Consider the following 116944-nt stretch of genomic DNA (forward strand, 5'->3'; position numbering starts at 1 on the left):
ATGCTTGGCTAACTGCTGCCCATCTTCAGGCTAGGGTCTCAACTGCTAACTCACTTAACCGCTTGCGGACTACGCATGCCGATTTACGTCGGCAGAATGGCACTGGCAGGCAAAAGGGCGTACAGGTATGTTCCGTTTAAGAAGCGGTGTCTCAAGCGTGTGTGTGCCGCCGCGGTCTCTGTGACCGTGACCGCGGGTCCCGCGGACTCGATGTCCGCCGGGTGCCCGCGATCGTGTCACGGAGAGGAAGAACAGGGAGATGCTTTTATAAACAAAGCATTTCCCGTTCTGCCTAGTGACAGGACAGTGATCACAGCTTTCTGTCATCGAGAGCTTTGATCACTGTCCTGTGAGTTGAGGTCCAGCCCCCTCACAGTTAGAATCAATCCCTAGGACTCACTTAACCCCTTTACTGCCCCCCAGTGGTTAACCCCTTCACTGCCAGTGTCATTTACACAGTAATCAATGCATTTTTATAGCATCGATCGCTGTATAAATGACAATAGTCCCAAAATAGTGCAAAAAATGTCCGATGTATCCGCCATAATGTCGCAGTCCCAATAAAAATGGCAGATCGTCGCCATTACTAATAGAAAAAAATTAATAATAAAAATGCTATAAATCTATCCCCTATTTTGTAGACGCTATAACTTTTGCACAAACCAATCAATACACGCTTATTGCGATTTTTTTTTACCAAAAATATGTAGAAGAATACATATCAGCCTAAACTGAGGAAAAAAAATGTTTTTTTATATATTTTGGGGGATATTTATTATAGCAAAAAGTAAAAAAATAATGCGTTTTTTTCAAAATTGTCGCTATTCTTTTGTTTATAGCGCAGGGGCGATCAAATACCACCAAAAGAAAGCTCTATTTGTGGGAAAAAAAGTACGTCAATTTTATTTGGGTTTCAACGTCGCACGACTGCGCAATTGTCAGTTAAAGCAACGCAGTGCCGAATTGCAAAAAGTGCTCTGGTCAGGAAGGGAGTAAATTCTTCCGGGACTGAAGTGGTTAAAGCAAACTTGGCTCATCTAACACACAGAAAACACTGCCAAGCATCTGGCAGTAAGCAGTGACTGGTAGCAAGCAGTAACTACCACTGTATATAGTTTATTGTTGTTTTTGATGTTTGAAAGTTTGCACGTGGCCCCCATGGAATATGAAAACTTGTCCTATGGCCCTCAGGTAATTTGAGTTTGAGACCCCCTGATATGCAGTAAGGGTTCTAGGTAGAAGTGGTGTTAAAGTGTGTGACCAGTGGTATGATGATACAACTAATCATCCACCTGAGACTGAGCTCTGAGTGGTTAAATTTTAGCTTTATGTTTGAAAAGGTTACACTATTAAATGACTTACAGAGACACCCATTCTAAGGCTTCAAAGAGAACTAAAAAGAATAATAAACTGACGAGCTGACAACCTTGTGGACCATACCTCTACCTTTCAACCCTTTTTCTTCTTTTTCTTTCCTTTTCTCCACCTTACGATTAAAGCTCATTATCAGAATTTATTTGACCTATATACACTCTACTTGTAAACAATATGTATAGTAGGTATAAATCATTTAAATACCTACAAAAGTAACTAAGGAAATGATATATATCTTTAATTTAGGTTTACGTAAACCCAATGTTTGATATTTGAAATTTCATTATATTTACCTATAGAAACCCTACTGTAAAACAATGAGCTTACTTTATAGATCCTTGTAAACTTACTTTATGTGTCTTTATAACATTGTATACTCAATAAACTTCTTTTGACAAGGAAAAGGTTACACTATGAAGTGAATACATTCCAAAGCCTTGTTTTACACAGTAACAATCATAGCTACAGGGAGACTCTGTCTTACCTGTTTACAGTGAGTTGTATATAAAGTCCAGGCTTTGTTGTCTGTTACAGTGGGCATACCCCCGAAGAGGTCTTCAGGGACTAAGTTCCATAGAGATTGACCATGGCCCTGGGACTTTTATAGCACTCTGCGGCTAACTCAATGCATTGTACCTAGTACCAAGGTGAATTTCCCATGCCGTTCAATGCCCAAAGCAGCAATATAGGCTGTCCCCACAGAGCAGGGTCTGGGTACGGCTCCCAAGGTTTTAAAGAGGTTGCAGTGATCCAAATACACTACTTCTGTATACACAGTAGAAGACAGTAAGGGTTGACTGAACAATTGGAAGATAAAATAAATAATAAAAAAAAAATAAACAAGTGAAGTTAGTTTCTCTAGAAAGAAGAAAAGGTCAATCACCTCCAGACAGGGGCGGACTGACAACACTTGGGGCCCCCGGTCCAAATAAAGCAAGGGCCCCCTGTCAAGCACCGCCCATGACCCACCCCTGACCCTGCCCATGGCTCCCCCCTGACCCCGCCCCTACATTTTGAACAAAGTACAATTTCTGCCTTTTTTTATGGGACCTGGAGGGGGGTCTCTCTAACAGTGTCCGTTAGAGAGAGTCCCCCGCAGGTCCCATTAAAGACTATAAAGGGGTATAATGGGGCCTCTTTCTAACGGAGTGTACAGTGAACACCTTCATTCACTCTGGTCCTCATGGGTCTACCTCCTTGTGCCATGACTCTCACCCCTGCCCCAACCTCTCACAAAGTAAAAATAAATTTGGCACTGTGTAGCACTCCTCTTACCTTAACTATTAGTACTGTAGCTGTGGCTGGCTCCCGCATCCTCTGTGACTGGCTCCTGTGGGTGGGCGGCTGGCTGGCACCCTACTGTGGCTGGCTAGCTGGCTCCCTGGTGTGGGTGAGTCACCATGGGTGGCTGGCTGGCCGTGCTGTGGGTGGGTCTCCGTGGCTGGCTGGCACCCTGGCCCTGCTGTGGGTGGGTCACAGTGGGTGGTTTGATGGCACCCTGGTCCTGCTGTGGGTGGCTGGTGTGTCCTCTCCTCTTCCGCCATTTTGGGCACTGTTTGCCGAGGCGAGGGAGGGACTTGGAGGGAGACTGCGGCCCCTATCCGGGACGGTACAACTAGAAGGTTTGCAGCAGGCCCACTGCGCAGCGGCGTGCAGGTCCTCTCTGTTTCCATTTGAGAGCCTATGTTGGAAAGAGCCCCCCCATCAATGCAGCCTCACCAGTGCCCATGAAAGCAGCCTCACCAGTGCCCATGAAAGCAGCCTCACCAGTGCATGGGTGTTAGAGAGGAGAGCTTCCGGATCACACAGAGCGGGTATCTCTTGCTGTGACACCTAGCGGCCGCTGTCATCTAATGTCCCACCTCTTTTGATAGACGTCACACGTCCCCTGGCATTGGACCAGTGTGATGTCTGTCAAAGGAGCCAGGGGGCGGGACATCGGATGACAGCGGTTGCAGGGTAAGCGGGAGATCCCTGATCTGTGTGATTAGAGAGCGCTCGCCCTCCCCCTTACCCTCCAAGCAGTGGCATCACTAGAGTTAGTGTCACCTGGTGTGGTAAAACATGGTGTCACACCCCCCCACCCCCGGGGCACTGAGCAGGCTAGTGCATCGGCGGGGCTCTCCTCCTAGCCTGCCACAGTAGATGGAGCCAGGATGGAGACGGGGTGGTGGATGGAGCCAGGATGGGAACGGGGGTGGTGGATGGAGCTGGAATGGGTTTGAGGGGTGGATGGATCCGGGATGGGATCGGGGGGCTATATGGAGCCAGGATGGGAGAGGGGTGGTGGATGGCGCTGTGATAGAATCGGGGGGTGGGGTGGAGGGGGAGGGAGGATGGAGCTGGGATGAGATCTGTGATTTGGGAGGGGGGTTAAAGGATGATATGTGCCATGGGATGCTTTTTAAGGGGGGGTTAAGAAGGGCCTGGGCAGGTAACATGTGCCATGGGATGCTTTTCAAGGGGGGGTAAGAAGGGACTGGGCAGGTAACATGTATCACGGGATGCTTTTCAAGGGGGGGTGAGAAGGGCCTGGGCAGGTAACATGTGCCACGGGATGCTTTTCAAGGGGGGGTAAGAAGGGCCTGGGCAGGTAACATGTGCCACGGGATGCTTTTCAAGGGGGGTAAGAAGGGCCTGGGCAGGTAACATGTGCCATGGGATGCTTTTCAAGGGGGGGTGAGAAGGGCCTGGGCAGGTGACAATTGTGCTGCCAGGAGTGATTCTAGGGAGGGGAAGGGGGGGGTGGGGGATAGGATATGTGCTAGGTGGTGTTTTGAGAGGGGAGAGGAATTGTGCTGGGGGGGTCAAACTTCAAATCTGCCCCCCTCCTTCTAATACAAGTCCTCTCTAATCCAAAACACCCCCCCCCCCACTTTCCTATACACCACCCCCATTCAGGGGCCAAGCCCTCGGTCCGTGGCCAAACTGATCGACTGGTCAGTCCGCCCCTGCCTCCAGACACGACTGGGGAAGGGTTATAGGGGAGGTGGGGGAGGTCGTGTTCTAAAAAGCTTGACAGTGTCCAATCACCTGAATGTACACGCCTATAATCCATGGTGTATAAATGAGATGTCCTGTACTGTATGTTTAAGATAACTGCATTTTGTTTGCACATAATTGGATTATAAAATTCAGCAGAGTTTAAGCTCTGGGGAAAATGAACTTGCAAAATGCAACTTCCCTTGCAAAGTAAACAATCTATTTGCCTTTAATAAAACAACCCCATAAAGTGATGGAAAATCCAAATTTTTAAAGTTGCCCTCAGAACAAGGAGTGGGAAAATCCTCTAATTTGTACACATTTCTATGTCAACTCACTATTACGTATTGTGACAAGTTATAAACAGTCACATAAACATAATAGATAAGTGATAAAGAAAAATTGTAAAAAAAATTTGTGTAAATATAAATGAAACAGTCCACGTGGATATAAAAACTGAAATGTTCCTCAAATGACAGTTCATAAAGTATTCCACCACTAGGGATGAGCCGAACACCCCCCTGTTCGGTTCGCACCAGAACATGCGAACAGGAAAAAAGTTTGTTTGAACACGCGAACACCGTTAAAGTTTATGGGACACGAACATGAATAATCAAAAGTGCTAATTTTAAGGCTTATATGCAAGTTATTGTCATAAAAAGTGTTTGGGGACCTGGGTCCTGCCCCAGGGGACATGGGTTAATGCAAAAAAAGTGGGTTAATGCAAAAAAAAGTTTTAAAAACGGCCGTTTTTTCAGGAGCAGTGATTTTAATAATGCTAAAAGTCAAACAATAAAAGTGTAATATCCCTTTAAATTTCGTACCTGGGGGTGTCTATAGTATGCCTGTAAAGGGGCGCATGTTTCCCGTGTTTAGAACAGTCTGACAGCAAAATGACATTTCAAAGAAAAAAAGTAATTTAAAACTACTCGCGGCTATTGCATTGCCGGTCCAACAATACACATAAAAGTTCATTGATAAAAACTGCATGGGAATTCCCCACAGGGGAACCACGAACCAAAATTTAAAAAAAAAATGACGTGGGGGTCCCCCTAAATTCCATACCAGGCCCTTCAGGTCTGGTATGGATATTAAGGGGAACCCCGCGCCAAAATTACAAAAAAAAAACAACCAGACTCGGATACCAGACCCTAATCCGAGTACGCAACCTGGCAGGCCGCAGGAAAGGAGGGGGGGACAAGAGAGCGCCCCCCCCTCCTGAACTGTACCAGGCCACATGCCCTCAACATTGGGAGGGTGCTTTGGGGTAGCCCCCCAAAACACCTTGTCCCCATGTTGATGAGGACAAGGGCCTCACCCCCACAACCCTGGCCGGTGGTTGTGGGGGTCTGCGGGCGGGGGGCTTATCGGAATCTGGAAGCCCTCTTTAACAAGGGGACCCTCAGATCCCGGCCCCCCCTGTGTGAAATGGTAAGGGGGTACAAAAGTACCCCTACCATTTCACTAAAAAACTGTCAAAAATGTTAAAAATGACAAGAGACAGTCTTTGACAATTCCTTTATTCAAATGCTTCTTCTTTCTTCTATCTTCCTTCATCTCCTTCTTCTGGTTCTTCTGGTTCTTCCTCCGGTGTTCTCGTCCAGCATCTCCTCCGCGGCGTCATCTATCTTCTTCTCCTCGGGCCACTCCACACCCATGGCATGGGGGGAGGCTCCCGCTCTTCTCTTCATCTTCTTCTCTTCTTCATCTTCTTCTCCGGGCCGCTCCGCATCCATGCTGGCATGGTGGGAGGCTCCCGCTGTGTGACGCATCTCCTCTTCTGATGGTTCTTAAATAACGGGGGGGGGAACCCGGTGATCCCGCCCCCCTCTGACGCACGGTGACTTAACGGGACTTCCCTGTGACATCACAGGGAATGCCACAGGGAAGTCCCGTCATGTCCCATGCGTCAGAGGGGGGCGTTATTTAAGACCCGTCAGAAGAGGAGACGCGTCACACAGCAGGAGCCTCCCACCATGCCAGCATGGATGCAGAGTGGCCTGGAGAAGAAGATGAAGAAGAGAATAAGATGAAGAGAAGAAGATGAAGAAGAGAAGAAGATGAAAAGAAGTGCGGGAGCCTCCCCCCATGCCATGGGTGCGGAGCGGCCTGAGGAGAAGAAGATAGAAGACGCCGCGGAGGAGATGCTGGACGAGAACCCCGGAGGAAGAACCAGAAGAGCCAGAAGAACCAGAAGATGAAGGAATATAGAAGAAAGAAGAAGCATTTAAATAAAGGAATTATCAAAAACTGTCTCTTGTCATTTTTAACATTTTTGACAGTTTTTTAGTGAAATGGTAGGGGTATTTTTGTACCCCCTTACTATTTCACACAGGGGGGCCGGGATCTGGGGGTCCACTTGTTAAAGGGGGCTTCCAGATTCCGATAAGCCCCCCGCCCGCAGACCCCCACAACCACCGGCCAGGGTTGTGGAGATGAGGCCCTTGTCCTCATCAACATAGGGACAAGGTGTTTTGGGGGGCTACCCCAAAGCACCCTCCCAATGTTGAGGGCATGTGGCCTGGTACGGTTCAGGAGGGGGGGGCGCTCTCTCGTCCCCCCCTCTTTTCCTGCGGCCTGCCAGGTTGCGTGCTCGGATAAGGGTCTGGTATGGATTTTTGGGGGGACCCCATGCCATTTTTTTTTATTTTGGCGCGGGGTTCCCCTTAAAATCCATACCAGACCTGAAGGGCCTGGTATGGAATTTAGGGGGACCCCCACGTCATTTTTTTTTTAAATTTTGGTTCGGGGTTCCCCTGTGGGGAATTCCTATGCCGTTTTTATCAATGAACTTCTGTGTGTATTGTCGGACCGGCAATGCAATAGCCGCGAGTAGTTTTAAATGACTTTTTTTCCTTTGAAATGTCATTTTGCTGTCAGACTGTTCTAAATACAGGAACCATGCGCCCCTTTACATGCATACTATAGACACCCCCCAGGTACGAAATTTAAAGGGATATTACACTTTTATTGTTTGACTTTAAACATTATTAAAATCACTGCTCCTGAGAAAACTGCCGTTTTTAAAACTTTTTTTTGCATCGATCCATGTCCCCTGGGGCAGGACCCAGGTCCCCAAACACTTTTTATGACAATAACTTGCATATAAGCCTTTAAAATTAGCACTTTTGATTTCTCCCATAGACTTTTAAAGGGTATTCCGCGGCATTCGAATTTGCCGCGAACACCCCAAATTGTTCGCTGTTCGGCGAACTTGCGAACAGCCGATGTTTGAGTCGAACATGAGTTCGACTCGAACTCGAAGCTCATCCCTATCCACCACCAGACAATTGAGTGAAGAATCCTTCTGTGGCACCCACCACCTTATTAATAGGGGCGCTTACTGAATATTGTGGACCCTCTATCGCTAGAGAGGTCAAACAAGCTTGGTAGTAACCCTCTATGGGGCGGTATAGATGGAGTCGTCCTCCTGCAGTTCCAGGTTCCCACTAGAGGTGGGGTGGGGTCTTCCTTATCACTTATATTATGTTTATGTGATCGTTTATAACTTGTTCATTGCATTGATTAGCGCGACTATTTGAATATTTTGTTTTGCACTTTTGTCAGGTCTGCCAGGAGATTCCAACCGTCACTCCGGTTTCTTGACCGGTAGTCTTGTTATCCCAGTATCAGGTGGAGGGACAGTTGAGATCCTGCAGCCAGTGTTAGGGGACCACAATAGATGGTGCAAACAGCCTAACAAGGAACCACCAACAAATAACTCACGGTTAGTAGAGGCCGGAGACAGGAACCAAGTGGGAGAAAGGACATTCCTAAACGATCCAAGGCAGAAGTACACGGGGGTCAACCAGAAGGTGGCGTCAGGAACAAGCAGGGTCGGCAACAAGATCAGCATAAATCCAAGGGGTAATCCAAGAAGCAGAGTCAGGAACAAGCAACTCAGCAACCAGAAACACAGTAACATACACCAACAAACAGGAACCTATACTAGGGCGAAGATAGGAAGGGGAAGTGATCATTTATAGGGTCACTAGATCAGGTGACTGCCTACAGCTGATCTCAGGGTGAAGCCAGCATCCAAACTCAAGGAGCAGAACATAACTTTGATTCTACCTTAAGGGAAGTTCCCTGGTGGCTCAGGCAATGGGAAACCGTCCAAAGGGTCCCAGGATCAAATCCCGGACACGGTGTGACAGTACCCCCCACACAAAGATGCCCCCTGACCTATTTGGGTGTGGATGGGTGCCCATCATGGAAGAACTTGACCAGCCGTGGGGCATGAACATCATAGATACAGCAATTGTCTACCCCTACATCGGGAATCCAGAATTTTACTAATTTTGTATTCCTGATGGTCATCCACCGAGACCGGAGAGGGACGTCTAGAGCAGTGTTTCTCAACTCCAGTCCTCAAGGCACCCCAACAGGTCATGTTTTCAGTATTTCCCTTAGATGAAACAGCTGTGGTAATTACTAAGGCAGTGAAACTGATCAAATCACCTGTGCAAAATAATGGAAAGCCTGAAAACATGACCTGTTGGGGCGCCTTGAGGACTGGAGTTGAGAAACACTGGTCTAGAGGGTAGAGAACTCATTCTTGAAAAAGGGTTTAAGCAAGGATACATGAAAGGTATTGGGAATTCAAAGGTGAGGGGGCAAGCGAAGTTTATAAGCTACTGGATTGACTTGCTGAAGGATATAAAAAGATCCTATAAATCTAAGACCTAATTTGGGAGTGGGTTGCTGCAGCTTTATGTTCTTGGTCGATAACCATAGCAGCTGATTAAGACGAAAGCGAGGTGCAGGTTTTCTGCAACGGTCCGCAAACCCCTTGTATCTGCATACAGACTGCAGCAGAACCTTTCTTATGTTCCTCCAGTGCTTTGTTAATCTTGACACCATGTTGGCTGCCACAGGTACTTCCACCAGGGAGGACTGAAAGGGAAGCACCCAAAGGCAGCTTGGAAAGGGGAGCATCTAAGAGAACATCTAAGAGAAGAGTGCCAATGCTGGTTTCCCGTCCTTGCCCATCTGCTGACCTCCCTGTGTATGACCTTGGCCTGGCTTTGTTTACGATTCCGGTATCTCCATTTACTTGTATATATTGTTGTTTGCAGTGGGTTTGTTGTGTTGGTTTTGCACTGTTTATATTCCTTTTACTTGTCACTTGTTTAATAAACACCATCATTTTTTCACTTACATGTGTTTCTGGTCTCCTCTGTGCAGTCCACACGGTCTGGTCAATTAGATCCCCTGACACGGTTGTAGTAGACCTTGTGGAACAGAACAATGCATTTTGATGGCCACACAAACCGATCAAGCTCTAACAAAGGCTATAACATCTTTTTTAAGAGTAGGCCACCAAACCAGGGACTTCAAGCGTAGGAAGGTTTGATTGATACCTAGGTGTCCGGATACCTTCTTCCCATGGACCCATTGTAACACTTCTTTCCATAGTTCTAGGGAAACAAACAAGGTATTGGGCGGAACCAAGAGATTAGAAGGTGCCCGAGATTGTGCAGCCAACAAGTTCCTTTGTAGAGCAGTACCAGGTGCCAGGTATGTACGTTACTACAAAGTTAAACCGGGAGAAAAAAAAAAGTGCCCAGCAGGCTTGTATGGAATTCAGTCTTTGAGCTTTCTCCAGGTAGGTCAGGTTCTTATGGTCAGTCTAAACCACCACCGGAATTTCCTTACCTTCTAAAAGGTGTCTCCATTCAGAGAATGCTAGCTTTATAGCCAAAAGCTCTCTATTCCCTATGTCGTAGTTTTGTTCTGCCACAGAGAATTTCTTGGAGAAGGCGACCAGATGAAGCTTGTTGGAAGTAGGTTCTCGTTGAGATAACACTGCTCCAGTGCCTACTTCGAAGGTATTAACCTCCAAGAAAAATTGAGCATAGGGCTTAGGATGGCGGAGTACAGGAGTGGAGCAGAAGGCAGACTTTAGATGATTATTAGTACACGTTTTCACCACAGCTAAACATTAGCTAAGGTGGAGGTACAATCTTTTTTTTTTTTTTTTTTTTTTTTTTTTGCCGTCAAGGAGTTTGACTAATACATCTTTAAATTAAAATAATCATCATTCCCACAAGGCTGAAAACACACTGATTACTTTTTAACATCGTTTTAAAAGTTTCATTGAAACCAATTGCTTTATTCAATCATCATTTCCATTAACTTGATATCTAAACAATAACATTCTTGAATTTTCTTTGTCGGTACACTGAAAGAGGTCTATTTCACAGTGAAGATGACTGATCATGCAAGTTCTAGCATTCATTACTATATTGTTAAAAATAAGTTAAACACAGCATGCAAACTGCTACTTATTTATTAAGTGCAATGTACACAGCAGCCAATAAACAGCCATTTGTAACCTTTTGAGCTGACTTGCCATCAGTGTGGTTGGTTATCTAATTGGTTATTATGGAGTTCTACACAGTGAGGCTGACTCACTAAAGGAGCCGTGAATCCTCAACCAATCATTTGCAGCTGTGTTCACTCTGAATACCCAATCGTGTGAAGATTGAATAAACAGGAATCTGCTTTTCACATGACTGGGCATTTGAAGTGAATTTATTGAGTGAAGGTTCCCAACTGCCCCAGCAAATCAGCCTCAGTGTGTCTTGAGCATATTTGAGAATTAGAATTAAAAAATAGAAAATGGAATTAGCTAAAAATTATACAGGGAAATGTTGGAATTTTTTTTTTTTTTTTTTGAAGCAGTATAATACCCAAAACCTAAATTGTAATATATTGCAGCTTACCCATCCTTAAAGTGGTTGTAAAGGCAGAAGATAAAAAAAACCTTCTGTGTGTAGCAGTCCCCCTTATACTTATGTGAGCCCATCTCTATTCAGCGATGTACACAAGTTTCCCTCTGCCGTTCGGGACTCTGCCCCCTGATTGGCTGAGACATAGTAGCGGCGCCATTGGCTCCCGCTGCTGTGAATCAAAGTCAGTTAGCCAATCAGGAGATATAGAGAGGGGCGGATCTGCGTCTAAAGGGACACATGAAGCTGCAGCTCGGGTGCCCCCCAATGCAAGCTGCTTGTTGTGAGGGCACTCAAAAGGAGGGAGGGGCCAGGAGCACGTTTTTTTACGTGTTTTTCAAGAGTTTTGCATTTTTGGGAAGTATCTGTTGTCATGCAGGAGAAACCAGCAAAAACACATGCATGAAGAGTTTCTGCTGCATTTCCATTGAAGTCTATGGTACCTAAAATGCAACCTGCTGCAGGCAAAAAAAGACCCTGACCATTACCCAAAAAATACACTGGTTGAAAACACACAAATGTGAACATGACCCATAGGATATCATAGTAAATGGACTGTAGTGTATTTCTGAAACCTGAAAAAGCACTGCAAAACACATAGGTGTGAACCTAGCCTAAGGCTAGATGGGTAGATGGGTATGTGATCCTACTATGGAGGCTCTGGAAATTTAGAGTTAAGACCGCAGTATATACAGAGGTTCCTTGGTGTGGGAACTCTGGCTTATGCATATTTTTGTAAATGTGTGCAAACAAAACCCTTTGTTTTTAACGTTAGACAGGGTCAATTTGGTTGTTTTGCAGGCTGGCAGGTAAGGGTGCTGGGAAAGCTTTTTTTTTTTGTTTGTGATGTGCATTGCCCTTCCATTGCCACCTTGCTTCAAAGCCCAGTTATACGTTGGGGCAGTTGCCACTTTTCTGTACAGTTGGTTAAATTGGGTGTTGTGCCTTTAAGGGATGGGCTTCCTCAGGCATATCTGCCCTTAAAGCGTTTGTTAACCCAAAAAAATAAATAAAAAAAATAATGTATCCTGCTCCTTTAAAGCATGTTATATGACACAGTGCTTGTCCGGTGTCATTTGGCCCCCTTTAACACCTAAAAAACCTGGCTGATCCTGTCAGTTTCTCCCTACCCCTCTGTAAACTGACCACGGTGTATCATGGCTGCTGAGACAAGACACCGTGGTCAGTTTACTTGCCTCTGTCATCAGCAGCCAGCTATCTGCTCTCATCTCTGCTCCTGTGTCTACCTCCCCTCTCTGTCTGTGTGTGAGCCGCCCCTCCCCCCTCCTGCTCTCATAACACTAACCTGTATACACCATCAGCACTGTCTCCTATTGCAGTGTCCCCTCTGTAAATGATTTATAAAAATATAAATGCTGTAAATACCCAACTTCACAGCCGATATTGCGGTCACATGACCAGCCAGCTCTCTCCTCCTCCTCCCCTCGAGACTGACATCAGCAGGGGAATCTCAGCCCCACCCGCTGAATCTCTCAGAACAGGAAAGGAAAAAGCTGGCCAGTCATGTGATCACAATCTAGGCAGTAAAATGAGGCATTTGCAGCATTTATTTTTATAAATAACACACAGAGTGGATCCTACAATAGGAGGCAGTGCCGATGGTGTATACAGGTTAGAGTGGCTTAACAACCACTTTAATCTATCCATTCTTATATGTGCTCCCACTATGGAGACTCTGAAAATTTAGAGTTAGAACCGCAGTATACGCAGAGGTCTCTTGGTGTGGGAACTGCGAATTATGCATATAGAGGCAGGTCCATAAACATTGGGACATTGACACAATTGTAATCTTTTTGGCTCTATACACCACCACAATGGTTTTTTTAAATGAAACAAACAAGATGTGCTTTAACTGCAGACTTTGAGGGTATTTACATCCAAATCAGGTGATTTGCCTTACTTCATCAAACAGACTGTTCATCTCGCTGACAAGTCTCTGGTTTTCCTCCTCAAACATTTGAATCTTCTCTGGGGACAATTCATCTTCACCTAGACTGTCATCCCAAAGACCTGAAGTGATCTGAGCGTCAGACACCATTATTTCTGTATTATCTTCTCCAGCTGGTTTGCCATCCTCCTTCCCTTCTGCATTTCCAGAGGTGGTTGTCTGTTGAGTGCCACATCTTCTCTTTATGGATCTGTTCTGATTCCAACCCTGACAATCTTTTCTTGTCCACCACATGTTTAACTCTGATAGCCCTCTGCTACGAGTATAGGTTACACACTCTTTTTAAATAGTCTCCAATTAAATCCAAGATGGCATTTCTATGTTCTTTCACTTGAGATGAAACGATATTCTTACTTTCTTCTGTTCTAAGTTGCTGGATAGCATCAGAACATGTTCTCATAAACGTCTGCACATCCTAATCATTCTGATCATGCTCTGTATCCGTCATACAGGAATATTTTGAGGTTACATGACTGCACACATTGATATAGTCTTTCCTGTGCTCCAGGTAAAAATCCTTCAGTTTCCCAATGTTATTGATCACATCCTGAGCTCTGGCAATGAAGGTCCCCTGGGGCCAGCTCTTCCTCAGCAAGTCTGTCTCCAGCAGGGACACCCCCAGCACCTTATTGCTGGTTTTCACAGTCTGCACTGGCTCTAAACAGCAGAGTGATGTCAGCCGCCATATTTACACTGCCACGTCATCACGTGTGCCAAGGAGAAACACGTCCGCCGGGAGCCAGGTGGAGGTACAATCTATAGTTACACAGATTATGCTACATTTAGAAAAATTGAGGTGAGACTGAACAACACAGTTGAAAAGTATATGGCAATTCTTGGTACACTAACTGTCTTCCTAATGGAACCGATTCTGGCCTCCTGGGTCATTAAGTATGAACTTGATTATGACCTAGATTGTTCATTCCCCTTTTTTCATTCCCCCTTTTATTTCCACCCTCAACCCTTCTCAGCCCCAATCGTCACGCATGCATCCTATAGGCAGATCCAGCTAAAAATTATAACATTTCTTCTTTTAAAAAAAAAAAAAAATTAGGATAGGATTTTCATAGAGTTTTTAATGAAAAATTCAGAAATATAAACTACAACACATATAAACTGCACACTTTTGTATTAGTTCAAAAATATGCATATAAATCATTGTGTTGATATTTCTTTTTCACATCAGCTGAAAAGAATTTTTTTTACAGTGTTTACATATGTTGCATCAGCAATAGGCTTTCTTTTACTTCCTGGGGCCAAAAACTTCTCAATCGTTGGGACTGAAGATATTCTTGCTTTGAAAGCCTATAGAAGAAGCAATGTAGGTATATTAAAATCCATACTTCATATAAATGTAATTGTTTGAATAGGATAACAAAGTAAGTATAAAAAATGAGCCCTTTAAACATAAAGGTAATACGTTAATATCCTGGGATTCCTTGGAGACCACTGGAAGCATAGTGCATGGTTGAGATTCAGCTGTGATGTTCATGTAGTATATATTGAACAAATAATGGAAAACAACCACTTTGGTGGTGTAATTGACAAGACATAGTTTACCTGTCAGCTGAACATTTTCCATCAATCATAATGCAAAATGATTAATCACACGGTTCGTGTCCCCCATCCTTCCCTTAGCCATTATAGTTAAAATGAAGTGATTGTAAAGGCAGAAGGTTTCTATCTTAATTCATTCTATGAAGAGGGACTCGAGAAGAGGAGGATATTGGCTGCTTTGTGCAAAACCACTGCACATAGCAGGTAAGTATAACATGTTTGTTATTTTTAGAGTAAAAACAAAAACAAAATACAAACAGACTTTACAATCACTTTAAACCTCAGATGTAGAACGGTCCCACTGTTTGCCTGCTCCAGGCATTTTTCATAAAATTTTCCCCCAATGACTATGTTGCAGTGTGCAGGTATGGCTACATGTTCTATAGAGATAAATAGAAGAACAAAGTTGGGCACTTTTTCCTGTGTCATTATCTCCTACATTATCACAGTGGCAGGGCACTATCACAAGGGTTTTTCATAAAAAGGTAATCTGTACTTTAAATAAAAATGGCACAACTTACACATAAAGTATGTAATTTTTTTACCTGTAAATTAGGAAAGTTTTGCAGGATAACGGGATGTAGCTCTTCCACTGCTAAAATGACTTCCAGGAGCTGCACATCTGCTATACTAAATTGTCTTCCAACTAAATATTCCTGGTTTTCCAAAGCCTAAACAAATAAAATAGGACTAGTTACACAAAAAAAAGTAAATGTAATCACAGAGATTGCCATGTAAGGAGTGCATACAAAGTTTTGCCCCATTCCTCCCACCGTATAGCAACCAAGTTCCTGTTCTATGATCGGAGGACACCTTCTTACAATCAGAGAAAAGGGCACCAGTTGAAGTGTTGGGTGTTAATTTTTTCCTCTGTGTGCTGGATATACTATACCTTGACCTGCCATAAGGTAAACAGTTTTTCCCTGTTCTAAAGAATGTGAACCCTGGACAGGGTTAGAGTTTCCCCAAGAATTCCTATGGGGATGCCTAAGAAACTGTTCTTAGAAATGACTGCTACAGTTCCACAGATCCATCAACCAAGCTGATTACCTTGAAGTGGAACTAAACTCACTGATAGGCACAAAGAGCCTATGTAAACAAGGTATTTCCCCGTTCTGCCTTGTGTCATGACAGCGATCACTGCTCTCTGTCAGAGAGCAGTGATCGCTGTCATATAAGTTGAAACCCACCCCGCCCAGATAGAATCATTCCCTAGGACACACTTAACCCCTTCATCGCCCCCTAGTGGTTAACCCCTTCACTGCCAGTGTCATTTACACAGCAATCAGTGCATTTTTATAGCACTGATCGCTGTATAAATGACAATGGTCCCAAAATAGTGTCAAAAGTGTCCGATGTGTCTGCCATAATGTTGCAGTCCCAATAAAAATCGTAGAGTTACTAATAAAAAAAAAATTATAATAAAAATGCCATAAAACTATTCCCTATTTTGTATACGCTATAACTTTTGCGCAAACCAATTAATATACACTTATTGCGATTTTTTTTTACCAAAAATATGTAGAAGAATACATATTGGCCTAAACTGAGAAAAAAAAAGATTTTTTTTATATATTTATGGGCAATATTTTTTATAGCAAAAAGTAAAAAATATTGCGTTTTTTTCAAAATTGTCACTCTTCTTTTGTTTATAGCGCAAAAAATAAAAACCGCAGAGATGAACAAATACTACCAAAAGAAAGCTCTATTTGTGGGGAAAAAAAAGGACATCAATTTTGTTTGGGAGCAAAGTCGCACGACCGCGCAATTGTCAGTTAAATCGACGCAGTGCCGAATCGCAAAAAGTGCTCTGGTCAGGAAAGGGGTAAATTCTTCCGGAGCTGAAGCGGTTAATCGCTAAACCACTGGCAACAAAAGTGAGTACACTCTTAAGTGAAAATGTCCAAATTGGGCCCAATTATCCCTTTACCCTCCCCAAGTGTCATGTAACTCATTAGTGTTACAAGGTCTCGGGGGTGAATGGACAGCAGGTGTGTTAAATTTGGTGTTATCGCTCTCACTTTCTCATACTGGCCACTGGAAGTTCAACATGGCACCTCATGGCAAAGAACTCTTTGAGGATCTGAAAAAAAGAATTGTTGCTCTACATAAAGGCTATAAGAAGATTGCCAAGACCCTGAAACTGAGCTGCAGCATGGTGGCCAAGACCAGACAAATACCAGTTTATCAGGACAGGTTCCACTCAGAACAGGCCCCGCCATGGTCGACCAAAGAAGTTGAGTGCATGTGCTCAGCGTCATATCCAGAGGTTGTCTTTGGGAAATAAATGTATGAGTGCTGCCTGCATTGCTACAGAGGTTGAAGGGGTGGGGGGTCAACCTGTCAGTGCTCAGACCATATGCCGCACACTGCATCAAATTGGTCTGCATGGCTATCGTCCCAGAAGGAAGCCTCTTCTAAGGATGATGCACAAGAAAGCCTACAAAAATGTTTGCTGAAGACAAGCAGACTAAGGACGTGGAATACTGGAACCATGTCCTGTGGTTTGATGTCTGATGAGACCAAGATAAACTTATTTGGTTCAGATGGTGTCAAGCATGTGTGGCGGCAACCAGGTGAGGAGTACAAAGACAAGTGTGTCTTGCCTACAGTCAAGCATGGTGGTGGGAGTGTCATGGTCTAGGGCTGCATGAGTGGTGCTGGCACTGGGGAGCTACATGCCAACATGTACTGTGACATACTGAAACAGAGCAGGATCCCCCTCCCTTCGGAGACTGTAACGCAGGGCAGTATTCCAACATGATAACGACCCCAAACACACCTCCAAGACGACCACTGCCTTGCTAAAGAAGCTAAGGGTAAAGGTGATGGACTGGCCAAGCATGTCCCCAGACCTAAACCCTATTGAGCATCTGTGGGGCATCCTCAAACAGAAGGTAGAGGAGCGCAAGGTCTCTAACATCCACCAGCTCCGTGATGTCGTCATGGAGGAGTGGAAGAGGACTCCAGTGGCAACCTATGAAGCTTTGGTGAACTCCATGCCCAAGAGGGTTAAGGCAGTTCTGGAAAATAATGGTGGCGACACAAAATATTGACACTTTGGGCCCAATTTGGACATTTTCACTTAGGGGTGTACTCACTTTTGTTGCCAGAGGTTTAGACATTAATGGCTGTGTGTTGAATTATTTTGAGGGGACAGCTAATTTACACTGTTATACAAGCTGTACACTCACTACTTTACATTGTAGCAAAGTGTAATTTCTTCAGTGTCATCACATGAAAAGATATAATGAAATATTTACAAAAATGTCAGGGGTGTACTCACTTTTTTTAAATACTGTACATCTCGGCAGGATGCCAAAACTTGCATAAGAGTTCCAGTACTCCCCTACCAAATGGGTAGAAAAAACTGAAACCACCATATATGTTAAAAACATATATGCTGCAGAGTTATTGAAGCGTTCTTGAGGTTCTGTGTTCACTATGGTAACAGTTAGGAGTGTTTACCGACTCACTGAACATAGAGGGCGTAGGCAGTGTGGAGTGATGGGGACAGGTTTTATCCTGATTCATGATACATTATGGACAGGCTAGAACATGGTTAAAAGAAAATAAATTATACCTTTTCATAAACTGGAAAATATCTGTTCAAAGCTCTTTGTTTAATAAGATCCAGTTGTTTCTTCTGTTCAGCTTCAGCCATAAAGAATGATGGTATAACCAATCCCATTAGGTCTGTGCTCCCCTCGGTATACATATCAATGCTGGAACACAAGAAAATGCACAGTAATTATCATTTATACCAATGTACCCCTCTCTAAGTACAGCCTTGTGTAGTACTGAGTCACAGAAGAACCCTATTTTCCCTAAATATCACATGCGATCCTAAAACTGTCAGTTCACTATGAGCTCCATTCACTAAAGCAGATCGCATGCGATATTTAGGCGTCAGGACACATTTTCTCTAAATATCGCATGCATGTTGTTTTGCTGTATTTGCCACAACAAAAGTTAAAAACGCCTAGTAAATACCGCATGAAATGGCGTTAAACTCAATTCACAGAGGGAAATGAATAAATGCATGCAGTAATTAACCACTTCCCGCGCTATAGTGAAAGACAGCTACAGCAGGAGCTCACTTTGCAGGGAGGGAGTCATATGACGCCCTCCCATGATCGTGTGGCAAGCTCTGAGATCGCAGAGTCCTTTGGACTCAGCTGATCACAGATCAGGGTAAAGGGTCCAATCACAGCGCCCCTTTACCAGGTGATCAGCTTTGACCAATGACAGCTGATCACGATGTAATCAGAAGCCAGTTATCGGCATTCCTTTCCTCACACTATCAGTGTGAGGAGACGGGAGCCGATAACCAGCTTCTGTTAAAGGAACATATGCACCGATAATCAGGGCACTGATTATCAGTGTGCTGATTATCAGTGCAGTCCCACCAGTGCCCATCAGTGCTGCCAATCAGTGCCCACAAGTGCTGACAATCAGTGCTTATCAGTGATGCCAATCAGTGCCTCCTCATCAGTGTCACCTATCAGTGCTGCCTATCAGTGCCCATCAGTGTCACCTACCTTTGCCTATCAGTGCCCCCTATCCGTGCCACCTCATTAGTGCAGCCTCATCAGCACACATCAGTGAAGGAGAAAAATTGTCGGCTTGCAAAATATTATAACAAATCATGAAGAATGTCATATGGGTACAGTGTTGCATGGCCGCGCAATTGTCATTTAAAGTGTGACAACGCTGAAAGCAGAAAATTGGTCTGGGCAGGAAGGGTGTAAAAGTGCCCAGTAGGTTAAGTAGTGGTCCAGGCATGGGCATGTGGTATCTAAAGAATGTAAAAATATAATTTTGAGTAATTTTGGCCTTTTTAAGTATAACTAAAGGAAAAACTTTTGTTTTGGATAGAGTGGAGGTGGATTAGAACACCTGTCAAGTTATTGTTGTATGTGTCCATATTAGGGAGATTCACCCTCTCCATTTGTCCTGTTTACCATTATCATTGAAAGTTAAAGTAAAAGAAGATCTAAAATTTTGGGATGTCCCCAGAAAAGTAATAGAGGGCAAATCTTCCAATGGGGACACAGATGGCAAAAAGAATAAAAAACAAACTGACAGGGGTTCTAATTCTTCTCCACTGTATCCATCCCACTGGATATCACTCGAGATAAACCACATGGTTTCATGAGATAAGTACTGCGTATTTCGGAAAAATACTGCATGCAGTATTTTAGAAGCGTTTTTTTAGTTAATGCCCCCAAAAAATGTTTGAAAAACGCTATGCGGTATTTTACCGCATTTCTTAAAGCGGTAGATACCACTACATTGTAACTTGCTTCAGTAAGTGTTATTTAAGCTGGTCATAGACGTATCACTTTCTAATTCTAACTATTTCACATTTTAATTATTAAATCTACTTTGTTTCAGTGTGATGATAAAGTGCAGCCAAAATCTAATGAAATTGTCTCCAACATACCTATGTTTCCTACAACCTCATCCTGATTTTACATTTTTGAAACTTATGTGAGCCTGTACAATTTAGGATTTTTGCACACTACACAAAAAAGTAAATTGTACAATGAGATTGTGACATTATGTGGCCAGCTTTAGGCTGGAATAGCTGCTGAGTCACTGACCTGGAAAAAGTATGCAGACCAGGAAAGTCAGAGCCGGTTCACACGGGGGCTACTTGTCAGGCGACCTAGCCGCCTGACAAGTCGCCTCCCGTTCTGTACAATGGAACCGTTCTAATCGGAGCGACGCAAGTCGCTCCGATTTAGAAGAAAGGTTCCTGTACTACTTTGGGGGCGACTTGCATAGACTTCTATACAGAAGTCGTCTTGCAAGTCGCCGCGGCAGTCGTGTGCAGGTCGCCTCGGTGAGACGACCTGCAAGTCGTGCCGCTTCTAATGTGAACCGGCGCTTAGAATAATGTCAGGAGAACTCCTAATCAGCATACTTGTTGTGGGGCAATGACTCAGCATATTGAAAGCAAAAGGTCAATATGACAAACAGCCTTTATAGAATGAAAAGTCAGCTATATAAATTCTTTCCAAGCAAATAGCAACACATTGTGAGCAGCTCTGAATCAGAGAAGATTTTTATTAAACATGTGTAGCGATACTTCCGTAGGAGCTGCTGACTATTGTGGTCCACCTGTCACCCTGCCCAGCCCGGCATTCATCTCTCAAACACTCACAAGACATAGAACAGTCCATGCGCTTTGTTTTTTGTATTTTTATTGAGGGGCTTGAACTTGGATGGGGTAAGGGAAGTATGGGATGCCCAGTAGAATTGGTAGAACTCGCTTGCGACTATATACAGTCTGGTATATACACTCCATCTCTCCTCCTGCACATTGCTTCATCTCTAATCTTCAGACACAGCTAGCACAAAGTGATTAGGCCTGACACTGTCTCAGCCAGGCCTTAGCAATTGCCCTTTGCAGGCAGGCACCCTTCTGATGCTAGCTGTCCTACATGCGGCTACTGCCTAGTAACCCATATTCAGGCCCTGCCAGCCCTCCTGGCTGCAGCTGCCCTGCTCCAGTGCCCATGACACCACAGTCCACTCTGCTGGTTCTGCACCCATCCCAGACTGCATTCTTCCAGTCCTCTCAGGTCTGTGCACATCACTCAGCAGCCCTCCTGGCTGCAACCAGTTGTTCCTCTCCCTGAAGACTTCCTCCTGCTGTCCTCTTGCTCCTCCTGTGCCTCCTGTCCAGGAGGACACCCCTGTGGTTTGTACGAGGGTCCCATCTGCACCCAAGCCCAAACCCAAGGTCACCCGCCCCCCAGACTGGGGAGCTCCCTCAAGGGCCCCGGCAGCTTAACATTCCATCTCCAGCTCTTCCACTGGAACAACTCCTCCCCAGCTGGGCTGACCCTCGGTATTTAAAGATGCCTACCCCCTGCCAATCCAGGTTGGGGATTGGTCAGGGCTCCCTAAAACACCTCAGGCAGCTCCACCTCTTTCCAGCAAACTCCAGAAAGAAGAGGGAGGTCTCAGTGATGCTGCCTGTGAGTCATCAGCTGCTACCCTGAGCCACTCCCAGCCCAGATCAAAACAAGCAGGCCTGGCTGCCAGCCTGGCCTGCCTAAATTTACCTATTCTACAAAATCCTATCTCTAGCACCTACCTACCTTCCTAGAGGGTGCTACACATGTATGTGGAGGTCAGCTTACAAGGAAAACAATCGCCGACTCATGCTAATCATATACCGTGTATGTACTCTGCAATCAAGATAAAAAAATTGCACACCATTGGTCATTATGGTGTCCTTTTATGAAACAGATCGGCTGCGATCCCGAGTCTCGCCGCTGATCTCAGCTCATTACCAGTTTATGAAACTGAGATAATCAGTGGAGAACATGTTCTCCGCTGATTATCTCAGCACAGTGAGACTCTGTAACTGACTGTCACAGAAACGGCCAGTTTATGAAGGTGCGATCTCAGCACCTCACTGGCGATCTGTGACAGAATTCTCACTTTCTGATTCACCATTTCAGAGATGGAGAATCAGAGTGAGAAGCGTGAAGCTGGCTGAGTAATCTGGAGAAAGCAAGAAGTCTTTTGACTTTCTTTCACCGAACAGTCAGAGCACACCTTCCCCACCATCACACACCCCAAAACCAGCAGGATAGGAATTTATAGTGTGTGTATGTGTGTGTATATATAGATATAGATATAGATATAGATATAGATATAAATCTATCTAGATAATTTTTTTAGATGTTCACGTCTCTGGCTGGGTTCACACTTGTGTGATGCGTGAACCAGCGTGATTCCTGTGCGGGTTTCCACATCACACCTGCATTGACATCTGCATACCACTGCAGGTGTCAATGTAAAGTTAATGACACCCCCAGATCATTTCACAGATTGCAGTGCGAACCATGTAACCATGTTCACACCCATGCGATCCGATTCCGGTGCGGACCAAATAAAGGGTCCTGTACCATTTTGGTGCAAATGCAATATGATTTGGGGCCAGTTCACACTGCTGCGGTGTCCGACATTCCACAGGCATTGCATGTAATTCGCAGCGCACTGCCGTTCACATTACATGCGATGTCTGTGCGGTGCAATATTAGCCGTACAGATAGCATGGTTGATATTGCACCGCATTCGGTGCAAACACGCAAAGGACCCCTTTTTCTGTTCAGACCAGAATCAGATCGCATGTGTGTTCACACACATGCGATCCGATTCATGTCCGGACAGTCAGTTCGCAGTGCGATATGGAAGCTGAACTGGCGGTGTCGTTATCAATGTGTTGACACTCCCCAGCGATTCGTATATGGCAGTGTGAACTGACATGCGAGTCGGTACGATGCGGGAACCTGCAGTGGATTCGCAGTGTTCTCGCATCGCACCAGTTTATCAATTTTTATGTTTATCAATTATGAAATATATTTTATTTTAATTTATTAATAAATATTTATACTTGTATACTTTATTAAAATTATTTTTTAATGATTATAAATGTATTTTGCATTTATATGAATGGTGTATAGCTGCATTACATATGTGGATTACATTAGTTTACTATACACCATTCAGATTTAAATAGGGACATGTATGATCTTTAAATATTGATAAAAACAATGTTTTTTTTATAATTAGGTTAATGTATATTGTGTAGGGGGAATTTATTATTTTATTAATATGTTGGGGAACAATGTGTGCTGATTTGTGTTAAACTTTTGTATTTTTTACGCTTCCTCATACTGTAATCCCGCTACATCACACGAGATTATAGTGAGAGGAGCCGTTTTCAGGAGTTCCCGGCATTTGTAGATCGCTCCTCAACTCAACAGAAGAAGCGATCTACACACTTTCATAAACAGGCATTCAGAGGAGAGCGATTTCCTTTGAGAATGCCTGAGAACTGAATCGCTGTATTTTACCGCAGTTTCATAAAAGGACAACTATATCAGTTAAATAGAAAATTTCCATCTGATCCCACTGCAATATTTATTTAGACACATTAATGCCCATGTCAACAGCATGCCCTGATCCATGACTTTGCAAAATTGCAACATTCTCAATGTTTCTGGAAAATTCCCCTCATCACTTACAGACATATCCTTAAGTCATAAAACAGTGACACAACAATATTTCTCACCAAAAACATGTTTACCAAGTTTTATACATGCCTGACATGTACATTTATTAAGCTTATAATAAAACTTCTCTAAGATGGCTGATACTTTTACACAATGCTGGTAGAGTGATTCACCAAGGATCATCTCTACATAAATGGTAGCCTCCATGTTTCATTCAGGGAAGTTTCCTGTAAAGTGACTCTAAACCTTACCTGGATAACACTTAGTTTGCTAAAGGAATGTGTAGCATAAATAAATGCAATATTTTTATTATAACATACGCTTTTCACCCCCCCCCCCCCCCCCCTCCGCTCTTGTATCTAAGTGCTGCTGATCTCCTCTAACCTCTTTAATTACACACGCAGATTGCGCATGAACCCCAATGGATGTGACCGCCAAACACAGCTAGTGAGTACTAGGGATGAGCCGAACACCCCCCGCTTTGGTTCGCACCAGAACTTGCGAACAGTCAAAAAATTTGCGCAAACATGCAAAAACCGTTAAAGTCTATGGGTCACGAACATGAAAAATAAAAAGTGCTAATTTTAAAGGCTTATATGCAAGTTATTGCCATAAAAAGTGTTTGGCGGGGTCCCTTAGTCTGCCTGTAAAGTAGCACATTTTTCCCATGTTTAGAACAGTACCGCAGCAAAATGATATTTCTAAAGGTAAAAAATGAATCCAAAATTGCTCACGGCTGTAATGTATTACCAGATCCCGGCAATATACATAAAAAAAATTTGAAAAAAACAGCGTGGGTTTCTCTCCCCCCCCCCCTCCCCCCAGTCCAGGCTCTTTGGATATTAAGGGGTATTCCACACCAAAATTTTCTTTAAAAATGGCATGGCCCCCCCAAAATCCATACTAGACCCAAAGGGCCTGGTATGGACAGGGGAACCCATGTCGTTTTTTAATTCTGTCATAGGGCTCCCCTTAACCACTTCAGTACACTATATTATATATTGTACACTGCACTATGTAACCTGCACCGTATTATATATGCTACACTGACTGCTCTATATACTCTGAACTGCAGTATATATACACTATACGGACTGAACTATATACTCTGCTGAAAAATTGGGCCTTAGGTGTTGGTGGTGGCAGAACACCGTAACTCCTCACAGTATTGCCCCGTACACACGGTCGGACTTTGTTCGGACATTCCGACAACAAAATCCATGGATTTTTTCCGACGGATGTTGGCTCAAACCTGTCTTGCATACACACGGTCACACAAAGTTGTCGGAAAATCCGATCGTTTTAAACGCGGTGACGTAAAACACGTACGTCGGGACTATAAACGGGGCAGTGGCCAATAGCTTTCATCTCTTTATTTATTCTGAGCATGCATGGCACTTTGTCCGTCGAATTTGTGTACACACGATCGGAATTTTGTTGTCGGAAAATTTTATAGCCTTCTCTCAAACTTTGTGTATCGGAAAATCCGATGGAAAATGTGTGATGGAGCCTACACACGGTCGGAATTTCCGACAACAAGGTCCTATCACACATTTTCCTTCGGAAAATCCGATCGTGTGTACGGGGCATTACTCTTGTTGGACGCAGGAACGGGCCCTGCTGTTAAATATTATTTCAGAAATTTAAAATGACATGCCCCTGTTAGGGGGGCAGAAAAATTGGGCCTTGGGTGGTGGTGGTGCTCTATCAAAAAATATTGTTGGAAGCTAGCATCATCATGATTGAGGAGGAATAGGATAGGCAGCATTGGCAGTCTTCAAGGGATCCCAGATCCGTAGCAAATTCAATTAGTTACATCAGCATCAGGTGCTTAATAGCTGCTGATCCAAGACTGATTCATTTTTATAAACGTGAGCCTAGCAACGGAGTCTGTGGACAGGCGCACTCTTTGATCCCTTACAAACCCTCCAACAGCACAATGTGAGTTCAGAAAGCACGCTGGATGCAGGACAGGCCAGTAGCTCAATTGCATATTAAGCAAGTTCTGGCCTGTGGTCCAACCTCAAGACCCAGTAACTGAGTGGATGCTCTGTTCGAAAGGTCTCCAAGTCTGCTCTTGTCCCTAGATATTTCTGCACCATATAATGGAGACGCCGGCGATGGTTGCTGGACCCTTGGCGCTAAGGACTGAAAAATTGTTTAAAGCCATCGGTCAGCCGGCCACCTTCTCCACTGCTCTTCCTCTGACCGAACAAAGCCTCAGAAACACGTTGTCCAGCACCAGGAAATAGTAACCTCCCAGGGTCTGAAAATGCGTTACACACACTTTTCTTCAAGGCATCCTGAAGAGGTTTCATCCTCTGCTCCCTCTGCGAAGGCAGAATACGTTCTGCAACCTTACCCTTGTAACATGGATCAAGAAGGGTTGCCAGCCAGTAATGATCCCTCTCCTTAATACCACGAATCCTAGGGTCCTTTCGCAGGCTTTGCAGAATCAGGGAGGCCATCAAGCGTAAGTTTGCAGAGGCATTCGATTCTGAGTCCTCTGGGTCACTAAGGATCACATTATCCGTAGCTACCTCCCCCCAGCCACGTACAACTCCTTGGGTTTCTGGGGACTGAAAACCATCCCTCGAAGACTGTTGCGTGTTATCCTCGATATCCATGCTGACACAATCCCCCTCTTCCTCTTCTTCCTGTGTGTTTGGCGGACCCGCAGAAATACTATCTGGATAAAGGGGGCCTTGAGAGGAAAGGAAGTCCTCCTCTTCCTCCTGCTGTTCTGCCTCAAGTACCCTGTCCACGATTCCACGAAACGTGTGCTGCAGCAGGAGGACTAAAGGGACAGTGTCACTGATGCATGCATTGTTGCTGCTGACCATTCTTGTGGCCTCCACAAATGGTGACAGGACAGTGCATGCATTCTTGATCAGTAGCCACTGGTGTGGTGAAAAGAAGCCAAGCTCCCCTGACCCTGTTCTGGTGCCATACTCGCACAGGTACTCATTGATGGCCCTCTGCTTTGTGTGCAGCCGCTGCAGCATTGCCAACGTTGAGTTCCACCTGGTGGGCATGTCACAAATGAGGCAGTTGGTGGGCAGGTTGTTTTCCCTTTGAATGTCAGCCAGCGGAGCACTGGCATTGTATGACAGTTGGAAATGACCACAGACTTTTCTGGCCTGGCTCAGGAGATCTGGTAAGCCTGGGTACCTGGTCAAGAAACGCTGTACCAAATTCAGGCCGTGTGCCAAACATGGAACATGGGTCAAGTGTCCCTGCCGGAGGGCGGGGAGAAGGTTGGTGCCATTGTTGCATACAACCATTTCTGTCTGAAGCTGGTGTGGCATCAACCACCTCTGAGCCTGCCCCTGCAGAGCTGACAATCTCCATCCCAGTGTGGCTCCTGTCCCCGAGGCAGACCAACTCAAGCACCACATTACATCTTTTTGCCTGACTGCTTGCTAAGCCCCTTGAGCTTTTAGGGAGCACTGCTGGTTCAGAGGACAATTCTGCAGAAGAGGCCATAGAGGAAGAAGAAGAGGGAGGGAGGGGAGCATACAGATGTTGTGGCAGAATCACCACTAGCTTTTTGGAGGCATGGTGGTGGAACAAACTCCAACACTGAACCCTGTCCTGCATCCTTCCCAGCTGCCAACAGATTTACCCAGTGCGCCGGGAAGGAAAGGTAACATCCCTGCTCATGCCTACTGGACCATGAGGTCAGTGGTAATATGAACCTTACTGCTGACCGCCCTGTCCAACGAGGCCAGAACATTGCCTTACACATGGCAGTAGAGAGCTGGAATGGCCTTATGTGAAAAGAAATGGCATTTTGGAACCTGCCACTGTTGTACAGCACATTCCACAAATTCATGAAAGCGGGCTGAGTCTACCAGCTGAAAAGACAGCAGTTCAGCAGTTACAGTGGTAGCAATTTGGCCAAGCTAGCATTTAGACGCTGAGCATGTGGATGGCTGGGACCAAATTTCTTTTTACGGTTCAGCATCCTGTGCAACCTATGTGTGTGATTATATGTCAGTATTACATTGTATATCCCTGTGTGTTGCGGTCGTTCGGGTGCTTATCTAATAGTTTTTTTAAACTATCGATGCCCCCGCTGAAACCACGGCCTGTGGAAGGGAATTCCACATCCTTGCCACTCTTACAGTAAAGAGCCCTCTACGCAGTTTAAGGTTAAACCTCTTTTCTTCTAATTTTAAGGAGTGGCCACGTGTCTTATTAAACTCTCTTCCGCGAAAAAGTTTTATCTCTATTGTGGGGTCACCGGTATGGTATTTGATAATCAAAATCATATCCCCTCTCAAGCCTCTCTTCTCCAGAGAGAATACGTTCAATGCTCGCAACCTTTCTTCATAACTAATATCCTCCAGACCCTTTATTAGCTTTGTTGCTCTTTTTGTACTTGCTCCATTTCAGGGGCCGAGAACTGGACAGCATACTCCAGGTGAGGCCAGACCAAAATCTTGTAGAGTGGGAGAATTGTTGCTTTATCCCTGGAATTAATCCCCTTTTTAATGCATGCCAAAATTCTGTTTGCTTGTCATTGCATGCCACTGCTGAGACTATCATCTACTAGGAACCCTAGGTCCTTTTCCATCCTAGATTCTCCCAGAGGTTCACCCCCTAGTGAGTAGATTGCATTCATATTTTTGCCACCCAAATGCATTATTTGACATTTTTCTACATTAAACCTCATTTGCCATGTAGTTGCCCACGCCATTAATTTGTTCAGATCTTCTTGCAAGGTTTCCACATCCTGCAGAGAAGTTATTGCCCTGCTTAGTGTCGTCCGCAAATACAGAGATTGAACTGTTTACCCCATCCCCCAGGTCATTTATGAGCAAATTAAACAGGATAGGTCCCAGCACAGAACCCTGGGGGACCCCACTTCCCACCCTTGACCATTCCCCATTTATCAACACCTTCTAAACTCGCCCTTGTAGCCACTTTTCAATCCATGTACTCACCCTATGGTCCATGCCAACAGGCCTTACTTTGTACAGTAAACGTTTATGGGGAACTGTGTCAAATGCTTTTGCAAAATCCAGATACACGTTTACTGGCCTTCCTTTATCTAGATGGCAGCTCACCTCCTCATAGAAGGTTAATAGATTGGTTTGGCAAGAATGATTCTTCATGAATCCATTACTGCTAATGATACCATTTTCATTACTAAAGCCTTGTATATAGTCCCTTATCGTCCCCTCCAAGAGCTTGCATACTTTTGATGTTAGGCTAACTGGTCTGTAATTCCCAGGGATGTATTTTGCCCTTTTTTGGTAATATGGGTGCTACATTGGCTTTTCTCCAATCAGCTGGACTGTCAGTAGACTGTCAGTAAAAATTAGGAACAATGGTCTAGCAATTACTTGACTGAGTTCCCTAAGTACCCTTGGGTGCAAGCCATCTTGTCCCGGTGATTTATTAATGTTAAGTTTCCCAAGTCTATTTCTAATTATGTCCTCTATTAGCCATTAGGGTGCTTCCTGTGATGTGTCATGAGGACAAACACTGAAGTTTTGGTTACTGAAGCCCCCCCCCCTGATTCCCTTATGAAGACTGAGGAGAAGATTAAATTAAATTAAATACCTTCGCCATCTCCCCATCCTTTGTAACCAGATGTTCTTCTTCATTCTTTATGGGGCCAATATGGTCTGTCCTCCTTTTTTACTGTTTATATACATAAAGAAGTTCTTGGGATTTTTTTTATTGATCTCCTCCGCTATGTTTCTTTCGTGTTCCACCTTAGCCGCCCTAATTGCCCCCTTACATATCTTGTTGCATTCTTTCTAAAGTCTAAATGCTGATGATGACCCCTTAGCCTTGTATTTTTTAAAGGCCTTCTCCTTTGCTTTTATATGCATTTTTACATTGGAGTTAAGCCATCCAGGACTTTTGTTCGCTCTTTTTAATTTATTTCCCAATGGGATGCACTGGCTAATGCTCTTATAGCAAACTCATCACTCCTCCGTGTTCTTTGTTTCTAAGATTTTATCCCAATTTATATCTTCTAGCAAGGTCCATAGTTTAGGGAAGTTTTGAAATTCAGTGTCTTTGTGTTCCCCTTTCCTGTGTTTCCTATTTGTGTGATTTATACTGAAGCCAATTGACCTGTGATCGCTGTTTCCTAAATTGCCCCGTATTTCCACATCTGTGATCAGGTCTGTATTGTTGGTAATCAGTAGATCTAGTAACACCTTGTTTCTAGTTGGTGCGTCTACCATCTGCCCCATGAAATTGTCTTGCAAGACGTTTAGGAACTGGCGAACCTTAGACGAATGCGTGGTTCCCTCCGCCCAGTCTATGTCTGGATAATTAAAATCCCCAATTATGATAACACTTCCCATCCTTGCTGTTAATCCAAATTGTGATAGGAGGTCCGTCTCACTCTCCTCCCTCAGGTTAGGGGGCCTATAGCATACTCCCAGTATTTTCCCCTCAGCTTCATCCCTTTGGAGCTCTACCCATAAGGATTCCACCTCCTCCCTAGCTCCCTTATTGATGTCATCTCTCACATTCACTTGTACATTATTCTTGATATATAGGCATACCCCTCACCCTTTTTTACCCGCTCTATCCCTGCGATAAAGGGAATATCTTCCCAGTCATGGTTGCCAGCCAATCATGAGAGCTGTTGAATCAGCTCTCATCTCTCTCTCCACAGTTAACCAGCTGTTGTGGATCTGCTCGTCAGTCCCGCCTACTTAAAGATCTGCAGCTCACTTCATTCCTGTCTTCGCCTTGGTCACATCACAAGAAACCATCTCCTGCGTTCCTGTTTAAAGACTGGCTTTGCTGACATCTCTTCTGGCTCCTTAACCTGCTTGCTGTTCCTCTACTTGGATCCCTGACTTCTGGCCTGGCTGATTACCCGATCTGGTTACTGAACTCTGGCTTGGCTGACTACCCGATCCAGGTACTGAACTCTGGCCATGCTTTGACTACGCTTACTCTATTTTCCTTTTTATTTTTATTAATAAACAAGTGATTTTACTGTACTTCTGTCTCGGTCTGGTTCATGGTTTCTGACAGAAATTCCCACAAAATAAAAATCCTCCTCGTTCAACGGTATCTCTAGTTCACCCATCATGTCTGCCAGGCTCCTGACATTGTTGAACATGCCACGTAGTTTAGACCGGTCGCATACTGTCCTCTTATTGGGTGTTCCGAGATTGCAAAAAGGACTTTTTACTATACTTACCTCGTGTTTATGTGCTTTAGTCAACCTACCACTAATGTCCCCAATACTACCCTCTGGAATATATTCATTGCTGACTATCTCTACCTCTGGATCCTCCCTCCTGTCGCCTAGTCTAAAAACCCCTCTAACTTTTCGGCCATCTTCACTCCCAGCAGATCTGCATCCTCCTAATTTAGCTGCAGTCCATCCCTTCTATAGAACTTGTGACCGACTGAGAAGTTGGCCCAGTTCTCCAGGAATCCAAACCCCTCCTTACTACACCAGCTTCTCAGCCACTTGTTTACTTCCCTAATCTCCCTCTGCCTTTCTGGTGTGGCTCGAGGTACCGGTAGTATTCCTGAGAATACTATCATGGAGGTCCTTTTCCTCAATTTAGCTCCTAAGTCCCTAAAATCGTTCTTTAGGACACTCCATCTGCCTCTGACAGCCGGGTCCTCCCCAGCCCCTCCCAGTAATCTGCCCACCAGATCCGTATTGTGCTGAACCCAAGCGCCCGGTAGACAGCATACAGTTTGGCACTTCAGGTCTTTGTCACGGTTTGCCCTCTCTGTCCTTCTAAGAATTGAGTCCCCTACCACCAGAATATGTCTATCCTTTCCCTTCTCTTCACCCCCACTCTCACTGGAGAAGTTCTTTCCCTGGCAGCTAGGAGAGAGTCCCTCAGCTCCAGCAGTGCTGGTCCCTGGCCGGTTTTACCAATGTCTCTCGATTGAGCGTACCTATTGGGATGCTCAAGCTCAGCATCGGCATCCTTGGCACTTCCCCCTCTGTTCTTCCTGATTGTCACCCATCTACTCGTTTCTAGTGCCTCCACCCCTTTGTTTCCACCCACCTCTGTGCTGGCCCCTGCCGGGTACGCTCCCAGATCTCCTTTAGTATGGAGGGTCTTCTCAGTGCTGACAGTTGCTTCCCTAGATTCAGATCCTTGGCTTCCAGGGAAACAATGTGCTTACATTTTCCACAGCCGTATTCGCTCTCGATCAGATAATCAATGAACGCATAGATCCAGCAAGATGTACACCGAGTCACATCTCCACACCCACCGGGCATCGTACCTACTAATTTAATGAGGATTGGAGATTATACTCTGTCCAAATTACCTAACAACTAGCTTCCTGACACTAATACTCAGTACAATACACAGTGTACTGCTAGCAGATTGGCTGCAAGTACTTGTGACACCTATTGCTATACAGTGGAGTTCCACTGTACCAGGAGTATGCTCGTAATCCAATGTACTCGCATATCAAAGCGAGTTTTCCCATTAAAGTCAATGGAAATGTAAATAATTAGTTCCGCATTGACTTCAATGGGATGCAATACTGCATACTGCCAGAGGCGGGTGCGCCAAAGAGCCTCAGAAACGGCCGAAAAGGCCAGAGGGACACTTCGGCTGACCTCGGCAAACCTCGAAAAGACTCCGTTTACGAGCCCTTCTGAGGTTTGCCGAGGTCAGCCAAACTGTCCTCGGGCCTTTCCGTGCATTTCCGAACAGCGCAGATCGGCGACTTTCGGCTCTGCTCGGCTCCGGCGCCCCCCACCTCAGGCCAAAATCGGTACTGCACACCGCTTTTGACCTGAATCCTGCTCATTTTGCGAGACAACACTCACAAACTGAGTTAGGATTTTTAGAAATACAGTGCTCGTTTTGCAAAATGCTCGTTAACCGCGTTACTCGCAAACCGAGGTTCCTCTGTTCCTCTCAGTACAGGTTTTTGAGAGGACTGGAGGTATAGTAGGGTTTGAGATGCCAGATAAGGAGCTGTTTTCTATGATGTGGGTCTTTCAGGTGCTGCTGCCAACAGACTGCATGGCAGGTCGTCATATGTCTGGTCAAGCATGTGGTGCCCAAGCGGCCGCTGTTCTGGCCACGCTTGATCCACTTCAGACATAGGTTGCAAACAGCAAGGATGCGATCTGCTGCACACGTGTCAAAAACTCTCACACAACCTCCCAAAGAAATTATGCAGTGCTTACTGGCAGCAGTTTCCAGTACTGAACTTCGGTCACAGCTGCTCCCTCTTCTTAAAGTATTTTATTTTTTTTCTTATTTATTTATTTAATACATTTTTTTTAGGGTTAACAAAGGATCTTGTTCCTTTAAAGCATGAATAACAGCACAGTGCTTGTGCTGTGTAATTTGGCCCTCTGTAACACCTGAAATACCTGGCTTATCCTGCCAGTTTCTGCCCTCCCCCCTGTAAACTGACCACGGTTAATCATGGCTGCTGAGCCCTGACACCGTGGTCAGTTTACGTGCCTCCATCATCTGCAGCCCTGCTCTCTGCTCTCCTTGGTCTCCTGTGTCCTCCCCTCCCCTCCATGCGGTCAGCTAGTCTGTGTGTGAGCTGCCCCTCCCCTCCCCCTTTCTAGCACCGCTCCGAGCAGTACAAACATTACTGCACACGAGCACTGCCAGCCCCACTGCTAGTATAACATGTAGTATATACTGAATGCCTTTTTGTAAAGTTCTTCTTCTAAATACCTTATTCTTTCTCCCCGATCAACGGTCACATGACCACCCTCTTCCTCTGACGTTTACGGTGCAGAGGGAGGTCACGTGACTGCCCAGCAGACATCAGAGGGAGATACATACATCGGAGGGAGCGATGGGTGGTCATGCTGATCGGGGAGAAGGAATAAGGTAATTAGAAGATTTTTACAAAAAGGCAAACACTATATACTACACGTTATCCTAGCAGTGGAGCTGGCTTGTGTGCACTGCCTTAACAACCCCTTTAAGCAGGGGAATGGCCTTCTAACTATTCCCTTGTAGTTCCTGAAAGGTAGCACAGATTTCCTTACATTCTGTTCTGCGAGCTACGTCTACATTCAAGTGATGTGACGTACGTTAGATCTTGAACACAGCTGGAATCCTAAAGGGCCGTACACACGGGTCAAATATTGGGCGGCATTGGCAAGTTAAATAGAAACCGGCCAACATTTAGCCCAGATTGTACGGCAGTCAGTCCAACAGAAGGTGGCTGTTCGGCTGGCTTCTGACGAAGGGGCATGATCGAAAACTATCTGCCGATCGGCACCCTATCATGGCTCTCAGCCAAGAGTGCTGGCTGGTGTGTTCTGGTGGTGGTGGTGGTGGTGGGGGGGGGTGGCGTTCCTCAAAAAAACTGCTAGTGTGTGCCAGGCTTTAGGAGATGCAGTGACCTCATAGGTTTAGATAAGAGTTTAGATAAATTGATTGAAAAAAACAAAAAAACAAAAACTCATTTACATAGCTTGATAGCTCATTAGTTTTAAGGCTGGATTCACACCTATGTGTTTTTCCTTGCAATCAATAGAAATGCATGTGAATGCCTGCATTAAGATGCATGTCATGGCAAACGCGATTGTGTCATGTGCGTTATGATGTATGTTGACATTTAATGCAAAATACATTGCAACATGTGTTTTTTTTAATATAAATCTTTATTTTCATTTTCAAATTTTATAAATAGAGTGACATCACAACAAGGTCACATTGATTGGGGGGGGGGGGGGGGGGGGGAATAGGGGTACGGGGGATACAGGGGGGTACATTTTGCATGGTCCGAGTGCGGACAACAGTGTCAACAGTGAGGCATATCTGCTTGTAATGACCAGAGGGGCACCCTTCCTGTCCCAGACATTCGCTCTATATGGACAGGCCTCCCTTCCAAACTGGAAGGGGGTAGGGTGTTCATTAGCTTCAGATCCAGAGTCATTGCATATATAGCTCCCATAAAGTAAACATTTAGTGAACTCAACTCAGAGTACCTGGGTCACTCAAAAACCTGAAGACCGTCCAGGTAGCTCAAAAGGTGGATACTAGGTATCCTGAGGTAATAACGCAACAAGAAATACATAAGAATCAAAAAAAAAAAAAAAGAAAAAAAAAGGGGGAGAAAAGAAATAGTAGGAAAAGAAAGCTAGGGGAGGCAAAGAAAGCGTGTGGAATGGTTCTCACCGGATTCGTTGGTGTATTAGGTCCACTTTTCAAGTAGAGTCTGTAGTTGTTGAGGGATGGTTCGCTTGGACAAGTCTCCCAAAGGAAGGATCCGCTAAAACAAGTAATGCAACATCTAAACTTGACGAGGCCATAGTTGTGTCATGTACGTGGGTTTTCCAGGCTGCGCAGGTAAGGTCAAATCGCTCGCGGGTATCTCTACAAGTTGCGAGCCAGCTCTCTGCTTCCATGATCTCCCTCACCTTCCTCAACCAATCCTGCTCGCTTGGAATATGCAAGCTCTTCTAGTGTATTGGTATAAGGCGTTTTGCTGCATTGAGGAGGTGGGGGAGAGCACTTTGTTTATATCGAGACAGGGGCATGGGGGGGGGGGGGGGGGATGTGGAGCAAAAAATGTTTTGGCAGAGCCGGGATATCTATGCCCATCTATACCGATCTGAAATGTGTTTGCCAACCATAACCCAAAACATTATCACAGGGCACTCCCACCAAATGTGGAGGAATGTGCCTTTCATTCCACACCCCCTCCAGCACCCGTCGGAAGCAGTGGAGAAAAATTCTAACCAGGGTATTAGGCACCCTGTACCATCTCGATAGGATTTTATAGTTTTCTTGGGTCTTAGAATCTATTGAGCTCGAGTGAGTCAGGCAGTTTAGGTGGTGGAGCTGTTCCTCTGTGAATTCAAGTTGGAGGTCCCTTTCCCACTCTTTAACATAAAGGGGTTTGGGGCTGGGTGTTGCTGTCTCTAGCATCCCATATAGTGCCGAGATCATATGGGGTAGGTGATCTGTAGTTGCCCACATACTTTCAAATTCTGTTAGTGTGGTTCTGATCTGTGCTTGTCTGTGACATTAGGCTATGAAGGTCTCTAACTGTCGGTGTCTCCAGAAGTCAAAAGGGAAGCTACCATATCATTCTCGTAGGGTGGAAAGTGGCGTCAATGAGCCCCCTTCCACGAATCTTGCCAGGCTACAAATCCTGTCGCTTGTCCAGGTTCCAAGGTTCCAAGTGAGGCCATTTGCTCCCCTGGAGGAAATCATGGGTATACACCTACAGGTGCCAGTGGAGATGTCCGTGGTGCCAAAGCTAAGCGTGCATTCATTCTGTCCCACATTTTCAGGGAGTGTATTGTGAACGGGGAAACCCAGTCAGAGAGCCCCCTATCCTCTGCAGGAACCCAGGGCGCATAGGATAGATCTCGGCCTGCCATTGTTTTCTGTAGGGGAACCCATAACTTAAAGGGTGTGTGGAATTTCCAGTTCAAAATACGCTGCAGGGCAATTGCCTGGTGATATTGAAATGTTGGGTATGCCCAATCCCCCCTTTAGCTTAGATCTTTGTAGCGTCGCCATAGCGAGATGTGGCTTCTTGCCGCCCCATACAAACTTAATAAAGAGGCTGCGCAGGTCCATAAAGAAGAGCTTTGGTAAATGCATTGGTATAATTTGCAGAAGGAAGAGGATGCGGGGCAGTATAGTCATTTTTAAAATGTTCGTCCGGCCAACCCATGTAAATAGCACCTTGTCCCATGTCTGTAAATCTTGGGAGATCTTCTTGAGTAAGGGGGTGTAGTTGTGTGAATATAGGGAGTCTGGTCGATCCGTGAGCTGGACGCCTAGATATTTCATAGAGGGGGTGGCCCACGTGAAAGGGAAAGATCCATTTAGGGAGGTCACTAAGGTTGGGGGAACAGTGATCGGCAGGATCTCTGACTTGATGTAGTTTATCCGAAAATTAGATACCTCTCCATAGGCAGTTAGTTCTCCCATCAGGTTCAGCAACGAGACATGGGGGTTCACTACGTGGAATAGTATGTCATCTGCATAAGCAGAGAGTTTGTGCTTGAGGGAGTCCGCCTGTACACCCCTGAAGTTTTGATTGGCTCTGACCTTCTGCAGTAGTGGTTCTAAGACCAGCGCAAACAGAAGGGGTGAGAACGGGCATCCCTGTCTCGTATCGTTCCAGATAGGGAACGCTGTGGAGTAGCCCCTATTCACCGCAACCTGGGTAGTGGGGGACACGTAAAGTGCCAAAATCCAATGCAGCATATGTGGCCCAAACCGGTACCCTGGAGCACAGCATTTAGAAAGTCCCAGTCTACGCGATCGAATGCCTTCTCCGCTTCCGAGGACAAAATCAGGTATGGAGGCATTCGATCGCGTGTACGTGCCCAGTGGATAATCTGGAGGGCTCTATTGGAGTTATCTCTGGCTTCTCGTCCCATTATAAAACTCGTCTGGTGTATCAATTCGGGTAATAAATGTTTTAAGCGGTTGGCGAGAATTTTAGAAAAAAATCTTAAGGTCCATATTCAGCAGGGAAATTGGGCCATAGCTCTGCGGTTGGGTGGGGCCCTTTCCCTCTTTCGGGAGCACTGTAATGTGTGCCAGCGAGGTCTCCTGTGGGAGGTGTCCATTGGTTGCTGGGGAGTTGAGGAGGGTACAGAGAGGAGCTTGCAGTTTGTCAAAGAACTTTAGATAGTATGCCCTGATGAAGCCATCAGGCCCAGGGCTTTTGCCAGGACTTAATAGTGGTCAGTAGTTCAGCTGTGGTAATTGGGTGTTCTAGGTCAGTTGCTTGTTCTGGGGATAGGGTGGGGAGCCCTATTGAAGAAAGGCAAGTTGTTATTCGGGACTTTTTAAGAGCTACATCTGCTGGAGAGGAGGCGGAGTCCAAATTGTACAAAGTCGCATAATAGACGCAGAACATAGAGGCTATTTTTGATGTGTGTTGTGCTGGTTCTCCCGTAGAAGAGTGTAGCTTATGCACATGTGCTAGGAGTCTCTTTTTATGGAGAGCTTGGGCCAATAACCTGCCGCACTTATTGCCGTGCTAATTGTAAGTATGAGCCATGTAGCATGGTTTGCGGCTTATTCTGCGGTCTAGCAGTTTAGAGAAAATCTGTCTTAGCTCGCTCAGGGGTCGGACCCCCTCAGGGTCGTACCTTCGTTTATGGCTGAGCTCAGCGCATTGTAATGCCTGCAGTACTCTCTGGAAGTCCGCCTGCCTCTCCTTTTTAAGTTTAGCTTCCAGGGCAATGAGGGTGCCACGAACAACTGCTTTGTGGCCTTCCCATAGAATGCCATCACTATCCCCCCCCCCGTTGTTCACTATCAGCTGGGGCAGCCGCGGCACGCTATGTGAAATAGTGTCTTAAAGTCTCTTGTACTCCTGCCACCACCCCCAGGTCGTCCAGCAAGTTCTCTTTTAGTTTCCAGGTCCTCACTTTAGCCAGGGCTTGGTCAGAAATTGTGATCTGGTCAATGGTCGCTCCTAGTAGTAAGTCAAGTGTACCCTAATCTACTAGTAATAGGTCAATTCTAGTGTCCACTTTGTGGACACTGGAATAGTAGCTATAGTCCTTCTCAGAGGCATGTAGTGCTCTTCAGCAGTCCACCAAGGTATGTCCCTGGAGGGTCTTTCAGAAATGTCGTAAGAAGGCATGAGAGTGTGTTGTTCTATTCGCCAAGGTATCTAACACGGGGCAGGGCTGACATTGAAATCCCCTCCTAGGATTAGTCTACCCTCCCAAAAGTCTGCCAGCTTGGTGAGGACTTGGTCGATTAAAGTGAGTTGTTGGGCATTAGGGGCATATAGTGTAGCAAATGTGTATGTTTGTCCCATTATGGTGCCCTTCAGGAATACATAGCGTCCCTGAGGGTCCACTTTATGATCAGAGGGTTGGAATTGGCAGTTTTTGTGAATAGCTATGGCCGTACCCCTGGATTTAGGTTTTGGGGATTTGCTCAGGTACCATTGTGAAAATAAGTGAGTGGGTAGTTTTGGGAGTAAGGAGCCTGTGAAATGGGTCTCCTGCAAGAAAAGCACCTCTGCCCCCAATCTTCTCAATTCTAACCATAGACTATTCCATTTATTAGGGGAGCACATACCACATACATTGTATGACACTACCTTAATTGTGGCCATGTTGCATCGGAGGGGGTTGTCCAGGCGACCATCACAAGTCTGTGGAGTCTGGTGAGAGTAAGTGTGATTCTGCTTTCTAAGTAATGGAAAAAGAGGTAAAATGGGGAGTGGAGAGATAAAGGTGGGGGGGGGGGGAGTGATCATAGCATAATGTAGACATAACATCTTGTAGTGTGGGTCCACTAACGCCTCAAAAGGCCATATGTCGTTTTACCCTAAACTGTTTGCCTGACTCATGTAGCCCCCCTAATATAGGGGGGGTCACCTGAGTGTGGCAAAGTGCCCATATCTGGGCTAGCACCCAATACGGGTAGTCCTATGTGGGAGTCGTGATTGGACATGGGAAGCCAGGAAGTTCCTGCTCCACACAGGAGTAAAAGCGGTAGTTGTCTGGGGAGTTTGCTTTTGGTGGGGTTCTAGATAACCAGGGCACTGAATAATGTACTAAAATGGTGGTGTCCTTCAACAGCCTTATAGACCTTGTGCAGAGATTATAGTGAGCAAAAGGGAAAAAAAAAAAAAAAAGTGAAAAGAAAAGAAAAGGGGGCTTCAAATGAGGTATCTGGGCCGCACGTTCCTGATGCGTGCGTATCTGAGGATTCCATTTTTATTCAAACGGGCAAGTCTAGAGGCTATCACAGGTGTATCTGAGGGTGCGGTAGTTCATATGGATCCTTCGGTCCCCTGCGAGGGACTCCTGCCTCACAGTTGTAGAGGAGGAATGCTTGCGGTTCCGTGAGTTCCGGTCGGATCGGGCCTGCTGCCAGGGTTGGGGTGCTGCTACTGTTTGGATATCCATGGAGAATCTCCAGTCAGGGAAATCTACAGGCTCCAGGCTCAGTTGCGACAGGAAACGTGGGAGGTCATCAGTGCATAGGGTGGCAGATTTTCCATCTCTTCTCGCGTATAGGCTGAATGGGAACCCCCACCTATAGGTGATGCCTGCTGTGCGTAGTGATTCTAGGAGGGGTTGTAATGCTCTGCGCTGCATCAAAGTGCGACGGGACAAGTCCTGGTAACAGAACAGGTGGGCTCCAGCAAAATAGGGGCGTTTGCGCATAAGCTGCATGATTTGATCCTTTACTGTGTATTTGTGCAGTTTGCAGATTATGTCACATGGGTTGTCTGCATCTTGTGAGGGGGGGGGGGGTCGATAGACTGTGTGCCCTATCAATCTCAACTGCTTTACTGAGGGGGGAGGCCTAGGAGTTCTTTGAAAATGCCTTGCAGTGTAGGGACAATGTCCTTGGCTCCTGTTGCCTCTGGTAACCCCCCCCCCCTTATGTGTATATTGGATCTGCGGCTGCAGTTCTCATAATCACCTAGCTGTGAGATTAGAGTCTCTATTTGGTGGTCTTGGGCTGCACACTTGTCCCCAAGCTGAGTGATGGCAGGCAATGCTTCCTCCACTATCTGTTCCAGCATCTCCAGCCTGTTGCCTAACTGGGTGGTGTCTGCTTTCAGCTGCTCTATGTCCTGTTTAAACGCCTTTTCAACCCTGGTGGCAAAACGATCCAGGTCCTCTCTAGTGGGGAGAGACCATATGTGCTGCCTTAAATCCCTGTCCCCCACCAGCTCTGAAACGTCTGATCCCTGATCTAGTGAGGCCAAGGAGCCAGGGGTTTCAGGGAGGGGGGCAATGTCTCTTACCATTTGTGGAGTCTGGATGGGGGACATAGCAGGCTGTGGCTGTGCTCGGGTCCTCATTGCAGCATCCGTCCTGTGGCCCTTCCCGGCCGCCATTTTAGGTGTCTCATCATGCGGCTGCCCTCCGCCGCCGAAATATGCTCCAATGGTGCCGGTACCGTGCTGTGTGGGGGCCCTGTCGGTGCTGGGACATACCTGTGGGGTTCGCGTAGGAGCAAAATATCTGCCGGATCAGGCTAATTTAGCTGCTGGGTGTGAGGAGCTCTGGAGTTCTGCTTCCTCACTCTGCCATGCCCAAGCCACGCCCCCTTGCAACATGTGTTTAAAACCCATGATGACATGTTTATGTGCAATGACATGTGCTTTAGTGCGTTTTCATTAATTTCAATGGAAAATGCATGATGGATGAACCCAGCCTAACACTTAAATATTAAAAAAAAAAAAAAAAGCTGTCTGTAATAGGCCATGGCATCCTAGTATAACAAAATGACAAAATGGTAATATACACTCATGGCACCACTTTCTGAAATGCAATGCATACGGTTTTAACTTCTATAGATTTGTTGTTGTTTAATTGTGTCAGACCCTTTGTGACCTCATGGCCCATAGCGTGCCAGGCTTTTACGTCCTCCATTGCCTCCCGGAGCTTGCTTAACTTCATTTTCATTGTTTCGATGATGCTATCTATCCTTTTTGTTTTCTGTCATCCTCTTCTCCTTTTTCCTTCCATGTTTCCCAGTATCAGGGTCTTTTCCAAGGAGTCCTCTCTTAGCATTAGGTGGCCAAAGTATTTGCGTTTCAGTTACAGGATCTGTCCTTCCACTGAATATTCAGGGTTGATTTCCTTCAAGATTGATTGGTTTGACTTTCAAGAGTCTTCTCCAACGCCATAGTTCAAAAGCATCAATTCTTCAGCATTCAGCCTTCCTTATGGTCCAACTTTCACACCCAAAGGTTACTACTGGGAATACCATAACTTTGACTATACAGCACTTTGTCGATAGGGTGATGTCTCTGCATTATATATAATAGAATATATATCTCTATCTATCACATACATATACACACACACAGTCAGGTCCATAAATATTGGGACATCGAGACACAATTCTAATCTTTTTGGCTCTATACACCACCACAATGGATTTGAAATGAAACAAACAAGATGTGCTTTAACTGCAGACTTTCAGATTTAATGTTTTTGCTATCTCTCTGATGGGTTTGTTTTGGTTTTTTTAGCCCAATGATGGCTTGCTTTACTGATAGTGACAGCTCTTTGGATCTCATATTGAGAGTTGACAGCAACAGATTCCAAATGCAAATAGCACACTTGAAATAAACTCTGGACATTTTATCTGCTCTTTTTAAATGGGATAATGAGGGAATAACACACCTGGCCATGGAACAGCTGAGCAGCCAATTGTCCCATTAGTTTTGGTCTCTTAAAAAGTGGGAGGCACATATACAAACTGTTGTAATTCCTACACCGTTCACCTGATTTAGATGTAAATACCCTCAAATTAAAGCTGAAAGTCTGCCTTTAAAGCACATCTTGTTTGTTTCATTTCAAATCCATTGTGGTGGTGTATAGAGCCAAAAAGATTAGAATTGTGTCGATGTCCCAATATTTATGGACCTGACTGTGTGTATATATATATATATATATATATATATATATATATATAAAAAATGTATAATATATCATATATACACACAAGTATGCCATATTCAGTGAATACTTACAATAGTCTTTCTTTTAGGTCCTTTCCGTATATGTTGTATTTTCCAGCTATGTAGCTCAGGATGGCTTTTGATTGTACTAGTTTCAAGCCATCCATTTCCACCAATGGAACTTGCTGAAACAGCAAATCTCCACCTAGAATGTAGAACATGTGCCGAATGAGTAAATATGAGTCAAGCTGAGCCAAAGTCAATCCACTCTGATATATCCATTACATCACACAATCAACATGCTTCAATCAGCCTCTAGAAAGGCACATGCTTTGTATTGAGGGGTCCAGGGCCCAAGTGCAACTGCTCAGTGAAGTAAACACAGGCAGTCAGCTACTGTCATGGAATAAACCCCAACCTTGGGCTAACTTGATATACAGTATATATCAAAACAGCATTGATTGCAATGTTCACCTTTAATTTGCAAGTATCCCCCGCAGGGCTTCCTTATTACTAAAAGTACTCAGTCTGCCCTCTGCCAAAGACCGAGAAGTAGGAGCTAGTGTGTCTCTATAAATATGCAGGTCTCTGCAAGGCACATAGAAAACAATTGGGCTCTGATGGGGAGGACACTGATGGGGGGCTCTGATGATGAGGATTCTGATAGGGGGGCTCTCATGGGAAGAACACTGATGGGAAAGATTCTAATAAGGAGGACACTGATGGGGAGGCCACTAATGGGGGAGGCTCTGATGAGGGCTCGCTAATAGGGGATTACCCTCACCTTGTAGAGATTTCTCCTCACTTCCTATTGCATCCATGGAACAGGAAGTAAAGGGAATCGTCTCAACATGACACAGGTAGATTAAAAAAAAATACGCTGCCAGAGGTTCTAATACTTCCCTCCTTTATCCAAAACTAAAAAGAAATGTCTTGGCTGTGAATGAACTTTATTAGTGCATTTTGTATATCAGGCTGATTGAGAAAGCCTGCAATATGTGTTTTTCAGCATTAGCAGCTGGTGTTTCAGAATCACACAATTGCATATATGGTGACTGCAGTGGGCTTGTGGAATGGCTCCATGAACAACTGATTTATTTAGTAGATAGGCTGTGCTTATTGCATGCACCTCAGGGTTATTTCATTACAGGGCAGAGCACAAGTTTAGCTAAACCTTCAATGGGTGCTTGAAGTGTAACCATATTACTACAATGCATTTAAATTAGAAATAAACTTGCCTTCCGTTGTTTCCTCTCCAGTTCCAATATCTTTACTCAGGCTTTTTTGGGGTTTGGGATCTTCAGCCATCTTGGTTGGCTGGGCTAGAATGATTTAACTCCTGTGTATGTGTGTGGGAGTTCATTCTTAAGCCTCATACACACAATCGGACTTTGTACAAACTTTCCTGTGGATTTTTGTACAAAGGGCGTTGGCCGTCAACTTATTAAACATACACACGGCAGGACTTTTTCAGCCAACTTTCACCAAATAACGTGGTTTTTCTGCTCTTTACCGCCACCCTTTGGTCAACTTTTGTATTGTTGTCTGATCTTTTGCATTGGTTCTGAGCATGCGTGTTTGTACTAAAGTCCTATGGTTTTCTGTACACTTTGCTCCATCTGACTTTGTCTGTTTGCAGAGCGAACTTTTGTCCGATGAAAACCGAAAAAGTTTGTCCGATGAAGCGTACACACGGTCGGATGTTGCCTTAAAACAGCTAATTTGCATGTTTGTTGTCAAAAAGTCTGATTGTGTATGGGCCTTAACTTGCACCAAGAAATACAGAGAATGTACACTGAGCCATGCAAGTGCAGCTTAATATACATTCTAAAGAAGATTGGGAACAGACAGGTATGTTTGTTTTAACGCAGAAGTAACATAGCGGGGTTTATTTACTAAAGGCAAATCCACTTTGCACTACAAGTGCACTTTGAAGTGCAGTCGCTGTAGATCTGAGGGGGACATGCAAGGAAAATTTAAGAAAAACAGCATTTTTGCTTGTAGATGATTGGATGATAAAATCAGCAGAGCTTCCCCTCATTTCAGATCTTCCCCTCAGATTTACAGCGAATGCTCTTTCAAGTGCACTTGTAGTGCAGAATGGATTTGCCCCAGCATGTGGCTTCTACAACAAAGAGCCTGTATCCTTGCAACTTAAGTCTTCTTTAAATCAGGTTAACACAAAATGTGCAAGACTCACAGCATTCAGGCTATTCAGGTCTTACTGGCATGCGGTTTAATTACAGAGGTTAATGCAAATGCTATTTGTCTATGCCAAAGTGCCTACAGCAGTTATATACTTAATTTTTTTCAAAAGCAATATTGCAGATGAATGGATGTTCAGATTTCCTAGCAGAACACACCCATCTATTGCCACAACATTGTGTCTAAAACAAAGATTTAAAAAAACATATATATTGAGCACCAGCCATTGTGTAGTAAATAGCAAAATAAAATCAGAAATTCAATTCATTATTTTTTTAATATTTCCGGCATCAATTATATACCTCATGTAGCTGTAGTATATTTTCAGTAAATAGACATTTTAGATGATTACTGTATAAACAAAATGTAAAAAACGTTAATGAATTTACCGTTCATAAACAGTGGAGTTGCAACCTGCTGGCTCAGCTATTACTGTGCATCTATCTGCAGCTAACAGGCTTGTCTGGCTGTCATTGTGATAACATGATCAGGAACCACACTGAGGGGTGTCAGACCCTTTCTATAGATGAGTGACTGTCAGTGACACCGCTGTGTGCTCATAGTTCTAAAATGGGACATAGATAAATATTCTTAAAACCCTAGAAACATTGCCTGAGAACCTTAATCTACATATTGTGGGCATCAAGGTGTTAAATGAATTATTTCATGGAAGAGATGCAGGAGATATCATTGCTAACCTTCTAAAAATGCTCTTTACATGGCTGTAATGCTGACCCATGGGTCTGAATACTTTCTAAGCCAGAGCCTGTATGCACATCAGAAAAGTTTAAGAAAAATTAAACATTCTTATCTATATATATACCTCCTCCGGGTTAATGAATATAAATATTGGCACAATAGAGCCATGGTGCTGGCATTTTCAGAAAGAAAAATCAGTAGTGGAAACTGTATTTTTACAGGTTTACCACATTTTTTTTTTTTGTTTTTTTAAACAAACAAAAAATAAATAAATATCAGTTCCATTTATTTTCTTTTAAAGTCATACTAAACTCTGGTTAAAAATTAAATATTCTAGATGTCTTTTTAAAATAGTACTTTCTATTGCTCTAAACTGCCAAATTATTATTATTTTTTTTTGGTGCTGTGATCTGATTTCCTGTTAAATGGTGGCTACGTTCATTCCCCATGGTCCCGCTGTAAGTAGGAATGTAGCCACCCTTTTCCTCAAGGAGGACATTACAAGGAGGCAGAAAAACACAGTAAGAAACCATTTCATGAAAAATAGATTACAAGGCTATTAAATAGTAGCTGTATGATGTATGGATTATTTTTGGAGGATAAAGGATATTACTATCACGTTAACAATTGAGCTAAAGTAAAATGGCATATGTGGCAGGCTACCAGCACATTACAGCCCCATGGGGTGTCTAGCACCGGTGGCACTTTAGTGCAGTATCCAGACCTGCTGCCTGTAGCCTGTCAAAGTCTATGGTGGACTGAAATACGTTGTGCCCGGACAAGACGGAGTGCAGTACCATATGGTACCCACGTTTAGGGCCCTATGCTTTTAAGGTCATTCTCCTTACATTTTTTTATACTATTTACCATATTATTAAGTAACAAGGTCAGAGTCCAGTTCAGCCAAGTATGGTTTGTGCAAACACTGATAGGACGAAAAATAATAAATACGTACTCGTACGCAATTTCTCATATTCCTCCTTTGTATCATATAGCTTCTCTTCAAACTGTAAAGAAAAAAAAAAATTCATGTCAGCAACATTGGTCAATGAAACCTTTGAGTATGCTGCCAAATGTCCGTTGATACCCAAGTACCCGTAATGCGAAATGGAAAAAAAGACTAGAACTTGTGGCCTCTATAATTTCTTCAAATAAATAAATACATGAACAAGCATAGAATGGTTTGAAGGGCAGGCTGTACGTTTGCATGAACAATAATATTCTCAGGTCTGTGGGCAGTTTTAGGGCATTACCTGCCCCCTGTCAGGCCTCCTTGTCATTAAGAATTAAAAAAAAAAAAAAAAAAAAAAATGAAATGAACTGCACACCCTTAGTGCCGGTTCACACAGGGGCCTCCCGTTCTGTACAATGGAACCGTTCTAATAGGAGCGACACAAGTCGCTCTGACTTAGAAAAAGGTTCCTGTACTACTTTGGGGGCGACTTGGGGCGACTTGCATAGACTTCTATACAGAAGTCGTTTTGCAAGTCGCCGTGGCAGTCGTGTGCAGGTCGCCTTGGTGAGGCGACCTGCAAGTCGTGCCGCCCCTGTGTGAACCGGGGCTTCCAATTTAATTGCCAGGTTATGATTGCCTATCTGTTTATTTTTAACACATTTTTTGGTTGGTTGGATTGTATCCATTTTTGGAAAGGATGGGAAAAATAATTATCCTTCACTTCTTCACTTATCCACTTTTTATTCAACATTGTCACTAGGACAAGAAGTGAACAGAAATCCTTAATGGGTACACATAGCAATAGAAGTCAGACAGAAGTTCTATCCACAATACTAAAAAAAAAAAATTAAAAGAAAAAAATAAGGAAAAAGTTTTTTTTTTTTTTATTCCTTTTTTTTTTACTCACTGTAAAATTCTCCTACACTAGTAGCCACACCTTTTCCTGCCACCCCCCAACCACACAGGGGTATACACATGCTGCAGACATGTTTTGCATCAAGGTGCAGTAAATGATTCCCCCCCCTCGGGATAGTGGGCGTATCGCCTACTGAACATAACTCATTTAAGTCAAAGGGAGCATTTGGCAACTGTCCCTAAACCGCAAGCAATGATCTGAATGCTGTCTGACCTTTTTTGATAAGAGGTCATATATATTTGGTGAGTTTGTTTGCCCTCTGGGGGGGCCCACACAAGGTTGTGTGGAGGAAGCACTTTGACACTTTCAGTAGTGGTTTGTTATCAGCATTTACACAAAGTGTTTAAAAGGAGACTTTTTGTATATTAATTTATCTCATTATTTATAGATGTTTCTTATATTTATTGATTCAGGACACTATTTTCTGTGTATTTCCATACAGGCAGTCACATTCATGTCAGTTGGGACGCAGCAGCTGCACGCAGGTAGTCACTGCTTCCAATCTGACATCTATGCAGGTGCGGGTGCACAGCCCCGAACACAGACACGTGCATGGATGTCAATTTAGGAGTAGCTGCTGCATCCTAACTGACATGAATAGGACAGCCTGTACGAGGATGTATGGAACACCTGTAGCACACCTGTGTGAACAGGGCCTTAGTTGAAATTCTCTGTTCTGATCCCCGCTACCCCCACAGCTGTAATCTTCTGATGCTTTGGGGGTTAATACGAGCCAAGGAATTTGTCATAGATCACTTAAAGCGGAGGTTCACACAAAAATGGAACCTCCGCTTTTTGGATTCCTCTCCCCCTCCGGTGTCACATTTGGCACCTTTCAGGGGGGAGGGGGGTGCAGATACCTGTCTAAGACAGGTATTTGCACCCACTTCTGGCATAGACTCCCGTGTTCCTGTCCCGCCGTGCTGTCTGCTGGGACACACATGGGTCCCAGGAGATAGCAGCAACCAGTTAGGATGCACAGCGTGACTCGCGCATGCGCAGTAGGGAATCGGGAAGTGAAGCCGCACCACTTCACTTCCTGATTCCCACACAGAGAATAGCGGCGGCAGCTCCCGAGGACCGAGGGACGGTTCGGCCTCGGGTGCCGACACCGCTGGATTCGGGGACAGGTGAGTGTCCTTATTTTAAAAGTCAGCAGCTGCAGTACTTGTAGCTGCTGACTTTTAAAAAAAAAAAAAAAAAAAAAAAAAAAAAATTTACGGGACTCCCTCTTTAAGAGTGCAGACTATGCCTGTCCTTCCTGCCCACCTCCTCCATTTACAGCTGTACAAAAGAAGAGTCTATGAATGAAGGATTTGTAGATAAAAGGTCAGCTTCCTCCATTCAAAGAGTGTTGATTGTAAATACAGTCTCATGTTTTTTCCCTTAAAAGCTGTTTTGGCTAAACGTAAGGCCCGTACACGATCAGAAAATCATACAAAAAATACAGTTTTCGAAGTGATCGTATGTTAATCTGATTGATACACAACTTTTCTCCAAAATTTTCCGAAGGGGCAAACACGAAAATTTTTTCTCATACGATACCAGATCGTACGATTTTTGTTTAACTCTTCGGGGAAGGCAGTCCACAAGGTTTAGGAATGTGTCTATGGGAATGTTTGACCATTCGTCCAGAAAAACATTTGCAAGGTCAGGCACTGATGTGGACAAGAATTCCTGGTTTTGAACTCTCCGCTCTAATTTTTCCCAAAGGTGTTCTATCGGGTTGACGTCAGGACTCCGTGCAGGCTAGTCAAATTCCTCCACCCCAAACTCGCTCATCCATGTCTTTATGGACCTAGCTTTGTGCACTGGTCCAAATCATTTGGTGGAGGGCAGATTATGGTGCGGGGTTGTGTTTCAGAGGTTGGGCTTGGCCCCATAGTACCAGTGAAGGGAACTCTAAAGCCTTGTACACACGATCGGATTTTCCACAGACAAAACCTCGGACTCTTGTCCGAAGGGCGTTGGCCAGGAACGTGTCTTGCATACAAATGGCAAGAAATTGTCGGCCAACAGTTGTTCACCAACTCTTGGCATTGTTGACCCCCTATATTAAGAAGCAGGACACATGCATGAGGCTTTTATTTTATTTTTTTGTTGAATAATGATTTGATTTGGTATATTTTCTAGATTTTTGAATGCTTAGAATGCACTTTTTGGTTAAGTTCTATTGGCAGATAGCATGTCTCATTTTATTTGTGTTCTTTTTTTAATGCACAATAAAAAAAAAAATGTGTAGAATACTTGGAACGTACTAAACTGCATATTGGGATGATGGGATGATTGGATTATTGGCTGCAATACTGAGAACTCTCACTAGATGTCAGTGTACTTTATACACACGTATATGGTAATGACCCTGTTGTTTCTCAAAATATGTTATTCTTTCCTGCAGTGCTTGATACAATGTTGCAAGAAGCAGTTGCTAATGTTTAACTGTTCACTTGCTAATGGAAAAATTACATTTGACTTGTTTTTGATAGGAATATGGGTATAATTATTATTTCTTATGGGGTTTATGGGAGGAATATTGTGTTAACACCTGACAATGAACATATTTAACCTATTACTGATAATATGCATATCATTATTTTTCTACATGAGGCTTATGGGTGGAATATTGTAGTTAAACATACATAGGAATATATTCAACCTATTTTTGATATGAATATGAATATATCTATTTTTCTACATGGGGATTACGGGTGGAATATTGTAGAAATTGTATAGAAAAAAAATTATATGCATATTCTTATCAGAAATGGGTTGAATATGTTCCTATGTATGTTTAACTGTAATATTCCACCCATAATCCCCATGTAAAAATAATGATTTGCATATTATTATCAGTAATGGGTTAAATATATTCCTATGTATGTTTAACTACAATATTCCACCCATAATCCCCATGCAGAAAAATAATTATATGCATAATCTTATCAGAAATGGGTTTAATATATTCCTGTGTATGTTTAACTAATATTCCACCCATAATCCCCATGTAGAAAAATAATTATTTGCATATTATTATCAGTAATGGGTTAAATATATTCCTATTCCTATGTATGTTTAACTACAATATTCCACCCATAATCCCCATGCAGAAAAATAATCATATGCATATTATTATCAGTAATAGGTTAATTATGTTCATTGTCAGGTGTTAACATGATGATATTCCTCCCATAAACCACATGAGAAATAATAATTCTACCCATATTCCCCATCAAAAACAGGTCAAATGTAATTTTTCCATTTGCAAGTGAACAGGTAAACATTAGCAACTGCTTCTTGCAACAATGTATCAAGCACTGCAGGAAAGCATAACATATTTTGAGAAACAGCAGAGTCATTACCATATACATGTGTATAAAGTACACTGACATCTAGTGAGGGTTCTCAGTATTGCAGCCAATAATCCAATCATGGCATCATCCCAATATGCAGTTTACTACGTCCCGCATACTTGGCTATGTGTTTTACTTCAAAATGATAGTTTGGGAATAGGCAGCTACATTTTAAAAAATACAATGTAAAATTAACAAGGGACACCAACTTAAAAATTACAGGATAATGGTGTTGTGGTAACTTGCACAAAAAAAAACAAAAAAAAAACATAATAATATTATTCTTGATATCACTAGAAAAAAAGCCTTTGAAAATTAATTTGCCATAACCCCATCGGTATCACCAGCAAAGCAGCTTCATTATTATCCCATTAAAGAAGAAGAGAATTGTGCGCTGCATTTCAAGATTTCATAATTTGCCACGTCACGAATGTTAATTCTCCATTATGAACACTAGTTTACAAGACCGACCGCTTCCAGCTCGTCTTTGCTTCCAAGCATGCATGTTTGTACTTTGGACTTTTGTCTGACGGACTTGTGTACACACGCTCGGAAAATCCAACAATAGACATTTGTCCACAGAAAATTTTAAAACCTACCATCCAACATTTGTCTGCGGATAATCCGTCAAAAATTGTCCGATGGAGCGTACAAACGGTCAGATTTTTCGCCAACAGCCTGTCATCATTCAATTCCCGTTGGAAAATGCGATCGTGTGTATGAGGCTTTAAGGCGTCAGCATACTGAGACATTTTGGACAAATTTCATGCTCCCAACTTTGTGGGAAAAGTTTGGGGATGTCCCCTTCCTGTTCCAACATAACTGCCCACAGCAAGGTCCATAAAGACATGGATGGGCGAGTTTGGGGTGGAGAAACTTGACTGGCCTGCACAGAGTCCTGATCTCAACCCGATAGAACACCTTTGGGATGAATTAGAGCAGAGACTGTGAGCCAGGTCTTCTCATCCAACTTCAGTGCTCGACCTCACAAATGCGCCTCTGGAAGAATGATCAAACATTCCTATAGACACACTCCTAAACCTTATGGGCAGGCTTCCCAGAAGAGTTGAAGCTGTTACAGCTCTAAAGGGTGGGCCAACTCAATATTGAACCCTACATACTAATGTCCCGTACACACGATTGGACTTTCTGACAACAAAACCGTGGATTTTTGTTCAAAGGTTGTTGGCTCCAACTTGTCTTGCATACACACAAATGTTGGCCAACAATTACGAACGTAGGGACGTACCAGACGTACGTGATGTCTCTATTACGAATGCGTTTTATATCTCTGGCTCGTACTTGATTCTGAGCATGCGTGGACTTTTGTCCGACGGACTTGTGTACACACGATCGGGATGTCCGACAACAAACATTTGTAGGCGGAAAATTTGAGAACCTGCTAGGCAACATTTGTTGGCGGAAAGTCAGACAACAAATGTTCGATGGAGCATACACACAGTTGGACTTTCCGCCAACAAGCTCACATCCAACATTTGTTGGAAAATCCAATCATGTGTACGGGGCATAAGACTCTGATGCCATTAAAGTTCATGTGCATGTAAAGGCAGATGTCCCAATACTTTTGGTAACATATTGTATCTTAAGCACAGAGAACCCCCCCCAGAGATTCCTCTAAAATAACACCACAGCTCCAAAGCAGAGGAGCGATTTTCCCTCATGTTCCGTATCAGACATGTTACTGAAAGCAGTTCAATTGAAAAAAAAGAAAAAAATAAAAACACTGAGCACTTCAGCAGAGGGGAAAACAATGGAGGCGACCCCCTGCTTACCACACCGCTGACTAGGTCAGGATACTGAGATTCCACTTGGAGGAGGAGCAAGACACAACCCACTGCAGGCAGAGCACTGCTCACCTGATGGAGGATACTGGGGTTGATTTACTAAAACTGGAGAATGCTAAATCGGGTGCAGCTGTGCCTAGAAACCTTCAGGTTTTATTCCCAAAACTTAAATTTATCCCAAAACTGAAGTTAAAAGCTGATTGGCTACTATACACAGCTGAACCAGATTCTGAGTGTTCCAGTTTTACTAAATCTACCCCACTGTGACAAGAAAGACCCATGCCAGCCAGTCGTTTGTGTTCCTAGGAGGAAAACTCCACATGCTGCCCTTACCAGGACTGTTGCAGCTGACAAGAAACTGCATGTGCTTGATAGCAAGGATCTATATTACAGGGAGGTGTGGTGAGGTCAGTGACTAGTATCAGAGCCAGATACACACAGGTTACATACGCCGCCATCTTTAGAGCGAGAGCAATAATTCTAGCACTAGACCTCCTCTGTAACTCTAAATATCTGTAAAAAAAAAAAAAATTAAATGGTCGCCTATGGAAGTACTGAAGTTTGGCGCCATTCCATGAGTGTGCGCAATTTTAAAGCGTGACATATTAGGTATCTATTTTACTAAAAAAAAAAAAAATCAGGTTATCTTTTGTGGTTTTTTTTTTTTTTTATTCATGAAATGAATGAGAATTGTAAAAGTTAAAATGTGTGTTTTTTTTTTGTTTTTTTTTAAATAACACGTCATACTTGCCTGCTCTGTGCAAAGTTTTTGCACAGAGCAGTTCTGAATCTCCTGTTCTGGGGTGCATCACTGGCACTCCTGGCTCCCAGGAACGTGCGTTGCCTATAGAGATCTTTAAGTACTGAAGTTTGGTGCCATTTGACACCATGACATGTGACATGTTAGGTATCTATTTACTTGGCATAACATCATCTTTCACATTATACGAAGAAAAAAAAGTTATCTCTAAGGTTTTTTTTTTTTGCTTTTTTTTAAATATATATATATATATATATATATATATATATATATATATATATATATATATATATATATATATATATATATATATATATATATATTATATATTCATGAAACAGTTTTTTCCCAAAAAAAAAAAAAACAGTTTGAAAAATTGCTGCCCAAATAACGTGTAACATAAAAAAGTTGCAACGACCACCATTTTATGCCCCAGGGCAGTGATGGCGAACCTTGGCACCCCAGATGTTTCCCATGATGCTCATGTACTCTGCAGTGTAGTTGAGCATCATGGGAAATGTAGTTCCAAAACATCTGGGGTGCCAAGGTTCGCCATCACTGCAGAGTGTCTGCTAGGGTGTTTGCTAAAAAATGTATATAATGTTTGGGGGTTCCGAGTATTTTTTTTTAGCAAAAAAAAAAAAAGATGATTTTTACATGTAGGAGAGAAGTGTCAGAATTGGCCTGTGTGGTAAGGGGTTAATTACCATAAGAAAGTAATATACAAATAATTATTATATATTGTTTTTAAGGTAAATTACTATAATTTTCAAAAACTGTACTCAAGCAGGTGGCTTAAAAGTACAAATTATTGAAGTTATAACTTCCAACCAGTAATTTCACAGTAAATAGATAAATACATTATCTTAAAACATAGTATAATAATATATGATTTAGCTTGATTAAAACAGTACCTTTTCAAACAGCAGATTCTCATTCTCTCTCTTAACTGTGTGAGAAAAACATGGGATTGTGGGTAAATCTTATACCCATAAACCCATATTTTTTCCTTGTAGTTAAGAGGGCTGGCTGGAAGGGAGCATTTGTCTTTTAGACACATACCCCTTCTGTGACTCTGCAGTGAGAGGTGTGTCTCCACTGCAGCATTTTTATTGGACAGCTGGGGCTAATAGTACTTTACCATTGGTCCAAGACTCCAAGCTGTCCATTGAGCTCAGTGCCTCTGACAAGTAGTGAGGAGAGGCACTGTGAGCTCATCCTCTCAGTCTGCTGCAAACAGAGTGTGCCAGCTTATATTTAAACTGGCCGCTTGGTATGTACCTTCTGACAGGCTGTGTAAACTGTGACCTCAGGTCACCGAGCTACGACCCTCAAAGCTCAATTTTTTTTTTTGTTCATGGCAGGTGAGGCTCTGCCTCACCTGCCTCCTCTGACTGCACGCAGGGCCTTCTTTAACGCAGGGCAAATGGGGCATCTGCCCAGGGCCCATGCATTGTTGGAGGGCCCCAAATGCTGATAAGTCAAGTGCATTTGTTTTCTCCTCCTTTCTACCCAGCTCGGCACGGGTTAAGTGAAGTCACGTCCCTGCAGTGTCTTTTACTGGCCCGCCCCTTCCCCTTATCTCAGTCTGAGTGGACTGAGTCTCTTCCCCGCTGCATTCTGCCCCTCCCATCCCTTCTCTGTGGGCTTGCCGAACTACATCGCTCTGCACAGTGAGTATACTGTCTCCCTCTGAGACACTGTGTGCTGTCCTGAGCTGAGCTTGCCCTCCCACCACCTCTGATGGAGTCTCAGCTGCTGCAGAACTTCTTTGTACTTCTCCACCCTCAACAATAACCCCCCTCCCCACCCTCAACACTAACCCCCCTCCCCACTTCTCCACCCTCAGCAATAACCCCCCTCCCCGCTTCTCCACCCTCAATAACCTGCTTCTCCACCCTCAACAATAACCCCCCTCCCCGCTTCTCCACCCTCAACGCTAACCCCCCTTCCCACTTCTCCACCCTCAGCAATAACCCTCCTCCCCGCTTCTCCACCCTCAACAATAACCCGCTTCTCCACCCTCAATAGCCCCCCCCGCTTCTCCACCCTCAACACTAACCCCCCTCCCCACTTTTCTACCCTCAGCAATAACCCCCCTCCCCGCTTCTCCACCCTCAATAACCTGCTTCTCCACCCTCAACAATAACCCCCCTCCCCGCTTCTCCACCCTCAACGCTAACCCCCCTTCCCACTTCTCCACCCTCAGCAATAACCCTCCTCCCCGCTTCTCCACCCTCAACAATAACCCGCTTCTCCACCCTCAATAGCCCCCCCGCTTCTCCACCCTCAACACTAACCCCCCTCCCCACTTTTCTACCCTCAGCAATAACCCCCCTCCCCGCTTCTCCACCCTCAATAACCTGCTTCTCCACCCTCAACAATAACCCCCCTCCCCGCTTCTCCACCCTCAACGCTAACCCCCTTCCCACTTCTCCACCCTCAGCAATAACCCTCCTCCCCGCTTCTCCACCCTCAACAATAACCCGCTTCTCCACCCTCAATAGCCCCCCCCGCTTCTCCACCCTCAACACTAACCCCCCTCCCCACTTTTCTACCCTCAGCAATAACCCCCCTCCCCGCTTCTCCACCCTCAATAACCTGCTTCTCCACCCTCAACAATAACCCCCCTCCCCGCTTCTCCACCCTCAACGCTAACCCCCCTTCCCACTTCTCCACCCTCAGCAATAACCCTCCTCCCCGCTTCTCCACCCTCAACAATAACCCGCTTCTCCACCCTCAATAGCCCCCCCCGCTTCTCCACCCTCAACACTAACCCCCCTCCCCACTTTTCTACCCTCAGCAATAATCCCCCTCCCCGCTTCTCCACCCTCAACAATAACCCACTTCTCCACCCTCAGCAATAACCCACCTTCCCGCTTCTCCACCCTCAACAATAACCCACTTCTCCACCCTCAGCAATAACCCACCTTCCCGCTTCTCCACCCTCAACAATAAGCCCCCTCCCTGCTTCTCCATCCTCAGCAAAAAAACCCCTCCTGCTTCTCCACCCTCAACAATAACCCCTCTCCCTGCTTCTCCACCCTCAACAATAACCCCCCTCCCCACTTCACCCTCAACAATAACCCCCTCCCCGCTTCTCTACCCTCAACAAAAACCCCCCTCCCCGCTTCTCCACCCTCAGCAATAACCCCCCCTCCCCACTTCTCCACCCTCAGCAATAACCCCCCTCCCTGCTTCTCTACCCTCAACAATAACCCCCCTCCCTGCTTCTCCACCCTCAACACTAACCCCCCTCCCCACTTCTCCACCCTCAGCAATAACCCCCTCCCCACTTCTCCACCCTCAACAATAACCCGCTTCTCCACCCTCAATAACCCCCCTCCCCGCTTCTCCACCCTAAACACTAACCCCCCTCCCCACTTTTCTACCCTCAGCAATAACCCCCCTCCTCGCTTCTTCACCCTCAACAATAACCCGCTTCTCCACCCTCAGCAATAACCCACCTTCCCGCTTCTCCACCCTCAACAATAAGCCCCCTCCCTGCTTCTCCATCCTCAGCAATAACCCCCCCTCCCTGCTTCTTCACCCTCAATAACCCGCTTCTCCACCCTCAATAACCCCCCCGCTTCTCCACCCTCAACACTAACCCCCCTCCCCACCTTTCTACCCTCAGCAATAACCCCCCTCCCCGCTTCTCCACCCTCAACAATAACCCGCTTCTCCACCCTCAGCAATAACCCACCTCTCGACTTCTCCACCCCCAACAATAACCCCCCTCCCCGCTTCTCCACCCTAAATAATAACCCCCCTCCCCGCTTCTCCAACCTCAATAACCCTCCTCCCAGCTTCTCCACCCTAAACAAAAAGCCCCCTCCCTGCTTCTCTTCCCTCAACAATATCCCCAATTCCTGCCTCTCCACCACCAACAAAAACCCCAATCCATGCTTCTCCACCCTCAACAATACCCCTCCTTTCTGCAGAAACAGCAGCACGCTGATGGTTAATGAGTGGCAATGTATGGAGTAGGGGGCAGCATGGGGGAGGGGACCTGTGTAGTGATGGGCGTAGTATGGGGGGAGGGGGTCCTGTGTAATGATGTGGGAGGGGGGTCCTGCAATTATGGGGGTAGTATGGGGAATGGGGGTCCTATGAAGGGATTTGGCTAGTATGGGGGGAGGGAGTCCTGTGTAATGATGGGGGGAGGGGGATTTCATGGGGGGGGGGGAGCCGCCCAAGAAAATGTTTGCCTAGGGCCCAATCAGTATTAAAGACGGCCCTGACTGCATGTCTCTGTTATATTATCCAGCGTGTCACCGAACAGCAGTGGCTTGAAAGAGAATCAGTCTCAGTAGTAGACATGAACAAAAAGGAATTCTTCTGGGGGGGGGGGGGGCGGGGGACTAAAACGCAGCGCTTTTTTTTTGGGTTCAGAAACCAGCTGAACTCACTGAATTTTGATCAGTGTATGACCAGCTTCAAGCAGGGGAAATGAGGCCCTAACTCCAACTCCTTTACACCAGGCCAGCCCTTCTCAATCTTTTCAAGTTTTTTTTTTGTGGTCTCATTGAACCCCTGCTATAAAAAAAATAAATAAATAAATAAAAAAGGGACTATATCTACAACTCATGGTACATTGCAAATCCCTGCACTAGGTAGGATTCCTCTGGAAGTGAAGGGGTTTAGCCACCGGCCGTGGTTACCCCTAGGCTGAGCTTTCATTTAGTACCTAGTGTATCTTACTCATGGAAAGGGTTTTTTTTTTTTCTTCATTTTTTTCTTCTGTAGAAATAAAAGAAATGTTACAAATTCACTTTATGTCATTCCAATCTAAATGTAAATAAGAAATCATAGAACTATAAAGCAATCCTGTGTTTAAAAAAAAAAAGTGACATGGAACATTTTAGGGTTTTTAGAAAATCAAGTGTTGCATTAGGATCATACAGTGGGTATAGAAAATAATCACCCCTTTTAACTATCACATTTTGTTGCCTGAAATGAAAATAGACACTGTTTTTGTTTTATCCAGCTGTATGTACTAGTGCAACTATAACACACACGTGTCAGAATTTTTTTCAAGATTTCAAAAACAGAATCACTGAGCTGGAAACATGTTCACCCCCCTTCTAAAAATAACTTGTAAACTCATCAGGTGTAGCTAATCACCTTCACAGTGGCACACAAAGCCATTTGACTTTTAACTGTGATCAGCTGTGGTCATTTTGATTAGCTCAGCACAAAAAGAGCTTTCCTGGATCATTTCAGTCCCTGGTAGTGTAACTGAAGCAAACAATCAACTATGGGTGGCAAGACACTGCCTTCGTGATAAAGAAGGACAGACACGAGTCAGGGGATGGATACAAAAAAATGTCAAAAGCTTTATCAATGCTTAGAAGCACAATAAAATCTATTAAGAAGTGCAAGGTATTTGGTACAACACAGACCCTCCCTGGGTCAGGATGTTGCTCCAAACTGGATGAAAGAGCCAGGAGGAAACTGGTCAGAGAGTCTACAGCAACACTGTGTGAAGGTGACAATAATATCACAAATTCTCCACAAATGTGACTTGTATGGGAGGGTTGCAAGAAAAAAAAGCCACTCCTCAAGAAAGGCCACATGCAGTCATGACTGAGCTTTGCCAAAAGGCACATTGAAGATTCTGAGGCAACATGGAAAACTGTGTTATGGTCAGATGAGACTAAAGTTAAATTATTTGGCTTCAACACTAAACGATATGTCTGGCGGAAATCTAATACAGCTCACCATCCAAATAACACCATTCCTACAGTAAAGCATGGAGGTGGTAATATCCGGTTATGGGGGTGTTTCTCCGCACCAGGGACTGAGGCACTTTTCGGGGTAGACGGAAAAATGGATGGGGCAAAATACCATCAAATTCTTGAGGAAAATCTGCTGCCCTCTGCTAGAACATTATCAATGAGAAGAAGGTTTACCTTCCAACATGACAATGACCGAAAGCACACAGCAAAAATAACCACACAGTGGTTGAAAGGAAAAAGAGTGAATGTCCTTGCATTTCCCAGTCAGAGCCCAGACTTAAACCCCATTGAAAATCTGTGGAATGACATGAAGACTGCAATCCACAAACGGTCACCATCAAATGTAACTGAACTTGAGCAGTTCTGCAAAAAAGAGTGGGCAAATATTGCAAAGTCTAAATGTGAAAAGCTAGTAGAGACATATCCCAAAAGACTAAATGCTGTAAGTGGAGCAAAAGGTGGTTCAACAAAATACTTAAGGGGGTGATCATTTTTTCCAGCTCAGTGATTCTGTTTTTGATTTTTTTTCTGACATGTTGGTGTTATATCTTTTACTTGGATGTTATAAGTTGCACTAGTAAATACAGCTGGAGAAAACAAAAACTGTGTCTGTCTTTATTTCAGACTGCAAAACAACACAATGTGAATTTAAAGTATGGTCATTTTCTATGCCCACTGTAGCTCTAGCTTTTGTGTTATGATTGGGATAATTTCCCATCGCACACACTAACTGATTTTTAAAGGCACATTATCAGAAAACTATCTTCCTGTGTGTATGAGCTTTAAGGCCTGGTTCACAGCTATGTAGGTTGCAGGTTGCATACGTGGAGGTGCATTTTGCATTTTTCAATACACGTTTTTCTTTCGTTGAAGTCTATGGAACCAGAAAAAAGTCCCTGTGCATTTTATTTCCATAAAATGCACAGATGGGAACGTGATCCATAGGAAACCATGTTAAATAGACTGTAATGTGTTTCTGCAAAACTGAAAACGCACTAAAAAAAAAATGCATAGGTGTGAACCAGGCCTTACAGACCAATACCTGCCTTTCAGTTGAAAAATGTGCTGCTTTCCGGTCAGGAAATGAGGATCATAAAGAGGATTAGAACAGGATTTACACTGTAGAATACATAATCTGGTCTTTATACTACAGCAAACACAGAATATTTATGATGTCAATCAATCAGTGTAGTAATTTTGGTGACCATTTTATAGATAGACTGCATTGTGTTTGGAAATGCAAGTTTTTGACAACTTTTGAGATTACACCAACCTCAACACCAACTGCAGCAAGTGCCCAGCGGATAGACTCCATTTTCCCCCTTCCATTGAAGTAGTGAAGCACTGGTTTATCAGACATGATTGCAATCCTAGATAAAAAACAAAAAACAAAAAACAATTATATAAAGTCATAAGAAGCTTACACAATATTTGTGTAATGCACAATCTATATGAAATGAAAATAAATGTAGAGTCTTTTCAATGCTCTCTTTAGAGTAACATGTACAAGAGATACATTTTAAAGTTTCAAAACTCTTTTACACAGTGATTGTGCTTTAGTACTCCTTCCCACAATTCAAAGCCAGGGGATCAGCTCATTGAACACATTGCCCTTTCTATGCAACTGATATATTAGCTCAACAATAAAGAGAACACTACACTGAGTTACTTAGAGCTTTCTCTAGTGGCTTATCCACAAATCTCCATATTTAATATAATATACGGTATTTACAGATGAGCCAGCATTAGCAGTAAAATGTGAAAGGAAAAAATATTCCAAAATTTGAGAAGAATTTGTCATTAAAAATGAATTATACTTTCCTTTTAAGGTTTTCATTCTATGTATTGATTATCCATGCTTTATTTGCAGTTTTCGAATGCAATAAATAATAAATGTGCTTTTACAAAGAATACTCTGATTGCCCAACTGAGTATCAGGGAGGCTATTTATGCTCACATCTTGAGGCTTACAAAGGCTCACAAAGGTTCTCATTCATACTGGGGTCATCCTAAGCCTGAGAGCACGAGAAAAAAAATGTGATAAAACGTTCTTGTCATATGGCCATTCTTACAAAGTCCCACAAAAACTGTTGATATGGAGGTCATCCTAAGCCTCTGGAGCACAACAACAACATATAACAACATGAATTCCAGGTAAAAATCAACAGTTACCCTTGCAGTGGGACTCCCTCTGCACTGTATGGGTATTAAAAATGCCTTTATCTAGGGGTATCATAAAAAGCAGTTATACCTACCTTACCCCTCGCTCCAATAGGCTTCCTCACTGCTGCATGACAAGTTCCCCAAAGCCCCTTCACTTCACTGCTTCTCAGTTGCAGGCACTTTGATATCATCGTGTAACAATGCAGGACCAGCAATCCTGCATTGTAAGTGAGGGTGCAGACAGCCCACCCACATGCTGGAGAGATGGAGAGAAGAGGAGAGCACCAGCTGCAAAAAGCGAGGGATAAGGTAGGAAAAACTGTAAGAAACTTTAGGTAGGAAAAACCCCAAATTGAGCATTGCAATCCAAGGGGAGCCCCACTGTAAGGGCAGCTTTTTATTTTACCCAGAGTTCAGCTTTAGAGACCTGATTGCAGTAGAAGCCCATACCGGGCTCAGAAGCCCATTGTTACTGCAACTTGTAAGTAGAACATTATGTGAAAGTAATAAATCTCAGTGAAGTAAAAAATGTTTACATAAACCCTCAAACCTATACTTGAATACTTTTTCTTCTGTTTTTTTTTTCACATTTTATCTGAATATTCTTCTTTTGAAAACCTACGTTAGACTTACCTAAAGGGGGGGGCAGACCATGGTCTCAGTGGGATCCAGTAAAGGTCACCACCGATGCCAGCACCTGGGGGTGGGGTGCCCACCTAAAAAAAGCCAAAGCAAAAGGCCAATGGAACAACTAATTAGGTCGGATGTGATCCAACTACAGGGAGCTCAGAGTGGTGGGAGAGGCCCTGAAGGCCTTCAAGGAAAGCATCTTAAAACAGAGAGGTTCAGGTCAGCCCCAACAACGTCACTGTCGTAGCTTACCTGAATCACCAGGGAGGTACCAGGTCAAGACTCAGGAAATCCTGGACTGGGCTGAGCTGAAGGTTCTCTTCAAATCAGCTGTCCACATAAGGGGGACAAGCAACACAGAGACGGACTTCCTCAACCGTCAGCCGATAAGGCAGGGGGAATGGGAACTGAGCCCCAAAGTATTTCAAAACCTGGTGCAGAGCTCCGGAAATCTGGAAATAGACTTGTTAGCCAACTGACAGAAGAGGAAGTTGAAGAGATATTTCTTGATTTCCCAAGAGAGGGAGTCAAAGGGCTTAGACTCACTTAGGTCGACCAGGTAGGGAATCAGAGTTATACCTTGGAGATGCAGAAAGGCTACTGCTTCTGCTAGGATTTTGGTAAAAATCCTTGGGCTGGCTGTTAACCCGAATGGGAGGGCTCCGAACTGCCAGTGAAAAGTCTCCCCTCTGACAACTACTGTGAACCTCAAGAATGCCTGATGATCCAAGTGGATTGGAACATGCAAGTAGACATCCTTGAGGTCCAGTGTCATCATGAAGGCCTCCTTCAGGAGGTTTTTGCGTACGGAGTAGATAGTCTCCATTGTAAATTTTTTAGTATTCCAGGAACCTGTTCAGGTTTCTTAGGATTAGTCAGTCAATATTTTCTTGACGGCTTGCGAACAATGAATACATGGGGAGTAGAATCCTTGGTATTGTTCTTTTGGTACAGGTACCACCACCTGCTGCTCTGAAAATTCCTGGATTCCCTCCAGAAGGGCTGATCTTTTCAGAGCATCCCTGGAGGGATGTGTGAGGGTGATCATGGAAGGGAGTTTTGCTGAGAATTCCAGACGATAGCCTTCTCGCAGGATCTGGCAGATGTAGGCGCTGTCTGATTTTTTTTCTCCCATTGGGTAACTTAATGGGACAACTGGCCCCCTACCCTGTTCTTGGCATCACTCAGTTTCTTTGGCGCCAACTCAAGGGGAGGAAAACAATAGATTGCTCCTTCTCCTGCCGTTGCCCCACTTCCTGTTGGGCTCTTTTTTGGCTCTATGCTGTGGTTGTTCCAGGGGGCCAAACTTTTTTTTTTTTTTTTCTTTTTCAGCTTTACTGGGAACTTCTTCCCCTTTTCCAGACCTAGACAGGACCTTGTCTAGGCCTGGGACAAACAGCAATGAGCCCTGAAAGGGAAGTCCACAAAGTTTTCCTTTTGATGTGATCTCCTTCCCAGTCCTTAATCCAGACAGCTCTTCTAGCCGAATTGATTAATGCGGCCGTCTTGGCCTGAGGCTCTTGGGATTCAACTGTGGCATCCGCAAGGTATGCGATGGCTTTTCCTATTACTGATAGGGAGTCAAGGATGTCATCTGAACTGGATTCCTGTGACAGGTGTTTGGTCAGCTTCTCAAGCCATAAGTCTGCGTTCCTGGCCAAACATGCTGCCGCTAAGGCTGGACCAATGGCTGATATATTTGCATCCCAGGCCTTCCTAAGGTGGGATTGTGAACTATGGTCCATCAGGTCCTTAATACACCCTGCATCCTAAAAGGAGAAGTCAAACCTTTTGGTAACCTGAGACAAAGCGGCATCCAGCTCTGGGAGCTTAAGGAATGTCACCTTGTCACCCTCTTTAAAGGCAAATGTCCCTTTCCAGGTTTTTTTGTCCGACAATTCTCCTTTAAGGGTCCCTCCATTCCTGTAGGATCAAATTCTTTAGGGACTGATGGAGTGGGAACAGCCTTGCTCAGCCCCCTGTAGACTTTGTCCAGAGCGGAGGTTACTCTGGGGGTCTCTGGAATCTCCTCTGTGGCATATATCGGCTGTAGGAGCCCTTCCAGATCCTCCAGGGTAAAGAGGCATCATCCTGTGTCTCGCTCCTGTGTCTCGCTTCACTTTTTTTCAGCCGGACCCGACTGGGCCAACCATTGTACTTTTTGGGGCAGTGGATGTCAGGGGACATGTGTCCCCTGACACCCGCCGGGCATCCGATTTAACAAAATCCGCTGAAAACAGATGCATGGCGATACGTTCACCATCTGTCCAGTGGGTCGGATAGAGGAGAGCGGGCTTTGTCCTTGTCCGCTCTGCATAGCCTGTCATCCACATGCTCAGCGGGGATCAGCGTAGCGATCCCCAGTTGAATATGGGGATTCTGCTCAGACGGATCCGCCCCGTATGAAAGGGGCCTTAAGCCTAAATGGAGGCATGATCAAAGTGTGTTCATCGGTAAGAATAGGTTTTCATGCCCACCAGTTTGTTATACTGTGTGAAAGTTTGTATGTATGGCAAGTGCAAAAAAGAAGGTAAAGTAGGAAATTCTTGGTGGCCTTTGCAATAAGGAAAACAGGAGTTTAGCCATGTCGCAGTATATTGTCATATTTTATTTGTAATGTGCATCCCTGTATTGGCCCATTTTGCAATCTTCCATGAGTCAGGTGAAATAAAATGGCAAGAAAGCATCAAGTTAGTTCCTAAACATGTTTTTTTTAAACTTGCAAGTCATACTTATTTGCTTTGAGATAAGGCACGGCCATGCAACCATATCATACAGGACCAAGAAAAGGGCTTAACCAATATGCATTTGGCATACCTATTGAGATAGTGTGTGCACACACACACACACACACACACATATACATATACGTTGGGAAACCCAACTTTTGACAGTTGTCACTGAACAGGTCTCCCTGTTGGATGTCAGTCCATTCAGACTGCTCTATGCGTAGTGCTATTTATTGGGAATGCCACCACAATGCACTCTCCAGTAGAGGGCTAAATGGCAATCCACTCCTAATGAATGGGCTTCCTAAATACAAAGCAATGCACTGCAAAAGTGGGAATCCCAACCTTAGTCCCATTCCACTGACAATTGTAAAAAATCCAGTTGCCGCTATGGTCAAACAATAAAAGTTGATCTCCTCCAGTGGGGAGACAGACAAATATAAAAACAGAGTTTGCAACCCTTTAACATGGTACTAAAGGCAGAAGTTTTTTTACCTTAATGCAAGCTCTGTATTAAGGTAAAAAACCTTCTGTGTTCAGCTTCCCCTCTAGCCCCCCTAATACTTACCTGAGCCCAATCTCAATCCAGCGTTGTTTCCGAGAGTTGCAGCTCACTCCTCCCTCCTCACTGGACATGGAGGCAGCAATGGGAGCCAGTCTCCTGCTGCTGTCAGTCACAGCCTGTGAGGAGTGAGGAGGGAGTGGAAGGTGGGGTCACTCTGTGTGTGTCGATGGACACATACAGCCCATTTCAGGATCAAGTCCACACTAGTGCCCCCATAGCAAGCAGCTGGAGGGGTGGGGGTGAGGGGAGCCAGGAGTGCCAGTGTTGCACCCCAGAACAGGAGATTCAGAACTACTCTGATCAAAACTATTGCACAGAGCAGGCAAGTATGACGTGTTAAAAAAAACACACACATTTTAACTTTTACAATTCTCATTCATTCATTTCATGAATATAAAAAAAATATATATAAAAAAAAAAAAACACACAAACACACTAAAGATAACCTTATTTTTTTTTTAGTAAATAGATACCCAACATGTCACACTTTAAAATTGCGCACACACGTGGAATGGCGCCAAACTTTAGTACTTAAAAATCTCCACAGATGACGCTTTTTTTTTTTTTTTTGTTTTTACAGATTACATGTTTGGAGTTACAGAGGAGGTCTAGTGCAAGAATTATTGCTCTCTCTAACGATCACAGCTTATGTAACCTGTGTGTATCTGGCTCTGATACTAGTCAGTGCCTCACAAGCCCTGCTAAGAGTCTCAGTGTACACATGAATGAGGCCATTCAGGTTTAATTATTGTGGCAGGAATATGAGCAATGACTATATGCAGAGTGCAATAACGTATAACAGGGGTCTCCAAACTTTTTAAACAAAGAGCCAGTTTACCATCCTTCAGACTTTAGGGGGGCTGGAGTGGCTAGTGGGAGAAGAAAATGCCTCAGTGTCACTGGGAGTAACAAAATTACTTAGTGCTTGTGGCCAGTAGACAGAGGACTGATGCCCCATCATTGGTAATAGTGGGAGGAGTTGTGCCTAATTATTTCTATCAGTGGGAGGAATTATCCCCTATTGCTAGTCTCATTAGGAGGAATAGTGCCCCTTCATTGGTGTTAGGGAGAGGAATTGTTCACCGCTGTTGGTGCCAGTGGAAGGAATGGTGCCTCCTTGTTGGTGTCAGTGCCCCAAGGGCAGGATAGCAAAGGGCTGCATTCGGCCCATGGTCCACAGTTTGGAGACCAATGTCCTATAACAACCAGATTTGAGTTCACTTCACACGGGTCAGTGAGCTTGAAATCTGATTGATAAGGTTTTCAAAAATCATGTTCAAATAGGTTACTAAATAATTATAAATGCATTTTCCCGCCTAAAATATGGCACCAATTTAATTCTGCTTTATATTACTAATCTGTACAAAAAAACGTTCAGTTTTTGCTAGAAATGCCTTATTGTAAGTTACACCTGCTACCACACCTACAAAAGAAAAACCTATGTATGCTTTGCATCTCAACACACAGGAAAAAGTATGTGTACTCAGTGAGGCCCTATTCATACTGCAATATAATATTTACACAAGTAAATCTGTAGATTTTCACTGAGCTAGCCACGGACAAGGCACTCTGATATGTATGCATGATCTCAAAGTCAAAAGATCTTTCCATACCAAGATCACCCAGTGTGCATGTTTACTATGAAGAAAATGAAAAAAAGTGTGTTTTGTTGCACTTTATTTTCTATGGTTTTTGAAAAAAATCATTGTTGCAAGGCAATGTAATGAAAAGAAGCCTTGTTTGTACTAAACAAACAATATATGTATTACCCTGTTATCTTAAGTAATGTCAGATGTTATAGTGTTACCAAACCCACAACGGTAAAATCAGTCCATACAGTTCATACAGTGCCTTGAAAAAGTATTCATACCCCTTGAAATTTTCCACATTTTGTCATTTTACAGCCAAAAATGTACTTTATTGGGGTTTTATGTGACAGACCAACACAAACTGGCACATAACTGAAGTGGAAAGAAAATGATTTTCATTTTTTTTATAAATATGTGAAAAGTGTGGCGTGCATTTGCATTCAGCCCCCTTTACTCTGCTACCCCTAACTAAAATCTAGTGGAACCAATGGCCTTTAGAAGTCCCCTAATTAGTAAATAGAGTCCACCAGTGTGTAATTTAATCTCAGTATAAATACAGCTGTTCTGTAAAGCCCTCAGAGGTTTGTTAGAGAACATTAGTGAACAAACAGCATCATGAAGGCCAAGGAACACACCAGACAGGTAAGGGATAAAGGTGGAGAAGTTTAAAGCAGGGTTAGGTTATAAAAAAAATCTCAAGCTTTGAACATCTCATGGAGCACTGTTCAATCCATCATCCAAAAATGGAAAGAGTATGGCACAACTACAAACCTACCAAGACATGGCCGTCCACCTAAACTGACAGGCCAGGCAAGGAGAGCATTAATCAGAGAAGAAGCTAAGAAGCCCATGGTAACTCTGGAGGAGCTGCAGAGATCCACAACTCAGGTGGGAGAATCTGTCCACAGGACAACTATTAGTTGTGCACTCCACAAATCTGGCCTTTATGGAAGAGTGGCAAGAAGAAAACCAGTGTTGAAAACCATAAGAAGTCCAGTTTGCGAGAAGCCATGTGGGGGACACAGCAAACGTGGAAGAAGGTGTTCTGGTCAAATGAGACCACAATTGAACTTTTTGACATAAAAACAAAATGCTTTGCGTGGCGGAAAACTAACACTGCACATCACCCTGAACACACCATCCCCTCCATGAAACATGGTGGTGGCAGCATCATGTTGTGGGGATACTTTTCTTCAGCAGGGACAGGGAAGCTGGTCAGAGTTGATGGGAAGATGGATGGAGCCAAATACAGGGCAATCTTAGAAAGAAAACCTGTTAGAGTCTGCAAATAACTTGACACTGGGGTGGAGGTTCACCTTCCAGCAGGACAACGACCCTAAACATACAGCCAGAGCTACAATGGAATGGTTTTGATCACAGCATATTCATGTGTTAGAATGGCCCAGTCAAAGTCCAGAACTAAATCCAATTGAGCATTTGTGGCAAGACTTGAAAATTGCTGTCCACAGACGCTCTCCATTGAATATGTTCTGCAAAGAATGGCACAAATTTCACTCTCTAGATGTGCAAAGCTGATTGCAACATACCCAAAAAGATTTTCAGCTGTAATTGCAGCAGAAGGTGGTTCTACAAAGTTCTGACTCGGGGGGGGGGGGGTGAATACAAATTTACGCCACACTTTTCACATATTTATTTGTGAAGATTTTTGAAAACTATTACTTTTCTTCCACTTCACAATTATGTGCCACTGTGTTGGTCAGTCACATAAAATCCCAATAAAATACATTTACGTTTTTAGTTGTAACATGCCAAAGTGTGGAAAATGTCAAGGGGTATGAATACTTTTTCAAGGCACTGTATATGCAGTAAAGCATACTTGTTATGCTCACTGTGGAACCTAAGGGTTAATCCTCTGCATTGTGTAAAAAGGCTGCTTGATCCTGTATGCACAGATCCTCCCCTTCTTGCACTGACTTCAGAACAGGTCCGGATAAGACAGAGTTACTGGAGTCAGGCTGCACATGCTCAGTTTCATGTGTATTGCTAGAGAGTTTTTTTTTCTTGGGAGAGTGCATGTGATCAGCACTGGGCCAATTAGCACTGTCCAGACAGAGGGTCAGGGGTCCTGGATCCTGATAGGACAGCTCAGTGCAGTATGAAATCTCCTCCTGCAAGCTTTAACTGGGAACTGAGAGAAGTCACAAGAGTGCTATATACTGCTGATGAAAAAAGGTATTTATCAGTTTTTATTTACTAAAACTATTGCATTTCCATGTTCTGTGTACTGTGGGAGACCAGATATAGTAAATGCATGGTCCTGGGTTTAGTAACACTATTGCTGAATAAACAGGTCCATAGCAGAATAGTAAAAATTGCTCTGCTCCATAGGGGGTGAACATATGTGAGAGGCGAAGTGATAAAGCACGTGTACTGAAAGTCAGCCCATTCAGGAACTGTCTGTTCTACAGAAGCCAGTCTAATGGTTTCTGTCAAACAATCGTGCTGCAAAACTAGCATTCGATCAATGCTTGCAGGCATTGGCTGCTAGCGCTGATCAGTGTATTCTGGTGGCAAGGGAGGGGTGGAGTCCCCCCAGTCAGCGTGAGTCCCTGTGTTGGTGTGGAGATTTGTCAGGTTTTTTTTTTCCCTTCATCCTGCTGGTTGAAGGAAAAAAAAAAAAAAAAAAAACCTGGATGTGTATACCCAGCTAAACTCACTGCACTACAGAAGCAATGGAATGATAAGTTTATTGTCTAACTTTTTTCCCTCAACAGATGTTTTCTCCGCCCTTTAGGTATATCCCCCATCAAAATACACAGATCGGAGCTTGCAGCAGATCAAAGAATGCTGCTTTTCCAGCATGAGGCTGGGTTCACACTATCGCGAATTGGATGCCATTTTTCCTGCCTCCAATTCGCATAGAAGGAGATTGTCACCGGGTCTCTATGGAGCCGGTTCACACATCTCCGCAGCGGCTCTGATGCAAAATGTGGGCAATATTTAAAAAGCAGACTGCATTAGGTGCAAGGTTCATTTTAAATGAACAGGATTAGTTTATACATTTTTTTCGTTTGTTAGAGTTGCCAGTTCCCCTAAACTGACTGGTAGCTTCAGACAAAAGGATTCATTAAGATGGAGAGAGGATAATGTTATCTGTTCTCTGTTATGCACCACTGTGCTACGTGTATCATCTCATTCATAGAAATCAGGCCACTGTATGCAGCTGGCAAATCCCTACAAAATTCCCTCTGCTCAATGTAGCAGAGAGAGCTCTGGGATTGGATGAGAATGCATTACGTGACTTGTACAAGTCACATTACCAGGCTCTTCTAGCTTTTTTTTTTTTGTTTACAATACTGTCGTTCTGTTGATCGCTGCTAACGTCAGAGTTCCAAAGTTGGTTGAATGCAGATCACATTTATGAAGCACTTCCTTGTGCTTAAAAAAATGTGTGGAACGTGTTTTATTCAAAGCAGTGGCATGATTGGGGTGTGCCATGCTACGGCTTGTTTAAATGAGCCCCAAAGTGTTGGTTGACAAACCTGCGTCACCAGAAACCTAGATAATGTGCATGCGTTGGTGAGAAAGTGCCAGTCACCTGTCATGCAGAAAAATAGGGGGGGGGGGGCTGTGTGTTAAAGATCGCAGTGTGGGTGACAGAGGGAAATGATACACAGAATATTTAGTGCAGAAAAATTAAACTAGCTTTAAATCAATGTATTAAAAGAAACTGGAGCTAATCCAGTATAGAGAGGCGGCTTGCTGCACAGACACAGGATATGGAATGTGGGAGTTGGTATTCTAGGCAAGCACACAGGCCTAGTTAGCAGTTGTCATGCAAAGCCTACAAAGTAACACACCCAGTATATAATGTACTCTGCAGACTTAAACAAGGTGTAACTAAACTCAGCTGGGTGTACTTCTACTCCTACTTTATAGTAAATATTTCCTCTGTGGGAACATAACAGAACATAGTAAGACTTGATTATAGATGGAAGAAAGCAGCAAAAAGCTGCAGAGGAAACGGAAGTGATAATATTTCAGTTAAATAATATTCAGTTAAAGTGGTTTTCCGGCCGAAATTATACTTTTTAAATAAAAATACCCCTATAATACAAAAGCTTAATGTATTCTAGTAAAGTTAGTCTGTAAACCAAGGTCTGTTTTGTTAGTTTATAGCAGTATTTTGTTATTTTATAAAATTACAGCAGGCCGTGGCCATCTTAAGTGTGGGCATCTGAAGCCCGACTGTATTTCTTCCTGGATCTCATCCTTGCAGATCTCGCACATGCTCAGTGCAGCACAAGCAGTGTAATAGGTTTCAGGTCAGATTTCCATAGCAACGGCAGTGTCAGAGGAAGTTGCCGCCCCTTTCCAGAAGGCATTGCAAACAGGAAATGATGCGATGGGCCACGGCCAGGGAGAAGGAAGTGAAAAATGAATACAGCAGATATACAGTAGGTGCTGAGAAAAAAATGTTTTAAATATCCAATTTGTTTACAGTGCACCGTTTAGTGAGGGATGCTGAAGAGTTGTAAAAGTGGGTGGAACTCCACTTTAAGTGACACTAAACAAGATCATCATTCTCCAAAAAAAAAACAAAAAAAAACCCAAAAAACACATTCACTTCTTAATGGCCCCGTAAACAGTTTTTCATGAAATTGGTTCTTAGCCTAGAATCACAGTGGTACTACATAAGCATGCATTTTCAGGGTGTTTTTGTAGTGCGGTTTCATGCTCTATGCCTTTTTTTTGTAGAAGGAGTTGTTAAACACAAAACCCTGCCAAAAACGCACCTAAAGCACATGTACATGAGTTTTTCATGCACTCCCATTGAAGTCTATGGAGCCACACATGCACTATGCTGCTCCTCAAGAAGCGCCTGCATCATTTCCAAAATCGCACTGCCACAGGTGGAGCTACAGGGGTCAAAATTGTACCCCAGCCCATGCTTCAGGGGGCCCGTGGGGCCTTTCTGTCACATTGGGTTAAAGCAGTCTTTATCAACTGGTATGCATGAGGTCTCAGGGGTGTCACAGGCTGCGTCTTCTGAGGCTAGTTACTTATAGAAACACGCAGCCTCACGCCTGTTCTTTAAAGGCGAGTATCCCCGTGTATCATAACATTCTGTTTTCCTTCTACTTTGCTGAAAGAGTTAACTTCCACCCTTTAGTCATGGTGTCAGGAAGCCTCCTCCAATGAAATCTAAAATCTCCCCTCTGCCCAGCCCCCTCCTCACATATCATGTGATGTCACATCTAGAATGAGATGCAAGATGAAGACAGAACTGGATGGATTTGCAGCTGTTCAGGAGAAGCTGAGAGACAGTCTGTTCAATAAAGCTTTAATTATAAAACCTAGAAGCTGATTTGTTAGAATACACAGCTACACCAGATTCTGTGTGCACCACTTTTAGTAAATCCCCCCCACCTGATGGAGTGCTTCACCTGTCTGGCAGCTGTACATTCCCAACTGCACTAGACTCCCTTTTTTTTTGGACAAACTTTATTTGAAGTGTAGAAAACATTACTCTACTTTCACTGTACAACAATGGACTGCGCTGCTATATAGTGCCATGCGATTCTGTGCAAAGGGCTTAGATAAAATGCAGCATGTTTGCGTTTTGCAGCGCAGCTCTGGGCTGTGTTGCAGTGTGAATGGGGCACACTGGAAACAATTGTTTTCTGTGTGTCCTTACGATGACAGGCATTTTACAATGCGGTAAAATGTCTGTCACCACACACTGTGTGAATTAGCCTTAAGGGCCGGTTCACACTGCTGCGGTGCCAGGCAGTGTGGCGCCGGGCCGTCTCTCCTAATGTGCCACGCCAGCGTGAAGCTGGAGGGGACCTGATGGTCATGCTGGGCTCGGGTCTGCGGTATTCAGTGGTTCACAGCTTTTGTGTCAGCACACTATGTGCAGTTTCACACCAGTGTTACCGCAGCTGTGCTCCCTGTTTTACCACGATTCATTAAGGTAACTTAACTTAAGGTAACCAGCAAGCACCTAGTGCACACTCTTTCACCTTAGCATTTCTTTTGAGCTAGTATATGCACATTTCTGTTTCTACTCCTATGTCCTTTTGGTGTTTTCTTTCACTTCACTTTCTCATTCTGGATTTGGCTCTATCATGGACACTTATTGACTATGCACCTCGGTCATATTCTTATTTTCCTACCATGGTTATGGGTTCTACTCTATTTCTCCGCACATGGATATTATTTATACCCTTTAAGAACATGGATGCAATGCTCCTGATAAGTGGATGAAGTCCACGAAACGCGTTGAGCCTATCTTGGTGCATCCACTGTACATCGACATCTTAGATGATTTTACCAATTTACGTTTTTACCAGACTATATTCTGCCAAGTGTCCAGTATGCATATCTTTTACTGTTTGTGCCATGTCATCAACAATTTTCTAATTGTAAATTGACAACTTTACTATGCATGTAATACTGTATTATGTCATGCCATTTAATGGTTCCGTAATAAACATATGGATGTTTTTTTACCTACATATTTGTTTGTTTTCACCACACACACCTCATTCAAAGTCCCAAACCTCCCCCCCCCCTTTTGCTGCATACAGCACAGGGATGGAGGCATAAACTTTCCCTTACGTCTCACTCAAAGTCCCAAATGTTCCCCACTTTTTTCACATATGATTCACACCGCATTGCTGTGCAGATCACATGTAGTGTCTGTGCAATACAAATTCAGAATACAAATTCGCATCGCATTCGGACCAAAGTCGGCCAGGACCCTTTTTTCTGTCCGCACCAAAATCGTATCACATCCGATTCCTGTCCAACTTTTTGCACTGCGATCTGCGAACTGATCTGGGGTTGTAATTAACTTTGTATTGACACTCCCAGCAGTTAGCATAGGGCAGTGTGAACTGTCTGTGATTAAGGTGCGATGCGGGAACCCTCATTGGATTCGCATGGTTTCCCGCATCACACCAGTGTGAACCGAGCCTTACACTATGTCTCTGAGGAAAAGCACTTGCCTCGTCTCAATAAGTAGACCATTCAGTAAATTCAGAGGGCCCAGGCTGAGGTCTGTGTACATGTATTCAAAAAGAATTGAGAGGTATGTCAAAATGTGGACAATTTCTCCAAAATGTTTTGAATTTGCCCTCTAAATACGTAAAGATGTGAAACAACACTTTAGCCACTTGGAGTATCTTGGCACGTAGTGGGAGTTTCTTGGCATGCAGCAGAACCGGCAGGTGGTAGTTAGGGGGCCCAAGGTTAGCCTAGGTTCACTCTGACTGCGGGTTAGAAATCGCACGAGTTCAGCTGAACTCGCACGATTTCATACCCGTATGTTAGTCTGACTTCGGGAGCGATTTCACAGACATCTGTGTGGGTTCCTGCATAGATGTCTATACAAACTGCCCCCCAAAGTCGCCACAAGTAGTACAGAAACAACTTTTGTGAATCAGTGCAGTGCCGCAATGATTCGGGCAGTGCCATTGCCGGCAATAGCCACCGATCTGGCATGCGATTTGACATGTCAAATTGCATGCCTAATCAGACCAATGTGAACCTAGGCTTAAAAGGAACATTAAACCTTCAGGGTTTTTTCCCTTGAAAATAACAAAAATTAGGGATGCACCAATACTTTTTGTTTTAGTTCTCGCCAATACCAATTACCGATACCTACTGCAACTGTTTTGTTTACACTTCAGTTGTCAGCAATGGTACAAAGTATTGAAAAGTTATTTACAAATCAAAAACCTAAATTTTGCGCTTTTTTTCATATCACAGACACAGGGACACTTATACACCATGTACAGAGAGGATAAGACGATTTAGTTGCAGTTATGAGAGCAGCAGAAGTGGGGGGGACGGGCGCTGGTACAAGCAGACAGGGTGGGGATGGGGGAGGAGGACAGAGGGAGACACAGACCCAGGAGAGCAGGGCTGCAGTTGACGGAGGCACGCAAACTGACCATGGTGTCAAGGCTCAGCAGCCATGATATACCTTGGTCAATTTGCAGAGGGGAGGACATAGCCAGGCAAGATCAGCCAGGTATTTCTAAGTGTTACAGAGGGCCAAATGACACAGCACAAGTACTCTATTGTATAACACGTTTTAAGGGAACAGGACCTGTTTTTTTTGGGGGGTTAACAACGCTTTAAAGTGGAACTTCACTCTCCCAATCAACATTGATTTTCTTTAATCCATATGCTGCTAGCATTAATAAATAGATAAGAAAATACCTTTTTAAATTTCTTTAGTTACTTTCTGGTTTCCAGGCCTAAGCAAATGATGTCTTACATCCAAGGAGTTTTCAGGAGGTGAGGAGAGGAGTAGGGGTTTGTCTTAATATCCCTTGCCTCTAAAGCCCGATCCATGTTCGGATTGTGCTCCCAAGGCTACAGACAGGTGGTGAGCAAGTGCTGCAATGCCTCCTCACCACCAGTTTAACCCCATTTTTGCTGACAAATATGGTGCATTTACAGTGCTTACCTTACCTATTTACTGGAATATGTAGCATTCAGCGGGCTTGCCACCTGCCGATCACTACAAGTCGGGTTAACCTTGATTCAGGAGCGATGCTTTGTGCCCATAGCATGTAAATATCCCTTTCCGCTGCCTATTGCATCTTAAACCTCAGAACTCAAGGGGTTTCAGTAATGTGGTTGGCGGAGGCAAAAATGGGGCTCAACCATGCATTTTGCCAAACCCCCCCCCCCATCACACGTCTAAATGAAGCCTAGCAGGTATAATAAAGCCCTTTCTATATGGTATATTTAACATACATTAAAGGAGCTAATATGAGACGTTCATTGTTAGGGTTTTTATATATATATATATATATATATATATATATATATATATATATATATATATATATATATATATATATATATATATATATATATATATATATATATATATATACACATACATACATACATACACGCACACACACTCTTTAAGGGCACCTTTACACCTGTGCAGTGCTATATGATCCAGAACTTTATTATGCAGGATACAACGTGTTAACGTGTTGTGTTTAGGTAGCCCATTTATTTTTATTAAGGCTGCCATCGCACCGCAATATAGCAAAAATTAAATGTGTCCCTTTTGAAAAAAAATTAAAAACACACTGCACCACAACACACAGATGCTTCCCATTTGTGCATTGTTGTATGCTGCAATCCGCATGGATTGAGGGGCTATTGCAAGTTGCATAGGGGTACTATTTAAATTGAATGGTAATGCACCACACCATTGATTATGTACTACTGTGTATTGTGGTAATGTGATTTTTTTTACTGCCTGTTACTGCAAAGAGCACATGTGAAGCCAGCCACAGGTCCATTCACACGGGTGCTTACACGTGCTGCAATTTATAGTAGCAACAATCTGCAGATTCCTTCCTGCTGCTAGAATGGACAGGTGTGCACAAATAGCTGCGGCTACTGAGCCCATACCATGGAATGACAGGCTGTTGTGACTTTTTGCACAGCCAGCAATTATCTGCTGGGCTCAGCTTTTCGCACACATCAGTCCATTCCACTCACAGGAACTCTAATGCCCTGTACACACGGTCGGATTTTCCGATGGAAAATGTGTGATAGGACCTTGTTGTCGGAAATTCCGACCGTGTGTAGGCTCCATCACACATTTTCCATAGGAATTTCAGACACACAAAGTTTGAGAGCTTGCTATAAAATATCCGACAACAAAATCCATTGTCGGAATTTCCGATCGTGTGTACACAAATCCGACGCACAAAATGCCACACATGCTCGGAATAAATTAAGAGACGAAAGCTATTGGCTACTGCCCCATTTAAAGTCCCGACGTACGTGTTTTACGTCACTGCGTTCAGAGTGATCGGATTTTCCGACAACTTTGTGCGACCGTGTGTATGCAAGACAAGTTTGTGCCAACATCCTTCGGAAACAATCCATGGATTTTGTTGTCGGAATGTGCGATCAATGTCCGACTGTGTGTACAGGGCATTACAATTCTTACACTGGAAATTGCAGAATGTAAACGAAACCATGCAGTGGTTGTAAACCCTTACATATAGTTCAGATAAACAAGGGTGGCTCCGCGCAAAGGTTAGTGCATAAGCGTCAAGAGCTGCTGCCTTCACTACAACAACAACAACTACCAAGGTAGAGTCTCAAACAGAAAAATGAGAAAGTGGCTGTGGCGCTGCTCTATAGAGTAAATTTCAAATTGATTGGTACTGTGTGTAAGTGTACAAATAATAGTAAATATACACCAGATACCACTTAGGTACCAACAATGTGCCAAGTGCTCTAACCTTACAGATAAATGCATAAAAAGTAGAAGCAAATATAAATACAAAGTGTGGTAAACATGTGCAAAGGTGCTAAATATATATCCAAGGTTTAATAGTATAAAAAGTCCGTAGTTGATTTGCAAATAAAGTGACAGGTGCTCTTTAAGTGCTTATACAGCCATGTATATTCATAGATTCATGCATTTTGCTGGTGCTTCAACTCATGCTCCCTCTCTTTTGCTGCATTTCCCACAAAGGGGTAAACAGCATTCACAGCACACACTGGCTGAGACAGTGGATCCTGAGTTAGCATATCTCTCTTTTCTCCTTCAGTTCCTCTGCCGCATCACCTCATACACATGTAGGAATAGTAAAAATAGACCCTATAGCGTGATACTGTTTTTTTTTTTTTTTATTTTAAATAATACAAAACACGCTTAGATTGTAAAATATAATCAACAGCATAAAAAGACCAGGAAGTCCGGGACGCGATCACTCCACGGACCTTAACCGAAAGTGAAGCAATGACACTGGAAGCACCACCCTATGCGTTTCGGCAGAATGGCGTCATCAGGAGCGGTGCCATCTTGCTACACTTCCTAGGTTTATATAGTCTGTTGTAACTTGGCAACCCAAAGGCACATCATTGGCGACCATATTTGGTTAGGCCTACCCCATGTTGGAGACCCTGATATGACTCTGATTAGAGACAGCTATGAGTGCATGCTGTTACTGCGCCCATGGAATCATCAACAACCCATTATTGCAGCCTGTTGACAACTCGTTTTTTGCCTGTATATATGCGGTTCAATAAATACACATATGCCAGTGTTTTTAAATGCATGTAACCTTACTATTGCTATTACTATTAATATTGGGCTCATCTACCAGAATGTCTCAGAGATGTCACAGAACCTTTAGTGTCAGTATGGCAAACATAAAACGTGCATAAATATATATGTATAAAAAACATAAATTTTAATGATAAACTATTAAAACATATTCAACGACAGGTGAACGAATATGTAAAAAAAAATGACATCTAGAATGACTTTAATATTGTAAAAAAAACTTCCAAAATTAATTGTTATGAGCTTGGAGGAAATTAACTCATAACTTGATTTCAACTGGCGGAGCTTCCAGCATCACTTCCGGTTAGGGTCCGTGGAGCGCATCGCATCCCAGACTTCCTGGTCTTTTATCCTGTTAATCGTATTTTACAATGTAAGTGCTTTTTGGATTATTTAAAATAAAAGAACGAAACAGTATCACGCTATGGGGTCTATCTTTAGTATTCCTACATGTGTATGAGACGATGTGGCAGAGGAACTGAAGAAGAAAGGAGAGATATACCAACTCAGGATCTGGGATCCACTGTCTCAGCCAGTGTGTGCTGTGAATACTGTTTACCCCTTTGTGGGGAGAGCTCTCTGGTGACTCTGGCAAAATAGGGGGAGCATGAGTTGAAGCACCAGCACAACGGCTGTTGAAGCACTTAAAGAGCACCTGTCACTTTATTTGCAAATCAATTATATATAGACTTTTTATGCTGTTAAACGTTGGATATATACAGTATTTAGCACCTTTGCACGTGTTTATGAGTTTACCACACTTTGTATTTATATTTGCTGATATTTTGTATGCATTTATCTAATTAGGTAAGGTTACAGAACTTGGCACTTTGTTGGTACCTAAGTGGTATTTTTACACTTACACAGTATCAGTCAATTAAAACTGTACTCTATAGAGCAGCACTACACCCACTTTCTAATGTTTCTGTTTAAAACCCTCACATATACCAAGTGAAGTGACTGACATGATACACAGAGAGGAAACAAATTCTCCTACACAAGTTGTATCTGTTTATCTACAGCAGTCTTTCTCCTACATCCATGCAAAGTGCACTAAAAAAGCAGGAGAGCTGAAGTTACATCAGTGAGGAGGGCTCTGAGAGCTGATTGGAGGGGAGAGACCCCCCCCCCTCCTCACACAGGAACAGAGCTGAGACTGTCAGTCAGCTGGAGCTCAATCCCCTGTCACCTTTTTTCTCTTGGTGTCAGGAAAACTGGTCAGAAGTAATTCATGCTTATAGCAGAGAAACGAGGCAGCAGACAGAAATGACACATACGCTGGATATACATTATACAATTTTTGTAGTTCAATTTCCTTTAGATTTACCTTCAACTATGCAGTGCAAGTAGAGTTGCTACCTCATCCCTTTAAACCTGAACACATATGAATTACAATGGTTCTGTGGCTGATTAAGGTGGTAATTAAACTTACTTGTTGCCTTATCTGCATTTGATTTACCTCAGAACCTGTGTAATTCATATGTATTTGGGTTTAAAGGGATGAGGTGGCAACCCTAAGTGCAAGGGCCTGCCTGATTGCATACAATTTGAAAGTGTTAAGGTTTGACCTCATAGTATATGGTTTTGGTAAATCTAAAGGAATGTTGTACAAGAAAATTGTATACAAATTGTATAGTAGCTAGCTTTAGTGCTTTAATTTAGACAAGTACACACTATAGAGGGATATGCTTTGTTCATATTTCATGTCTGAGGTTTACAACCATTTTAATGGACCATTGCAGTGTGGCAGGTGGTTTTTTTTGTGGGGGGCTAACCCCCCCCCTGGCCGCTGATGGAGTGGCATTAACCCCACCCCCCGCGTGGCATTAACACAGCCCTCCCTCCACCACCCACTGTCCTTACCTTGTTGGAGCATTGCGGGCTCGGGGAAAGCTGCTCCGATGACCGGTGTCCTCTCTTGGAGCAGCTTCCGCTGCGTCTCCTCTCTCCTCCTCCCGGCTCTAGGTGTCCAATAGAAACGCCTGACGTTTTGACCATTCGGGAAACAGGTTTCATACCTGCTTCCCGATTGGCCAGGAGGAGGATCAGTGTTGCAACAGCGGATTTTCATTCACTGTTGCAATACACCTGGGTGGGCTCTAGATGCAATGCTCTGCGTTCCAAGTCCACCCTATTTTGAAGCCTATTAGAGCCTATGGCTCTAATCAGGTTCTTCAAAAAAAAAAAAAAACCCCGGCCGCTCTAATTCATATGCCCGGTGACCCAAAAGGGGCTGGACACATGAATAGGGGGCGGCCATAGATAGATTCATGCTATGCATGAATCTATCCACTGCATATAGGGGGTGGAGAGGATGGACGGGCTGCCCCTGGACCATTGCAAGAACAGAACGATGAGCATTGGCAAATTAATTAAGATTTTAGTTTAGTGGACTAAAAAGAAAAAGCAATGAACATACAGGCGACGTCACAAAACTCTAGTAACCGTAATACATTTTTAACACTTACCCTTTTCCCATTGGCTACAGGTTGTTAGCAAATCATTAGAATAACAATGTTTCCAAAGATTACAAAATGTATCAAGCAAAGAGAAGCATGAACTAATAAACAAGCGCCTTCAGTAACAACTTAGTATCAATGTTGGCTTCTTAATTCTGACATACATTATATATCCAGAGGGATATGTTCTATATGCTCATAGAGAACACTTTAATTACAGAACAAGGTGTACACCAGATGAGCCATGACGGTTCATCTCCATGTAACGGTTCATCTCCATGTAACGGCACACTTGTAATTCGGGATATACTGTAAATGCTGTGTATTTTGAAACGCAATCCAAATTAAAGGCAGCTACCAATAAAATGTACATATAAAGATACACATTATATTATTTACACATAGTAGAACAGAAGATTATACACAAACTCTAGTAAATTAGCAATCTGCAATTTACAAGTTTTCTAGTACAACTTTGAAAATCCCGTCTTTGTTCTTGCAGTAAAAGTCTTACCCTATCTCCAGACAAAAGAAAGCCCAGCAATTCAGATATCAATGACCCTCTGCTCACACACTAAAGACACAGCTGCCTATGTAAAGTATTAACATATGTAGGGAGGGGTCTGTCCTACCAATCCTGTTGCCCGTTCTTTGTGGATTTGCATGTGTCAGGAAAGCACGTCGATTCCTTGAATCTTAAAGGTTTCAAAGTAAAAGATAAGATAAAATTGATGGTGGGAGGGGGAGAGTAAAACTAGAAATTGTTTAGTACATATCGCCTACGATGGCAGTGAATAAAAAAAAAAGAAAAAAAGAAAAAAAAAAAGTGCAAAAATGTTCTCTCCATAAGTTGAGGAGATCAAATTTTTCACCCTCTATATATAAAATACAGTAGTGTATTGCAGTGGATGTGAGGGTGATTTGGTGTGACATCTGTCACCTCATTGATCGCTAGTGTATGTTTGGGCTGATCTGATTGGCTAGGCGGGTGTCCCTTTCCCCCCTCATCCACATAGCTCTCCTGAAGCCATGCGCTCAGTGGTAGAGCAAGGCGGGGTTCCCTATAGAGGAGTAGATAAAACTTGGGTATACGGTGCAAAACTGTAACCCTTCTTCAAACACATCCAACTGTGGCACTGCAAGTAGCAGCATGCCCTTCTTTTATATATTATGACTTTGTGTTGTCATATGAACTTTGTCCATCTACCACAGGCGGCATCTGTTAATTGCTGCGTGACAAACAAAGAATGCACGATGTGCTTCCAAATGCTGACGGCACCACTGACATCTGCAGGCCTAAAGGAAACATGTAGTGAGAGAAGAGGGAAGGCTGCCATTGCTCATTTCCTTTTACAAATGCTGCTTGCTTGACTAATTTGCTGAACCAATGGCCTCAATAATTGGTTATCAATCTGAAAAAAAGCGTGCAGTGGAACTACAGGCGTGCGTACTTGTTTTAATCAAGCAACTTAGAATAATAGAAAGTCGTGACAGCCAAGCAACTAGCATTTTCAGAAGGAGAGGTCAGCAGTGGCAGTCTACATATTTCTTTCAGTAGGTTTCCTTTCAATCAGGGCATGCATAAATGTTTATACATATTGAAGTCTCCAGGTAAAGAACAAGAACATATTTCTCATTAACTGCCATCATAAAGAAAGAAACATATTTATTTATTTCAGGTACTTATACAGCGCCGTCAATTTACTCTTTACATATATTATACATTCACATCGGGCCCTGCCCTCAAGGAGCTTACAATCTAAGGTCCCTAAGTCACACTCATACATACACATATTAGGGCCAATTTATACAGCAGCCAATTAACCTACCAGCATGTCTTTGTAGCGTGGGAGGAAACCGGAGTACCCGGAGGAAACCCACACAGGCACAGGGAGAACATGCAAACTCTGTGCAGGTAGTGTCATGGTTGGGATTCGAACCAAAGACCCCAGTGCTGCTAGGCGGAGGTGCTAACCACTTTGCCACCCACACAAATGAGGTGTTTGAGCATTTTGAAACCAGCAACACATTACTAATGAATTTTGATGTGAATGATGAGCTCTTTATTTGTAATAAGTGGGTAGTATACCAAATGAAAACAGAGATAATAATGTAAGAAATGGCTACAGCATATTTAAATATACTAATGCCTTAATTAGCACAAGATTAGTGCCAAGACAAGGTCGCACATAGGGCAGCCTGCACACTTGATGGATTTGTCCTGGCAGAGAAGCTCAGGGAGCAAATTTTGGCCCTGTGAAAGACGTGTTTTTACATGTGCGTTTTGTTGCGTGACAATCATGGCAAAATCACACTGCGTTTGGGGTGCCTGTTTGAACGAATCGAACCCAAAGGTGTGTCGCACATTTTATCGTGATTTTAGCTCAATCTGGAATCGTGGGCAGAATTGCACCAATTCTGCCCACGATTCCAAATCACTGAGTGTAAACGGGGGCTTTATGGGCATTCGCCCACTTTCCCACAGGCTGTCCCTGCAGCCATAGGCAAGCTCTCTCAGTTGGATGGAGTGCTGGACAACAGGGAAGGGGGAGGCTAGGATGAGAGTGGAGAGGGATGGGGTGCAGAGTGAAAGGAAAAGGGTGTACTGATGGAAGGAAATGATGGTGGCAGGGGCAGACTAGGCCGGGGGGGGCTCTGATGCCTTGTAAAAAGGCCATACTTCTTCTGACACAGACATGCCTAAAGGCTTCCTGGTGAAGAGGAGTAAAAAGTCCCTGCTATGTGCAGGAAGAGGACAATGACTGAGCACAGGTCGCTCCGACCTCCCCCCCCCCCCAGCATGAATGGTGTATGTCATGTCTGAGTAGAGGCCGACTTTGTGCCCCACCATAGGCTCTCCTCCCCTGGCCAGCCCTGACCGGCTCCCCCCTGCAGCCCCAGGGGGCCCCCTCCTGGCCTGTTCGAGGAGTTAGTGCAGCAGGCGCTGCCCAGCCCGAACCGACCGATGAGCAGAGAGTACCTGGTTGTGTAGCTTCAGCCTGGAATGAGGGTCAAGAGGAAGCAGGGAAGAGGGAGAGCAGGAGGGGGCCCAAGTCACTGCACCATGGGCCTTTGGGCTGTACTTCTAGGCCAAAAGTTGGCAGTCAGCCCCCGGATGGAGGTGTAGTATGTAGTAGGAGGAGAAGCTCTGCAGAAGAGGAGTGTGGGGATAAGAGCAAATAGATGCTGGTGAAGGGGGAGCATGGAGAAACATGGTGACAGGAGGTGGTGCAAGGAGACAGAAGAGATGTTCAGGGCTGGGAGAGGGACAGCCCAATGCTTGTACATAGGGCTGTGCTGTAACACAAGGGTTCCCTTGCTGCCAGGCCATGCATTTATTTCATCATCAAAATAAATGCATGGCCACCATTTAACTCTTCATAATCCCCTAGCTTTCCTGAAGTATTTCACAGTAAAAATCTGTTTTCAGTCTACCCAAGGATACACTGTTCACCAGGTTTCATTTTTTGACAATTTAGGTTTTGCAGCATCTGTATAGCCTAACATAATGCAGAATTTTTGCTCTTCACCTCTAAACACATTTTGGTAACAATGTACTGTATCTGTTCAGTTATCCTTTGTTCACTTCCACTTCATTCATATTGTATTATTTTATTGTAATGTTTGACTAAAAGCTGGAAAGCATAGGTCTCAGATAAAAATCTCTGATTTAGTGGTGGTTTACACTAGAACGCAGTCAGTGGCGGCTGATGCTCAAAATATGGGGGGGGGGGGGGGGGGGGGCACAAACTAACACCACCCCCTAAGAGTCCTAAGACTCCCTGGCCAATAGGGGCTTCCTGATTGGCTGGGAGGAGAATGAGGAAGACGATAGCAAATATTCATTCAAGTGGGTGTGCTCATTAGCAACTACAAGTTTGTGCAGGGGAATCAAGTCTGTACAGGAGGAAACAGGTTTTGGGCAGGAGGTGAAGAGATCTAAGACCATTGCTTTTACACGGTCAAAAGTTATGTTTCCGTCCCTCACACGGTGACAGATGGAGAACTCTTATGCCACGTACACACAAGTGGACTTTTCGACCGGACTAGTCCCACGGTCTATCCGACGGACTTTTGGCGCACTGAGAAAAATTAAGTTCAATAGCCAGTGCGGCTCTTCTGCTTGATTCCGAGCATGCGTGGAATTTTGTGCATTGGAATTGTGTACACACGATCGGAATTTCCAACAACAGATTTTGTTTTTGGAAAATTTGAAAACCAGCTCTCAAATTTTTGTTGTCGGAAATTCTGACAACAATTGTCCGATGGAGCCAACACACGGTCAGAATTTCCGACAACAAGCTCCCATCGAACATTTGCTGTCGGAAATTCAGACTGTGTGTACACGGCATAAGGCTTGTTTTCACATAACTGCATGTCAAGGAATGCGTACAAAACTGTCCGCTTTTCTGGCATGCAGACAAACACACTGCTCTTTAGCAAACACACAGGGGTGTCATTAATTTTTAATGGTACCCCCAATCATTGGCATTTTTGGTGCAGTGCCATTAAAAAAAAAACACACATACACATATATAAACACACACAAACACACATAAACACACATATATAAAACACACACATATAAACACACACACATATATCTATCTATCTATCTATATATATATATATATATATATATATATATATATATATATATATATATATATATAGATAGATATCTATATAGATAGATATATAGATATATATCTATATAGATAGATATATAGATATATATCTATCTATATATATATATAGATAGATATATATCTATATATCTATCTATATAGATACCTATCTATATATATATATATATATATATATGTATAAAAACACACACACCCACATGTATATATAAAAAAAAACACATACACACGCACACACATATAAATGAACACACACCCTCATATATATACAATGGCGTCCCTGGGGGGGGGGGCAGAGGGGGCACAGATCCCCCCCAACATTATGCTGTGCCCCCCCCCCAATAAAAAAAATTTTTTTTTTTTTACAAAAAATCAATGTCTAAGAGGGAGAGAGTCCCCAGTCAGCTCCTGCGGGTGATATATATAAATATAATATATATGCGTTTTATAGTTGCCCCCCTACTTTTGTCCCTGTCCCCCCATGTGCCCCCCCAAATATGAAAGCTGGAGTTGCCACTGTATATATATATATAAACACACATACATACAGATAGCCTTTTTAAAATTCGGCAGTACTGTACCTTCATTTTCCCTGCTGGATACTGCACTGTAGGGGGAGGCAGAGAGCACAGCACACACTGCAAGACACCTCTACCTTGCTTTCACTTTCTTAGGTGTAAACAGTCTTACTGGTCTTATATGCAGGCACCCCTGCCACTCCTCCTTTCCAGGCATACAGGAGGGCTGCACGGGCCCCCTGCAGCATGGGGCCAGGTCGCAATGGCGACCCCTGCAGGTCCGCCCCTGGTGTGTGTAATCAATATTATTGGGTTTGTAATGATAACTAACAGAAATTTGGCTTCAGCCATAAATGAATGTCCATTATCAATCTTAAAGGGTTCTCCTTAACCACTTAAGGATTGGAAGAATTTGCCCCCTTAATGACCAGGCCATTTTTTGCGATATGGCACTGCGTCGCTTTAACTGACAATTGCGTGGTCGTGCGACGCTGTATCCAAGCAAATTTTTTTTACCACAAACAGAGCTTTCTCTTGGTGGTGTTTGATCACCTCTGTGTTTTTTATTTTTTGCGCTATAAAGCGACAATTTTGAGAAAAACTATTTTTTTTTTTTTACTTTTTGCTATAATACATATCCAAAAGAAATGTATGAAAAAACAAATTTAGTCATCGGTTTAGGCCGATATATATTCTTCTACATATTTTTGGTAAAAATAAAATAAAATCGCAATAGGCGTATACTGATTGGTTTGCACAAAAGTTATCGCGTCTACAAACTATGGGATAGATTTACGGACTTTATCGTTTTTACTGATAATGCGATCTGCGATTTTTAGTGGGACTGCGACATTGCGGCGGACAAATCTGACCCCAAATGACACTTTTTGGGGACCAGTGACATTATTACATTGATCAGTGATATAAAAATGCACTGATCAATGTAAAAATGCCGCTGGCAGGGAAGAGGTTAACACTAGGGGTTAACAGCGCTCAGTGAAAATTTCACATATCTATGACACACAGTAATGTAGTTCAGTTATCCATGAACTCTGTCGGTTTTAGAGGTTTATTTATGTTTTATTATTGGTTACTTTTTTACCTCACAAGCTACACTCTAGTGAACTGCATATTGCGTCATTGCTCAGCTGCTAATTGTTGCACTTTGGACGTCAAAAGAGACTGTTTATCTGCTATCTTTACCAGACAGTGCTTTTGAGCAAAAGAGGCAGTTAGAGAGTTAAAACTAACCACTGACAGGCGTTCTTACAATAGTTAGATTTTATTTATTTTGTTAAAAGCTTACAGTAAACTGCTTTAAAAACGGAAAATTGTATACTCACCTTTCCGTAATTTTCCTTTCCTGACGCCTCCATGGCAGCACACGCTGGGTTGTGACTCCGCCCCCACAACCTGACAGGATTGGTTAGCTATAAGTTTGAAGGGGAGACACCCCGCTGCATTCTCTGTAAATATATCACCATAAAACGGGGTGGGAATCTGTGTGCTGCCATGGAAAGGCGTCAGGAAAGGAAAATTACGGAAAGGTGAGTATACAATTTTCCGTTTTCCTGACGCCTCCATGGCAGCACACGCTGGGAAATAACTCGCCAGTCGGGTGGGTGCAAGAAAATAATATTTATTCCTTATAATGCGGAAGAATTGGCTCTAACAACGGATCTACCGAAGTCTGCCATAGCCAAATGAGCAGAATCTACTCTATAGTGAGAAATAAACGTATGTCTGGAGGACCAAGTTGCTGCTTTGCAAATAGTCTCCGGTGAAACCCTGCAATACGCTGCCCAGGAGGTAGCCACTGCCCTGGTCGAGTGAGCCCTGATGCCTTCAGGAATTGCCATATGCCGCATGGAGTATGCCATCTTGATGGACTTGACTAACCAGGAGGCGATAGTACGTGAGGTAGCCGCTTGACCTCGTCTGTTTCCATGTGGGATGACCATGAGGGTATCCGTTTTTCTAAAAGAATTCGTAGCTGTCAGGTAACTAATGATGGTAGTTTTAACATCCAGGGGATGAGGTTCACCCTGATCATTAGTGAAGGATGGTAAGACAATATCTTGGTTGTAATGGAAGGAAGTTGCTACCTTCGGGATGAAGTGGTCTGAAGGTCTTAGTACTACCTTATCAGGAAAGAATACCAAGTAAGGTTCTGATGCCATCAGTGCTTGGATCTCAGACACCCTCCTTGCTGAAGTGATTGCAATGAGAAAGGATAGTTTTAGAGTCAGATCCCATAGAGATATTGATTCAGATGGAGTAAAAGGAGGATTGGTGAAGGCTTCAAGAACTATTGAGAGATCCCATGATGGAAAAACTGGTTTCTTAGGAGGTTTGATTTTCAGGCAGGCTTTCAGAAATTGGATAACCAGCGGATGTAATGCCCATCTGGTGCCTGTTTTGGCCGACAAAGCAGATACTTGTACCTTAAGGGTACTTGAACTTAGACCTTTGTTGATTCCTGATTGGAGGAATTCTAGGATTTGAGAAGGTTCTGGAGCAATAGGATCCCATCCCTTCTGCTGCGCCATTCTAAAGAATTGGTTCCAAATTCTTGTATAGGTGGTGTTGGTGGTGCTCTTCCTGGCTTGCATCAAAGTCGATATTACTTCCTGTGAGCAGCCTTGTTCCCTTAACCTAACCCTTTCAACTTCCATGCTGTCAGATGTAGTTTCTCTGGAGCTGGATGTAGGAATTGGCCTTGAAATAGCAGATCCGGAGTTACCGGAAGGAGGATTGGAGGTTGAAGGCTGAGCTGCAATAGTGTCGTGAACCATGGTCTTCTCGGCCAAAGAGGAATTATCGCGATTACCGTGGCTGAAGATCTCCGAAGCCTGGACAGGAATCTTGCAATTAGCGGAGTTGGCGGGAATATGTACCCCAACTTGAAGTTCCAGGGGTGAATTAGACAATCTATTCCCTCGGCTGAAGGGAAAGATGCTCTGGACAGGAACCTCCGACACTTCGTATTCGCCGGAGTAGCTGCTAAGTCGATCTCTGGTACTCCCCATGTCTCCGTAAGAAGAGAAAAGGCCTGGAGACTCAGGGACCATTCGTTGTTGGAAAGAGTTTCTCGACTCAGGTAATCGGCTAACATGTTTTCTGCCGCAGGAACATATATTGCTTTTAGATCTGCTAGGTGTGCCTGTGCCCATTCCAGGATAGGGCGGACTTCCTCCATCAGTGTGAGACTCTTGGTACCCCCTTGCCTCTGGATGTAGGACACTGCCACCTTGTTGTCCATCCGAATAAGCACGTTCTTCCCTCTGAGGACTGGTGCAAATGCCATGAGGGCCTGGAAGGCTGCTCTGAGTTCCAGTATATTCGATACTAAATCCTGGCCCCGGAACTGCCATCGGCCCTGCGCTGCTTGATCTTGACAGTGAGCTCCCCAGCCGCTCTGACAGGCGTCCGAGGTGACTATTATCGGATCTGGGGGAACTATCAGTTTGTATTTCCTGAGGTTGGTCAAGTGTGTCCACCACCACACTGATTGCTTCATTGGTCTGGAGATGGTAATGGTCTGACGCATCGATACTCCATCCCACTGCCTCAGAAAGGAGTTTTGGAGGATTCTCATGTGCCATTGTGACCATTGCACCATGGGCAGGGTTGCTGCCATAGACCCTAGCACACTTAAGCAGATTCTGGCTGGAAGATGCCTCGCTGATAGTAATCTCCACATCTTCTGTACTAGAGGCTGAATCTTCTCCTGAGGAAGTTGTACCATGTTCAATTTGGTGTTCAGATCTGCTCCCAAGAATACCATGTTTTGAGTGGGTTGTAAGCTGCTCTTTTTCCAGTTGACTAGCCAGCCGAAGTCTTGGAGAGTCGTGAGTAAGATCTTCTGATGGCATAGCAAGGTTTCTTGATCCTCTGCCAAGAGCAGGATGTCGTCCAAATAATGGTGGACTCGCAGACCCTTCTCCCTGAGGAATGCAACCAAGGGTAGAAGGACCTTGGTAAATGTCCTGGGAGCCGACGAGATGCCGAAAGGAAGGCACTGAAATTGGAAGTGGCTTTTGTTGATGGCAAATCGGAGGAATTTTTGAAAGGCGGGATGAATTGGAATATGTAGATAAGCGTCTGATAAATCTACTGAGAGCATCCAGTCGCCCAGGTTCACTGCCAGAAGTATAGACTGCAGACTCTCCATTTTGAAGGCCTCTGTTTTTATGTTCCTGTTGAGATTTTTTAAATCCAATACAGGACGTAAGTCTCCGGTCTTCTTCTTTACCAAAAATAGTGGGGAATAGAACCCCCTCCCCTTTTGATCTGACGGAACTTCCAGTATTGCCCCTTTCTCCTTCAATTCCACTATATATTTTAATAGTAACTTCCTTTTGACTAGTGAAGATGGCAGTCTTGTTGATTGGAAGTGATTCTTTGGAATTTTGCCCATAAACTTCCACTTGTGTCCAAATTTGATCGTGGAAAGAGTCCACTGATCCTCTATATGGCTTGACCAAATCTGTGCGAAGTCCTTGAGCCTGGCGCCCACCTGTACTGAGTGGGCAGGCGAACCTTCAAAAAGACTTCTGCTGCTCCCCTACCGGGGTAGGCTTGGACTTCTGCATCCTTAGGAAGGAAGGTCTTGTGTTCTTCCAGTCCCTTCTAAATTCCCTACCAGGACGGAAGGATCTAGCTTCCCTATATTTCTCAGGAAGGTTGCGCCTGAAGAAGGAACCCTTTTGGGCCTTGGGTCTTCTATCTGAGGGAATTAATCCCGACTTCCCTCCTGTTACCTTCGAAATAGCGGTGTCCAATTTAGACCCGAACAGGTTTGAGCCATCATATGGAATTCTGCACCAGTTTGTTTTGGATGCAGTATCGGCCATCCATGGTTTCAGCCACAAGGCCCTTCTTGCTGTGACTGAGGCTAGCATTGATCTCGCCGAGGATCTTATAATATCCACTGAGGCTTCTGCCACGAAGTCACCTGCCAACTTGATCTCCTGAAGAGAAGATATTATTTTATCTATTTCAGTACCGTCTTGCAGATCCTTCTCCACCTTGGTTGCCCAACCTGATATGGCTTTTGCCACTGCTGCTGTGGTAATTGCTGGTCTGCATGCGCCCCCAGCAGTGGAGTATGCTTTCTTCAATTCTAGATCCAATTTCCGATCCAGAACATCCCGAAAGGAAACTGCGTCCTCAATAGGCAGAGTGACATGCCGTGCAAGACGCATCAAGGAGGAGTCGACTACTGGAGCGTTCATCAATGTTTTGACTTTTGACTCCTTCAGAGGATACATTTTTGTCAGTCTGTTGGTGAGACTGGACCGCTTATCAGATCTTTCCCATTCATCTTTAATTAGATCCTCCAGTTCACCTATAAAAGGGAAATTTTCTGGTTCTTTTCTTAAATTTGGGAAATATTTCCGGACTTTCTGCGGTTCCTCTTTATCTTCTTCCCAGCCTATTGCTTCTTTGACTGACTTTGCGAAAGGCTGTACCAGGGAAAAATCAAAACCTGCTGACATGTCCTGGTCCTCATCTCCTGAGGAGGGTTCTGATGCCTGGGGTTGGCGGTGCTAGGCGTAGGCCTATCGATTAGTGGTGCTGTTGTCTCCCTTATGGATTCCCGCACAGATTCTCTTATGAGCTCCGTAGCCATTGCTGCGTCTAGCTCTTTGTCCTTTGCTGCCTCATTGAAGCAGGCTCTGCAGACTAGTTTATCTGGCAAGGCTGGTGCGCCGCATACCCAGCAAGCGTTTGCTGCAGGACGGGTGTGGCGGCTTTGGCGGTGCGATGAAGGTGACCGTCTGCGGTGTGACCGACTGTGACGGGAGCGGCTGCGTCTTGAGCGGCTGTGACGTGAGCGGCTATGTCTTCGGTGGCGAGAAGAGGATCTTGAGCGGCTTCTGCGGGACTTTTTGCTTGACCCATGGCTTGATCTCCTCTCACGCCTGGAACTTGCGGCTCTTGACCTGGTGGGGCTGCCAAAAATGCAGCGTTAGTGGTTGGCTCTCTTTTTTCTCCCCTTTCTTCAATACTTACCAATGACGAATAGCCTCTTACCTCGTTTGCTGATGGTGGTCTGCGCGGGCAGTGGTCTCCATAGTGATAGTAGACAGTGTAGACTGAAGGAAATAAGAGAAAAGAAAAAAAAAAAAAAGTTTTTTTTTTTTTTTTTGTTTTTAAAACTTACTCTTTCTTTCTTTTTTTTTTTTTGGAAGGCTAAATCGAATAAATTGACTTACCTGGTCTTGCTGAGTCGTTTTCTTGGCAAAGCAGTTGAACGCCGGTGAACATTCAGGTATTTGAATACTGCTCAGCAAAAAACACAGAAAATGCCTGTGTTTTTAAAACTGCCGCCGCCGTCGCGGCAAAATGACGCTCCCGCGCATGCGCAGAGCGTCCCGAGCGCCTCGGCGCCATCTTGGAGAAGGGCATTACCTTCCCAAGGCAGAACTAGGCCCTGAGGCCAATTGCAGAGTGGAGGAGGCGGCCTCGGCGGCCATGACGGTTCCTACAGCGGTGGACAACAAGTGCCAGCAGACCTCTAAGCAGAGAAACACCATAAGTAAACTACAGACAAAGGTACAGGCAAAAAGGAAAAGGAGACCACTGCAAAAATATGAAGCTTCTTTAAAGCTTACTGTGCCAGATGTCCAGACGCCCCCTGAGACCACCAGACCGGGGGTTCCCTCCATAGAAGCTCCTTTAGAGACTGTACAGGAGGGACTTCCAAACAGGAGAGGCTTGAACCTGCTGGGGCGAGTGCGGTAAGAGGCTTTTTTTTTTTTCTTTATCTTGACAACAGGAGCAAGCTGCATATCCCAATCTGTCAGGTGAGGATAAAAAAGAGAATGCAGCGGGGTGTCTCCCCTTCAAACTTATAGCTAACCAATCCTGTCAGGTTGTGGGGGCGGAGTCACAACCCAGCGTGTGCTGCCATGGAGGCGTCAGGAAAAAGTGTTAGCAGGAGTCTGGTTTAATTTGTTAGTCAATTACTCTATGTAAGGTCCATCCAAATCTACTAGACCAGTGCTTTTCAACCTTTTTTAGTCACAGCACCCTTTCAACTTATGCAGAATCTCAAAGCACCTAGCCTAAAATGGGGTCCTTCCCTCACATCAGAAGACCCCCCCCCCCCTTACACAACCCCCACTCACATAAGCACCCTCTGTATTCTCCACATTTCACATCAGAGTACTCAGCCCCCCCCTCCCCATTTCCCTTTCATATCAGTCTTTACAGTAGAGGGAAAACATCAGAGTTCTCCATCCCCCTTTAACATCAGAGTCCCCAGTCTCTCTGTTTAACATCAGAGTCTTCAGTCCCTCCCTTTAACATCAGAGACCTCAATCCTCCCTTTAACATCAGAGTCCTCAGCCTCCCCTTCCACATCACAGTCTACAGTCCCTTCCCTTAACATCAGAGTCCTCAGTCTCCCATTTAGCATCAGAGTCCTCAGTCTCCCCTTCCACATCACTGTCTACAGTCCCTTCCCTTAACATCAGAGTCCTCAGCCCTTCCCTTTTAGTATCAAAGTCCGAAGTCCCTTCCCTTAAAGCGGAGTGCGGGCCATTTATTTTTTTTAAATAACCCCTGTGACAGTCACCACTCGTATACATCGCCATGTATTGTATATTATACAGTTTCCTTCTTTGTGGGCCTCTTAGGGCTTACTTGTAACTCCTGATCCAGCACACAGTGATTCTGACAGTGGGCATCTGAAGCCTGCTGGGACTCTCTTCCAGAATTAGGGACAGCTGGCTACCCAGCATGCACCACCTGATCTTGCGCATGTGCAGTGGGAACGAATCACGGCCCACTGTGTGTCTAGCAGGTTGCAAAAGTGATGGCCGCATTGGAGGAAGTTCCCACCCCATTGCTATGACAACCTGTCAATCAATCAAGCAACCCGGACAGAAGCATTGTGTCATTTCCGGTTGTGAAATAATGCAATGCTAGCAGCTGGGGATGCCCATTGACTACTGGGATTGATGGCACTGCTATCCAAGGAGCCAATGGGCAAGTGGAAATGATGTACCTCACTGCGGCGAGGATGGCCAGAAGTGTAGCCTTTAGCCTCAACAAAAGGTAGAAGAGGACAAAAAAAAAAAAGTATCTGGAAATGAATAGGGGTGCGGTCGGCAATAATTGCAGCCATTGTAAATTAGGCTGGAACTCTGCTTTAACATCAGAGTTCTCTGTCTTCCTCCACCTTTCACAACAGAGTGTTCAGTCCCCCACTTTTCCATCAGGGCCCCCATTCTCCCACCCATTCACATCAGAATCCTCAGCCTTCCCCTTCCCCCCATCAGTCCTCAGTTGGTCTGTCTGCACCATGGAAATACATGACACTATGCAAAAATATGGAATGCAGTGTGGTACCCTTGAGAAGCCCAGAATGGTGCCATGGAGACTCTGTACTAGACCATCTACCCTCTCCAGACAATGCTCCTTTCAAAGGTTGTGTCCATGATGCCTTCATAGAGGAAACACCTTAAGACAAGAAGTGTGTTTCTGGTCAGATAACCAGGTGAAAATAAAGGAAAAAAAACTAAACTAATGCCACAGGCATTTACTGGCAATTGGGACTCCCGGGAGTTTCCCAGTGGGCCGGTTTCAGTGACAGGGGAGGAGAGAGATGCACAGCGCCAACTAAGTGTAGCATTAAAACAGCTTTTATTCCAATAAAAGAATGTTACTGACAAAGGGAGTAGGGTGAAAGGCATTAGGACACTGTGCAAGAGTCCAGGCTTGTCATCAATCTGAATTAGGAGCTGCCAGCAGGAACCGGGCCAGTAAATCAGATGCAGAGTACCGGTGTGTACTTCTACTTCCTGGTGGCGGTGGAACGCACGATGGGGCAGACGTGATGTCATCAGCCAGAAATGATGGTTGCGTCGCCTCCCACGTCTTACATAATTTCTGGCTGAAGACATCGTGTCCCATCGTGTGTTCCACCGCCACCAGGAAGTAGAAGTACACACCGGTACTCTGCATCTACTGGCCCGATCAGTTCCGCTGGCGGCTCCTAATTCAGATTGATGACAAGCCTGGACTCTTGCACAATGGCTCCCACTATCGGGCCAGATAGCAATCTACGTCAATGTCCGGCCCTTCCTCCTTCCCCCGCAGCCTTCTGGGACACACGTAGGTCGCAGAAGACTGGGACCATTCAGAAAGCGCTGCGTGACTCGCACATGCACAGTAGGAAACCGGCTGTGCAGTCAGAAGGCTTCACTACCGGTTTCCCTTACCTAAGATGCCCGGCGCTTGCACCCGAAGCCGATTAAAGCCGATTGAAGAATCAACTTGGGGTGCAGACATCGCTGGATCCCTGGACAGATAAGTGTCCTTATATTAAAAGTCAGCAGCTACAGTATTTGTAGCTGCTGACTTCTAATTTTCTGGGAATAGACTGGAGCATCTCTTTAAGTGCTTAGAGACATTTGTAGTTTTCAGTATGTAGTAATGTATTGCAGTCCTGTACGCTTAAACATTGCCAACACACATGCTTGGTAGAAAAATGCCCCATATATGAATATAAGGAGTTTATACATTTTATAACTGTTCTGTATTTTTTTACTATCTATATGCAAATGTGTTCCACAAATACACATTTATTAAAATACAAAGCATTCTCAGAACGAACGTTTATACGGAAAAAAAAACCCATCAGTACCAGCAGATTTGATGAATGTCATTCAAAACTACTTCAAAATTGCATTTGCTTTAAACAATGGATTTTTGTATCAATGGAATTTCCTGAAAGAAAACCACATTTACTGTTTCCTGTTTTCATCCTGTTTCATTGAATTTTCTATGGTTGAAAATTAATATCAGTCCAACCTCATTCTCTATTAGAAAATTGAACAAACGTAACAAAAGTAGAAATTTTTGAGTGCAATTCTACTAGTGTATGGCCAGCTTTAGAATGATTCATCTGATAAAATGGGTGAATCACTTCGCTAATGATTTTGTATGTGTGCAAATTGCAGCTGAGCAGTTGCTAAGCTCTGTAAAGAGGTTTTTTTCTTTTGTTTGTTTGTGTGTCTATGTATATAAGGTGTGTCTAAAACGTTCGGTGAATGGTCCGATATCTCAACGGCAACAGAGGCCAGGTGTGCAAGCATGCACATGGCTATCCAGAGACATGTCGAGAAGTGCCACCTAGCATGGAGTACACGTGACCCTCAGGGTAAATCTGTTGCGGGCAGTCGAACGTAGTCAGTGTGAGAGGTAGGGTCACAGTGCAATGGAGCAACAAGTGAACATAACGTTCTGCTACAAATTGGGGAAAACGGTGATGAAGACACATGAAATGGTGCAAGTGTACGGGACGGAAGCCGTGAGCAGAAAATGTGTTTACGACGCTTTCGCAACGAAAAAGAAACGACTGAGGATAAGCCATTTTTGGGTCGGCCATCGACAAGCAGTACTCCAGACATGATCGAGCGAGTGCAACAAATGCTGGCACAAGTTTTGCGATTGACTCTAAGGTTGATGGTGGAGAAATTGGGCTTTAGCAAGTACAGGGTGAGCACAATCATCCGCAAATATTTGGGTAAGCGGAAGATCTGTTCCCGGTTTGTGCTGCACAAGCTGACAGGTGAACAGAAGGCAATGTGTGACCAGGATGTTGCTGCATGATAATGCTCCTGCGCGATCCATGTGCACCAATTCTTGACTCAGCACGGAGTACCTGTTCTCAATCATCCACCGTACTCCCCTGCCTGGCACCTGCAGACTTCTTTCTGTTTCCCGCTTGAAGAGCGTCATAAACGTTTTGCGGACATGGTGACAATCCAGCGGTTCTGCAATCGATTCCTAAAGAGGCCTTTGGTGCCAGTTTCCAGAAGCTTTAGGAACGTTGCCAGAAGTGTGTTGTGAAGGATGGCGATTATTATAAATACCAATAAAGGTCATTTGTTTGTATCTTCTGTTTTGTTTTCTGATATCATTCACCAAACTTTTTAGACACACCTCGTATTTCCATGTCTACATGTATATATTTACGTGTATTTTATGAATTTTAGGTTTCTTGATTCATTTTCCCCAAAGCAGCGGAACCAGAAACACACAGAATCACACTGATATGTTGTGCAGGTAAAAATGTTGTACAATGAAGTATTACGGCCTGTTCACACAGCAGGCACACAATATGGTCCACTGGTGTGCATCTGTTAGCCTCTATAAAAATCAACCCTATTGCATTTGTAAACAGTAAGAAACTGTGTAGTATATGTATTCAAGGAAAGCAAAGTGTTGCACCTCTTGGACAGGTATCCTTGTACTGATGTTCGGTGTTACCACCATATTTGCATTCCCATTGTTAAATCACAAGAAATTCAAACAACAAAAGAATTACAAATGAGTGAAAATCAGAACTCTGTTTAGATGTCTAAATGCATTTCCATTGTATTTAACAGTAAAAAGTCCCCTTTTGACATTACCCAATCTAACATAATGTAGATTTCAGGAGTGGACAAGCAAGGTGGAGAGCTTATCATTTTACATTCACCTACTTGTCTAGGAGCAGCTTCCTTCCTTAGAAGACAAAATTTGGATTTCATGTCTAGTGAGGATAAATCTAATATACCCTGGACTAATACCCTGTTTTCCCGAAAATAAGACCTAGCGTGATTGTCAGTGATGGCTGCAATATAAAGCCCTACCCCCCAAATAAGCATTACCCTGTCTCCCCAAAAATAAGTCCTACCCTGAAAATAAGACCTACAAGGACTTTAACTCGGGCTTATTTGGGGGGTAGGGCTTATATTTTAGCCATCACCGACAATCACGCTAGGTCTTATTTTCGGGGAAACAGGGTATATATGCCAAGTGGATGTGCTTTCTTGAACCTGACTGCCTTATAGGAGGACATCATAAGCAACATTTTCATTACTGTTCTATGTATTCTAAACTTAGCTATGGTGTCTGTTGTTCCAAAAAAAGGATCAATTGACTACAAAAAATCTTACTGCAAAAAACATTTCTATAGTAACATGTAGGTCAAAATGCTATCGGTGACAGTATATCTTCTCTTTGTTGGCCAATCGTACCTATATATTATGACTAATGCCTTATATATGTTAACAATAACCACTTGAAGACCAGGCCTTTTCTGGCACTTTTTGTCTACAAGTTTAAATCAGTATTTTTTGCTAGAAAATTACTTATAACCCCCAAACATTTTATATATATAAATATATATATATATATATATATATATATATATATATATATATATATATATATATATATATATATATATATATATATACAGTATCTCACAAAAGATGAGTGCACCCCTCACATTTTTGTAAATATTTTATTATATCTTTTCATGTGATAACACTGAAGAAATGACACTTTGCTGCAATGTAAAGTAGTGAGTGTACAGCTTGTATAACAGTGTAAATTTGCTGTCCCCTCAAAATAACTCAACACACAGCCATTAATGTCTAAACCGCTGGCAACAAAAGTGAGTACACTGCTAAGTGAAAATGTCCAAATTGGGCCCAAAGTGTCAATATTTTGTGTGGCCACCATTATTTTCCAGCACTGTCTTAACCTTCTTGGGCATGGAAATCACCAGAGTTTCCCAGGTTGCCACTGGAGTCCTCTTCCACTCCTCCATGATGACCTCACAGAGCTGGTGGATGTTAGAGACCTTGCGCTCCTCCACCTTCCGTTTGAGGATGCCCAAAGATGCTCAATAGGGTTAAGGTCTGGAGACATGCTTGGCCAATCCATCACCTTTGCAGAGAAGGTGTTTAAAATGAGGCCTATAACACACTCGCTCAGCGCCAGATCAATCCTACGGTTCTCTATGCAGTATAAAATAAATAAATAAATAAACACTTAAGAATATTAAATCCCACAATTCTATGTGCAGCAGTAAATAAATAAATATTCAAAAGTATCAAGCATCTGTTTAAAAAGGAAGAAATGGCATAAATGAGTAGTAAAAAAGTCCAGCAATCAAACACTGGATCATAAAATACTAAAAACAGCGGATCGTCGTGTAGGCCACGCCCTGACCGGTTTCATCATCAAGGACTTCTGCAGAGGCCGTGTAGAAGTCCTTGATGACGAAACCGGTCAGGGCGTGGCCTACACGACGATCCAGAAGTGACGCTTGCGCTCTACTGTCTGCTACCATCCACCAGGAAGATAGAGTGGTGTCTGCAGGGAAACACACATTCCATCCTGGACGGTTAGACATGGTGACAGCGCCCTCTGGGCTTGCTTATTTGCTTGTTTCAATATGTTACAATGTACGTAGTTAGGATTAAGGGGAACACAGCTGTATAGGGGATTTTTACATGAATAAACAGGATTACACTATGTCGGTGTTGCTCTTGTGTTTTATGATATATATGGAGCCCCTTTACCAGTGAATCCTGCTAATGATGAGGACTGACTATTGAAGTGGATGCTGAATACCCATTCAATGCTCTTTTAATATTGGCTTCTGGTGAGTTTGACCCCCTGGGGGAGTGTGCATCACGTGGTGGAACATGCTTTCTTTCTGGTGAAAGGTGCACGCTTGGACATCAGTGATTTTACACCTATAAAAACCTTGAACTGTCTTCATCATTACCTTCTACATAGAGACTCTTATTTTTGTTCTGGCCACTTACTGTGACAATTTTTGTGGCTTTTATTTTAGCGCTGTTTTTAGTATTTTATGATCCAGTGTTTGATTGCTGGACTTTTTTACTACTCATTTATGCCGTTTAATCCATCACCTTTACCCTCAGCTTCTTTAGCAAGGCAGTGGTCCTCTTGGAGGTGTGTTTGGGGTCGTTATCATGTTGGAATACTGCTCTGGGGCCCAGTCTCCAAAGGGAGGGGATCATGCTTTGCTTCAGTATGTCACAGTACATGCTGGCATTCATGGTTCCCTCAATGAACTGTAGCTCCCCAGTGCCAGCAGCCCCAGACCATCACACTCCCACCACCATGCTTGACTGTAGGCAAGACACACTTGTCTTTGTACTCCTCACTTGGTTGCCGCCACACACGCTTTCTTTGGTCAACCATGGCGACGCCTGTTCTGAGTGGAACCTGTCCTATTAAACCGCTGTATGGTCTTGGCCACCGTGCTGCAGCTCAGTTTCAGGGTCTTGGCAATCTTCATATAGCCTAGGCCATCTTTATGTAGAGCAGCAACTCTTTTTTTCAGCTCCTCAGAGAGTACTTTGAGGTGCCATGTTGAACTTCCAGGCACCAGTGTGAGAGAGTGAGAGCGATAACACCAAATTTAACACACCTGCTCCCCATTCACACCTGAGACCTTGTAACACTAAGACCCCTTTCATACTGAGGTGCTTTACAGAGCTAAAAATAGCGCCTGCATAGCACCTGTAAAGCGCCTCTCCTGTCTCTCCAGTGTGAAAGCCGGAGGGCTTTCACACTGGAGCGGTGCGCTGGCAGGACGCTAAAAAAAGTCCTGCAAGCAGCATCTTTGGAGCGGTGAAGGAGCGATGTATACACCGCTCTTGCCCATTGAACTGAATGGGCACCGCTGCAGAACCGACGGCAAATCGCCACTGCAGCCGCGCTTTGCAGGTCGTTTTAACCCTTTTTCGGACGCTAGCGGACAAAAACACCTGTAAAAACGACAGTAAAGCGCCACTAAAAATAGCTGCGACTTTACCGCTGACTGTCCCGACACTCCAGTGTGAAAGGGGTCTAATAAGTCACATGACACCGAGGAGGGAAAATGGCTAATTGGGCCCAATTTGGACTTTCACTTAGGGGTGTACTCAATTTTGTTACTAGCGGTTTAGACATTAATGGCTGTGTTGAGTTATTTTGATGGGACAGCAAATTTACACTGTTATACAAGCTTAATGCCCTGTACACACGGTCGGATTTTCCGACGGAAAAAGTGCGATCGGATTGTGTTGTCGGAAATTCCGATCGTGTGTGGGCTCCATCGGACTTTGAGAACAGACTTTTGAGTTTGAGAACAGGATATAAAATTTTCCGACAACAAAATCCGATTGTTTAAATTCTGATCGTGTGTGCACAAAGTGCCGCATGCTCAGAATAAATTGAGAGACAAAAGCTATTAGCTACTGCCCCGTTTATAGTCCCGAAGTACGTGTTTTACATCACCGCGTTCAGAACGATCAGATTTTCTGACAACTTTGTGCGACCATGTGTATGCATGACAAGTTTGGCACAAAATCCGTCTGAAGAAATCCAACGGATTTTGTGGTTGGAATGTCCGATCAATGCCCGATCGTGTGTACAGGGCATTACACTCACTACTTTACACAGTATTTGCGCAGTGATTTTTCAAACGCAATTTTTTCTGAAAAAAATAAACTTTCATGAATTAAAAAACAAAAAAAACACAACATAAACACTGATTTTGATGTGAAATATGAAAGATGATATTATGCCAAGTAAATAGATACCTAACATGCCACACTTTCAAATTGCGCACGCTTGTGGAATGGCGACAAACTACGGTACTTAAAAGTCTCCATAGACAACACTTTAAAAATGTTTACAGGTTACATGTTTAGAGTTACAGAGGAAGTCTAGCACTAGAATTATTGCTCTCGCTCTAACGTTTGCAGTGATACTGCAAATGTGTGATGCGAACACCGTTTACATATGCGTGCGTGACTTACATATGCGCTCGCTTCTGTGCATGAGCACGGAGGAGTGGGGGTGCTTTAAATTTGTTTTTTCAGATTTATTTTATTTTTTATTTTAACACTGTCCCTTTTGATGTATCACTTTTATTCCTATTACAAGGAATGTAAGCATCCCTTGTAATAGAAATAAGGATGACAGGTCCTATTTATGAAGAGATCTTGGGTCAGAAAAGACACAAAATCTCTCCTTTACGTTTAAAAGGAAAAGATAAATGAAAAAAAAAAAAAAAAAAAAAAAAAAAAACTTTTTTTTTTTTATGGTGCAGCTCTTGCCATGCAAGGTAGTTATGTTTGCACTGCAGTACATCTGACTTGTACCAAAAAGATAACTGAAATGATTAAATTTGATTTGAAATGGAATGGATTGCTTGCAAATTGCAATTGCATGCTATTTTTTTTTTTTTTTGAGCTATTCTGTAATATACTATAAACTTCATGTGCTTGTTGTCATTGAATTTGTCACTTTGTCAGCATAGTATAATGCCGTGTACTCACGGGCGGACTTTGACTGGACTGGTCCGACGGGACGTATCCGTCGGACAATTCGACTGTGTGTGGGCTTCATCGGACCTGCAGTGGACTTTTTCGGTCGAAAATCAGACGGACTTTAGATTTGGATCATTTTTTTTTTAATTCTTTTATTTAAAATTTCACAAGTAAAATACATAGAAAACATAAATCCAAAAGAAATATGTTACAAAATAAAATAACATAACATTTGTACAAAATATAGTTTAGAAGTACATTTTCAAACAAAGTTTTACAATATTTACATAACCCTCCCACTTCCCTTCCAAAAACCCACCCACAAAACCCAAAAACCCAAAAGTACATAACAACAATGAAGATAACAAGAACATTTCACAACAATAAACATATCAAGAATATTTCAAAACAAAAAACAATAAAGATAACAAGAACAAGAAACCCATTCCCATCCTTCATTAGCGAAAAAACAACAACTATCCCTATTATATACTATCTCTCCACCCTATCCCTACACAAACAAAAAACACTCCTATACACTTTCTCCACACTGTCCCTTAGTCACCACCTGCACTCACCCTGTAAAACAAAAAAAAAAAAAAAAAAAAAAAAAAGGTTAATCATTCAAAAATAAACATCAATAACATAATCCCAATATTTACATTATATCACCATTGTTTCCACTCCTCCATTTTCCATAAATTTCTTGCAGTATTCTCTCCCAACTTCTTATAGTCATAATACGCATAATTATAAATCTTTCCTCAGACCATGGCCATACACTCTCAGTTTAACCACTTCCTGCCTAAAAATCAAAATATTCCGAACATCCCACAAACACTCTTTAATACAATTCACAATAATCCATAACAACCTCTCCTCATTCCTCCCTAAATCACACAAACCATATAACACCATCTCATACGTTACACTATTCACACCAGTCAACCCCTTAACCATCTTCTCCATCCTTTTCCATATTTTCTTTGCATAGCGACACTCCCAAAACACATGTATCACCCTCTCAACCCCCCCACACCCCAGTCTCGGGCACACCCCACTGTCCACAAAGCTTCTCCTCCTCTGAAACTCCCTTGTAGGAAAACACCCATGCACCCCCATCCACGTAATATCCTTCTGTCTATTATCCACTCCTTTACAGCACACATTATTCCAGACTTTCTTACATTCAGCTACTCTTAAACCACCTATTCCTTCCACTTCCTCACTTTCTTTCAGTATCTGCATTACCTTCTTACTCTCACACCATTTATCTCGCGTCACATCTTGCAACCCATACCTCCTCATACACCTTTCAATCCTCACATAAAACCAAGGCGCAACAAAACATACAGGTTTCCTCAAATCAACATCACACAACTTATATTTCCGTAACACACTCCCACATGCATATCTTTTTTTTTAACACAGGTAATGTTTATTGAATGAAATGTACAGTACACTTGAAAATACAAGATAAATATCACATACAGGAGCACTTGTAAAGCAGGATATACGATTCATATTGTAATAATCTCAGAAACATGAATTGTAGGGACGTGTATTATCTACAATCCAACAATCCATTTTAGATTATAGACCATTCTCGTTCCCAATTTATTGTGAGAGCTTCTTTTGAGTGAACATAGCTCATAATTTGGAGAGCTCTCTCCATCAGGGGACCAACTTCGCTCTCTGGGAACACCCAGCCATAGAGGAGGGGAGGGGGGGTGGGAGTGACCAGAGGAGGAAAGGAGGGGAAGTTGGGGGAAAGGAAGGAGGAAAGGTGGGGGGGAAGAAAAGAGGAAGATGGTGGGAGGGTGACCAGGGGCGGGAGGAAGAAGGGGGATCCGAAGAGCTCCCAAGGGAGAGCAGTCTAATAGTTTAAGAGATACAACCACAAAAGAATGAAGGGAAAGGGAGAGAATTGATGTAGTAAACAAAAGTAGGGGGGAGGACACTGGACCCACCACAATATCAGTAAATCTTACACCTCCATGCCTCCAAGTCTTCTGTATTGAGGGGTAGAGACACCACACCCTCCACTCATCAATAGATCTCTTAAGGGGGAATCTCAGGGTATACCTATAGTGCAAGATGCCTAGCCTCAACCCAGGCTGCCCATATTTTGTCAAACTTCTGGGGGCAATTTCGGCCCATGTAAGTGAGTTTATATAGCAGTAGTACCACATTCACCTGGGCTCGCCACGCCTTTACCGTAGGGGGGTCTGGTAGCTTCCAGCGCAATATCCTACATGCATATCGTACCATACACCCTGCAACATTCTCTTTCTCACTTAATCTCACACACATACTTACATACTTCACCACCAGAAATTTCTCAATACTCACTATAACTTTCCCACCATTCATTACCCCTTTCATTACTTTCTCCCTCTTCCACTTCTCCATCTTAGACGACCAAAAAAAGGAAAAAAACACTCTCACAATTTGTTTCATCACTCTGTCTGGAGCTGGAAAAACATAGTATAAAAATAACAAAATCGGAATCACAACAGCCTTCACAATCAACACCTTCCCTTCCAACAATAAAGTCCTTAAAGACCAAAAATCTACTTTCTTTTTCACTTTCACTAAAACATCCTGCCAACTCTCTCTCCCATACAAATCAGAATCAAACTTGATACCTAAAATCCTCACTCCTCCCACACAAAACTTCCAACCACATTGTTCAATCCCCCTCCATACACCATACAATTTACACAAATTTTTCCCCATATTCACACAAAAACCACTCGCCATACAAAAAATCTCAAATAATTTCACCCTTCTTAACCCTGCCATATCTCTACAAATCACCGTAACATCATCCATATATCCTATCACTTTCAAAACCCTGCCACCACTCCCGGGCACCTCTACCCCTCTCACAGACTTATCTTTCATCAACATCCTCAACAAAGGTTCAATCACACAAACAAACAATACGGGCGATAACGGGCAACCCTGTCTCACTCCCGACCTAATACATATATCACTCGTCATCCACCCATTCATCAACACCTTACTTACCATACCTCTATACAAACATTTAATCCACCCAATCAAAACCTCAGGTAACCCCATCCTCCTCAATACTTTAAACATAAACTCATGAGACACTCTGTCATACGCTTTTTCAAAATCCACAGCCAACACTGCCACTTCCTGCTTCCTCTCCTTACAAAACCATAACACATCCCTCAAGCTCACCAAACTTTCTGCAATAGACCTCCCAGGCACCGCACATGCTTGTTCCTCTCCCACCAATTTCTCCACCACCGCACGTAACCTATTTGCCAATACCTTCGCCACCACCTTATAATATACATTCAACAATGATATAGGCCACGCTTCTTAACATGGATTCAGGCATCCTCCCCTCTTCCAAAACTTTCGTCACCATCTCATACACACAATCACCAATCACTTCCCAAAATGTACAATAAAACTCACTGTACTGGCAAACCATCACTCCCAGGCGTCTTACCTTTCTTCATGCTTGCAAGACATTCATCAACTTCACCTTTACTCACTTTCTCCCCTAACATACTCTTATCCTCCATATCCAGACACATCTCCACCTGCTCCAACACTTCCTTCTCAACCCTCTCATCCCTCTCCTTTTCCATATACAAATCAGAATAAAACTTCCAAATTTCCTCTCCCAACCTCTCCTTTCCACTTACTACCTGTCCATTCACATCCAACACACTTGACAAATCCACCTTCCCACCTAATACCTTTTTAAAGAATAACTGAGTACATTTCTCATCCTTCTCCTTCACTACCATCCTGGCTTGCGAAATAATCTCTCTCCCTCTCCGCTCCATAAAAACTGTCAACTTTCCTCTTGCTTCCACCAATTCACACCCCACATTCTCTCCCCATTCCCTCAGTTCTTCCAAATATTCCAATCTCTTCAGCCACCATTCATATGCCTCACGTTCCTTTTTCGCAATCTCACAACCTTTCCTTACAAAAAACCTCTTAGTTTGACCTTTCACCCACTCCCACCACTCAATCACACTTAGAAAATCATTCCTCCTCCTTTTAAGTTTCCCAAAAAACTCAACATACTCTCTTTTTACACCCTCATCTTCCAACAATTCCACATTCAACTTCCACACACCTTTACCATATGTTACCTCCGATCCCATACTCACAACACATTCGATCTGACCATGGTCCGAGAAAGGCTCCCGTTGAATGATAAAAGATTCCGGCTGCAAATTTTTTGAAAGAAAACAAAAATCAGTTCTAGATTGGACAGAACCCCTATCACTAAAATAAGAAAAAACACCACCTTCACCCACATCCCTTAACCCAAATAACCACAAAATCTCACCCAACTCCTTCCCAGACTTATCAACATCCCCACCACCATCTCCACCCCCACACCTATCCCCACTACGTAAAATACAATTAAAATCCCCCAACACAATAATAGGATCCCTCCCCCCCCAGAAAAAACTTCATTATCTCAAAAAGATCCAATCTCCCCTTTTTATCAACTGGCGCATACACACAAAATAACTTAAAACAAACACCCCCATACTCCAAAAAAAACAATAAACATCGTCCCACCTCCACCTCCACCTTCCTTAAAATCTTAATTTTATTATTTTTAATAAGCACTCCCACACCACTACTCCTGCTTCGACCCAACGACCATACCGCATCCCCCTGGGTCCATCTTGCAGTATATGGTTCCTCCCTCATGTTGCAGTCCTGTAAGCTAAAAATATCAGCAACATACCCTGATAAGATTTTAAAAATTGCTGCCCGCCTACATGCCGTCCCAATACTTCTGCAGTTGAGGGAAGATACCCGTAAGTGTATAGAAATTTAGGAAGGGATCACATTCCTGTCATGATGTTTTTTTTTTTTTTTTTTTTTCAGGCTTTCTCCCTGGCCCTAGTCCTAGGTCCCACCCCTGACCCAGGGCTTACCCCCCCCCCCCTGTTTTTTTCTTTGCCTTCTCCTTCGGTAGCCTGCAGTATCTCATCACCTCCTGCAGCTCGGACATCTGACCAGTACTTACAAAGGATGGCACCTGTGAGGAGTAGGAGTCAATCACCGCTTCAGATGCCCCAGGGTCCGGAGAGTCCGGGAAGGGGCCTATGACCTGGGAGAACTCAGCAACCTCCAACTTTCTTTTTAGGGAAATCTGCACCACCTCCATCTCCTCCTCCTCCCATTCCTCACCGCTCCCCTCCGACTCCCCCTCGGCCATGAGGTGCCCAGGGACACTCTCCTCCGGTACAGAAGAGGCCCCTTCCTCCCTCACGGCATCACCAGGGGAGGGACCTGACTCACCCTCCATTGATGGGTAGACATCAGCCCACACCACCTCTTCCTCGGGCAGCACTACGGTCTGTTCCACGGAGTCCACTGTGGCAATCGGTACGGAACCCAGTCTGGCCACATCCGCATAGGATAACACCTTTTTGCCCACAACCACCTCAGCCTCCACTGCTTTCTCCGCCACAACTACTGGATTGGACTCAGATGTTCTGTTTACCTTCGGGCACTGTCTCGCAAGGTGCATCCCACTCCCGCAGATGTGGCAGCTCTTCTTCTCCGGACACTGACCGGCTCCGTGACCCTGCTTAAAACAATTGCTAACAATTGTTAAATCGGCCTCGCACTGGTCTTTGGTGTGCCCAAACGCGAAGCACTGTCTGCAGAAGGGGGGCTGGCCAGGGTACCACAGGTAGCCATGGTTCCTCCCAATGGAGAAGGACTGAGGGAGGTGCCTGACGCCACCTATACCCTCCTGATCCGCCCTAAAAATAACCCAAAATTTACGCTGCCCATTAAAGGTACCTAGCACATTTGTCAGCTTCATGCCTGCAGAAACTGACTCGTAGTACCTGAATAAAATGGCAGCGATCTCCCCATCCTGTACAAAAGGATTGTACATATGCACAGTGATGGGGACCCACACTTTTGTCTCACTAGACAGGAATGTGATCCCTTCCAACATCTCTTTGCCCTCCTTCTCGCCCTTACGTAGCGTACATGTCTGCAGATCTTCCTTTTTCCAGAAAGTAACGTCATACATTTCAGTGGTAGGGAAGCACTGCATGCAAAAAATGGTTTCTCTCAGCATCCCAAAAAAATCTTCAATCAATTGCTTTTGAATGAAGTGCAATCCGACATTCCTTCTAGGCTCGGCCACAACCAGCCTCAAAGTATTTGATGCGTTCGGCGGCCCCACCATACCTATGCCCACCAATCCCACAGCCAACACATGGATGGTAGGGAAAGGCGATCACTCTCATACACTCCCGGTGGCGTCCCCCCCAATAGCAGCATGGGATGCACCCGAAGGAAACACCCCAAGGCCGAGAGGGACTAGCACCGGTCGTTACCTAAAGGCCAGACCAAGGCAGAAACTACACTTGATCTTAGCCAAAAGGCCGAGAAGCAGACACACAGAAGGCTTTTTATCTTATTGAATAGAATGCATTACGATAAAAAACCTTCTAACTTTACAACCCCTTTAAGTATCATGTCTTACCTGTTATCTGGCTGAACTCAGCTATACTAACAGGCTTAAAAGATACTGCCACCATTCTTCAATACAGCAAGCATCCCACAGATAGAAGCCTTCTATTTATCTATATCTGACAGGAAACTTTAATAAGCTATCTGTTGTGTTATAAGTAAAATAAATGGTATTTGACAACAATGGGGGTAAATTTTTTGTGCGTTGAATGTGCATCATGATTACACTACCAAAGTGACTTTAAGTACATATCTGTGTGGATGTACAAGAATTACTAAGGACTCTATCATTTTGTTATAAAAGACCCTTAAAGTGGAGCTCCACCCTATTTTACATGTTTTGCTCAATTACATGCCATGAACGTATTTAGTTATAAACGGATATATATACATATATATATCTATATATAAATATATATAGATATACGGATATACGGATATATATATATATATATATATATATTTTTTTTTTTTTTTTGTACCTGTTTTTTTTCCAATGTCCTTCTCTGCTTCCTGTCTAGTTATCTGCGGATATGGGCGTGTCAACTGCGGGTATTACGCAATTTCCTTTTTACGTGCAATGCCTCCTGGGAGCTCCTGTCATCATTCTCAGGAGTCATTGCGGAGGCCTGCCGCGAGTTCGAGGGAATTCGACGACGACGCCCGCCCGTTGTGAAGGCAACCCTGAAGTTTACGACGCTGCTCACTGTAAACACTAAGCATGCGCGGGAAATAGCATCCCGGAAATCCATGCTTGTGGGCTTCACATGCCCACAAGCAAGATTGGATTGGCCGCAATCAATTTTTATAAATATTTATTGAAAACGAAAACGGACAGCAGCAGCTTAAAAGTACCAAAACAGTGAGTTTCAATTTAGCTTTGTACATGTGTCTGAATGAATATAAAAAAAAAAAAAATAGGAATGGTCGCGGGAACCCCGCTTTAAGCCTAGGTTCACACTGGTGCGATGCGGGAACCAGCGTAATTACAGCGCCGGCTCCCACATCACATCTCTCCCGCAGGCAGTTCACACTGCCTTCTGCGAACCGCTGTAGGTGTCATTACATTGTTAGTGACACCCCCCAGATCGGTGCACAGATCACAGTGCGAACTGTAAACTCGCACAGGAATCGGACCACATAGGTGAGGACACCCATGCGATCCGATTTCAGTGCAGAGGAAAAAAAGTCCCTGCACTTTTTTTCCTGCGTATCTAATGCAAGTTCAGCCATACAACTGTATGGCTGAACTCGCATCTCACAGACATCACCTGTGATCGGCCCTGCAGATGCGGGTGTGAATCACATGCACTGTCTGTGACTGCAGTAGTGTGAACCTGGGCTAAGCTACCTTTGTACTTTGATACCTACCTTCATATGAAAACTTGTTTCACCGCTAATACAGAAAAGTGTAATTAATTTATTTTTGCATTATTGCCTAATAAGTTATTAGCACGAGAGACCAAAGCTAGCCACACATGGCTCAAAGCTTCCAGCAGAGTTAAAAACCATGAGTTGTATTATTTAGGAAATCCCCCCTTCTCTAACTGTCCAGGATCCCATGGGACCTTCCCAAGATTTTAAAAACCTGGGGTCATGCAGATCAGGTCTGTGTCCAGAAGCCAAGTACTGGAACTGCCAACAGTACCTTCATATTTTCCACATGGGTTTCTCCCCCACCCACACTGACACAAATGACACCAATGTGTAAATCTCCCCCTTTCCCCACTGACACCATTGTGTCACGTCTACCACAATGCAGGTGATCAGACACTATAGCTGGCTACTATGTGCTTCACCTATAGCAGCCCCCTTTCCCTTAAGGCAAGCAGGCCTACTGGTACTTGGTTGCCCCTAGGACTTATACACAATGCTATATTTCCTGGCAACCACACCAGGGCAGATGCGAACTGAGCAAAGCAAATAGATACTTGCGGTTGGCAGACAGATAACGTGGTTCTACGACAGTCAAGGTAAAAGGCAGGCTGAGATCAGAGAATAGCCCAATATCTGATCCAAAGTCATACACAGGGAAATTCAAACTAGCAAAACAGGGCAGACAGACAGGGAGCTTGATCAGAAAAACACTTATCACTTTCAATCACAAGCAAGGGACTGAGCGTTTGGCTTGCTTATAACAGGTGACTGACCACATAAATCATCTTGCAGGTGGACACAGAAAGAGAGAATGCAATAGCCAAAAATGCTGTAATGAGGAGCAGGAGTGAGGACACAGTGCTGGGAGGATGACGTCCGCATAGAAGGGATTTACACAAACGGGAGCTAACAGGAAGAGGGGGTAGATCACCTACTATTTGACTTCATATTTAATGGAACAAGAAGGGCCGCATGAAGGCTAAGACTCCCTTGACATCCGTCACACTGAATAGATGCTTATCTAACCACCCCGCTGTAATCTGCATATCATCTCAATATATAACCAACTAGTGCATGGAGGGCTCTCATAAGATACTCTGCCTTCTGATCTTGGGGGGTAGTGTCAGGAGGCCTCCATTTGGCGCCATCCTCCACAGTGTTCTACTTTTTTTTCCTGCTTGCATAGCGCAATATACATTGTACAAATGTCTTGATTACTCTTTCATAAACATATGGTTATACATTCTCCTATCCAATACCCTGACGAAGGGCTTGAAACCAGAAACGCATTGGGTACCGGAATCCTATCGGAGCTTGGAGAGTACCATGATTTAAATACATTTGCGTACTTGCTTCATATTTATGCTATGTTGTGTTCTGTTTGTTTTTCTCGTTATGTCATGGTTTTAACTGATGATCTCATGTGTGAAGTGATCTAATTTTATATGTAAACGTCTTTAATTCTACATTAATGGTGTTGCTGCCTTTAAAATCCCATGCAGGGTTTTTTTTCCTTTTTCCCCCTCCTCCTGATAGGCGTCCAATCGTAGCGCCTGTCCTTTCAGCCAATCAGGTAATGGGTAACAGACCCGCGTACCTAACTGGCTAAGAGGCGGTTCAGTGTTAGGAAAGCGAATATTCATTCGCTTTTCAAACACACCTGGGTGGACTTTGCGCTCGCATTTCACCTTTTTTGAAGCCTATTAGAGCCTATGGCTCTAATCAGGTGCTTCAAAAATACACCCCCGCCTCTGGAATTCAGGCGCTCGAAAAGGGGCCGGATGCCTGAATAGGGGGTGGCAGCGGTGGCCATGAATAGATTCATACAATGCATGAATCTATCCATTCTACACAGAGGGGGAGGATGGAGAGAGGGGGCGGCGCCCGTGTGCCCTTAATGGATGCACCTGTCAGGCATGTTTCCTCCTTCTGATTACCAGCACTAGCATGCTTTCCTCCAACTGACATTGGGGCATTATTTCTTCCTACTTTTCATGGGGCATTTTTCCACTGACACTGAGGCATTTTATCTTCCCACGGACCCCTTGCATCTATTTTCTTCCACAGACCACTGGCGTCAGACATTTTTTTCTTTCACTGACAGCAGGTTTTTTCTTTTTCTCCCACTGACCACCACCACTAAGGCATTTTCTCTTCCACTGACCAGCAATGTAAAGGGTCCTATAATACATATTTCTATATTTATGTTATCTGCATTCTGTTGTACATTGCATAGTCCTGACCGCTACACTCTATATCTTGTGCAGTATGTTACATAGACCTGAACCCTGCATGCTATATGCTATGTTGTTACACAAAGACGTGACAAAGACTTTTTCAAGCATTTTGAAAAAAGTCTCTTCCTTTAAGCCTAGTACACACAGGCCGAATGTTGGGTGACATCGGCCGGTTCAATAAAAACTGGTCGACATTTGGCCCATGTGTATAGCAACTGGTCCGAAAGAAGCCGGCCAAACATGGCCGCCCCCCTGTCATAACACAATAGAACAGCAGGGGAGATTGCTGTACTAACATTGGATTGTTAGTACAGCAGTTCCGACCAAAGCTGTCAGTTTTTTTCATTCAACCCGCTGGGTTGAAAAAACAAAAAAACAATGGTGTGTACTAGGCTTTAGGTCTATGTGTGTCTGTGAGACCCTTGCCCATAACACATTAATTGAGGGGTATTGTGTGTACAAAGACTGCAGACTATGTACAATGTATACTAAAATGAGGCTCAGATTCTATTTAACCACTTGACCTCCGTAGGGTTTTACCCCCTTCATGACCAGGGCATTTTTTGCTATTCAGCACTGTGCTAATTTAACTGGCAATTGCACGGTCAGCACCACTGTACCCAAAGGAAATAATTCATGTTTGTGCCTAGGTCTATATAGAGTTGAATTTTTACAAAGATTCAGTCATTTGTATGGATGGGGGGTATTGTACAGCTCAGGGGTGAATCTTTGTGCACATGCACACATGTTTGAGCATCAGTCAACTCAGGTAATTTTTTTCCTTGTCAAAAAAGTTTATTGATTGCACAATAAAATGAAAGTCCACTGGTTACATGTACAAGGATGTATAAACATAAGCTCTTTGTTAAACAATAAAACAAATTATATATATAGGTAACATAGTATGTTATTGCTTGCATTAAACTTCATCACATACATTTAATTCATTAATTACCGTATTTATCGCGTATAACACGCACTTTTTTCCCCTTAAAATAAGGGAAAAATCGTGGGTGCGTGTTATACACGGATCCCCTGCCGATTGTGGCCCTTTTGGTCGTTCTCGGCGGCTTTTGGCCGTTCTCGGCGACTTTCTGCCACTTTTGGCCATTCTCGGCGGCTCTCGGCCGCTTTTGGCCATTCTCGGCAGCTCTCGGCCGCTTTCGGCCATTCTTGGTGGCTTTTGGCGGCTCTCGCAGTCCCGCTGCATCCGGAAGCTGCCAAGAGCGGCGGAAAGGCGCCGAGTGCACCCGAAAGCCGCCGAGAAAGGCAGAGTGCGTCCGAAAGCCGTCGAGAGCCGCTGATTTTTAAACGATGGAACAATCCTCAAATGCTCAACTGGTTATAGCTGTGAAACAAAGAAGATTTTTATTTTTGCCCTGACCTTGCCGGATTCATCTGGTCAGCCGCGCAGGTTCAGCCTCTTTCCTGTGACGAAGCCCCTCCATTCCCTTGTAAAACTTCCATATGAGGGAGACCCCCCCCAGGCTCGGCTACTGGGGGGCTGGGATACTGGTCTCTGGGTTCAGGGGCAGAACGGGTCACTCACAGGGAAGAGAGGAGAAGAGTGACCATGAGGCTGTCGGGTGGAGGGCGCTAGTGAATTTAATATTATCCTCCAAGATTGACAAACACCTGGGTGTGGTGTGCTTTTCTCTTGCACACTGAAGTTTTTGGTGGAGGTTTCAGCTCAGCTCTGCCCTTCATTGATCTATATGGACTATTTTATTTTATTTAGCGCTGCATTTATGACTTTTTATACTACTCACATTTGTTATATAATCTGGTAAGCAGATCCTCTGTGTGGTGCAGGTTTAAATCACTTCATAAGACGATCCACTACTTGCACGATCTACATAGCGAGTCCTATCAATGTGTGTCACCTGCTGTCTTCAAGCACTGGGTGTTTATTTGATCTTCTCACTTTTGTGAGTGTCACTTTCTCTATTTTATATATAGTATTTTATCAGTATTACGCTATGTTGTTTTTTATTTTTTGGGTGAATTTTTTTGTGAATCTACGCCAATTTCACGAGTGTTAATCGCTACAATCTACTGTGATTGGATCCTTAAAGGCCCAGGCTGGGTTTAAGCCACCTGCTCCATTTTGGCTTACTTTCTGGTAAGCATGTCATTCAACAGTTGGGACTCTTTTTCTCTATAATAAGTTTTATCAATTGGACAGTTAAAGAAGTTTTTTTTGGATTTCTTCCTTTTGTTGGACTTTTATTAGTTCCATGCCATCATTTAAATTTTTCACATATGTTTTTCACATGTTTATCTATATTAATTTATTCACACATTAGTTCAGTGCGCAGCTTTTTCCACTTTTATTTTGTTTCTGGTGTACCTCACTAACAGCCGCTGCCTCAAAAAAATTTTTTTTGGTTTCTAGCGCAGTTTTCTTTTTTCTTTTCCTATTTGGTGATACTGACCAGGTGGGCGGTTTTGTAGTAGCTGGCAAAATTGGGGAGACCAAGCCCTCCATTAGTTCTAGGGGCAAATAATGTACATGCCAGTATGCATGGTTTGATAGGGCCCCAAACAAATTTTGATACCCTTTGTTGCACCAGTCTTAGATAATAAGATGGGATAGAAATTGGTAGTACTCAAAACAGGTATAATAACTTGGGCAAGATAGTCATTTTAGTTGCATTTATTCTTCCTACCCAGGATAATGGGAGTTGTGACCATTGTTTTAATAATGTTGTTATTTGTTTTAATAAGGGGGGGTAATTGGCTGTGAATAGATCTGTATAAGAGGCTGTTAGGTGGATTCCTAAATATGGGATAGACTTATCTGCCCATATAAAGGAGAGTGCAGCTTTTGCTGGACTCAATTCTGCATCAGTTAGGGGGATATCAAGAGCCAGGCATTTCTTAGGGTTAATGGCCAGGCCCGATATTGATGCAAATCTACTTAAAATGGGCAAAAGATTAGGGCCTGAAATTTGTGGAGATGACAGGAAAAGAAGGATATCATCCACAAATATGCAAAGTTTATGCTGCAGACCTCCTACTTCAATGCCAGTAATCGTAGGGTTGGTCTTAATAAATTGAGCTAGGGGTTCTAAAATAAGAGCGAATAAGAGAAGGGATAGTGGGCATCCCTGCCTTCTACCTCTTGCTATATTGAATGATTCGGATTTGTATCCTGCATATTTTATGTATGCCATAGGCTTATTATATAATGCCATTATCCATTTTATGAAATGCGGGCCAAATCCCCATTTTTGTAAAGAGTATTTCAAGTAGGGCCATGATGTCCAAGCAAGAAGGGATACAACGTTTTTTGGCGATATGTGCCATAAGTACCGCCCTGTGCACATTATCGCCCGCTTGTCTATGCGGCATGAAACCTACTTGATCTTTATGTATTAAATTACAAATTATTTGGTTAAGGCAATTTGCTAAAACTTTTGCTAACAGCTTAAAATCTAGATTCAGCAGAGAGATGGGGCGATAACCTGCGCAGGAGGCAGCATCAGAAAGGGGTTTCGGGATCATACATACTATTGCCGTCAATGATTCTTGCTTGAAAGAATGGTCATTCAACAGTACATTAAATGCATTGGCTAAAATGGGGGATAGAAGTTCTGTGAATGTATGGTAATATAGAGCCGAATAACCATCCGAGCCTGGTCTTTTATTTGTCTTTAGTTCTTTAATAGAGGCAGCCACTTCCTCCGTTGATAAAGGTTTTTCTAAAAATGCTTTTTGATCATGGGATAAGTCTGGTAAAGTGATGTTAGAAAAGAAGGAATCAGCTTCGGTATCATTAAAATTTTGGGTTGATTTGTATAAAGATGCTAGATGTGTTTTGAATTTATGCACAATTTTGACTGGGTTGCTAGTGTAATTGTCTTTAGACACCTTCAAGCAAATTGGTTTAAATGATTTATTTATTGAATTTAGTGCTTGTGCTAGATAAGTGCCTGGTTTGTTGTTTTTTGTATAAAAATTATGTCTAGTGAGTATATAGGTTTTATCTGCTGTTTCCATAAGAAATAAGTCATATTCTATACGCGTTTTTTCTAATTGGGATTTCGTGTTGGGTGATGGATTGTTTTCAAATGAAATAGATGCAGCATTAAAGTCGTTTTCTAGTTTTCGGGCAAGAATTTTACGTTCCCTTTTGAATAATGCCATTAGTCTCTGTATATTGACTCGCAATACCGGTTTGTGGGCTTCCCAGAGTGTAAAGGGAGATATATCTGGTGTGTTATTGTGCATCAAATATTCTTTTAAAGCCTGCTCAACTTTCTGGCATTGTGGAAGCTATGGTTGTAATTACCGCATTGTGGTCTGACCATGGAATGGGGAGTATATCAGATGCAAGTATGTCAGGTATCATACCAATAGTTAAGAAAATATGGTCAATGCGGGAGAAGGATTGATGAGGGTGTGAAAAGTAGGTGTATCTTTTTTTGATTGGGTTATTTTCTCTCCAGGTATCAACCAAGTTGTACTTGGAGAGGAGTTGAGAGAACGATAATTTGGTTGAGGTATTGTGAGGTGTGTAGGGCGATTTGTCAAGGAATGGGGGATAACCTGATGAAATATGGTCAATCCGGGAGAAGGATTGATGAGGGTGTGAAAAGTAGGTGTATCTTTTTTTAATTGGGTTGTTTTCTCTCCAGGTATCAACCAAGTTGTACTTGGAGAGGAGTTGAGAGAACAATAATTTGGTCGAGGTATTGTGAGGTGTGTAGGGCGATTTGTCAAGGAATGGGAGGATAACCTGATTAGAATCACCTCCTATAATCAATGTTCCAATTTTGTGTGTATTTACCACTTGCAAAAGATGTGAGAGGAAAGGGGAGGGATTATTGTTAGGAGCATAGAATGAGACAAAAGTGACTGCCGTATCGATCAAATGTCCCCGAATTATTATGTATCGTCCTTCAGGGTCTTTGATCTCTGATAATAAAGTGAAAGGGGTGGATCGGTGGAAAGCTGTAAGAGTTCCTTTTTGTTTGGAATATTCAGAGGCTGCAAAAATTTGCGGGTAAAAAGGGGACATATATTTAGGAGTGGAATCATTAGTGAAATGTGTTTCCTGGAGACACACAATATGTGCCTTACGTGCATGGAAAGTGTGAAATGCTTTGGTCCTTTTTTGTGGTATGTTTAAACCCCGAACATTCAGGGATAATACGTTTAATGGTGCCATGGTAACTGACTATAAAGAGTGGACTTACCAAGAAGTATACAATTCTGGGTTGGTGGAGCGACCTGTGTGACCTTAAAAGGTTTAGGAGAAAAAAGAGGTCTCGTAGAGCCTGAAGTGGAAGAGAAAGAAAAAGCAGAAGCATAAAAGGTTAACATATATATATAGCTTTATTTGAAACAAATAGATATGTAAAAAATTTTAAAAATCCAAAACATTCAAAAAATTCAAAATTGGCCCGTGATATGTGTGGGTGAACGAGGTAGACCAAGGAGGGCGCACGGGTCATCTGCATGCAGGAAAATAAGCTCTATATTGAGCGCATCAATAAGATGCATGTATTTCGGGTAGCAGGTAATTCAATAAAGGTAACTATTCTAGGTATTCCCATGTAGTTGCCTAAAGAATATAATATCTTAGTTAACTGGATCTATTATCTGAAGGTAATTCAGAATAGTAGTACCGAAGGAATTAATAACTGGGTTAAACCTGAAGTAATAGATAGAATTTTAATCATTCTGAACTATGTTGTATATATTGCAATAGTATACCTATGGCTGTTACTATTTCTATTAACTCTGTTCGTATTCAAACGAATATATTGGACAACATCAAAAAAGTTATGTTATCTCGGGTCGAATCGAGTGAGGCTATTTGGGA

The 116944-nt window shown here is 43.6% G+C and overlaps 1 protein-coding gene and 1 pseudogene across 3 annotated transcripts; both read right to left on the minus strand.

The window, feature by feature from the left end:
• Positions 1-12724: 12724 nt before the first annotated feature.
• On the minus strand, positions 12725-13745 carry LOC141139980 (syntaxin-18 pseudogene; annotated as a pseudogene).
• A 370-nt stretch (positions 13746-14115) lies between these two features.
• On the minus strand, positions 14116-84932 carry LOC141139983 (glutathione S-transferase 3-like). Of its 3 annotated transcripts, none has more exons than XM_073626657.1 (7): positions 84909-84932; positions 59731-59827; positions 45886-45937; positions 42099-42231; positions 18200-18341; positions 15162-15287; positions 14116-14364 (listed from the first exon to the last, which is right to left on the minus strand). In XM_073626657.1, the coding sequence occupies exons 2-7, from the start codon at positions 59815-59817 to the stop codon at positions 14242-14244; spliced, it is 663 nt and encodes a 220-aa protein (XP_073482758.1). In that variant the 5' UTR covers positions 59818-59827; positions 84909-84932; the 3' UTR covers positions 14116-14241. The 3 variants fall into 3 exon arrangements, with proteins under 3 accessions (XP_073482758.1, XP_073482757.1, XP_073482759.1); XM_073626656.1 differs by lacking the exon at positions 84909-84932 and adding an exon at positions 80196-80345; XM_073626658.1 differs by lacking the exons at positions 45886-45937; positions 59731-59827; positions 84909-84932 and adding an exon at positions 43265-43401.
• Between the last annotated feature and the right edge of the window lie 32012 nt (positions 84933-116944).

Source organism: Aquarana catesbeiana, linkage group LG04 (genome assembly GCF_042186555.1).
Source record: "Aquarana catesbeiana isolate 2022-GZ linkage group LG04, ASM4218655v1, whole genome shotgun sequence".
NCBI lineage: Eukaryota > Metazoa > Chordata > Amphibia > Anura > Ranidae > Aquarana > Aquarana catesbeiana.

Coding starts and splice junctions, on each gene's coding strand:
- LOC141139983 (XM_073626657.1), bottom strand. CDS start 59,817: ATGTCTGATAAACCAGTGCTTCACTACTTCAATGGAAGGGGGAAAATG. Junction 45,938..59,730: donor TTGCTGCAGTTGGTGTTGAG/GTTGGTGTAATC, acceptor TTTTCTTTACAG/TTTGAAGAGAAGCTATATGA. Junction 42,232..45,885: donor ATATGAGAAATTGCGTACGA/GTACGTATTTAT, acceptor TCTACATTCTAG/GTGGAGATTTGCTGTTTCAG.